Source organism: Vipera berus (assembly GCF_964194415.1).
Source record: "Vipera berus genome assembly, chromosome: 4".
In the NCBI taxonomy this organism is placed as follows: Eukaryota; Metazoa; Chordata; class Lepidosauria; order Squamata; family Viperidae; genus Vipera; species Vipera berus.
In genome coordinates, this window is record NC_138206.1 from 23,681,245 (window position 1) to 23,803,140 (window position 121,896).

Here is a 121,896-nt window from a genome sequence, read left to right on the forward strand (position 1 = left end):
GGAGCAAGTTCAGCGAGCAAGCGCACCAGGTCTCTCCATCAGGTGCACTACAAGAGAGAACGCCCAGTTGTGAGCCCTTTGGCCCCTTCGAATAAAAACAGGATCTAAACTTACTTAGAAAATCATACCGTGACCTGTACCCCAATTGTTGTACTACTAAGAGAAACAACTTCTCCATCAGTGTTTTTGCTTTCCAAACTGCCCTTCTCCCCCACCCCGCTCGAGACATCCCTTTGCAATACTGTAATATCACAAAGCTATCTTTGAATGCATTCCATGTGGCACATCTGGACAATATTCATGTAAGGAGATGTTGATCCATAAAAGTTTGCAGAACCTGACTGTACAAATTTATCTGCCTTCGGTCAAAATATCTGGGCATCATCTGCTAGTGGTGGATATAAGAAGCAGGTTAAGCCCAAATAATGAAGAAATGGGCAGATCCCTGTTGTTTTTTTCTTGGATCAGCTGATGGAGAAGCAGTTCAACTTCTCCGAATTTCAAAATTCTGCTTGAAAAAAAAAGAAGAGTGGACTGGACTTCAATTCTTAGTTTAGCCCTAGAATGGCCACTGCTACCATTCAGAAGAAGCAGCTCTTTATTCAGGCATCACAGTACAGATAGTCCTCGATTTACGACCACAATTGAGCCCAAAATTTCTGTTAAGTGAGACATTTGTTAAGTGAGTTTTGCCCCATTTTACAACCTTTTTTGCCACAGTTGTTAAGTGAATAACTGCACCTGATAAGTTAGTAACCTAGTTGTTAAATGAATCTGGCTTCCCCACTGACTTTGCTTGTCAGATGATCGCAAAAGGTGATCACATTATCTTGGGACACGGCAATAGTCATAAGTAGTCACATGTCATAAATAGTCATAAATAAGACCTTGGGACACAGCAATAGTCACATTTTTCAGTGCTGTTGTAACTTTGAACAGTCACTAAGCGAACTGTTGTAAGTCAAGGACTACCTGTATTACATCTTTAATCAGGCTGCAGATCTGTGGGCAGCAAAAATTCAGATGATCAGGATACAGAAGATGCTCTGGACTTTTGGAGCCTACCTCTTTAACATATTTTCTTTCTTTCTTTCTTTCTTTCTTTCTTTCTTTCTTTCTTTCTTTCTTTCTTTCTTTCTTTCTTTCTTTCTTTCTTTCTTTCTTTCTTTCTTTCTTTCTTTCTTTCTTTCTTTCTTTCTTTCTTTCTTTCTTTCTTTCTTTCTTTCTTTCTTTCTTTCTTTCTTTCTTTCTTTCTTTCTTTCTTTCTTTCTTTCTTTCTTTCTTTCTTTCTTTCTTTCTTTCTTTCTTTCTTTCTTTCTTTCTTTCTTTCTTTCTTTCTTTCTTTCTTTCTTTCTTTCTTTCTTTCTTTCTTTCTTTCTTTCTTTCTTTCTTTCTTTCTTCCCCAGCTACTTTCAGAATACTCTATGCAGGCACAGAAACCCCCTTTGACACGAGGCTCTTCACAATCTCCTCACCAGAAGCTGAGACCACAGGGCTTCAAGACTTAACTCAGATAAAGGTGCTGCTACCTTGAATCTTTATTGAAGGAAAATGTCCCTTCCATGCTTTGCACAACCTTAATTCAGTGTAGCACTTGCACTTGAGTAAATATCTCACTCCACTGGTGAAAGGAAGATTAGGCTTCCTTCATACAAAGATATAAATAACCAGAAAATGCAATTCTAATAGAGGAAGATCTATCTGCAGTTAAATCTTGAGACAATTAATTAACAATATGAATTTTTAAAACAGCCACGATATACCTCTGCTTAAAAAAATCCAGTAATAAATAGATTTATCAGCTAGTCATCTGTCTTTCTGCCCTGAAAATGTTAATTCTGAGGTAATGAAAGGACTCTACAATTTCATATTATTTTAGTCACTACCCTTACTGCTGTTGTTAGAAAATATTCAAATAAAAACATTCTCATTTTGTGTGTAATGGTTTTGATTATGACAGTGTATGTGTCATGGTTCAAACAATATATTGTCAGTGCAAAAACGTGTCAATGTTTGCAGCATTGAGAGTATGCATTGATTTGCTCGTGTGTTTTTAATATTACCTTATTCTCCATCATACTTCAGGATTCCTGTTTTTCTTCAAAGATTATAGCTATGATTACTGATGAAAATAATAAACTCTTTCAAAAATACTAACATAATTAAGTTAGGTTACTGTCCAAGAGAGAAAGTCCCTATTTGATTAATATTTATAAACTGCATGATTTGGATACAGTCTGAGGGATGTCAAGTATCTCTATCCACTTTAGATGGAGAAAGTAGCAGTGTGATTTTAATTCTGAATACCCAGATTTCCTCGAATGAATGTTCACAGAATCATGTTGTTGATGTGTTCACACGAAACAGGAAGCAAGTATGGATGTTTACACACTTAAACTCATTTCCAGTTGTTTAAACAGCTGGAATTTGGGGGTCTCACTAGAAAGAATTTAACCAAGAGAAGTTAGATAGTTCCTCACAACATCTAGATCTCAGACTTGTGAGGAAGGAGTTTTGCAATAAACTGATAACTTAAAGCTAGAAATCATTTCCGCTGAAATCGTTGAAGCTGGTTTCTGTTTGGGATGTAGACAGGTCTTATTCTAAGGCCTTAACATATTTTCCTCCTTCCTACCATTCACAACATTTCAAAAAGTATTTCCTTTTTTTCTCCTTCACTGTGGAGCCTTCCTTCTAAGCGCTATCCATTTTACTCTAAAGCAGATTTCCAATATGGGCAGTCTTTCTCCGTTCTTAAGGCTGTTTTCTGAAAGTGGTTCGAACTTTCAAAGGGACTAGTATCTAAATGCCAATGAGCTATATCCTGAAATTGCACATGTGGCCCAGAGGCTATATGTGTATGGCAGCCCTGATCTGGTAGCCCAAATTAAGAGTCTTGAAAGGAAAAATTCCAAGCGCTTGTGATTTTTCATGGAAATCAATGAAAACATCTCACAGGATGTATGACAGATTCCATAATGCTTTGACCATAGATGGGACAAGTTGCTGTTAGAAGGTCTGACTGTTTATCCATCTGTTCATAAACCCGATCATATTAAGTAAACCAAGCAATACAGGTTCTCAGCTGTGCCCATCTGAGGCTTCATGTGAAATTCTGAGTTGGATGGAATCCAGGACTATAGTTCCATCGTTCTCTACTTACATCCCATTGAAATGAATGGATCTGAGCAAAAAGGGCACGGCTTCATTTCCATAAAGTTGGCTTGGGCTCAAAGCAGTTTTCCTGGATGGTTTGTGCTTTTCACAGCATGAATTCTACATGTTTTATTTGAAAGTCAGCTCAAACATGTAAAATTAAAAAGAGCACGTCATTCTAGCCCTAAGGTAAGAGTGCTTGCACATGTATTCAGTACATAAATTGTTTCATTATTATTAATTTACATGGCTCAGATCATTTTTTTTAAGGAAACCTATTTTCAAGTAAATGAATGACAATCAAGGCTAGTGGACTCTGCTGCACTTTCTTTGACCTCTCAGCTCCCAAATGACCCCCCAAAGATGCTAGTCAGCAGATGTGGGGATGAATGGAGAAAAGAGAAATCAATATCATTGGCAGATGCCAGTTCGCCAGCATGGGTACTCGTGGATACAAATTCACATGTCATTGATTATAGCTTTTTGAGTTTGGTCCTGCCCATTCCAAATTGGACAGACTTTTGCAGAAACTGGCATTAAAAGTGAGGCTGCAAATGTTCATAGGTCCTCCTCTTGAAGCCCTGTAGAATGATCAAAAACTTGCCTGTATTCTTATAAACGATGTCTTTCTTATTAGAATAAACAGAGTTCCATTCAAAATTTGGATTAAAATTTGGATGCTATATACCTCTAATTATGTTGGATTTTAATAACCTGCGGCCAGTAGTGCCAGATCCAAGAAATCTAGTTTCCTCATTTGCAACTTAAATCAGTTCCAGAATGACCTAGTAGTAACCCTAGTACTCCCCCTTCTTGAGCACATGAGCTTTCTTTGCTCAAGCCCATATGTCACAAAATCTGCTAATCGTTCAGTAACAAAACTGGCTTCTGCTGTGTCATCCATCACTGAATCGAAGTGTGTGGATGTTGTTCTCCCTCCTCCATATTTGGGAAGGCAAGCTGATGTAAGAGGCTAGGCTTGAACAGCTACTGGATTATTTTGGGAAGAGCTGCCTGTATCTTAGGAGGTGGCAGATAATATATTTCAACAGCCAATTGGTGTCCTCAAAATATTTACCCCATCACTCAGATACAGATGTTATATTTTGTTAAGCAGCCAAGGCAGCAACAGTGATAGGATAACAAAGATTAAAGGATGCTCATGATCACAAGTAAGGCTCAGTGTGAAGCTGATTACCTTAGAAATATTCTCTATTGGAAAAAAGAAGTCCTCATAAAAACATATTTTTTATGTCCATAGTGTGTGCTTACACCAGAGATAAAGAGATGCCAGGGAGCAGGTAGGAATCTGGACATAATACCACCATTGCTTGTTTACATGCTTGTTTTCAATAAACTACCATCCAACGACTTGCTTCAGAGCATCTCTGCCGCTTCCTTCTTTCCTGTTCTCCTGCCAGTTGGGAGGTGAATGATTCTCCTTTTCAGTTTGTTTAGGATACCAGAAAAACAAAGTAAAATATGGTTTAATTTCTTCTTTTTCCCATTAACATTTATCGTGAACCCAACACATTGGTAATTAAAAAACAAAAAAACAAAACAAAAACAGGAATAACAAGCAGGCATTCCAGGCCCAATTCCCTGAGAAAAGGTGTTTTCTGTTCCAGAGCTAAGTGTCAGTTATGGGATATCTATGGCAACATCCGGGTCAAGAATGAAACAAATTAAGGAACATCAACTCCCTTCCTTCCCCTGTCCCATCTGAACTTGGTTGCCTCACAAGTGTATCTTGTAAAAATGGGCAGAAAATCCCAAAGCGTGACGCTGTTCAGTGCAGTCCATCCTAGTGCAAGATACGGAGAGTCACCACTTGCCTCATCGGTTTCACTCCTGGACTAGCGGTTTTCTTCCTCCTAGGCTGGCTGGTTGTGTGGCCCGCAGTCTCCTCTTTCTTCTGTATGGAATGCAGAAACTCTTCAGCTGCTCAGTCTTTCCTCATAACTTCTGTTACTGTGCAACAGTTGGGGTCAAGCCAGTAGCACCCAACACGCCTCCACTGGGAACAGAGCCAGGTGTCCCTGCCTGCATGGAGGAGACAGGACTCATGGGTTCAGATCCACTGTGCAGTCCCCCAGGCTGAGATTGCTGTAACTTTTTCTTGTTGATTTTCCTTTCTTTTGCCCGCCTATTTTGAAACCAGATTTTCACCTAGGGAAGAGGAAGACAGAGTTAGTGTTAATAATAGCGAGCTGGGTATTTTCAACTTCACAGTCCAGTATACAACCACCCTGGTGTCTCCCACCCATCCAGGCAAGGTCAGGGAGATGCCACCAACTCTCACGGCAGAGATTTATGTCCACTTCAGCTAATACTGCTTTGGATGGACTGTACTCAAGTCTGTGAGTCTGGGCACAATGATGAGCTTTACCCATAACACTCCTATGCAAATTTACCCATAGAGTACAACAGGATTTACTCTGAGTAAATATACAGAAGAGATTGGATTAGAAAAGCAAAGTTCTCCCTCCTACCCTTTTTTTAGTGGACATTTGGAGACAGAGGATTAAACTTGTAATAAATTCCTGAGAATCTGAGCAGAAAGAACATTTATTTTTAGAAGGAAGAAGACCGTCTTGTTTTCTTTGAGGGAAGAAATTTATCCCTTCTGTTGTAAAATTAGAATACGAATTTTGTCTATTCTCTCAACCTGGCTAGCCTTAAGATAGTGTTCCTCAACCCTGGCAGTTTGGAAATGCATGGATTTCAACTCCCAGAATTCCCAGCCAGCATGCTGGGGGATAGGGCTTTAATCAAATGTTCTAAGCTAAGGAACAGACTACTAGAAACTCAGAACTAAATGTTAGATGATGTATGATAACATCATCTTTAAAAAAAAATAGATAATACATTGAGTGTTTTATTCCAAAATCTGGGAATGTTGATCAAAGCAACGTAACCAGTAGTAAATTATGCTTTAGTTCCATGCAGCCTACTACTGTCCCATATATGATACTTCAAGATTACAGACAGGAACTCAGAACCTGACCGTTCCTCCGTACAAAGCCTGCCTTTTAGCACTGAGCTATGACTCTCCCTAGTTAAGCATTGCCAGATATAACTCAAGATACTGAGGATATAAATGCAGCTTGTCTGTGCATTTTTACAAGACTCAGTGCTATCAATCCAGCGAAGCTTACTTCAGAACAATTATACATCCCATAATTAGAATGCCTATGCGATCAAGATCTTAACTGTGAACCAAAATGATTTACAAATCACAAACCTCACCACACAATTCACTGGAACAAATAATGAATGAGTTATCTGCGACTGCCTAAACAGGTGACTTTGAAACGTATAGTAGGCTTCATCTGCATATAAGACAATAAACAGCATTTTGACAAACTTTAGCATGACCAAAAAAGGACTATGGTAAATGTCCCCCCCATGTTTTTATATCATCGGCATATTACAAAAAAGAGCACCATGTTATACCTCAATATCCTGCTTGCTGTCCTTCAACCAAAGCTGGGTTTCAAGCTCTACACTACTACAAAACAGATCAAAATGCTTCCAGGATCTACTGACATATGAAATATTTTTTGTCCAGTCTTCAACAATGCCACCGTCTAATAGGGACAAGAACTTTTCTTATTTGTGGGGAAAACCTCTGTAGGTTTAAGACTGAAAATAGTGTGCGTTGCACGTTTAATTTGCATTTAGAAAGGTTTCTTTACAGTGGTGATTTTATCAAAGTAGAAAGCTGGGGCCTTTTTGTGTTTTTTCAGAGCAAGAGGAGAAAAAGGAAAGACAGTCAAAATGAATTTTACCGGGGAAAAGTGTTTACATCCCAAATTCAACAGTAGTAGCAACAAAATCTAAGGCACATTAGAGACTGTGGGGTTTTTTTTTGTTTTAAATACTCACCAAAACACCTGCCAGGTGGGGTGAGGGAAAGCAAAGCCACTAGTCATGTGGGAGCTGACTCAAAACAAATGCACCTCCAGGAATGCCAAGGACACCTGGAACAGGGGTGGTGCTCAGGAGTTAGAAATACAAGCCTATTGGACTTTGAAAATGAAGGTGTGTGTGTGTGTTTTGCAATAACAACTAAGCAAGCAAAGGGTATGCTAAGATGTCTTCCCTGATAACTAAGGAGATAAAACAAAATCTGGCAGTGTTGGTATATGAAGGTGGCCAATAACCGACTTTGTACAATAGATACACTTGCACACTTGGATTTAAGCCTCCTCAAATCTAAATGCAAACATTTAGGCATGCCTAGATTCCATGGAGATCAAAGAAACCTTAAACCCATTCCCATTCAGGAAGATCTTTCCTCATGATATTTAGCACCCTGGGTGGCATTCAGAAGATTTTGCATGTATTTTTTTAAAAAAATGATCCTGCATTTTTATTTTTATTTTTCATTTGCACCCCTATTACACATGGGAGGATCAGAGGGATAATGGCTTAGCCCACACTGTAATGGGAAAAGTGAAAAGTGAACTAGAAATATTCTGGCTTACTGCTCATATACTTTTAAATTAATACGCTAACTAGTATCATACACTGAGGACTCTTGCTATAATAAGGAAGCAAAGGCCTCTTCATTGCACCAATCCTCGCTCTTCTGAGATGGCAGGAAAAGCACCCAAGTGTAGAGATCTTTGCACGAAATTAGGAAAAAGGACAGACACAATCTGTAAAAATTTCATGTGTTTTTAGATTGCCTATGGTGTACTTGAGTTTTAATCCATGCGGGTTTTTTTAAGTTTGTTTAGGTTCAAGTGTTTAATGGCATCAGTAGGAAATAGATACAAGACTACAAGACACAATCCAGTTGCAAGCAGTGAAGAGAGTTCCTAAACTGGTATGTATGTATGTATGTATGTATGTATGTATGTATGTATGTATGTATGTATTATGCTGTCCTTCTTACCGATAGGATGACTCTGGAAGGCTTACGAACAGTAAAAAGGTAAATATAGAAACAATTAAAATTACAAGTATAATTACGCTGTATAAAAACTACACACATCTTTATATAATCATCTGGCAATGAGATGGGTGGCATACAAATTTAATAAAATAAATAAAACAATATATGCCAGTCTTTAATCCATGTATTTTGATGCTGCAGATAAAAGAGACACAAGCAAGCATGGTGCATTTACCATATGCACATTTTCTATATTTAGTTCTCATGTTTGGAAAGCAAAGATACTTAGATTTGGGTGGAAGCCACAGGTTTTTCTTTGCTCATCCTTCTCAGGAATACCAATACAAACATTATCAATATCAGCACCCTGACCCAGCAAAGAATGACACAATTGGATAGGTGCTACACAACAACGCTGAAGAAAGGAGATTTAACAGAGTGTGCATCCTATTGCACATTATCCTTAATTTCATATGCTATTAAAATGATGTTTAGGATCATCCAAGAAAGCCCTACATATAAAGAGAAATGACAGATGTTCAAGCTGGCTTTAAAAGGCAAGAAATGAGAGATGCTGTTGCTGATAGAAGTTGTATCACTGAGAAAGCCAAACAATATCAAAATGAAACTGCCATGTTCTTCACCAACTTTAGAAAGGCCCTTGATTGTTTTGACCATGTCAAGCTGTAAAATAACCATAAGGAAATTAGGAATCCCAGGACATATCATTGTCCTCATGTAAAACCTATCCACAGGACAAGAAGCCACGGCCTGGACAGAAGAAAGTAAAATAATCCGACTCTAGGTAAGCAAGGTACAGGTAGTCCTCGACTTACGACCACAATCCAGCCCAAAGTTTCTGTTACTAAGTGAGACATTTGTTAAGGGTTTTTGCCCCATATTATGACCTTTCTTGCCACTGTTGTTAAGTGAATCATCACAGTTGTTAAGTTAGTAATACGGTTGTTAAGTGAGTCTGGTTTCCCCATTGACTTTGCTTGTCAGAAGGGGGCAAAAGGTGATCACATGACCCCGGGACGCTGCAACTGCCATAAACATGAGTCATTTGCCAAGCGTCTGAATTTTGCTCACATGACCATGAGGATGCAAGAGTAATCTTCACTATGCAGAATCACTGAAAATGTAAATGATCTGCCGGCCCATGGGCCGGATGTTTCATGCTGAAACCACGCCCACCCCATTGCCGGCAATGGAAAAAAAGTCGCGATACATCGCAACACATCACATGAAGTTGCGGGTTTGACACCCCTGATCTGCAAGCTCTAGTAATGAAACCCAACAAGTGCAGCAAAAAAAAAATGAGACTACAATTGAATAGAATGATAGATCAAGCTAATGACCAAAGAAACAACAACCAACTGGCAATGAAGATAGTGAAATGGTAGACAGATTCTGCATTTTAAAATCAACTATTAACAGCAAAAATAACTATCATCCAAAAATACTTCAGAGACGAGAATTTGCAGAGTAAAGTTATCCTGGAAAAGATATTCAGACACCACGATGTCTATAAACATCAGAATCATGCAACATTTGTCTTTATGGTGCTCTATGGAAACAAAAGCTGGACTTGGAAGAAGCAAGGCAGAAAGTATTGGCCCTTTTGAACGTTGATGTTGAGAATACTCGAGAATATCATGGATAACCAAGAAACAAAGAAGTGGATCATAGAAGGAATCATTCCAAAGTTTTCACTCAAATAGCACTTGGCAAATGACCGATCTCTTATTGGTCTCTTATTATAACTTGGGAACTCCCTTGAGAAGTTTATAAGCCATGCTGGGAAAGGAGAAAGGAAAGAGAAGAAGAAGATGATCAGCAGCAAGGTGGATGACTCAATTACAATGCTGATTGGTACAGTATTGGAAGACCTGAAGGGGCAGATGGGGAGAGATAATCCTGGAGAAGATTCATGTACTGTAGGTTAAGAGTCAGTACCAACTTGATGACAGATCATCCATCCATCCATCCATCCATCCCACGATAGCAGGTTTTATTAAGCTTCCTATATCTTCTTCTTGGGTCATAATTCATAGTTCAAAGCCTTTGAACTATGGTGCTGGAGAAGACTCCTGCGAGTCCCTTGGACTGCAAGGCGATCAAACCGGTCAGTCCTAGAGGAGATCAACCCTGACTGCTCTTTAGAAGGCCACATCCTGAAGCTAAAACTCAAATACTTTGGCCACCTAATGAGAAGGAAGGATTCACTGGAGAAGAGCCTAATGCTGGGAAAGATTGAGGGCAATAGAAGAAGGGGACGACAGAGAATGAGGTGGCTGGATGGAGTCACTGAAGCAGTAGGCGTGAGCTTAAATGGACTCCAGAAGATGGTAGAGGACAGGAAGGCCTGGAGGAACACTGTCCATAGGGTCGCGATGGGTCGGACACGACTTCGCAACTAACAACAACAAAAAAAAAACAAAGTAAAGAAATAAAGGCTGAGACAATGACAATGATCACTGCTCTAAATTACTGGGATTCCTTCCCCTCTTTTTGATGTTATTCCCTTAAAACCACACCTGTTGAAAAGAAAGTGATAGTGCCAGCAATGGCTCTGAACTGATGAATAATTAATTCTGCATATATGTATATCAATTGTCTCCATTTGAATCAACCTGAGAGTTGCAACAGCTTCTGGGGATATGGCTTGTAAAGTTTTGATTAAAATATCTCATGCATTTAGTGGTAAATTTCCTTGACCTGAACATATATAACAGTATAAAAGTTATAAATCTTTAAGCTCTTCAAATACGTGAAAAGCACCTACAGTTTGCTACAGTACCTTAAATCTTCCTCCTGCTGTGTGATGTCCCGTTGCCTGGAGGCGGTTCGGGTCTGGATGGGGAGGAACAGACTTCAACTCAACCCTGACAAGACTGAGTGGCTGTACATTCCGGCATCCCGGGACATTCAAAATGTTCCATCGCTGTCTATGGGGGGTGAGCTTTTACCCCCCGTGGATAGGGCTCGCAACTTGGGAGTCCTCCTAGATTCACGGCTTACCTTGGAAGATCATATAGTGGCCGTGACTAGGGGGGCTTTCGCCCAGGTTCGCCTGGTGCGCCAGTTGCGGCCCTATCTGGACCGGGATGCCCTGTGTACGGTCACTCATGCGCTCGTGACCTCTCGCCTTGACTACTGTAATGCTCTCTACATGGGGCTTCCCTTGAAGACCACTCGGAGGCTCCAACTGGTACGGAATGCGGCCGCGAGAGTTGTCTTGGGAGTTTCCCAGTACTCCCATGTTACACCTTTGCTCCGCGAGCTGCATTGGTTACCAGTTGTCTTCCGGGTGAGGTTCAAGGTCTTGGTTATGATCTTTAAGTCCTTACATGGCATGGGTCTGGGTTACCTCGAGGACCACCTGCTGCCGGCGTCAAGTTCCCTCCGCCCAGTGCGTGCCCACAGAGAGGGCCTCCTCAGGGTGCCTCCGGTCAGGGAATGTCGACTGGTGGCCCCCAGGGGGAGGGCCTTCTCTGTGGGTGCTCCGGCATTATGGAACCAACTGCCGGTTGAGCTCCGGATGGCATCAGACCTCCGATCCTTCCGCCGCGGGTTGAAGACCCACTTGTTTGAATTGGCTGGTCTGGCCTGATGGGGGAATATGGGTTTCTAATTGGTTTTTTTAGTATTTTATTATTGTTGTATTTTAATTGGGCATTGGTTTAATTTCCTTTTAACTTTTGTATCGTTATTTATATATGCCCTGTGAACCGCCCTGAGTCCCTTGGGAGAAGGGCGGTATAGAAATCGAATAAAATATAAATATAAATATAAAATATTTAAATTTGATTCTTGGAGGGTTGGCCCTACCTTTAGGTTGAGCAAGAGTGGGCAACTGCTGGTCAGCAGGCTATATATAGCCCTTAGACCCCCTCCATTTTTCTGTGGCCTCTAGGTCTTGCCAATAACATTTAATGGCAAACCACAATCACAATGGCATTTTCCAGTGGCTTTCATTTGTCAACAAAAGAAATAAGTTGTATAAGCCATAAATATGGCTTAAGACATGTAAGTAAACTTTTAATCACTCCCTCTCCCAAAACAGGCAGAAGCAAACAAAAGCAAAATGCACAGTTCCAGTTTCTTGTTGTGCAGTACCATGGAATCACTCCCCACTTTGATCCTAGTTCACTAAAAAAAAAAGTACAAAAGTGGAAAAGTATAATTCCAGATACAGAAAAATCTCTGTGTTCTGAAATACTGGTAGGTTGATAATCCTAGGTGAAAGATTTTTTTGCAATTTATCATGATTTATGTTCATAATTAGCTTTCGGAAAACAGCATATTCTGCTTGGATACCAATAGTCAGATGTCTATAGCATTCTTGTCCTTATCATATGGATGTTAACTAGAATATTACACAGCATGCAAAACCCGGAAACGAATAGACAAAATGCCAAAACTAAGAACAGGCTAGCTAACAATGTTGATACAACAAAATATATAACTGTGGGTATTTTCCAGAAATATTAGCTTCCCCCAGTCTAAATTTGGTATCTGAATCCCTCTCCCAAATTGTGATATTTCAATGAGGGGATAAAGTCATATCCCAATATTATAGTTTAGAAGTGAGAATATTTTCATAGCTGGAAGTTGCATGCAATATTTTTTGGTATCCAGGGACAGGATGATGCAATGAGAGTAGGGGCAAACATTTTGGGGTATGGGAGTCTTTGAGGTGTATGGGAAGAAGGTTAGGGTCCTCCCTCTTCTTTTCATTAGATTAAGATTATTTTGAAGTGTGTTCCAAGTTTTTTCATGTTGATCATGGCAGGAATTATGCTACCAATTTCCAGCATGTGGTGATCGAAAGTGGCTCTAGGACCTACACCAATGGAGCTTGGCAGTCCATTGTAGCCCATTCCTGTTCCAGGTCAGGCGTAGGGGTGCAGCCAAACTTACTCTAAAAACCTTTCCTTCTGCCTGAATTCGTTTCACTCTAAAATGAATTACTGGACACATTGTGCTAAATTGTATTGAGTGAAGTTAAGACTGAAAAGATCCAGGTACAAATCCTTAGCTATGAAACTGGATCAATTAGCTGTTCAGGAAAGTGCTAGATTAAGAAAGATGCATTAGATAAATTTGGTGTTTTTATGAACTCTTAGCATACCTCAAATTTGGGGATTGTAATGAAATGGGAACGTTTTACACACAGCCTTCACCTTATGGGCAGAGAGAGAGAGAATTTATGAGATAAATGGCCTCTTCATCATCTATCTTCACCTAAAAATTTAAGACTACTTGTACTAACTGTGGCTGAAATTAGAGACAAGAAGAGATTTTCATTTTCAAAGCAGACTCTTTATAATGCAGCTTTGTGCCTGGTGACATGACTTTATGAGTAAGTTAGCATATTTTTCAGCACTTGGAGGCTACCAAGTCAGGAAAGCTGTTTAAAACCAAGCACTAGTTCATTGCACAAGAATAAGCCTCTCTTTTCCACTTAGGGCATGTCCAACAGAAGCAACCAACAGTGTAATCCTGGGCCTCTGACAAATATTTCTATGTGATAAACGTTTTTTATTTTACAAAAAGGACAGAAGTTCGGTAGCAGAGCACTTATTCTGCATAAGAAATGCATTCTTGAAATTTCCACCATAGGCTGGATAGAACTGTTTTCCCAAACTCTGGACAGCTATCATCCTACAGAGACTCTTGAGTAAATTAAAGTGGTATTTCCCCCGCCCCCATTCTTAAAACACATTTTATTTCATACTGAAAGGGACATTAATTTACATATTCTTAAAAGGTGGGTGCCTTGTTTAATACAAACACTTTGGTGTATTATGCTTTGTTAGTCATTGTGTGCATTTATCAGTGTAAACAAAAGTAAGATCAGCAAGATTTACTGAAAGAAGGCAGGGAGGTTAAATACAGAGTGGGGAAGTTTGGAAACATTACACAGAGCAAAGTCTTACTTGTCTCTCTGACAATCCCAGTGTGGCTGCTAGCTCAGCTTTTCTCCGAATAGTGATGTAACGGCTGTAGTGAAACTCCTTCTCCAACTCAAGTCGCTGGTGATCTGTGTAGACCACACGGTACTTGTCTTTCGTCCTGGTTTTCACTGGGAAAAGAGACATAAGTGAGCTGAAGGAAGCACATTAGCAGCATCGTATTTAAATGCCCACTTCTGAAGTTATATAACCAGAGCATAGGCTATACATAAAATGCCAACCAGCTTCCAGCAATGTAGAGTTTCTGATCACAGTGGGAAAAGGAGGAAATCTCCTTTAGAATATAATCAAATTCCAAATAAGATTTAGATCTTTCCTCCCAGTTTCTAAAATTCAGCTGCTAATTATTTTCACTACCTCCCACTCCAACAAGTTATGGAAGGATTCTCCTTTTCTTTCCTAGTTTACACTTACTAACTCCTTAAATGTCTGGCTCAAAGAGGAAGTGATTTTCAAACAATGAGTGCTTGTAAAAAGAAAGCAGCTGCTGGATTTATGGTCCCCAAACCAAACACATCCACATAAGCCAGTGTGTTGGAGGGTGGGTTGCACTTTGATTTGTGGGTGTATATTGTAACTGGGCCTGTTATGATCAGTGCTTAGAATTAAAAGCAATTTCTCCTTGAACATGTGCTTAAAAAGCAGCTTTCTGTGTGGATGATATACACAATGCAGTCCTAACAAATAAGCACTCTTAAGTAATTCTGAATGTAAGGTAAAAGACTTAAGTGCATGCTAGTTAATTTACAAGATATCTTTGAGACATTCCCTTGTATGCATAAGATCTGCTGAAATGAGTTGCACATGGGAGCTTGGCAATTAATTTCAACAGGGTTTGGGCACAATCCTGCTAAATTATATTTGTGGTATAGAGTATGTCAATCAACTGAATGAATGAAACAACCATTCAAAATTATATCAATTTACATTAACTTTGTTTCAACTTAGAATGAAGATCTAAGCAATTCAGAAATATTTATTTCTAAGTCAGGTTGGTATTTGTATACGTTTATATTTCTTTAGGTGCAAGTTCTGATTTTCCAAATAGAGAATGGTAACTTGAATTACCATATACAGGTAATCCTTGATTTATAATTCTTCATTTAGTGACAGTTCAAAGTTATAATGGCACTGAAAAAAGTGATATGACCATTTTTCACACTTACGACTGTTGCAGCATCCCCATGGTCATATGATCAAAATTCAGATGCTTGGCAAGTGACTCATATTTATGGCAATTGCAGCATCCCAGGGTCATGTGATCACCTTTTGCAACCTTCTGACAAGCAAACTCAATGGGGAAGCCAGATTCACTTTACAAACATGTTACTAAATATTAACAAATGCAATGATTCACTTAATAACTGTGGCAAAAAAATCATAAAATGGGGCAAACTCATTTAACAAATGTTTCACTTAGCAACATAATTTTTGGGCTCAATTGTGGTCGTAACTCTAGGACTACCTGTATACATGGATAAACATAATGTTAGCCAAATAATCATTTTAAAAATAACCTTCAATCTGGAAACCTATAGGTTTGATTAGTTAACAAACTATATGTTGCGAACAGTCCAGGAACTCCAGTTAGTTGAGAACACAGATAAGAAACTGTCAGCTTTGAACTAAGAATCTGTAAGCACATCCTGCCAATTTGGAGGATAAAACATACGAAGAATGGTTGCAGGAATTGGATATGTCTTGCTTAATGAAAAGAAGGACTGGGGTGACATGTGAACAGTGTTCCAATATTTAATGGGTTGCCACAAAGAATTAGGGATCAGCCTATTCTCCAAAGCACCTGAAGGCAGGACAAGAAGCAATGGATGGAAACTAATCAAGGAGAGAACCAACCTAGAACTAATCAGAAATTTCTTGATAGTTAAACAAGTGGAATGACTTGCCTCCAGAAATTGTGAGTGCTCCAACCCCGGAGATTTTTAAGAAGTGATACCATTTGTCTGAAATGGTACACTAGAGTTTCCTGCTTGAGCAGGGGGTTGGACTAGATCTCCAAGGTCCCTTCCAACTCTGTTATTCTGTTATACTATTAATTCTTGAACAACTGCACTAATTTTTGCTCCATTTCTTGGCACAAGTACTGTTATGAGTCTTTAAAGCTCTTTACAGTTTAGATCTAGGATATATGAGAATTTGAAAAACTCTCCACTTCTGTATTAATGTTGTCTATACACTGAAATCATTCCTGGTGGATTTCCCCCCCCCCAAAGTAATGTGGTGCTTGATCACCTGATTAGAACTCCCTATTGGGGATGATATCCAGCTATCTGGGCTTGTCTTGGAGTCACAATTTTCTTTAATCTTGAAGCAAAATGAATTTGCTTAACTCTGCAGTAATTCCTATTCTGTTCGTTTATTCTTACAGATGCTTGGATTACTACTGAGCAACAGTAACATTTTGACATCAAGTCCTGCCCCAAAGTTTGTTCAGGTTGCCCAGAAAAAAATACTAATTGAAAGTTATTTTCTAAGTATAATAGTAGTAGAAGTAATGATGAAATAAAATGATTGATGATGCTTCCCCATTCATATCAATGGTCATAAAATCTCCACTTCTTTCTAGTCATTCTAGCTGGGGGTATCCACACCATCCATAGCAAAAGGACTCTCTTTTTAACAATTTGGAGAATCTGCCTTTCAGAGTGGCGTTATCAGGCTCTTACTCCAGTTGATCTTAAAAGAATATAAAATCTTTCATTCCAATACTGTCATTTAGAGATGTGGCACCAAAAAGCCATTTCAGTTCACAGGAAGAACTGAAGGCGGCCAAGAAATAAAAAGGGGAAGGTAGGACACTTGGAAATCCTTGCTAGAACTTCCTTTCTCAACCTGCTGATCCAGCAATTTGAACTTCATGTGTTTTGACAACAGCAGCAGCAGCAGTTACCCTAAGAGAGTTTTCCCATTATGTTTTTCTCTCTCTTTGTGTTGGGGCTGTTGAGTCTAAAATCTTTCCTGGCTTTCTCTTTTTTAAAAAAACAAAACTGGCTGAGATCCTTTGGAGAGGCCAAGTAGTCAATCCGGAAGCTTTGCAGTCTTTTTTTTTTACCTCCTTCTAAGGCCGGTTTAAGAAAAGCTTTTCCGAGAGGAAAGGAAAGAACTGCCAGCCCCTGGTTTTTCCCCGGCTAACTCCACCACCGCGGCCCCGAGACTCTTCTCTTGGTTCGGGGTCCCCCTTGCAGTGTTTCTTCCCCCTTGGTTTCCGCCTCCCCGCCCAGCCAAGATCAGAGGGCCCGTCCGGGCGGCCCTGTGGGTTCAGGCCCAGACTGGCTCGTCTGGGCCAATCAAGCCAGGCCTCAAAGCGCCGCTGGTGTAACTCCGTCGAGCCGAACGGGCGCTCCGGGGACATCAGCGTCCGAGCTGAGGAAGGGCGGCCGCAAGGTCCGTCTGAGCCAAGCGCCGGCTCCCCGCATCGCAACACCGCGGACTTAGGCCTAGGCGGCGCTATCAGCTCCCACCTATTTTATTTTACTTTACTTTATTTTATTTTATTTTTGGGGGGGGGGGGCTCGGTAAGCCTCGCCTGGGAAGAGTTGGGATCGACTCCTCCTAAGAAGAATATGGGAATGGAAACTGTTTTCCACCCTGTCGAATGGCGGGGGGGGGTGTCCGCATTTTTAGGAAAGGAGGGGGAAAGGCAATTTCGCCGGTTCTTTGCAGGATATAATTCAGGATTTAAAATAGTTGGATGTATATTTTTCACTCAAGACATTAAGAAAGGTTTCTCCAAACAGGGTGACCCCAAGTCTTGTATTTTGGTTTCCATGCGCTCTGTTTGCTGAGCTCTTTATAATAAGTAATATTATAAAACATTACAATATTATAATGATGAATAATATGGTGAAAACGGTTTTCCCAACGAGGGGGAAATTGAAGTCCTATTGGTCAAGATCCCATCCCATTTAGCCAAATTGTTTGAAAATGGGGGATTAAGGAGATGATCCCAAAATGTGATCTGCACCTCCTGAGATTTTAAGCCATAAAGAGGTGGGTGGGTGGGGGAATCACCTGATCATTTTTTTCTTTCTCCTTTCATATGTACTGTATACATTTTCTATTCGAGTACATTTCTTAAACACTGTAGTACCGTAATTTTTATATCTATACAATAACTCTAAATATGGGCAATAATTCTAAATATACATCTTCACACCACAGAAAAACTTCAGTCCTGGCACCCTTTTTATATGATAGTACATCACGCTTTTTAGATGATATACAAGATATAACAGTGATGAGGTCATTGTAATATTGATATTAAAACAATGGAGGAATTGTAGAATCTATAATAATACATTCATAAAAATCATGACATGCCTTTGGCACTTGATCTCTCTGTAAAAGAGTTTTGGAAAACAAATGATTTCTGACTACTTAAAAATATAGGTTCCTACTTTTGAATGGACATGTTTTCTTTTTCTGAAAATAAATAAAGGCTATCGTGCTTTTTAAATAGCTGCGTATAACAAGGTCCAATTGAAATGAAAGTATTTTTTTTACTGATGGTGGGAGAGATTCTTAGCTATGGGATATTTTGCCTTGGTAGGACAGAGCATGCAAGAAGGGGAGGAAAAGTCAGTAGGACCTGGACTAGACCTCAGGTCTCATCTCCCATAGTTGACCAGGCCAGAAGCTGTTAATGGGAGATTCAAATCAGTCCATTTCTGGAAGATCAGAATTTTGCTTTAACAAGGTGGATAAAAAGATAGAGAAGATATAAAAACTTCCAGACCAGGAGAGGAAGAAATCAACTGGATTGCAGAGTGAATCCAAAAGGGACTAACTTAGGATTTCTTAAACATTTTAGAGAAGACTGAAGATAAAAACAAATTCTAGGAGTCTCTCCTGGAATGGATTGGTATTGTACTGTATGTGTTTACACTTAAAAGCAAAAAATCCATTTTACAGGGATTTTTTCCCCTTTTAGCCAAGCGTATGAATGCCTATTGAGAAATAAATTTCAAAGGAATCAAGTGAGTTTTTATTATAAGGAAATAGGTATCACATTTGTTCTCTTTTGGTTTGTTTGACTTCAGAGCTGAGGCTGGATAAATGCTGTTTCACTTTAAAAGATAAAATATTTCAAAACTATTACAACTGTATTTTTAAATACAAAACATGAGATGCACACAATATACAATATTCATACACTTGATTGCAGCAAGGAGGTATATGTCTATGTATATATCTTGTTTTTATCTGTGGGTATATGCACATGATATGCGTTTGTGTACATGCTATTCAGTATGATACTTCTGAGTTTTACTATCCTTAAGGACAACCACTATACGATTTGTAGGGGATGGCTCCATAAAAATCAAGCAGTTTATTGGGGTCAAAATCTGAAGGGAATGGATCCCTTTCCCTGCTGATCTGCCAGGGAAAGGGATTTTGTGATCTAACCAGAACCAGCCCTCTACATTCACAGCACCCCTCCCCATTTCTTCTGCCTAAAACAAAGGAGAGGCAGGTCTGGAAAGGGCATGATATATTTCAGTATTGACTGTGAAAGTCTGTCTTCGGCCTTCTTCCATTATCTTCTTTTCCGGGGAGGGAAAAGTAGAAAACAATGGTGAGGAAAGGTATAGATCAAAGCAAGATGAGTTTCTACCCCCACTAGGGAGGGGAATGGGCGGGCTGCCCAGGAGGAAAGTCCGGGCTCCAAGCAGCGCCACTGTTATCATCACAAAGGGTGCCTGGACCTCCCCTGCAGCCATCTTTTATGTAGCATCTTCTATCACTACTGTCCTAAGTGCACATGCTGTAGGGTGAATCCTACCAATCCAAATAAGGGGGAACACTAGTGGGCCTCTAACCAGGCTACTAAATCACATTGGCCTTCTTTCCATGACCCAGCTCTCCTTCATCTGAGAAGAAAATCCCCTCTCATCCAGTTAGGAGGAAGTAATATTCTCATTTTGCCAAGGATACCTTCCTGCCATGGGTTTTGGAAGGGAAGCCCTCCCAGTTCAGCGTAGGCACTCCCCACCACCTCCGCCACCATGACCGGGGAGAGGAAGAAAGGGAGAAAGATTGGGGAGTAAGACAAAGTGAATCACAATGACAATGGTTTTGATTAAGTTCAACAATGCCTTTCAAAGGTGCAGAGTTGCTTGTCAACTGGGCAGATGCCCAAGTCTGATGATCACTTGCTAATGAGATCAGGTCTAGGGGAGAATCTCTAGGAGCAGCAAGTAGGCACAAAAACCTTTCATTTTCGACTCTCTGCAACCGACTAAGAGGACTTCAATTTCCTGGAAGGGAAATTGGAAAAAAAAAGAGAAAAAGAGAGAAAGGTAATCCAGAAGCAAGAACCAGTCCCTGGATTCAAGCACGCCCAGGACTGCAACTAAAAGAAAACAATAGACAAGTTGGAGTTTTCATCAAGTGTCTGGTCCTTCCTCTTGCGAGGCAAAAATCCTTCAAGACTGGCCCAGCAAAGGCGGAGGGCAAGGCGTCTTACCAAGGCCCAGAAGCCAGACCCTCAGCTGGGAAGCGGAAAGACAGGAGATGTCCCTTGTCTCAGGGCTTTGGAAAGCCCTTTCTCTGAATTGTTCCTTCTCCAAGAGTGGGAAAAGGAACAAGGGCAGTTTAAAACAAGGAACAACCACAAACAAGACTGTCAGCCGGGGCTGCCCTGCGAGTTGCAGCAGCCAGAGCTGCTGCGAGGGGGGAATCTAAAGGCATGCTCTCGGCGTGTCAGAAACCAATAGAAAGCTCACCGCACAGCCGCCGATGATTTATTGGACTGTAATTGGTTATAAAAAATCTTTTAAGTGGCTGTAACCAGGCCTCCAGGCTTCGCTTCCCCTGACGTCCGACCTCAGCCCCACCGGAACTAGCACTCGGACAATCGCCCTTAAGCAACCTTTCCTTGCAGGGTGGGGAGTGGGGAATAAGACTTGGAGTTTGTTTCAGCATACCCAGGACCCCTTTCCTCAGAAGCCAAGCTTTCGTTCACTTCAGCGGCGCGCCTGGGCCTGAGAGAGAGAGGTTGGTTGGCACAGACCTTGTTTTGGACAAAAGGTCGTTTGGGCCGGCGTGGAGGGGGAAAAGAGGAACAAACAGCCACTACCACATGCTTCTCCCAGAAGAAGGAAGCTGAAGCCACCAGCCTGAGGATGACGGATGGGATTCCGTGAAAACGTTGCTCTTACACCTTCAATTCTACGTGGGAAAAAACCCGAATGACCAAAGATAATAAGATATATATAATAAGATATATATATATATATATATATATATATATATATATATATATATATATAATAAGATATATATATATATATATATATATATATATATATATATATATATATATATATATATATATATATATATATATATATATATATATATATATATATATATATATATATATATATTGGACCCCTGCTCCCCCCCCAAGGCGGGTAGAGCCAAAGCGAGTGATGCTCCTCAGTTGTCCTGGATTACAACCTCCATCGTCCGCAGACAGGAATGACACGGTCGACCAAGAACTAGAGAGAAACTCCAACTTGGAAAGCTAATTCAGGGCACCTCGCCAACCCCGGGCGCTGGTTGAGACAACCAGGCTGGGAAAGTTCCCTGGCGGCTCCTCCGGCCGTCAAATCTCGGCAGCTCCTCCGGCCGTCAAATCTCGGCAAAGGGTTCCTGCGCACAAACGTCACGGGTGTTTCATCTAGGAAAAGCAGGCCAAACCCGCCCGTTTTGGGGGACTCCTTTCAGCGGATGCTGCTCTTGGGCTTCATCTCGAGGTTGGTTCTGGAGGAAGGTCTCTCTCGCCTCGCACGAATTTCTGCGTTGCACGCCTTGAACTTTTCAGAAAGAGCAAGTTCCACATTTTATTTATGTTTCTTTAGTTAAATGTTTAGGAGGACAGGATCAAAGAGGCATTTTGATCACGTGCCTGCACTCAAATGTTTTTTTTTATCCCTTAGCCCCAGAATATACATTCAAGCAATTCTGCCTATTTCTGTGTGCGTTTGTGTGTGCACGCACGCACACGCACTCATACATAACATAAGGACAGAATATTAGTCAGAATCCCGAGCTCATTGGAACTACACAGAGTAACTGACTCTCCCAGTCTTTCAAAAATATGGCCTACCTGCATGTGGGGTAAATATTCTGATATTTCCTTTCATTTTCGGCATTAAAAGATACTAAACCCGCATGCAGGGAAACAATGTTGGCTTCAAAACTAGGGTGGGAAATCAACTTAACTTGCTTAGAAATAAATTCAAATCAGGATTGGAAGATGAGGAGTTCTTTTTCGGCTAGCCCAATGCAGATTTAAATGCTGAGGATTTTCAAGGAACTTTCATGGCTCGAGGTTTATGCAAAAGAATGGGATTTAAGTCGATTTAAATATGGGTACTGTGATTAATATTAAATCTGCGTTGGACTAACCGAAAAAGGATTCCTCATCTTCCCATCCTGATTTGAATTTATTTCTAAGCGAGTTAAGTTGATTTCCCACCCCAGTTAATGCAGCCAACATTGTTCCGTTTCCCTGCCTGCGGGTTTAGTATCTTTTAATGCCGAAAATGAAAGGCAATGTCAGAACATTTACCCCACATCCACAAGATTTTAGCTCTCGCCCTATCCCAGCTCTAGACTCATTCAAAAGTCTCTCCAGTTTCCCACTGCGAAAAGCAGGAGAAGTCGGGGCGGGACAACTCAAACGAAGCAGGGGTCTCTGAAAATGGTTTCACGTGTCTCTGCGGCAAGCCCCCCGGGGGGTGGTGGGGGTGGTCCTCAGTGGCTCTCTAGGTGGCCCGGGCTCAAACATCGTAAGTGAGAAACCGTTTAGGCCCGTCCCGCTCCCGGGTTCGATAACAGGCTCGGTCTTGTCAAAACCTCGACACATTGCCACGTTCTCGGCAGCCCTGGTTGGGCCTGGCGCCGAGGTTTCTTTCAGGCTTGTCCAGCCTGCTCCCACCCTGTCACCTCTGGACCCTGCGAAACTGCACAAATCCCTTTGGCCTAAATCTATGGACTCTGTAGTCCGGTGCCTTGAATGACCAACGGCCGGCGGGAGAACAGCCTCGGCCTGCCTGTTCTTCCATGTCTACCCGTTGTTCTTCCGGCTCTCGTTCAGCTCCGGACGGGCCACTGCACTTTCCGGAGCAAAATGCACTTGGAAAAAGAAAGCGAATTTCTAGGGGAGCCTGCTAAGATTCCCCGAGTTTTGTTTTGGGTGCTTGCGAAGACTGGCCTGTACTTAAGGCGGAATTGTTGCGGAATCGTAATAGTACCAGCTCTTGAAGTGCTTTGTACTCCCCTAAAACCTCCTGAACGCGCCCTGCTGACACTGAGGGGACATTAGAGGAAGCTTAGCCACCTTAGCGCTTGACCCTTTCCAAGCTGAAGTCCCGGAAGATCTTCTCTTCGTTGCCACGGAATAGTTTTGCTGGGAAGGGCACTCCCTTACATTTTTGCTGGCTTGGACAAGATGCCTTACCGATAGCTGACTCCAGTTTGGATCGGCAATTTATTTTTTTTTAGAAGGGGCTGAAAACAGCCAGCCGAGTAAGCCAATTCCAAAGACTCTGACGGAGCTGAAAGGATTGGAGTAAGTCGATAGATGATTAGGTGACAACAGCAGAGTCAGCCAAACTAATCCGGGATTGTTAGGCGAACTAGCGGACGTCTTGGAGCATCAGATGCAGCTAGAATCGAAAGAGAATCTCCACCCGTTTCCCCCGCCAGGTAACGCTGCACTGGGGCTGGCCGAGGGGGGGGGGGGTTCCAAAAGAATCACAAAGCGATCCATGGGCCTCCCCGGAAGCCTTGTCCTACCTTTGGAGTTTAGGATATCCTCGGGAATATTCAACTCTGGGAAAGGCGGGATCCCATTCCTCGTTTCCGTGTTAGTCTCTAACCGGCGCTCGTAGATTCTGTGGTGGGAAGTGGCAGTTCTCATTCAAATTCCAAACAAACAAATTAAACTTTCATTTGCAGGTGGTTCTCTGCCCCTCTCTCCGTCTTTTTTCTTTTTCCTTTGCTAAATTTGCGGCCGATTACGCAGCTTAGCCTAAGAATAGGGTCTGTATAAACGGCAAAAAAAGAGCGAACTTTGCATTCGCCCCCTCTGTGAAGCGGCGCTCTCTATAAACTCAGCCACTATTTGGCCTTGAAGAATCAGAAGCAGCTTGATTTCAGTGGGAGTTATTCCCAGGCCAGTGTGAAAAACTTGGCAGTTGCAATTGCCCTGTGAAGCTTCCCGATGAAATGCCGCTCGAGGCATCTCGAGCAATAAACAGAAAGGTGGGGCACTTCCTCAGAAATAATTGTAGGCTCAGAAGAAATAAATCACAAATACTCTTAGCAGACATCTTCCCGTTCCTCGCACTCATTTTATATCAAGGCATTTTCTTCTCCCCTTCCCTTTTTTCCCATTTCACCCGCCCGTCCCCCCCCCAAACACACACACTTTGAAATCAATGGCTCAACCAACGCCGACAGTATGTAAAGAAATCCAGATAATGGAAAATAATTTATATTTTCGCTGAGTTCGACTGTCTTGAATGACAAAACACCAACGCACGCACCCACGAGCCTATCCGAAACTTTCCAAACCTGAATGGTAGTTTGGAGGGAGTCCCTCCAGGCACGGGGGTGGAGGTGGAGTCGAGGCTAGATAGAGCCCCTTTGCCCGACCCCTCCCGGGAAGAAAGGCTGGCCAGGAGCTGCGAGGTATTTGGGCAGGAACTCTTTCTTTGGAGTGGGGTGGGTGGGTATGAAGGAAGCTGGGGGCTAAAAGCAAACACGTGCACGCGTCACGCACAAACGATCGAACTCTTGACTGCGGCGACGGTCAGCCTTGCCGCATCCTTGATTCCCTGCCAAGCAGGTTCCGGAGAGTTGGCCTTTTTCCCCCCTCTCTTTATCGGGGAGAACCGGGTCAGCAGGGCTTGCGTCGCCAAAAGAAAGCCGGCGGTTAACCGGCGCTTTTTGTTTTCAAAGCGACGGACCCCGAAGCCCATCAACACCGCCGCGCTAGTGGAAGCACCGGGTCCCGTAACTCTGGAATCGGTCAGCTCGGCCCCCGCCGGCTCTCTTCGTCTTCCCTTTCGCCTTTGGAGGCTGGAAGCGCCCTGGCCCCGGGGGCTCGGAGCTGGTGCAGAGGGACCCTTGCCGCTGCCTCCCTTCCCGGGCCTAGAGGCAAAGCCCAGGCGGGCCTCCGGCGCTTCTCCTCGGGACGCCTCACCTCCCTCCACCCCACCCCACCCCCCACTCCAGCCTGCCAGCCCTTTCCGCCTTACCGGGTCCCCCCGCCGTGGGTTTCCTCATCCAGTCGCAGAAGTTCCGCCGCTGGCCGCCAGGGGAGAGAGGATCCGAACCCAGCGGCGGGTTGAGCGGCTGCATCAGCCCCGCCGAAGGGGGGACCCCGCAGGGGGGCGCCGGAGGTCCCTGGGAGGGGTGGTGCGGGTGCGGGAGGTAGTCTCCGGCGGGGCTGTAGGCCAAGCCGGTCGGGCTGGGTCCGTGCAGGGCGCCGGCGGTCGCCGTCCCCGGGGCGCCCGCCTGCCCATAGCCATTCCAGTCGTCTCGCAGGGGCGCGCCGTAGGCGGCCGGCCAGGGCGAGCCGGGCGACTGAGCGTTGTCCAGTCCGATCCCGGCGGGCACATGGTAGGCGCCGTAGTCCGGGTACTGCGGGCCGCCCACGAAGTTTTGCGCGGCGGTCAAGTTAAGCCCCCCCGCGTGGCGCACCGAGCCGGGGTACATGGAGGGGCTCTCTTTCTCCAGCAGGTAGCTCACGTACATGGTGGTCCGAGGCGAGCGGCTCTTCTCTGCATGCTGCTGCGGGAAAGAGTCAGGGAAGGTGGCGGACCGGCGATGGGGACCGGCTGAGCCGAGCTGGGCTGCGGCTGCCCGGTCTTAGGGCTGCGGCTTCCTCCGGGCGCAAAGACGGGGCGCGCCGGTTTTGGAGGCTCAGGCAACCGGTACCATCGGGAGCTGCGGAGGATGAACGATTCTTGAGACGGCTCTCTTGGAAATGGCCAGGCCAGGCCCACGACCCGAGGCAGGTGACGTGTAAAGAGAGGGAGGAGGGAGGGAGGGGAAAAGAGAGCCGAGAGAGAGAGAGGGGGGGGGGTCAGGCGGGCAGGCACCGGGGCCGTCGCGCTGCTCCTCGCCCCCCAAGGAAGATTTGCATTTAAAAGGATAAGCGAGAGGGCAGCGACCCGATCACAACAACATAGCCAAGCATTTATTGTTTAAGAGCTTCCTTCTTCCCTTGCAACCTGGTGCACTTTAACCTCCAATCACAGGTTCAAAGGACTGAATCCGAAGGACTTGCAAAAGAGAAAGCAAGGGGGGGGGGTCAGTTAAGGAAGGATAAGGTGGGAATGGAAATTCAGTAAAGTCGGGAGGTCTAGGAAAAATGAATGCGGGAGGCGCGCTTGGGTATATCTGTGCGTCTGTAGGGGTGACACTTGCAAAAAAAAAACAACAAAACCCAACCCACCCACCCACCAAGATATTGGGGGAGACCGAGGGATTGAGGGAGAGAGAGAAAAACCCCAAACCCATCAGCTCTGGAAAAGAGGGATTTGAAGAGGGAATCTGACAGACTAGCTAACCCATATTCCCATGCTTTCAAGGGAAAGTTTGCCAGCGCCTATTCTCCACTTCAAAGGGGGCTTGCTTCTCCGCCTCTTAAAAGCACTTCTTCAAATTTTAAAGCCGTTTGCTCATTAATAATCATTTGCCAGTATCATCCCAGAGAAGCGGGAAGGGAAGCGTTCAGCCCCAATTACAAAAATACCCGATAAGTGAATTTCGAACATTAACAGGCTTATCTTAATTTCTTTAGGGGTTTGTCATACGCCGAGAAAGCTATTCCTTTTCTTCCCCTTATCGGGCTGCCACCCTGAATGCCTGTAAGTAAGTCCTCCGATTGCAAGAAAAACTGACGCTCGTTCTAGTGCCTGGAAAAGGGGAAAATGTTTCCACCTTAGGGCAGAGCTGATTGCAGAACCGGGTGAGGTTGCTCTCTCTCTGTGTGTGTGTGTGTGTGTGTGTGTGTGTGTGTGTGTAGATGTCACTGTCTCTCACGCACCTCTTTGCACGATGCCCGAGACAAGGTGAAAAAGTTAAAAGCAACCAGTGAATCTGGTTAGGCGCTGGCCGGAGAGGGGGGAGGGGGGGAGAGAGAGAAGAAAAGGGGGAGGGGGCTTGGCGCATCTTCAAAGGGCAGAGCCGGGCTGCTCCAGGAAGCCCCGGAGGGCGAAAGAGCATTCTCATATCAAAGTCACATTTTGTATCTCCTTTGCGGAGACGCTGCGATTTGGATTTCACGACCAGGTCACCGAGTTAAGCAAATCCATCTGGAAAGAGAAACACCTGGTTGGTAGTCAGTCCACAGGGCGCTCCACCGCGCTGTGCTAATGGAAGGGATCACACCCCCCCTTCCCGGCTTTTAACTTGGTTTGTGCATGGGAATGGCTTGGGAAGCACAGTTTCTGTTTTATTGGACATTGTTCCCTTTTTGTTGTTGTTGTTGTTTCATTAAAAAAATTGAAAATTATGTTGGTCCGTGCTCTATATTAAGCTATTAAAACCAGCCAACCTGTTGCTTTGGATAATGAGATCAGCAGCATACAAATTTAATGAATAAATGCATAAATAAACCTCTATTTGCAAAGCAAATAGTCAGATAAACTGACAGACTAGCGCTAACCCATATCTCGATGCTTTCAAGAGAAAGAGAAACTGACTATTTGCCCCCCTTTTTTTGCTCTTTAATTTCTCTTCCTTCCCCCCTTTCTTACTCTTCAGCCTAACTGACAGAAGATCAAGAATGTACATAAACTATATCTCGTAATTTTAAGTTTAGATGGGTTTAGAGAAGAAGAAATTTTCTAACAGTCACTTAGATGAATTGGGTGGTGTAAAAATTTAGTTAATTAATTAAAGAAGTTTATCAAATTTTGTTTGATGGGGAGGGAAAATATGTAAAACAATTGTATTGCTTTATTGTGTATCAATAAATATGCTTCCACTGGAGATCAGTGGGGAAACAACACATCCACATGCACGTTGCACAGTTCAGCATAAGGGGCAAAAATATTAATGGGGGACAGTTTCAACCAAAAGTTTTCCATGGTAACCCTGAATGAGTTTTAAGTTGAAAAGTGAAGTGAAAGTATTTATTGTTAGATTACTTACTAATTTTATACACTGTGCGTGGCAACCTAGATACTTCTTTTGATTATTTAATGATAAAGATGATGATGATTTATGAGAATGGCAGAAGAATTTTCTTTTCTCATAAATTACATGTCAGAATACTACACTTATTGATTTTTGCAGCTGTGTCCCCCCCATTTTTTGCTTCAAATGGCCCTACTGGGCCAGCAAGGCCACCATCCAAATGTCTTTAAAGTACAATAAGTAATATTGAAAATCAATATTAATATTCAATCAATATTAACTATTGATTGAAAAAGGAGCATCTTCTCAGCTTTGATTTTTGGGGATTTTTTTTCCCCTATATAACCCCAGGTTGGACCCAACAATAGTCTTCCTTTCAGGTCAAATGAAGGCTACCTGCAATTTCAGACAAACATACTGAAAACAATAAAAGCCTCTGTGCCAGGCAGCCCCTACAGGTTTTAAGAGGGCTGCTCTGGTGAACAGTTGCTTGAATGAAGAAATCTGGGAGCCACTTTTATTTCAGTGAAGAATCATTTGATGTCAGATGCCCAAGAGGGCAGCTCGAGACACCAAAGAAACTTGGTTACAAGACCTGCTGGTCACTAAGCACAGATCTTAGACTGCTTTTTTTTTAAAAAAAAATGTTCCTTCTCTGAACCTCTTTTCTTTTTAAGTAATAATAAGATGCATTGCATAAGATAAAGCAAAATTGGGTTGGGGAAACTACAACAATGTTTGAAAAACTCACTGTCTAGAGCACTACCTCAAGCCTAGTGCTCTGTAGTTATGTAGGAATACACGTTCCATTATCCTTTGCCAGCCATCTGGAGGGCAGCAGTTTGAGGAAGGAATTTGGGAATATGGACCCAGGCTCTGGGGAAAGCAAGGTTGGTCCATCAATACTGCCTGTGTTCAGACATGCTTGATCATGATAAATAGAGGTTAAGGCACAACCCAGACAGAATACACTTAGTGCTGGATTTCGGCAGCCAACATTCTGGTTGCATGAACCCAACTAGTGGGAGCCCCTTGATGGTAATGGGTGACTGCCTTGCTTCCAGATGCCTCCACTCAAAGGTTGAGTTTAATTTGCTACAGCTTTCCTTGCGGCTCTGAGACTGCATTCTCACAACATGTTTTGCTTATTGACAAATGATGCCTTTTCTGGCTTCAGGCAATAATAATTAAATAACCAATGGAACTGGGTTCACATATAAGATGCTAAAGTCATTCGCTGGAGCTAAACAAACCACGATGTTGTGAGAAGAAGTATTTTCTCTCCTGCTCAAGCCTTTTGTGCTGAAAATCTCTTCAGGATTTTCCCTGGGGATGTTTTAGGATGTGTGACCACCTTGGGGCTTCAACCCCCCCACCCCCAAAAAAGATATTCTAATACTGTAGTTTCATAAAGAATGCTACTGAGCAGTTTCATCAAAGTACAATTCTTGGGGAAAAGGGTTGAGCCTAGTAGAAAAGGTAGCAGAGAGGGGCACTTATAGTTTTAAGTCAGATCTTCCCTGCCTCTTACTTTCCAGAATATCCACTGTCTTCATTCTTAGCTAGTTTGTCAGGATGGATGGATGGGAGTTGGGGTCCTACACATCTGGAAGGTGAACTGGAGAAAGCTGCTTAAAGTGGAACTGGAACCTACCTGATCATATGATCAGAAAGGAAAGACAGGCAAAGGAAGAAGTAGAATTGACTTTTGCTTTCTGTACAAGCAGAACATCCCACCAACCCCCTTTTATTTTTATTTATTTATTTTAATTCCATTTATATCCCGCCCTTCTCCTCCAAAGACTCAGGGCGGCTTACAAGCTTAGCAGTAGCCTTAGAGTCTGAAGTCCAGAACATCTGGTGGGCACCAAATTGTCTATCTTTACTATCCAGAAAAATCATCAAATTCCCAAGAATTGTTATCCACCACCCACGTTTTAATAATAAAGTATCCTGAACGTCCTCACAAAGTATTCATTGTTATAAAAAGCAAAACCTCTTGTGCTTGCCACATGCTGATCAGAATGAAACACTAATTACAATTTTCATCTTTTTTTCTATTTATTCATTTTTCCTTCCAGATTTTAGCTATTTTGCTGGATGGTGAAGGGCTCCTATAATTTTTTTTTGAAACTCCCCCTTAAATATATTGACTTATTACCTCTTGGCAGAAAGATGAGATCCAAATGCAGCAGAAAACAACCTCCATAACAGACTATTGTTTATGAAAGCGAAGAATGCTTGCAAACTGTCCCGCTTATTTAAATCAGGTCTGGAATTTCCAGCAGAGTTCCTATACAGAGGGACCAAGTCCATGGCCCACTGAGCAAAACACTTGAAAAAGAAAATTATTGTCATTTCAAGAAGTGGTCTTGGTGGGCACCTAAATCCAGAGACCAAACAAAATGCATTTGCACTGTGTCTTATTTCCTGGGTGGGAGCAAATCCAGAGCACTTCCAAATAAATGCCTGTAAAGAATCAGGTTGTGCATCAGCCCCTCCGCGGAATGAAAGCGATCTCTCATTCAGAAGCTGCCCACCAGGATGTCATTCGGGAAGAAAGGAAAAAAAGAAAAAGAGGGGAGAGAAGAAAGCAAAACAATTTGTTTTACTTGCTGAAAAGGGGGGGAACCTTAGGGCTTTCTTCTAACATCAACACTCCCCCTCATCACCACCCTCAAGACCAAAGGCCGAGTCTTGCAATCGGGTTTTCCCCGATAAGCTGGAGCAGAGCAGATCTTAGTGTCTGCGCACTGGATGATGCAATAAAGGAGAAAGCAAGATAATTAGACTGACAGGGATAGATTGTATTAGAAGAGTCCCCACATACTTTGGGCAATTGCATGTAAGGGTTCTGAATGTCTCTGTGGGTACACACACACACACACAAATCACATTTTCTACTTTCATAAAGGGGGGGGGACACTTTGTAACCCAAAGGTGAAAAGAAGACATCGGCTTATGTTCCTGTGGATGTTGAAGTCCATCTATTCAGAGAAAATATCATTGGATTCCATGAGGTTTATTTCTAGTTAAGTGGGTTACAGGATGCCAGCTCACAAACAGATGCACACACACGTAGACAAAAGCTAATATTCTGACCTGGAATCTACGGTGTGTGGACTAAGTAAAGGTGAGGAAGAAAATGTACGGTATCTTGGAAAAAGTTCACACACGACACTCAGTCAAAATGCTGTTTGCTTGTTGGTGACTTAGCAATTATGGGAATTCAGATAGTGTGGCACAAACCAAAACTCAGAGTACTGTGTGAACCTAATCAGATATGGCTAATTTGGTAAACCATGGTTAAAGGAACTGTACCCCCAATTTCTTATAAATACAGCTGTTCAGTATTTCAGAGCTTATGGAAGAGTTAAAAGAAACCAAGCAAATAATAAGGTATCTGTTAAACTTTTTTTTTTAAAAAAAACAAAACTTTTTTTTATCAACACCTATCTTTCAAACTGTTCAAGGTGGAATTCATGTTTTCCTCTCCCTTCCCTACCCATGTTTATCCTGATAACAGTTTCTTGGCTGAATGAGACCTTGAACTTTCATCTACCCTGACCAAGTCCTCTCTTCTTACTGCAATGATTCCATGCTGGCCCAGGCTTTGCTTTAGGACTCCAGTGCTGAGTGCTCATACCTGTTCAAGATAACCCCTTTCAAATCAGGGAGCCCTCCTCCGCCCCTCCTCCTGAAAAAAAAATAAGTTGCTTTGGCTGGTGGCATCAAATCACAACTGTGGTCTACAAGCACCGCTGGCATGGATACTGACCCAGGTCTAGTTGCAGAAAGGCAATGAAAAGCATTATGTAGAGCATAATCAGTAACCTGTCACCTATTTCCCATTCCCCTGTGGCTAACTTCAGGTTAGGGGAGAAGGGCTGCATTCACAAATTATCTTTACTGGATTCCCTCTTTGATTTGAAGCCACCAGAATGAGGGAGGCTTGCACTCTAGAGAGGGTGCTTAGTAGCCCTTTTCAGTATGGTCCTCACTTTCAGACGTGCTGTGTTTCAGCACTTGGGTTTGGCCAAAAATTTTGGTATGTACTTGAATGGAAGTGGGAGCCTAATAAACCCCCAAATTATTTCCATTTTCCTGCTCTCTGACATCAGATTTGCTTAATATTCTATGCTGTGGACCAACTTATAGGTTAATTTGCACAAACTCAGTGAACCTAGCAACTTTGATTCTGAAAACGATTCAGTAAACCATGATTGAATGGGTGTGACCTACAATCTCTTGGGACATGAGATGATATAACTTTGGAGAATTTGCTCACACAAAATGAGAGCTGATGTACATACTGCAGATAGATTTAAGTTCAAAATGCAGTCAAAACCATGAAGTTTACTAGTTGACCTAGGATCTAAAACCTGGACCAACCTCTCCACTGAAAAGGGAGATCCCCTTAGGCAAAGCCACAAGCTTTGTAGGTTTAAGTTCCATGAATATCTTTCAAACTGTAAATAAAGCAAAATAGAATAAATTTCTTAGAAGTAGAATTCTGCATATTTGAAGCATCTGCTTTTACTACTAGCTTGACTGTTTTCAGTGGTACTTCATAGAAGTGGTTTTGAGTATTTTGGTTTGTGATCCTCTTTTTCTTCTCCATCCCATCTCGGTTAAAGAAGTTTTTTTCTAGTTATCATTCAAAAGCTCTTCCATAACACTGAGCATTGTCAAAGTAGGAACAATCCAGATGTGTGTTTACACACTTCAGGAAATGTCTGCATGGTAAAAAAAGAAAAAGAAAAAAAAGTCAAGATAGCAGCCATAATGGTGTAATCACCAACACACATTAAAAATGGGCACAGCTTTGATTTTATCTTCATGACCACCTTCTTCATTATTTAGACAATACTACATGGACTCTCCTGACACACTCCTGGACTAAGAAGAACATAACTTTGGGAACAAAGGCAACCATGTCAAGATGTGCCTTTCAATTGACCAAGCCCTAACCAGCAAGAACCCCACCATTCTTTTCAGGAAAGTTAGGAGGTGGGAAGTAAGAGAAGGGGTGATAGGAAAATCTATCTGAAGTTCTCCAGAAGCATAAGATGTCAATGATCAATATCTGAGGATTTCTGGGGATTATTCCAACTTAATGGAAAAGCATAATTTGATTGGTGTACCCTATAGCCATCTTAATGGCTTTTCATGCCTTTCTTTTGCTTACCATCTGCACTCTGGATTGTGCTGTTTCTAATCTGTGTATATATTGCCTAGAAGTCTCAAATCCTTGTGAAGCTAAATGGGCTATGGTTTCCTCCAAAATTATTCAGGCCTATACATTTGGAAATCAGACATTAGTTAAATGGAACTACATTTCCTCAGGTTATCTTCCTCTCTTTCTTACATTTTATTTAGACTGTTTGTTACTGAAGGGAGGGATTTCTTATTTATGCAGTTTTATTAGACATTTATTAAGTGATGGTGCTAAATAGTGATGAATATATGAATAGTTGGGAACATAATTCAATTCTCCAAAATATCCCGGGAAATCAAAAAGAAAAATATGGTTCTGTCTTCTTTCATTCTCAGTCCACCCAGGATAGCTGCAGCCATATAAAAAAAATGTTCCACTCCAGTGTTTCTCAAATTTATTGACTTGAAGAAGTGTGGACTTCAATTCCCAGAATTCTGGGAGTTGAAGTCCACATGTCTTTAAGTCACTAAGGCCGAGAAAAGCTTTTCAATTGTATATCCTTGATTTTGATGTCGAGACTCTAGAAAGGGTACAGAGAAGAGCAACAAAGATGATTGGGGGACTGGAGGCTAAAACATATAGGGAACAGTTGCTGGAATTGGGTATGTGTAGTTTAATGAAGAGAAGAGTGAGGGGTGACATGATAGCAGTGTTCCAATATCTCAGGGGCTGCCACAAAGAAGAGGGAGCCAAGCTATTCTCCAAAGCACCTGAAAGCAGAACAAGAAGCAATGGATGGAAACTAGTCAAGGAGAGAAGCAACCTAGAACTAAGGAGAAACTTCCTGACAGTTAGAACAATTAACCAGTGGAACAACCTGCCTCCAGAGGTGGTGAATGCTCCAACACTGGAGGTTTTTTAAAAAGAGACTGGCCAGCCATTTGCCTGAAATGGTATAAGGTTTCCTGCCTGAGCAGGGGGTTGGACTAGATGACCTCCAAGGTCCCTTTCAACAACAACAACTTCTTCTTCTTCTTCTTCTTCTTCTTCTTCTTCTTCTTCTTCTTCTTCTTCTTCTTCTTCTTCTTCTTCTTCTTCTTCTTCTTCTTCTTCTTATTATTATTATTATTATTATTATTATTATTATTATTATTATTATTATTATTATTATTATTATTATTATTATTATTATGCGCCATCAGATTGGTATCTTCAATTCACAGCCACATATTTACATTTTCTCCATGTCAATCTGTCCCTAAACTAATTCCTCAATCTTCCAATAGTACATTCTTCACCAATATAACCAAATCCATTCACCTTGTTGCTGGTTATCCTCTCCTCTTTCTTTTCACCTTTCTCAGCATTTGAGTCTTCTCCAGAGAGCTGGGTCTTTGAATACTGTGTCCCAAATAGGATGATTAATTTGAGCCTGCTCATTTGTGCCTCAAATGAGAATTCTATTTGACTTGTTCTGTGATTCATTTGTTTGCTTTCTTGGCTGTCTATATCCTACAGCCATCAAAAAGTCACCTAATTTATCATGCCCTTATTTAACAGAATAGTTGGAAGGGAATTTGGAGGTCTTCTTGTCCAACTTCCTGCTCAGGCAGGAAACCCTACCATTTCAGACAAATGGTTGCCCAATCTCTTGTTAAAAAGTTCCAGTGTTGGAGCATTCATAACTTCTGGAGGCCAGTCATTCTACTGATTAATTGTTCTAACTGTCAGAAAGTTTCTCCTTAGTTCTAGGTTGCTTCTCCCCTTGATTAGTTTCCATCTGTTGCTTCTTGTCTTGCCTTCAGGTGCTTTGGAGAATAGCTTGACTCCCTCTTCTTTGTGGCAGCCCCTGAGATATTGGAACACTGCTATCATGTCATTCCTAATCCTTTTCATTAAACTATATTTTCATTAAATGTTTGACATAAAGTGACAATCTGAAATATGCTTGAGGGTAAACTCAACTGAACTCCCGAGTTCACATGCATAGAGTCCCTGATGTTTACTAATTTGTCTTGTGATTAAAGATACTAGCATGGACCATTCCTACAAAGCAACTGAAGTGGAAGTCCATCTGAAGTGGACCTGGCATATACATAATCCACATAGTCATTCAATATTTCTCAAGAAAAACAGAAATGGGATCTAGATGGAACAAGTGGTTTAATGATCAAGTGAAAATGTGAGAAGTCTCCCCTTTGTATTTATTGAATTCCACAGAAAAGGATTTGCCTGCTAGTGCAGTTCACTCATGCCATCATTCATGTATGTAAAAGACAATTTACATTTTTAGGAGGAGGGAACTAAGTATAAACTAATTGTTAGTTTATTATTAAAATATCTACATAAAACCAACATTTCCATAGTGGCGTCCTGCGATTTGAAATACCGGTAATTAGAATAAATGTTAGCAACTATACTGAACAGAACTGATTGCTAACTTGGGTTTTCTCCATGTATATTAACATGCATGAAAATAAATAAATAAATAAAAAATGTCCTCTTTAATTTTGAAGACCAACGGAAACCGTTGCTTTCCTGAGTTTTGTGAGCAACCCTTAAAGTTGCCATCTTATAGGCAATTACCTAGGAATAAATCCTGCTGAATTGAAATTGTTTTCTGAATAAATCTGGATTGATTACATTTTCAAAATGTTCAGCTCACTCACAAGGATAATTTTTCTTTCAGCTGAACCCTCACTGCCTTTCATACTGTTTCCGAATGACAACCTGAGTCATGCAGAAACAGTCAGCTTCCCGTCCACTGAGCAACTGCTTTTATAACAAGACTGACATTTTGGGCAGGGATTGCAAACCTAGTGCTTTCCAGATGTGTGGAATAGACACCCTATTCTCTTCAGAGGGTGAGAAGGAGAACATCTGTAATTCAATTTATTTGACAGGGGTGCAAGATTGGCGAAGATTGCTCAGAATCTAAATGATTGCTACAATTGGATTGTGGGGTGCCTTGTCGAGCGAAGAAATGAAAAAGTTATCAGTAAATGTATCAATTTGGCAGAAGTGTATATCTTCCTTCCTTCACCCTCCGTACCTCCTTCCTTCCTTCCTTCCTTCCTTCCTTCCTTCCTTCCTTCCTTCCTTCCTTCCTTCCTTCCTTCCTTCCCCTCTCCTCTCCTCTCCTCTCCTCTCCTCTCCTCTCCTCTCCTCTCCTCTCCTCTCCTCTCCTCTCCTCTCCTCTCCTCTCCTCTCCTCTCCTCTCCTCTCCTTTCCTTTCCTTTCCTTTCCTTGCATGCAAACCATAATCTAAGGGAAGCTGGATTTGTGCAGCCAGCCTCTTCCTTACAAAATTTGGATGGCAGGCAATCTCAACCTTTCAGTTTAGGTCAAGAGTAAACCTGATACTAATGACTTCAAAATCCCTTATGAGCTTTTTATGATGACTGTAAATGACTTATGGACTTGTTGCATAAAAAAGAAAATGATTTTGTGATGTATGGTTTTGACAATTCTCAAAGAATAAGTGGTTCTTATTATCCAAACAAAAATTGAGCATCCTCATCCAGAAATAGGATGCTGGTAGATACTGTAGGTATCTGGGATCAAATAAACAGGGCCTACTAGGATTATGGAGCTCTTCCTAAGAGTTGCTATCTTGGGAGTAAAATAAAGGAATGCATCTGAGTGATTTTGACATTAGAAAGAATAGGTTATATAAGAAGGAAATTAGGATATAATCTTGAGAGGTTTGGTTAGAATTGTATGTATCTTCCAAAAGGAGGATAGAAAGTCATTTCTTTATATTTCTTTTTATGTTTTCTATTCTGTTTTTTCTTTTATCTACCCCTTTTTTCTGCGTCCTTTTTTGCCTCTTTTTTCTTTCATTTATATCATTCTCATTTATTATATCTTTTCTCAAATGCAGTTCTTATTACATACATATTATACGTTATGTATGTATATGTGTGTGTGTATATATGTGTGTGTGTCTGTGTGTCTGTGTGTGAAATTGTGCAGCATATAGTCGTGTGGTTTTAAGGTATTCTCTTGTCTGAGCTTGAGAGATAAAGAATGAGTTTTGTCTTGTTTAGATTCTTCACACCTCAAGTAGGTGCTGGAAATATTTTTCAGATAGTTTGGTGGGATTTTGTTTAGGGAGGCTAGCAGAATTTTTAAAGAGTAACCTCTGTTGTATTTCAATGGCCATTTTCAGTCATTCATGTTAGGGAGTCATAGGGATCTGGTGTTGGACTAGGGGTTGGAAAAATAATGTTTAATTCCAACTGTGCCATGAAAGCTCACTTGACACTTTGGATACATCACTTTATCTCAGTCAAATCCACCTGCTAGGTTTATTGTTATTGTTATTCTTGACACACTTGAAGGAGTCCTGTTTACTTGTAGGAAAGATAGGTTTTCCTACAAATTATAATCAAAAGACAGAAAAAATATCCCTGTTTAATATACTGTACTGGATTTTTTCTTCCTGGAAAAATAATGGTGCTGTGGAAGGAAATAACATATACCCTTAGCCTTTCTCCTACTTTTATCCATCACTCCAAATCCCTATTGTAAACAAACGAAGGCTTGTAAAATTACAAAGACAAGGAAAGCAGAGAACATAAGCAAAGAAAATGGCTATCTCCAAATAGACTGGGCGTGGACCACTGAAGGAATTTCCTAGTGCAACATATAATTAGCTTATGGGATTCACTACCACGAGATGTGGAGATGATTTTCATCTGCATCAGGCAGGACTGAACAGAGTCACAAAGGATAAGTGGTTCTTATTATCCAAGTCAAAACTGAACATCTTGGCCAGGAATAGGCCAGGAATATGATGGCCAGGAATAGGATGCTGGTAGATACTGTATTACGTGTCCAGGATCAAATAAATAGGGGAAAAATGTTGTGCAATAATTCTCTGGATGGGCTGACTTTCAGATCTCATCTTTGGAATTCTTCAAATGTTCCATTTCATGCTATGCCTACTAGGTTTATGAAGGTTTCCCAAGGAGGTCAGGTTGGGTTGCTCTCTCGGGAATAAAATGAAGGAATACGTCTGCGTAGTGAAAATAGGATGCTAAGCAGGAGAAAAAACCAAGGCCTTTGAGCCTAGAGGGCAAAACTATTTGATTAATACTGACTGATTGTTTTCCCATGACACACACACAGAATCTCCAATGAGCCAACAACATTTGAAACTAGTGCAATGTGGGGAACCTAGTGTGAGCAAATAGGTATTTTATAATTCAAGGTGATAAAGTATGATTAAGTTGATCATAGATAAGTAAGCATTTTGATTATAATAGTAAAATCTAATTTTATTAACAGAGGAATAGGGTTATATGGCATGAAGTGTTAATACCACACTTGGAATACTGTATCTAGTTTTGGTTGCCACAGTGTTAAAAAATGTAATGTAAAAAAGATGTTGAGATTCTAGAAACAGTGCAGAGAAGAGCAACAAAGATGATTAGGGGACTGGAGGCTAAAGCATATAAAGAATGGTTGCTGGAATTGGGTAAGTCTAGTTTAATGAAGAGAAGGATGAGGGGAGACATGATAGCAGGGTTCCAATATCTCAGGGGCTGCCACATAGAAGAGGGAATCAAGCTATTCTCCAAGGCACCTGAAGGCAGGGCAAGAAACAATGGATGGAAACTAATCAAGGAGAGAAGCAACTTAGAACTAAGGAGAAATTTCCTGACAGTTAGAACAATTAATTAGTGGAATATCTTGCCTCCAGGAGTTGTAAATGCTCCAACACTGGAAGTTTTTAAGAAGAGATTGGACAACCATTTGTCTGAAATGGTATAGGGTTTCCTGCCTGAGCAGGGGGTTGGACTAGATGACCTCCAAGGTACCTCCCAACTCTGTTATTCTATTAATACAAACTGAATTTAAGGGGCATGTTTAAGGAAGCAGCTACTGATTACCAACATACAAATGTTGAGGAGTATGCCACCATGGTGTCTGCCTATATCCAAAAGTTCATAGAAGATGTCTGTGTCTTGAAAAGCATTGTTGTGAGGGCGAATGAAAAACCGCAGCTGACTTGTGAGGTCTGCAAGATGCTGAAAGCACAGAATGTGGCTTTTATATCTGGTGACAAGGTGGTACTTAGAAAAGCCAGAGCAAACCTGAAAAGTGCCATAAAAGTTGCAAAGCAAGCCCATTGCCAGAAAAGTCAGAACTTTTTTCAGGACCCAAGAAACACCAGGCGAATGTGGCAAGGGATCCAGGCCATTATGGATGACAAGGTGACTCCATCAACATGCAAGGATGACAGAGACTTCCTAAACAAACTGAATACATTTTTTGGTATATTTGAGGCATCAAATAGTACTCCTGCTAGGAAAGCTGTGCCCCATCCTGACGAGCAAGTGCTAAGCTTTGATGTTAACTTTCTCTGGAAAACACTGAAGAAAGTTAATATTTGGAAAGCAGCAGGCCCAGATAACATCCCTGGATGTGTCCTTAAGAGATTGTGCAGATGAACTGGCTTGTGTTCTCACAGATATTTTCAATCTCTCATTGCAGCAGGCAGTGGTCCCATCGTGTTTTAAGATGGCCAACATCTTGCCAGTCCCAAAAAAAGTCCACAATTACAGGCCTCAATGATTACCGTCTGGTTGCACTGACATCCACCATTATGAAATGCTCTGAGAAGCTGATAAAGGACTTTATTGTATCTAGCCTCCTGCCAGCAGTTGACCTGCTTCAATTTGCCTACCGACCAAATCGCTCTATGGAGGATGTTATTTCGTCCGTTCTCCATCTGAGCTTGAAGCACTTAGAGGAAAGAAATACGTGCATTTGTTGTTTGTCGACTTCAGTTCGGCATTTAACACAATCATTCCCCTAGTAGACAAACTGGGCCTTTTAGGCTTAAACTCTCCTTTCTGCAACTGGATTCTTGATTTTCTTACCAACAGGCCCCAATATGTGCGAGTTGGAACAAATACCTCTAATACCATTTTCTTGAGCACAGGTTCTCCTCAGGTATGCATCCTAAGTCCACTGCTGTTCACCCTGTTGACCCATGACTGTTGTGCTAGGTTTGCCACCAACTATATTGTGAAGTTCACAGATGATACAACAGTAGTGGGCCTTATTCATGGAAGCTTACCGCAAGGAGGTTGAGGGGTTGGTGAACTGGTGTAAGGAAAACAGCCTAGTTTTAAATACTGGAAAAACCAAAGAGATCATTGTTGATTTCAGAAAAGGCAGGCACAGCCATACTTTTCTGTGCATTAATGATTCACCTGTGGAGATGGTTACCAGCATCAAATTCCTGGGTGTGCAGCTAACAAGTAGGCTGGCTTGGTCGCACAACAGTGAGAAACTGCTGAAGCAGGCACAGCAGTGTCTGCACTTTCTGCGTCGCATGACAAAAGCACATTTTCCTTCCCCTGTCCTGACCACTTTCTACAGGGGGACAATCGAGAGCATCCTGTCATACAGCATCACAGTCTGGTTGGGAAGCATCACTGCCTCAGACAGGAAGGCGGTGCAGAGAGTGGTGAGGATGGCCGAAAAGATAATTGGCAGTTCCCTCCCCTCCATCCAGGACATAGCACAGAAGCGTTGCACAAATAGGGTCCATAAGATTATCTGGGACACTACACATCCTCTTCACGACCTGTTTTCCTTGTTACCTTCTGGGAGGAAGCTTCGTGGTATCCATAGCAGAACATCCAGATTCAGCCATAGTTTCATTCCATACAGCATTAACCTTGTGAACTCTCAGGTGTCCTCCTTCCGTTATATATTCAAGATGGACACTATTTAATATTTATTTGTTATGTATATGTAGGGGTATGGGTCTATACATATGTTGTATATAGTATGTTTAGGTGTGTGTCATGTATGTGTTTCACTTTGAGAGCGGGCAACTAAATTTCATTTTTGATGTGTGCCGTTGTGCCCACAGTAAAAAAAAATGACAATAAAGGTTATCTTATCTAATTTAGACAAATAGAATAGAATAGAATAGAATAGAATGAATAAAAGATGCAAACAAAAAGACAAAATGAAAAAAGTAAGAAAGAGAAAAAGTACATAAAGAAGTGACTTCCAACCTTCATCACAAGTATTAAGAAATGTAATGAATCTTCACCCTTTCTAATGTTCCAAACAATTATCTCTTCATCCCCTTTTCCATCCTTTATCTGTAAACTAATCCATAAAGAACCATCTTTTCAGTCCTGATATTAGCAGAAAGTCCATAAAGAGTTGACAGAAATGACAACATATCTTGTTTTATCCTTGATCAAATAAATTAACTATATATTTCTTCCTTTTATTTCTAATCTTTAGTTCATTCAATGTTATAACGGGATTTGATTTCCTATTGCATAGTGTTCCTCAAGGCTTTTAACAAGCCTATTTTGTAAATCCAAAAGGAAAAAAAAGGAAAAAAAATGTCCAGATGATGGATAAGAATCACATGTGACTAATACTGATAACTATTATGTCTCATTGTCTCACGTTACTATTACTTTTGTAGTAAATTACTATTACTGTTGTGTCTCATTGTCTTATGTGACTAATACTGAATAATATTACATGAGAGGATATGGAGCCACTAGATGGCTGGTGGCCACATATCCAAATTTAGCTGATAGCTTGGATACTCAGAAATTTTCCCTCCACTGCCAGTGTGTACTCCTTTTTTTAGAGGTTGTTCTGCCACCAAGAGAACAACCTGGGCTCGCTGTAATCAGTTTTAAGCCAAAAGGGTAACTTCAACATTGAGTTAAGCTGTCACCAAATCTTCATTGAGATTGTTCACTGCTACTATTTATAAAGTGCTTTATGGGAAAGGAACACTTTCTAGATCCTTTAAAATTGCACCAACACCGCCCCCCCCCGCCCTTCCCCCCCCTGCAAGAAAACCACAACCTACTTCTCAGGACACTCAGGGAAACTTCACTTTACCATAACAAATATTTTTGCCCTCAGGAAATCTCATTCAGAAGCGCTCCTAGGAACACGCACACACAAGGTGTTGTGAAATCTAGAAAGCGTAAACCAAAGAAGAGGCAGTAAAATTGTGTGTATGTGTGTGTATTCCTTATATCTATGTAGAGATGTAATTAGAGGTTAACATCTTTCCCCTTGTCACTATCATCATTCAGGTAAAGCTGGGGGGAAATATAGAGGGTTTTTGAATTTAAAAATGTTTCTAGCTTTCATGAAGTCAAACAAAGCTAATTTAAGAATTCATGTTCATGCCATTACAGTTTCTGTCTACTTTTTTTTTTACCAAAATCTCCCTACATTTAAATTGAACTTATTTATACAAATAAAAACAATCAGAGTTTGGCATTCTTTTAAAAGAAATGAAATTTTTAATTCTGATAGCTGCAAAGGGCAGGGTAGTTGACATCTGATCTCTTCTGAGATGTCTTTAGATTCCTCCCTCTCTCCCTCCTTCATACCCTACTTCGCAAATTACTTTAAAATCTGAAATAGATGTTTTCAGTTGAATTAAATTAATTATTGATTGAATTCCATGAATTCCATGAAATGTAAATTTAATGAAAGTGTAAAATATACGACAAAAATGGGCTTAGATGGTTTTAATTATTTGTCTGGAATACAGTGTTTGTTTGGTGTTGTATCTTTAGGTCAGTTTTAACTTCTGGCGATTGCCTGGGCAAGCCCCTACAGTTTTCTTGGCAAGATTTTCCAGAAGTGCCTCTTCCCTAGGACTGAGAGAGACTGACTGGCCCAGTTACCCAATGGACTTTGTGCCTAAGGTGGGTCTAGAACTCACAGTCCCCTGTTTCTAGCTTGATGTCTTAACTACCAGCAAACTGATACATATAAGCTTCTAGGCAGGGTTTAAAATCTGAACTGGAATAAATGTTCAGAATTAAACTGCAAAAATAGCTACCTGATTATTGGCTGTGTTTCTGAAATGAATTTTGAGTATGGAAGCAGTGTTCACATAAAGCTGGCTTGGGAGCCTGCGCATGGGGTGAACGCAGCCTCTGTAATTAGTTTTGGTTCAAATAAATATTACAAACCCAGGAAATGGGGTTGCTTGAATAAACACTGGTTCAATTAACCATGGGTAAGCCTAGTGTATAAACATCTTCCTTATCATAGATTCCAAGCTCCCCAGTAAAAATCATGGAAGGAACATTCCTCTCCCCAAACCCACATGGCTGAAGTTCTCCATGGTTCCTTGGAGAGGCATTTTGGGAAGACAAATAGCAAGAAAGATAAAGAGGAGAAGGAGCCTTTATTTCCTTGAAATTTCCTTGTATAGCTAAGTTTGTGACCCTCTTCATGATACTCACCCACCTTTGCAGTTGTTTCCTCCAGCAAAGTGATTTTTCCTATATTAATGGACTATAGGATTTAAGGAGTGGGTCTGGCACTGGAAAGACCAGTGCTTTTTTGTAAAAGAAAAAGGTGCTGGAACTCACACATGTCATACAACCCGCCTTGCCTACCCTACAAGGTTCCATCCAAAAAAGGTGCTGGAACTCCGTTCTGAGCGTTCTATGAGGAAAAAAAGCCCTGGGAAAGACAGAGGTTCAAGTCCATCCTTAGCCACAAATTTTTACTGGGTGACTTCAGTGAGCCTAACCTACCTCAGAGGGTTGTTATCTGGACCGAGATGCCCTACGTACGGTCACTCATGCACTCGTTACCTCTCGGATAGATTACTGCAATGCTCTCTACATGGGGCTGCCCTTGAAGACCACCCGGAGGCTCCAGCTGGTGCAGAATGCGGCCGCGCAGGTAGTGATGGGAGCATCCCGATACTCCCATATTACACTCCTCCTGTGTGAGCTGCATTGGCTACCGGTTGTCTTCCAGGCGAGATTTAAGGTGCTGGTAATTACCTTTAAAGCCCTACATGGCTTAGGCCCGGGATATCTGCAGGACCGTCTGCTGCCGGGGACGACTTCCCATCGCCCAGTGCGCTCACACAGAGAGGGCCTCCTCAGGGTGCCATCGGCCAGACAATGTCGGCTGGCGACCCCCAGGGGGAGGGCCTTCTCTGTGGGAGTGCCAGCCCTTTGGAACCAACTCCCCCTTGAGCTTCAGATGGCCCTGGACCTCCGGTCCTTTCGCCGCGACCTCAAGACGTTCTTTTTCCATCAGGCTGACCTGGATTGATGATGGGTTTTTAAAAGTTTTAATTTTAACTGTGTAATTAATATTTGGGGCTGTTATTTAATTTTTTCTTAACTTTTGTACTGTTGGTTTTTTATTGTTGTTAGCTGCCCTGAGTCCTCTGGGAGATAGGGCGGCACATAAGTCCCATAATAAATAAATAAATAAATAAATAAATAAATAAATAAATAAATAAATAAATAAATAAATAAGGTGGAAAAAGGGGAAGCAACAGTATTATGTCTGCTGCCTTGAGCTCCGGAACAAAAATTAGGCATTTAATTTTTAAGAAGTAGATAAATTAACCCTCAATAGATAATGTTTATCTATCATGCTAAAACCTGGCCTACGAGTCAATCCCTTAAAATAAACCTCATTGGGACTGAATGCAATGACTTGGTTCACCCTGCATGCTAAGGGGAAGACTGGGTTCCTGCCAGTCCCTCTCCCAAACTACCCAACTCCACTTATCTGGCGTGCTCTGTGAATCTGGTCAGAGTGCAACCAGGAGGAAAATATGTTGTATTCAGCAGAAGAACTCTATGTGGGATTTGCATTTGTCAGAGCCAGATCGTCTCCTTTCCATTCCCTGTGACAGCTTCGCTCCTGCTCTAAGTGCCTCCAATCTTCCCTCAGCAGTGTTATTTGCAATTTCTTTCTTTCTTTCTTTCTTTCTTTCTTTCTTTCTTTCTTTCTTTCTTTCTTTCTTTCTTTCTTTCTTTCTTTCTTTCTTTCTTTCTTTCTTTCTCTTTCTTTCTTTCTTTCTTTCTTTCTTTCTTTCTTTCTTTCTTTCTTTCTTTCTTTCCTTTCAAATCACTCTCTGCATGCCTTTGGTGGCCAAGGAGTAGGAGGAGGAGAAGCAAAGGAGGGACCCTGTGGGAGAGAGACTTGTGGAATTTATGACTCCCCTTAAGCACAGGCCTGATAAGAAGTTAAAAAGCATCTTGGCTCTTTTCAAGCTAGCTACCCCGGAGGCTTTGATGTAGATTATGTTGCAGAATAAGCCAATACTGTTATCCTGGAGATGATATTGGGATTGTTGAAATACACGCCTTGAGATCCCAGAGCCAGTTTATCGAGCAGTGAAGCAAAACTGGCTGGAAAAACTACAGAACTGGCATAGTTGGGCATGAATGGATGATCTCTAAACAACTTACAAAGAAACATGTATGATCCAGAATGGTGTCCAGAGAAGGTGAGGCCATGTTATAGAAGCTCACTTCTCTTTATGTTCTCTTCAGAGACTGAATATCTAATTAGAATCCACAGTGTGTAAAGGCTGATAGCCTTCTTGAGGTGCAGATCAACTAGCTGAAACTCACATACTTGGGGGGGAAAAATCTGCTTGGACGGACAAAAGTAGAAGAAATGGATGTCAAAGTTGATACAGAGGGAGGCATGAAATTAATTGTCATTAGAGTGAGGACCATCATTTTAAATGTTTTTAAAGCTGGGGGAGAAGTTCTAAAAATTCATAGAGGATTCATGCATTGATTGAGAAATCAGTGGCTCTTAGACATGGTGGCTTCTCTTAATGCTCTGTAGGTGGCAGATAAATGCTATGTGGTGATGCTGTTTTCAGCTTTTGCTTGTTGAAGGATTTTGATGGTCTAGAAGCAAAATGAATATCTTGTGGGATCAGGAAGAGGATATCTGCAGTGCTCCAGGTATTGGAATATGTGTGTGTGTATATACACATACACACATACAAATATGGTATACACACACAGCTCATATATTTGTTATTTATACATATAACTCAAGATGGCAAACATAATCAACACTCCTTTCTCCTATTTTCCTCATAACAACAACCCTGTGAGGTGAGTTAGGCTGAGAGAGAGTGATTGGCCCAAAGTCTCCCAGCTGGCTTTCATGTCTGAGATGGGACTAGAACTCATTACTCTTCTCAGACTACAATCCCATTGGGAGAGTTGTGTGAACCCATTGGATAATTCTTAGCTGTGTTCGCATAGTACTCTTAACCACCTTGGGTAAAGCTGTAGTATTTTATATCTTAAATTTATAGTTAAGTAAGCCACAGTAGCAGCATTTGCAGTAAAATGTTAATGGTCTTTTATGTCAATCAAACTTGATTAGCTTTTGAGCAGTGGGCTAGTAGAGGTAGTGTGTTGTATAAACCTAGGCTATTTAACCAGTCTGTTAATGCATTGTGGAAAAGGAGAAAATGTGATAATTCACTAAACAGATTAAAAAGCTAAGTCTGCAATATGTCTGACTTCTTTTGTAGTATGTGAAATTGAAAGTGATTAACGAAAAACATAAAGAAGCATTCATGTTTTCCTTGATTCAGTGCATTGTACATTCTCTTTACAACAAATTTAAGTTCCTTATTCTAAATCAGACAGATATTTATTTTATAATTCCATAATGACAAAACTAGCAGGCTGCAACTCTGTAAGGTCCTGTCAGCCTTGCCATTCCTGTAAAGAAAAGAAAAGAAAAGAAAAGAAACAACATTTGGTATAGGAATGAATTATTTGATGCTCACTTTGCAACATTTCACCTCCATCCAATCTTTAATGACTGGTAAAAGATCCACAACTAACTAGAAGTTAGAGTTTGGGAACTCCTTCCCCCCCAGGATAAGTGCCTCCCTCCAAGAAAGAGGTTCCAGGTTGTTTCCTTTGCTTTTATGACATCCTGGACCTAAACTCATTTCCCAGGAAGGAAATCCTATTGATGTCAGCTGAACTCATTTTAAACGATGTATATCCAGCCAAGTTTTGGGAGCTGAAATGGTAGCATCTCAATCCTGCTGTACTATATGCAGAGTTTGTATAACTCTTCTATTTTACAAACTCCCTGCAAATAGAAAGCCAGCACAATTGGAAACTAGGAAGCAAATTATAGTAATTCCCAACTCCAGGGATGGTTGCAATTTATTCTGCCTTTTTTGCACTATATGCTGAAGGCTGAGAAGAATAGGCATAAATGAAAACATTACCAGAAAGTTCAGAGAAGCTAAAATGTTAATCCTAGGAAGAATGAATAAAAAGGAGGAAAGGGGAGGGGGCAGGGAGTCAGCTGAAGAACATGTCCGCCTGGAAAAATGATCCTTAATGCTACCAATGGAAAAAAACCAGTATTTTTATTCTGTCCTTTTTTCCTTGCAGATTTTTCTGCTATTGGAAAAAAGAAGACTGCGTGTGAAAATATATGATGTTTTTTACAGGTTAGACTTAAGTAAAATTCTGTGAATGAGGCTGTCCCAATGCACAATAAAAATCAACTCTTACAATCTTAGACTGTACACATAATTTTGCCAAGCCACTGGAAAGACTCCTGCTAAAAGTGTCTCACATTTTGGTGGTATGCAGAGAAGAGCTTTATAGGGAATCTAGATGGACTATATGTAAAGCCTACATTATATCCATCCATAATATAATTTTGATGTATTAGGACAGAAGCATGAAACTAAGTAAAAGAGTCAACTTTGATGGCAATTTGCTTTTTCCTCTCATCAGTATTGCTGGGTCCTGCTATTAAGAAACTGTTTGTGGCTTTCTTTTTCCCTTGAAGATATCTGGAGAAATCTTTAAATTATGTAACATACATGAAGTATTCACCATAACTGTCATAGAACTAGATTAATCAATACATGACTGTAATGTAAAAAAATGTACTTACGGTCATAAGGTCCCTTTTGTTTATATCACCAGATCTCTTTTAGCTTTTGACTAGGTTCATAAGTAACTTGCTTAGTCAAGCCTTGCAGAATAAACTACAGTTACCAGGGTTACCATAGGTTGAGTCTTAAGCTAAAAACAAACAAATCACAATTATTTATTTGTGAATTTAAGCAATCTGAGCCTGTTCTTTCAAAAGTCCCATGGAATTTCATGGGATGAAAAGGTAAAGTCAAATTCAGTTCCTGTTGACTCCATGGATATGACTATTTTATTGGGGTTTTTTTTAGAAACAGTACAGATGAGTTTGGTGCTGCCTTCTTCCAGAAAACAGTAAAAATTGCCATCCCAAACATTTGGAAGGCAGCAGGTTGAAAAAAAGCTGCTATTTAGGATCCTGGAAGATTTATAGATTACAGTCATAGGGGTAAGAGTAAATCCTGTTTTAAAATGTTATCTATGAAATGCCTGTCCAGACAGACATTAATCCTTCCTGTTAAAAAAATAACTTAAATGAATGGAAAAGGAAGAAGCATTTTCTTTTGCTTGCTTTCAAATCTCTTTTCTATGAAGTCCATAGTGGAACAGAAATTATGAATCAAGCATACTCAGCCTTCCAGCCTTCCGAGATCAGTAAAACAAGGACCCAGACTGTTGGGGGCAATATGCTGACTCTGTAAACTGCTTAGAGAGGGCTGTAAAGCACTGTGAAGCAGTATGTAAGTCTAAGTGCTGTTGCTATTATGTCAGAATTCAGTTCACCCATCTGCTTTGCATTCAAAGCATTGGATACACTGAATCTTTCCTAGTGAATGAGTGTTTTTCCAAAACTCCCTGAGGATCCATTACCAAAGAGGTATTTTAATCTGATATATGCTATCCAAAAGAAAAAGAAGAAAATTCCGCTTTCAGTTGTGGGTTAGTTGTATTTATTTCAAATAATCAATTTGTTTCAAATAATCATTTCACATGTGTCTTTCTCTTTTGCTTCCTGATCTGGTATTTTCCCACTTATGGAAAACATAACATGGCATTTTACAGCTCAGTCGTGGGTAATAAACACAATGGTAAACACAGGTGGAGTACTAACTACATGGAAATCTGTGGAGGAAAAAAAGGCATAAATTGCTGGCAAGATCCAGAGGGATTAGCTGCCTCTTGTTAGGAGTCTGTGTTTTTTTCTCATAACTTCCTCATTGGAAAGAGCTTCTCTAGAACCTTCACCTTTTTCTACCTTTATAAAACCCACAAGACTATTTTCTGGATTTGACTCTGTCCTGAACTTTGTGTTGCTATTTCTCAAAAGGTTTTTTTTTTGACCTGAGAAAGAGATTATTTTTCCTTATTTCTTTTCCATTTGCTTGAAATCTTCCCCATTTTTCTTTCCTCTTGGTGGTGCTTCTTAGCCGAGTTGCTTGTTGAAGATGGTATTGATGATATTATTTTTTTGTTCATCTCTTTCCATAATTCTGCAGCTTTCCTGGCTACTTATACTTCTAATATTAAAAGACCAAAGGGAGGATTTTCCATACTATGTCCAACCTTGAGATTGTCATTAAGTATGGAGAAAAGTAGATATCCCACAGATGTTTTTACAATGAAAGAATTCACTGTAGGATTGGGCAGACTTTTAAAGTGATGCTTCACATTTATGGTGAAAGCAGCTTAATGAAGAGAACCATCTCTCTGCTTCTAAGCCATGAAATGTCCATGCCACTTCACTTTGCTTAACTGAATAACAGAATAACAGACCTTCAACGTCTTCTAGTCCAACCCCCTGCTCAGGCAGGAAACGCTATACAATTTCAGAGAAATGGTTCTCCAATGTCTTCTTAAAAACTTCCAGTGTTGGAACACCCACAACTTCTGCAGGGAAAGATGTTCCAATTATTAACTGCTGTGTCAGGAAATGTCTCCTTAGTTGTAGGTTGGTTTTCTCCTTGATTAGTTTCCATCCATGGAAAAACTTCAGGTGCTTCAAAAAGATAGTTTCTTCTAGGGATTGCTTAGGCTTCTAGAAAAGTAATTTTAGTTAAGGTACAGCACATCTTCGGTGCACAGCTATAATTCATACACTCATCTTGGCAACTTTGTAGTTAAAAAATGCAGAATTATCATACTCCAGAGTCACTCAGGCGAGATGGGCAGTGTAGGAATGTGCCAAATAAGTAAACAAACAAACAAACAAATGTCATATTAATATATAATTCACAATTTTGGAAACCAATGAGGATTATTATGCTTTAAATCCACCACCACTTTAAATCAGATAGCTTTTTACCACTATCTTTGGAATAGAAAGGTATATGCAAAATATTGATTTTTCTACCAAACCTCTGATAACCACAACCTTAAAAAAAAAATCAAAAACCAAAACCCCAACTACCAAAAATTATCTTACAGCACCACCTTGTGCTTGAATTTGTAGAAGCAAGTGAAGAATGTTCCTTCTCCCATAGTGGAAATTAAGCACTGAAGAAAACTAATTAATTTAGTTCAAGTCTCCTGTTGCATGAATCTACTACATAAGAAGATTGTACAGACAGCTACTGAGATAAAGGTTGCATCTTTCTTTCTTCATTGCTTCTTTGGTATACAACAACAACAAAAACAACAACAACAAATCATGTCAATTCCCCATTCCCTTATTATGTTTTATCTCTGAAGAAAACTCTGAGTTTTGATGATGTAGCCCCTTCTCCTTTATCACTGGAGTAAGGATCAAAACAGTTGCATTACATTTCTGAAATCTTAAAAAGCATATATTTTGCTTGGTAAAAATATCCAAGGTCCTGTCAAAAAAGGGCTGAAAGTCCAATACTATGCCTCATCATTATTATAATTGCATCATTGGCCACACCCATGCAAACTTTGCTGGACATGTCTTGTAATGAAAGTGCTTTTTCTACCAGCTGCAAAATCTGTGCCATAGGCAGTGGCGTAGCGTGGGGGGTGCAGGGGGGACCGGCCGCACCGGCCGCAACATCTGGGGGGGCACGCTCGCGCTCACAGCTCTCTGCCCCTGCCTGGCTCACTCACTCTCTCTCACTGCAGTGCTGGCTGTGCGAATCTGATCCGAGCCGCTGGGTCGCCGCCCACTGTGGAGGGGGGGGAGGGTGCCAGGCATGCGGTGCGGTGTGGAGAGAGAGCGAGGGACTATCTGGGGGAGGGACAGTGCAGCGGCCGCCCAGCGCAGGGTTTCTTTAACTAATCTAGTGGAAGAGACTCAAGTGCTAAAATCCACGGGTTAGGGGGCGCAAATTACTTGCCTTGCCCCGGGTGCTGACAACCCACGCTACGCCACTGGCCATAGGTTATTACTGCCTGAGTTCTAAGTTCTGCTTAGGCATAAATGTTAAGTCTAAATAACAACTGAGAATTGCAGTGTTCCATAGTTTATTATTAACCAATATAAAATGGAACCGGAGGGATACAAACCCACTTTTTAAAATGTCTTCTTTTAAGGAAGACATTTAAATCATATCATATGTGAGCAGTGTAAATATAGATGATAGCTAGGTAGCAACAAAGAGCTTTTTGTGTCAGTTTCTTACCATCTAGGGGTTTTCTGAAGTTTTGGATATAATGTGCCTAATACCAGGCTCATTTTCAGTTCTCACTAAGCTACCATGCTAACCATTTCTAAGAGATAACCTATGTCAGGGGTAGGCAACCTTGGCTCTTTTATGACTCGTGGACTTCAATTCCCAGAATTCCTGAGCCAGCCATGCTGAGGGGAAAGGGAGAGTTTCCAAGCTAAGCCATTCTGACTCTGGGATTCTGGGAGTTGAAATCCACGAGTCATAAAAGAGCCAAGGTTGCCTACCCCTGGCCTATGTCGTGTTGTTGCCTCTGTCTTGCCTCCAGTCCATTATGTAGGCAACTTCAATTTTTGTCTAATGCTTCCAATTTAAGGGAGTATTTCCTCCCTCCCCCGCCCCCCAGTACAAATGTTGCCAGAGACATAATCTACAACCAACAACTCATCAATGAGTTGTTGATGATGCACTTACAAGTTTGGAACTGCCCAACTCCTACTGGCCATTATAGGTGGCTGCAAATATGGCCCCTTTCCCCTGGGCACTGACCACCCCCCCCAGGCCATTTTGGCTTGAGCTATAGGGAAGACTAGGCATCTGGATTTTGCTAAAGCATCTGCCTGGAATGTGATAGCCAAGCATGATGCAGCTGCTCACATATTCAGGCACAGTACTTTTCTGAAAACATGGTTAGACCTGATTTTTAAACTCAGATTTAATGCATATTTGAAAGATCTGTGTTTTAGAAACAGGAGTAATGGTGCCTCAAATGTGTAAAAGTTGTTCCACTGTTTTGCCAACCAGGGGTTTCGAGTGACCATATTGTTGCTCTTTTTTATTACTTGAGGGAGCACTGTTTTTGTGTGGTCCAAAGATTATCTTCTGGTGCTATTGGCTGCAGTAACTTGATCGTAGTGTTACTCTTCCCTTCTTTATTGTTCCTATTCACTTTGCTCTATGTTATTCAATGGTGCCTGTTAGTTAAATGACAGGTTGCATATGTAATGGAGTGCTGCATAGTAAAGCAATAGAGAGCAGTCTAAGTGAAACTTGCCATCATCCCACTTAGCTTATGACCAGGCATTCGGGGCATTTCTGATCAAAGTTACAGGATAAAAAGTAATGGATAACTAGAAATGTGGGATGAACTGATTTTTGTAGCACACTTGTGAATCTGGGACCTGAGAACATCTTGAGAACCTCTTTCCACCTTGGATTCCTAAGATTTGATGATAATACTTGGTCAGCTACTGCATGCTTCCAAGTAACCATCTAGTCCTTGATTGGGATACTATGGAAATAATCAGAAACAGTCCATTGTCAGCCCAGGGATGAAGATTCCTTTCAATTAAATCATTGGGTCTAGCATGCATGTACTGTATGTATCGTAATTTTCCTATGGTCATCGTGGTTTTTTTTATTGCTTTATTGTTTCTCCAATTGTTTTTCAAGAAATGTGACAAATAAGCCAGAATAAAAATCACCTTTATTTTCAATGTATTTTTTATCCAAGATTTCATCCGAGATTTCAACAAGTCTTTAGAAATATATTAGCTTGTCAAAAACTATGTACTACTTTTCTGAAAGTGTATACAATTGAAAAGTCAAAGTATAAAAAGCATAGAAAAGTAAATAATAATCAGATAAAATCAGCACAAAGCAGCAGCAATATCCGTGTAAAACTGTAAAAAAGAATAAGTAATCAGAATAAAATAACCATCTCTGCTCAAAATAGAGAAAGAATAGATCTGAACCTATTTAATATAAGGGTAGAAATTGATATAGGAATAAGTTATTTGATCATAATGAATATTTTAGCCAGATATCACAAACTGATTACAAATTTATATTATAGAGTTATACAGAAGCATCACAGCAAGCCCCCATTCAGAAATCCAGAGTAATGTCTATATCCTGCTACATTTAATTGGCACGTCATGAGCATTTGTACTTCATATTGATAAAAGTAGCATCAGAAGAGAGCCACACATTTACTTTAGTCACAACTTACATTGAAGCTGGAATGCCTACATACAATCAGTTGCCTGATCTGTAGATATACCAGAGTTTCCAACAGTAAACTTATAAATTTGCTTTAAACCCCAAACCAATTTCAAAAGTGAAGACTGAAATCTGGAGTTGGCACTACTGTAAAAAATTAAGAATGACAGCATCTTTTGATTTTGATAGACATAAAAGGTATATAAAAGCATGCCAACTGTAAGAGATAATTCAGTACTACAGTAATTCAATTGCACATTGCTGTCAAATGTTGCTACACATAAATTAGCAAGTATAAACTGCTATCCAATTATACTGAATATTCAAACAATCATTTAAATACTGGAGAAGTTACCCAAAGTCCTTAATACTGAAGATAATTGTGCAGAACACATTGATTCTAGTAGTCAGCAAATATTTTAATAGTTGATTATTCCTCCCAAGGCGCTCAGTTGTTAAATGGCTCTTTGCTGTTTGTCTAGATTGTGTTCCTGATCACCTCACTAGAAATTTACTTTAGAATAAAAGAAGAATAGATTTCTTATATGGGGTGAATGCATTCACTGAGTCACCTATCAAATAATATCATGTGTTAATTATGAATTATAAAACAGCTAAGTTCTATTAAGTTTACAGTTCTAACTCTGGATCCAATTTATTGGAGACCATAGTGGACTGGACAATCTAAGTTAGCATTTTTGATTCTCTTTCTTTCCTGCTATGCTTGCAAACTCAACTAATCTTTTGTAGATTTTCTCCTGCCCAGCCTTTTATTTAGAAAAGCAGAGAGAAAGAGAGAGAGGAGTGTGTGTGTGTGTGTGTGTGTGTGTGTGTGCATTACTTTGTACAGTGCTTTTTTTTGTAAAAAAAAAAGTGCCAGAACTCACACATGTCATACAACTCACCTTGCCTACCCTACAAGGTTTCCCTTGCTTTTTTTAAAATGTGGTCAAGTAGTTATATCTTTTATAAAGTTATTTAGATGCTCTAAACCTAAATTTCCCCAAATCCTCTACCAATCTGCCTGTTCTCCCGATTTACAGCTGGCATGCCAAAAACAAGGCACCACCATGTGTATAATTTGCAATTAAGTTTCTGGGCTTGTTAAGGGCTTACATTTCTAGAAAATAAAAAAGGTGGTTAACTAAAGAAAGAAGAATAGGTGGTGAGAAGTTTGTAGGAGGTCTTCGAAAAGATGGTTAAGAAGGATCCTAATTAGGTTGCCTTCAATGGGTGCTTTGTGATGGGCCACATTAAATGTATAGCAGCTGTTTTATTTTGTAATAGTGCCTGCAGTTAAAATTTTGAACAAATTTTAGCTCCCAAAATTTGGATGCTTTTGTTCCAATTTCATTTGAAATTTTCTTACATTCCTGCCCCAAATATTGTTTTCCCAGATTTTATCAATCTCAGTAACAATACACAAAGAATGTCAGGATTTCATGCCTGATAAAACCTTTTATTTATCTTTAACATCACTTTGAAATAGTGTAAAACAGCCTGTGGTCTGCAGGTACATTCAGGGATAATCTATCCAAATTCATTATCTACATAAATATCCACAGCTGATATAACCCTTTGGTTATATATTTGGTTAGGATATAAGTGCAATTAGCTGAACTGTGTGAGTTAAGCTCAGGCTATAATACATTCATGATTGGGAATTTCAATTAGCAATATATGGATATTTTTTTTACTCCCTGCATCTGTTGAAATACAAAGATCTGGAATGTTGACCTTGACTTTAGAGATGCATATAATTTTGAAAGAAATTCAACAACAACTTGTGAGTCAACCATGCTTCAAAATGAGGCTTGTATAAAAGAAATCTTCCATCCTGTTAATGAAATTGAAGGAGACCCGTACCAAATTTCAGCTGAGAAGCAAAGTGGAAAGAATCGATATGAGAAATTCAGTGGCAATAGCAGCAAATTAGACCCTTTAAGGAAGGCAAAGTAATTTCTTTTGATTTCCTTCAGCTTATATGGCTTATTTTGTAAAGAAGAAAAAAAAGTTTGCTTTATTTTTCCCTTGCCGTATCTTCATCCAACAGAGGAATGGTGAACTCTGCTTCTCTTCTCATATGTGGGTTGCCCTTGGAGCTGGAAGTGTGTTTAGAAGTATCAGTATGATCTGTCTGGCATGCCTAAATTATAGGATGTGAACATAAATAGCAAAATTAACATCCACATTACTTATGGAACAACATTGTACAGCTCTAATACTTTCAATATTTTACATGTAGTTTCTCTTGCTGAGCTGTGGGCAAATTTTAAGAACGATGTGAAGACGTCTCAGGGCACCTAAAGAGCCCTCATCCATGTGTTGGGGTACAAGATTTTTATAAAGCAAAGCCAAATTTCTCTTTTGGTCCCTCATCTTTGTTGTTACCTGCTGGACAGGTCATCCCTAGTGCAGACTTTTCTGATGCAAATATAGGCAATATGTTGTCATGGAATTAAATAGTTAACCAGTAACTCCTTGATACATTTGAGGGCTGGTCTGCTTTAGGAGTTGACCTCTTTCAGGGACTAAGGATGAGGGGAATGAAATAAAAGGAGGAAAAAAAACCCATTTACAATTGGGAGAGATAGAAAAAGATATAAACTAGGAGCATACCAAGTCAAGCCCTGAGTCCTCAGGGAAAGGGCGGTATACAAATGTAATAAAAATAAAAAATAAGCCCTAGTTTCTGTTAATCATGGTTTGTTGAATATACAGAAATACCTGGGTTTCTACTCCACAAAATAATAAACTACTGATCCACAATATTTGAACCTCCCAAATATCTCTAGCTAGAACTGCAGGCAACTATATTTTACCAATTACATCTATAACATGTCTTTGATTACATATTAGGCTATTGAGCAAAAATTACTAATTGCGATTGCTGGGCTCATATAACTAAACTAAAACCAAGAAAACTATGTTATGGCCTAGCATGACGTATAATTGTAATATTTTCACTGACGTCTCTCTTTCTGATAAATAGCTACAGTATAAACTCTATTAACATTTAAGCCAAGTCTGCCTAGCTGAATCTGTGCATTTTATGCAACCTGTGGATAAAAACAGTTTGCATTCTAGTGTCTTCCAACCAAAGGACGTCAATATTTATTTATTTTTTGAAATGGTAATAAGTTTTAGAAAGAAATTGTCATCTTTACAACAAGCATACCCAAATTCCTAGTTCCAAGCTACCAAGTGTTTTGAAAGGAGGAAGAGTTTTTGTACAGTAGTGAGACATGTTCACTAGGAAAATGTTAGTCTGCAGGTGATAAATGTTCGGTTTGCCTTCTGTTCCAACATCATCTCTCATTCCCTAAATGGGACTGTTGGAAGGAAGGAAGGAAGGAAGGAAGGAAGGGCAATTATAATTTATCATGAGATCTTCTTCAATAGCTAGGAAAAAGGTTAGATTCCTAGCATCCTTCGTCCCAAGAAAAATTTACTCTTTCTGAAAAGAATCAGCAACAAGGACATCGTTCATAGTCCCGTGACATGTGTGCTAATAAATATGGTGAAAACCTAGAAGAGAAAAAAAAAGGATTGTTTGCAAGGCTCACTTACTGTTCCTTCTGCCTCAGCCAGTTGGCACGCCAGAAGGGAAAGCAGCTGCGAAAAGGATGGTCTTTTTCTGGAGTCCAAAGCCCAGCAGGAACACAGTAATATGTATCTGCCAAAACAACATAAAGGAAGGAATAAGGAAAAATACAGAGCTTTTTCTCCAGCATTTTCTATATGACAAGATCAACGAGAGAGAGATATGTCACATATATTGTGGTATTATGCAGAGTTAAAAGAACTTAGCGTGTGAAGAACATCTATTTCATACAGGATTGATAAATGTTTACAAATATGAAGCATCAAAAAACAGAATATTAAAAATTAATATTATGCTTTAAATTTTACTGTAAGTATGATAAGTTAGAACCTGCTGTTCTCCAGCTGTTGATCGACCACTACGGACTGATAATTGCATATAGTGATAGAGATTGAGATGGATCTGAGTAATATCTGGAGAAGCATTTTTGATCTAAACATATCTACAATCTTAAGTATTCTCTTCCTGGTTGAATTGTCTCAGTTGTATCTTGCAAATATTTATTTCCTATATTTATTTCTACAAATTATGTATTAGGTATTTTTTTATCTTGTGCAGATGATGGTTAAAACTGAGTGGCAATCTCCACTGGACCCCTGTCATTTCAGAAGTAAAATTATTCCTTTATAAATGTACGATGATATATGTATATTTAGATTCTAGTGCAAACAGGTGGTACACACCAGTGTAAAATATTGCAATTGTGGGCTAATTTAAAACTCACACATTTATTGAGTATGTTGCAGTAGTTAATAAACTACAATATCACAATAATTAGAAAAAGGCGTTGCTTTTCTTTTTTCTGACTGCTGTTTGTAGAAGTCTAGCAAGGGCAGAAACACAAATGTAATTGTGCAGAAATTAAAAAGAAAGATAGTAATAATATGATAGTTATATAACCTCCCAAAATGGTTTTCTTTCTGTAAACCTTCCACTACTTGAAAAAGAAGGAGAGAGAGAGGATGTTCCAAAACACGCTCCCTATTTGTAAAACATTTTCACTTGTCAGAGCTATAATAATGCTCTATTGGAATTAGAAACATACAGAAACTGTAATTGAGAAAAAAGCCCCACAAATAAATAAAAGTGTCACAGAAGTAATTTGGTTGAAAAATGGAATGTGGAGGAGGAAGTAGCATCAGGGTAAATAATTTACTATGTACCATAAAAATAATCAAATAATATACTATGAGAAAAAAAATTGCTAGTAAAAATATATGCTGAAAAGAATTTTTTTTAAAAAAAATCTTGCCTATTTTACCCTAGTAGTTCTTTTTGCCCTAGTGTTGAGAGAGAACTGCAAAGTCTACAAAACAGCATTCCCCTTAGAAGACCTAATGCTCAAGAGGGATAAGGAAAAAGAAGGATAAAATATTTGTCCTTCAAGGAATAAACAGAATCAGAGGGTCTCTGACTTTCTTCAGGCATATCGAAATAGTCTCCTTATCCTGGTGGAAAGTGTAAATTTGCAGAGGACGTGCAACTAACTGTATCTGATTCTCCACTGGCATTTGAGGCAGTCAAAGGATGACTTTAGGTGGTCCAGTCTAGAAGTGGGTTTTTTGAACCTATCTAATATCCAGTGTTGCATGTGGGCAAATGTATTAATGCTCATGGAGAAAATGGCTTAACTAACCACATTCAAACCTGTGGTTTCAATTGGTTCTGTTGGTTTCTTGTGGGAACATCACCTTCTACCTGGCCTCTGACCTGTTCTCGCACCCCTAATTCCTCTTTTGGTTATGAAGTCAACTGGACATCTGCTTTCAGCAGCCATTCTTCACGCTTTTTCATATAGGGAAAAATCATTTACCTGGTCAAGCTGGTAAGTGTAAAACCTTGATTAGCTTCTAACTGGCTTAATGTATGCAATTGTCTTTTTTACCACTGTAGGCAATGCCCTTCCTAGTGGTTGTCTATGGAGATTTTCAGCCATCCAGGTCGTCCCCAAAATTCTGAGGATTCTTCTTGGATGAGAAGCGAAACATCTTTAAAAGGAAGTTCAATTGCCTTTTGAAAAAAGCACTTTTAGAACTTCTTAGGAGTTGTTGCTTCTAGGAACCTTGTTTTCTCACTTTTTCCCCTCATGCCATTTTCTTACAGTCGTTTACAGCTCTAGTACTGAACCTCACAACTAAACCCCTTTCTCAGCCTTAAACTCTGCAACAGCGCTTACCCAGTGGCTGCACAAGTGAGCTGCTAAATGGCAGCCAAATGCCTCTTTACTGCCATCTAGAAGTCAATAAACTCCAGAATGGGAGGGGAATGTGCCAAAGAGGATATTGTGGGATCAGAGAGATGTACAGGAAGTCCTCAGACTACAACCATAATACTTCTTGTGTAGAAGTGTCCTTACAGAAAAATATAGTTTTCCACAAAAACACCCAATAAGGGTCAATTGCTTGTATCCCCTTTTAAAGATTAGGGTTTTTGGGCCTATATGGACTACTGCACAGTGGTGTATAACTGGACTACTTTTGTCCAAGACAGTCACAGATAACAGATAACAAGGTAGTTAAAAGCAAGGAAATGAGCAGGTGCCACGTATCTTCTTAAATTATATTCTGGGCAGCCCCACCTTTACTATTTATACCTAGAACATACATTTCTTCTGTAGCATAAAACGGACGGTCCATCCTAAATCCATTTTGAATAAGCTTGTAGAATTTCTCATTAACTTGCATTCCAGGGTAAGGATTGACGCCTAAAGGAAAAAAAAGTGGCAGAACAAAGTAGTAATATTTTAAATAAGCTTCATTGAAGAAGCTTTCTTAATTTGCATAACCTTGCAGAGACGTCTGCAGAGTGTGATCAGAAAAGCCAAAGTGGTAAGCATGGCAGTCCAATTGAAGCTTCGCCTGCTTTTTATGTTTGTTGCATGTCATTTTTTACTTTTTTGACCATTTCCTGCAAATATTTTGCAACCTGGACCACATGACAGGGACTCACACAGAGCATATGTCTGCTTCTTAGATATTTAGAAAAAAATGACTATTCAATTATACATTAAAAGTAAAAGAAATGGAAAACCCAAAAGTGGTTAACAAAGACATGGTTCCAAGAACCTCTGGAAAACACGTATGACAATTGAATAAAGGATGAGAAGGAATGATTTTTTTTCTTCTTAAAAAGATGTCTCTACTAAAGTATTCCAGATGAATACACATCTTGAAGCTAAAAACTCACACGCACACACTCCTTCTATACAGATAGGGCAATTTACATAATGAAAATGTGCTCCCTGCCCTATTCCCCATTTTGGAACTCTACTAGCAAGAAACAACATTATAAAGACATTGTTCCAGGTTGTTTAGATCTCTGAATGGAACATAGTTCTGTTAAATCTCTGACTGGAAACTAGAGAATTCATTTCAGAACCTACCAAGAGAGAATATTTCCCAGAGTAAGATTCCATAAGACCAGACATCACTTTTAATTGTGTATATCCCTTCAAACAAACTTTCAGGGGACATCCATTTGACAGGTAAACGAGCCTGGTCAATAGAAAGCACAGAGAAGAGAGAGGTCATTTCACCACCAAAGTGTTGTCATATAAAGAGAACAACTGCAAAATCATCCCTCCTGTCAGCATCCACCAGATGGTAAAAATACTCTTGGTTACATGGGCACTCTTACATTCCTGTTGGACTGCTTTTGGAGGTTGGGATTTCAGATTTTGAATTAGGTTTTTATAATTAAGTAACCTCAGTCTGTGAAGTGGTGCCTTGCAGAAGTGATCCAACTCTATTTGCTTTCAAGACATGCAGGTAGTCCTCAAGTTACAACAGTTTATTTTGTGACTTCAAAGTTACAACGGCACTGATGAAGGTGACTTATGATTGTTTTTCACACTTGTGATGACCGTTGCGGTGTTCCCATGGTCATGTGATCAAAATTCAGACACTTGGCAAACTGCCTCTTATTTATGACAATTGCAGTGTCCCGGGATCATGTGATACCCTTTTGCAACTTCCTGACAAGCAAAGTCAATGGGGAAGCCAGATCCACTTAACAACCATGTTACTAACTTAACGACTGAAGTTATTCATTTAACAAATGGGGAAAAATTCACTTAACAAATGTCTCCCTTAGCAACAGAAATTTGGGGCTCAATTGTGGTCGTAAGTCACGGATTATCTATACTTCCTAACACCTCTAGCTTTTAAGCTTTCATTGAAGCCAAGTGCCCGCTCCCTGGTTTTATACAACTCTAATTTCTCCCACTCACCAAAAGAGCTATGGGCACAAATAATCTCCTTTAGGATTAGAACTATATGCCATGCATCTAATGAAGTGGCCTGTAATCTATGAAAACATACACAATAATAAATATTTAAAATGCCATTAAGACTTTTTAATATATATATAATTGAATTGCCTTATGTTCCAACGTCATCTCTCATTCCCTACATGGAACTATTGGAAAGTTGAGTACCAACTTTTGGCTGATTTCTCAGGAATCTGTAGTCAGAAGTTTCTAAGCTGCAACTGCCCAACATCTTTCACCATCAACCATGTAATGTTGCAATTCAACCACTATTTCCTTTTCTCTGAAGTAACCTTTGCAAAACCAAGGTGGTTTTAAACTTAATAATCTTTTGTAAAAAAAAACAAACCCAAACCCACACTCAATGATTTTGCTTTCTTGCTGGGCATATCTGCAGTAAAATAAATTTGTACCTATGCATAAAACTGATAGGGCAGTGTACATACAGCCTAACAATTTTCTGATGTGGAAGTGCTTTCCATATTACAAATCTCCAATTGTTATGCAAGTTCTGGGGAATGAAATAACATGCGCAGGAAACACTACATGGTTGCTGATGACCAGGGGCGAGATCTGCAACCCTATTCTCACTGATGGCTGGTTGATATCTATGGGAAACAGGATCTCGGAAATGATGGAACAGCACTTACAAGATAATTAACAGTCAAGCAGCTATCTATATTTTTGTAATACCACTTTGGTGTAGTGGCTAAGGCATCAGGCTAGAAAACAGGAGACCGTAAGCTGTTGTCCTGCCATAGGCACAAAGATAGCTGGGTAGCCTTGGACTAGTCACACACTGTCAGCCCTACGAAGGAGGCAATGGCAAACTACTTCTCTGCCAAGAAAACACAGGGACTAGTTCAGGCACTCACCAATAATAAAGAGTAAAAAATGTGGAGATATAAAAGTGCCATTTTTAGCTGAAACTGTGTGGTGACTGTAAGTATTTAGTGCAACGATTAAGGCACCAGGCTATAAATCAGGAAACTATGAGTACTAGTCCCGCCTTACACATGAAAGCTGGCTGGTGACCTTGGGCCAGTCAGTCTCTCTCAGATCGAAGAAGAAGGGAAGGGCAAATTGCTTTTGAAACCTTGCCAAGAAACCTGCAGGGACTTGTCAAGGCAGCAAAAAATTGCCTTGAAAGCACATACACCATATTTCTATCCAGCAAGCCAATTGAAGTTGGAAAAGAAGTTTGCCGTATTATCACCCTTCCGAATCTGGATTTGGCTGTGCAAGATATTAGTAGTAATTTCATTTTTACTTTCAGATCTTTCACAGAAAACATTGGGAAGCATCTACAATAAACATCAACTTACGTTTCCTCTGACGACATAGTTTGAATCGTTCATTATATCCCTGGCAAGTCCAAAGTCACATATTTTGGCCACTTTCCCATAAGTGACTAGTATATTCCTGGCTGCAAGATCTCTGTGAACACACTGTCAAGAGAGAAAAGTCTTGTACAAAGGAGAGAATTTAATTTTGTGATTGTTTTTTTAAGTGTCTTTTCCCCCCCACCAAATGCATACTGAAAGCATACTGTATTATTAAATAAGGTGTAGTAAGTTTTTTTTTAATGAAGTGCAGGAACTAATTGCCCAACAGATTATTTTTGCACAAGTAAAGAGCATTTTACTTTGAAGTGAGAACTTTAAAAATATAATAACACAGAGACCAAAAGTTTAAATCAAGACATTACGGACAAAATCTAAGGTGGTGCGAATACAGGCGTTTCTCTGAGTGATTTTAAAAATGCTTCTTAAGATGTAAGAAAGGGCAGTTAACAACTGACAACATCCTGCAATTATGCTTCAATATGAACTGTAGATCTCCAAGAAACCAACTTGATTCATTTTTCTGCCTTCCACTAAGCAAGGAAAGGAGTGAGACTGATGTTCATAGCAAACAGTTATAATCTTTAAATACATAAACACGGAATGCCTATTGCTTGGAAGTAGGGTTTATGCATTTATTTACCAATTTAAGCACTCTATAAAGGAGCATTTTTCAACCTCAGCAACTTTAAGATGTTAGGACATCTTAAATTAATACATTAATCCACACATCTTTAAGTTGTTGGGGTTGAGAAACACTGCTATAAAGTAGACAGTGAATATTATTATTACATGCCCAAAAAGCATACAGAAGTGAAACACCATAAACACCAGTCAGTTTAGACTGACAAGAACACTTTTTCCCTGCTGGAAAACCTCTCTCTCCCCACATAATTTCTTTGCCCAATTTTAATTTGGATGAAATGCCTATCAGATAGCACTATGAAAACATGTATTAATTTGAAAATCAAATTGCATGCTGATGTTGTTACCTAGTTGGCTAACAAAATGTTTGCAAGCAAATAACCAAGCTCAGAGAGTACCAAGAACTCCACATAAAAATCTAACTCCAAACAACAATATCATACACTTTATATGTGAGAGTTTTCTTTCCTAGAAAAATTCTAATATTAATAATTCTATTATTCAACAGGATTGAGCTAGAATGTCTAACTAGGAATTTAGATAGCAGAGCATATTTTTTTTCTAATCTTTATTATTCAGCACTATTTTTGCACAGCAGTCTTACTGATTTTGATTCCAGAAACTCCATTCCTCTGGCAACTTGATATGAGAAGCAGAGAAGGTCTTCAAAAGTCAGTATATTGAGGCTTTCTTCAACATCTAGTTTCCTGTTCACATATTTCATTTCATCTACAAAAGAAAAATAGTGATTGGTTGATTTCTTAAGTATAAAGATGGACAACTGTGTTTTTTTTAAAGTTTTGTTATGCGGCCTCCAGAACCCTTCACTCACAATATATCACATTCTTTCCTATACACTAGCAACCACTTTCCTTTTAGACCATATAGACCCCTGCTCAGTGCAGAAATCAAAATTAAAGCAGAGGGTTGTGTGTATTCTGCTTGATTAAATCATCTTCAGTTTTTGACAGTAAGATAGTTCTTTAGGTACTTGAAAGGTCCTAGCATGTACTAATTCAGTCTTTTTTTAAAGGCTTCTGAAAGAAGATGGTACATCCCAGCTTTTATTGATGCTACTGCTAAGAGTATTTAGAAAAGCGGCGCCCTACCTCAGTGTCAAACATCTTTCTGCCCAACTCTAATTTCTACAACACTTTTTATAACCTCTTACCTTCCTCTGAAAGCAGGGCACTTCCATATATTTTAGAGATCACATCTAAGTCTTGTTTTGCATATGAGTGATCCATTTGGCCAACTGGTAGGTATGATCCATTTGTTAGTATGCTTCCATTTCTGGAAACAAAGGGTGCACGGTTAAAGCATCTAATATAACAATAAGGATAAAACACAGCTTGATTATGAAAGAATAAATGTAATAAATTTGTACTGAAACAATCCAAATCATGGATTGTTTTGATAAACAAATTTGGGATGTAACCATGCGTAATCAAAATGTTATCTCCCACAACGTGGAATTCACTATTATTGCATTCATTTTAAGTGACCAAATCTTTTAAATGAGGATCTGTGACAGTTTCTATTCAGACAATATACAACAGAATGAAACCAACCAGTCTCATGTGGCTTCACTGGAACTTCTCTAGCAAAATACACTTCTGAAACTGTGTTAGACTAAGTGGCCTTAATAAGTTGGCCCTATGAACTGCAGGAAAATAATGGCAGGGAATGTAAAAGGACATCTGTACACAGAGCCATGGGTCAGAACAAATGGAAGGATTTCTCTTACACTGAGAAGTCAATAAACCAGCCATACGCCTCATACAAAACATCATATCTAAAATTTAGCTTAGTCTGAATATAGTGGTAGTGAGGGAGATTTTCTCAATATTTTCAACAGTTTATATCATTTTTTAGTTTGCCAGTGTTTATAGTTTTATTTGTTGTCTGTCTGAATTATATTGTCACCTGTCTGGCCACATTCTTCCTGCAGCTTATGATGAAAGACCTGTCAACTATTGCAGCTTCAAAAAACATGATTAAGAGTAAATTGATTGTGATTCATAAAAAAATATTCCCATCGGTTGTACTTCTTCTGAGCTTGTAGGGTTTGGAAGTAAGATTCATTGTCACCAGCAATTTTTGGTAATGCACAATGAATATTTCTACAGAGTCTTTGGTGCTCTCTGAACTGGATTATTTTCTTGCAGAGATTTCTTTACCAAACTAGGTAACATCGTCAGTGCTAGAAGGAAGTAGAGTTTGCTCTCATTTTATATACCAATGGTTTGCCCTGCCAGCTCTACAAGCCTTCTCCTTGTTTGTCTTGCATAGCAGTTGTTACAGTGTTATAGTCCTTAACACTCTATGTTGTAGATGACTTTTGTTTTCTTTTATGGGGCTGCTGAGTATTTTGGTTTACTTAGGAAGTTTTGGAGAGCTTTAGTTGGTTTGTGTGTTACGGTGATGCCATATAGTTAGAAAGCTAGCAGAGCATATCCATGAATATCTACTGACTAGTAGTCAGAAGACAGGATGAAAACCAGCAACTCAGACAAACAAGCTAACAGTAAACAACAGCCTAATCAAGGAACGACCATTTCTACCAGCACTGACAGGGCAAACCACTAGTATACAAAATGAGAGCAAACCCCCACTCCCTTCTAACCCTGATTGTTACCCAGTTTGGTAATGAAATGTCTGCAAGAAAACAACAAAGGTTAGAGAGCATCGATGTCACAGTTCAATCCTGACCTATAAATATTTGTTTCTATCAGAATTTTTCTATTTTTCCAAATTGTTTTGTTAAAGCTACACTTCTAAAATAGGAATTACTTGAGATATGAAATGGTGTTATCGTGACTGATTGAGCCACATGCTGCAAAAATGACAATTTGTCTTTAAACTAGCTCAGTTTTTTCATCTGTGCATAATATAGTTATTTCTCCCTTATTTTTCGCTGGCCACAATTAAACCATGGTTGATATTTACCTTGAATCGATCTGTCCTCGAAAATTGTGGTAAAACCCAAAACTGTGCCGACTGAAGACTTCAGTCCATGTTTTGTGAAAGGTGTCTCTTTTGCTTCGCAAGTAGTTCAGGAGGTCCCCATAGCAACAATATTCAAATATTAAGTAAACTGGTCCTAAAAATACATGTTTAATATATCAGGAAGCATCTTTTACTTAATATATAGTTAGCATGCATCATATTGACAAAGAATGGACATTTCTTGGATGTAGGAAAAAGGAAATGAAAGTTGTTAGAAATTTTTATCTCAATCATATGAAAATGAAATGACTGTATCTTAAATTTATTCGATGATACTATAAGTCTTTGAATTCCCATTGTAAGGCATGATAGCTAGGAATTCTAGGAACTGTAGCAAAATATCTGTTTGATACCAGATTGAGGAAAGATGCACTATTCTTACTTGTGGCAATTTTTTCCACTTTGAAATAATACTTGAGAAGTTCTGATCAAGAACTTAAAAACTTTCTTAAGCTTAAGCAAATTCCCTGTTTATACATCCAACTTATTTCATATAAGGATAAGGGATCTTCCCTGAGTCTGCTGTTCCTAAAAACCTCCAAATCTTGAAGACACAGCTGTACAGGATTTTTCAGAGAGGTTATTTATTAATCTGTCACTCAATATGCTATCTGGAAGTATCAAATAGTATAAAAATATACAGTACATCACGATTGTGGCAGTTTTGGGTCTCAAAACCTTTCAAGCTGATGGGTATGCTTTAAACTTTGAAAGTATGCAATTATGTTCTCTCAAATGACTGTAATGAGAGGACTTCCCTATTTTCAAATGATTAATACGGTGAATATTGCTCACCAGAAAAGAACACATTTAACAGAAGTCATATTGGTGTTGTTTCTTGTCATTCCTTCTAACTATCCAATATATTTTCTACAACTCTAGTTTACAATTGCATTTCATTTTCCCAGCTAGTTAGGCATACTTACAAGCAATGTACTGGACATTTTATTTTCACAAAAGGTCTATAGGGTTTCTGATATCTAAAACCATTCTTGGAAATAAAAGTATGCTAAACACACAGATGCCCACGAGCGTCATGCCAAGGACCTCAAATATTTGACGTAATATTCTAAATGAGAGTACATTTCAGAAATACGTGGCTCACCTGACTTGGTGCATGCTCCTAGCAGGTTCACAATGTTTTCATGACTCCCAATATGAATCATCATCTTGAGTTCAGACATTAAAGCATCTTTTTCCAAAGAGTCATATTTTTCTATAAAGGTAACATGACAGATAGTAACTATGCAGAATTTTTACAAGGAAATATATACAGGCTGAAACAAATTAGAAATAATTTTATTAACAGAATTACTAATTCAATCAAATATTTTTCTTGAAGCAGGAAATGAGAGTGAACAAGTAAAAGATGGCTGTAGCACTTAGAGAAGCGCCTTGTTTCCTGATTCAGTGATATCATGGGATAGTTCATTACTACTCAAAAGTAAAGAAAACATAAAGAAGTATAAGAAAGACTGTAATATGTGCCTACCCACACCTGTAGTGATTGGGAAATACCTTTTAAGGAAAGAAGAAAAGAGAATACTCATCCGAAAATAAAATGGAAAAAATGATCCAGAAAGAGTGTAGTGTAGTTAAGCATTCTTCATTTTTTTAAAAATTCTCATTCTTTCTCTCTCTCTTTCTCTCTCTCTGTCTGTATGTGTATATCTGTCTTTCTTTGTCTGTCTCTCTCTTAAATGTATTTAGTAAAATAGAAAATCTTTCATTAGGATACACATAAAAGACAGTAATAATAATAATAATAATAATAATAATAATAATAATAATAATAATAATAATAATAATAATAATAATAATAATAATAATAATAATAATAATAATAATAAGTTGGAAGGGACCTTGGAGGTCATCTAGTCCAACCCCCTGCTAAGGCAGGAAACCCTATACCATTTCAGACAAATGGCTGGCCAGTCTCTTCTTAAAAACTTCCAGTGCTGGAGCATTCACCACTTCTGGAGGCAGGTTGATCCACTGGTTAATTGTTCTAACTGTCAGGAAGTTTCTCCTTAGTTCTAGGTTGCTTCTCTCCTTGACTAGTTTCCATCCATTGCTTCTTGTCCTGCTTTCAGGTGCTTTGGAGAATAGCTTGGCTCCCTCTTCTTTGTGGCGGCCCCTGAGATATTGGAACACTGCTATCATGTCACCCCTCACCCTTCTCTTCATTAAACTACACATATCCAATTCCAGCAACCGTTCCCTATATGTTTTAGCCTCCAGTCTACCAATCATCTTTGTTGCTCTTCTCTGTACTCTTTCTAGAGTCTCGACATCTTTTTTACATCGTGGTGACCAAAACTGGATTTAGTATTCCAGGTGTGGCCTTACCAAGGCATTGTAAAGTGGTATTAGTACTTCACGTGATCTTGATTCTATTCCTCTGTTAATGCAGCCTAGCACTATGTTGGCTTTTTTGGCAGCTGCAGCACACTGCTGGCTCATATTTAAGTGATTGTCCACTAGGACTCCGAGATCCCTCTCACAGTTACTACTATCGAGCAAGGTACCACCTATACTATACCTGTGCATTTGATTTTTCCTGCCTAAATGCAGAACCTTACTTTTTTCACAATTGAATTTCATTTTGTTAGATAGTGCCCAGTGTTCGAGTCTGTCCAGATCCTCCTGTATCTTAAGCCTATCTTCTGGAGTATTGGCTATTCCTGCCAGCTTGGTGTCATCTGCAAATTTGATGAGTTCCCCATCTATCCCCTCATCCAAATCGTTGATGAAGATGTTGAAGAGCACTGGGCCCAGAACAGAGCCCTGGGGCACCCCACTACACACTTCCTTCCATGTAGATGCAGTTCCATTGAGGACCACACGCTGAGTACGGCCTGTCAGCCATCTACGAATCCATCTGGTGGTGATGCTATCTAACCCACATTTTTCTATCTTATCAAGTAGTAGGTTGTGATCTACTTTATCAAATGCCTTACTGAAATCCAAGTAAATTAAATCTACAGCATTCCTCTGGTCCACTAGTTTTGTCACTTGGTCAAAGAATGCAATAAGATTTGTCTGGCACGATCTGTTTTTGACAAACCCATGTTGGCTTTTAGTGATAACTTTGTTCGCATCAAGGTGTTCGCTGATTTGTTGTTTGATTATCTTTTCCAGAATCTTCCCAGGTATTGAGGTCAGGCTGATAGGTCTGTAGTTTCCTGGATCTGTTTTTTTCCCTTTTTTGAAGATGGGAACTACATCAGCTCTCTTCCAGTCCTCTGGTAGTTCCCCAGTGCTCCAGGATCTTTGAAAAATATAGTTCAGTGGTTCTGAGATCACGTCTGCCAGTTCCTTCAGAACCTTGGGGTGTAATCCATCTGGTCCTGTGATTTGAACTCATCTAGGCTGGACAGGTGCTCACTTACCATTTTCTTGCCTATCTTAACTTGCGTTTCTATTCTGTTTTTTATGGCACTGGTTTGGGTAGGTTGGACTGTTTTTTCCCTTTGTCTAAAGACAGATGCAAAAAACGAGTTAAATAGTTCTGCTTTCTCCCTGTTGCTTGTCACCTTCTTCCCACTTTCCCCCACTAATGGACCAATCATTTCCTTAACTTTTTTCTTGTTTCTTATATGTTGAAAGAAGCTTTTTTTGTTATTTTTGACTTTGGTCGCAAGCCTTAGTTCATTTTGAGCCTTAGCTTCCCTCACTTCATCTTTGTAGGCACGGGCTGTTTGCTGATATTCTGCCTTAGTTATGTGCCCCTCTTTCCACTTCCTATACTTGTCCCTTTTATCTTTCCGTTTGTCAGAGAGTTCTTTATGCAGCCATGCTGGTTTCCTTTGAAAGCTGTTATTTTTCTTCTTTGTTGGTATTGTGCTAGACTGGGCCTTTATTATCTCACTTTTCAAAATTTCCCAAGCTTCTTGAGTTGTTTTCCCCTTTAGGATTCTCATCCATGGAATTCTTCCCAAGGTCTCTCTAAATTTATTGAAATTAGCTCCTTTAAAGTCCAAGACTCTAGTTTGGCTGTATTCTATTGCTGGTGCTTCCATAATGTTGAATTCCAATATTGCATGATCACTTCCCCCCAAGGTTCCTGTGGCTTTGACACTTTCTATCATTTCATCTCTGTTAGTGAGAATTAAATCCAATATGTCTAATCCCCTAGTTCCCTTCTCTACTTTTTGGGAGAGAAAGTTGTCTGCTAGGTTTGTCAGGAATCTGTTAGATCTTCCACTTGGTGCAGAATTTGTCTCCTAGTTGATATCAGGGTAATTAAAGTCCCCCATTACTATTGTGATGCGCTTCCTTCCTTAGTTAACTGACTAGCAAAAAGTTCATCTATTTCCTCTGTTTGGTTGGGTGGCCTATAGTATACACCTATGGCAATGTCATTTCCCCCCCCCTTTATATTGACCCAAATACATTCAAGTTTACAGTTTTCATCATTGTTGTGCTCTATTTCTGTAGAGATAAAGTTATTTCTTATATAGAGAGCAACTCCACCTCCTCTTTTGTTTAGTCTATTTCTTTTAAATAATTTAAATCCCTCTAGCTGTGTGTTCCATTTGTGGGTTTCGTCCCACCATGTTTCTGTAATGGCAACAATATCATATCCTCCCTCATTTACCTGAATTTCTAGTTCACCCTGCTTACTGTTCATACTCTGTGCATTGGTGTACAGACATTTGAGTCCTTTATGACTGACCCTGTGTTTACTTGCTACATAACTTGTGTGGTGCCTAAGTTCCCCTATCTTCTTAGATTGCCGGGGACAGTGATGTTCTGTATCAATTAACTCGCTGTCCCCGTTGTTTAGAACAATATTATTTTTAAAAATAAAACATGCTAGAGACCTGGAAAGGAATGTTTCTAGTCACCCATGAGCCCAGCAGTTCAGATTAGTTGTTGACAGGTGCAACTGTTGTATAAGTTCATTGCATCAGGATTTGATGACAGCAACTTTTTAGCAAAACACCAGGATGTATGACAAATTTAATGCAAATTTATTTTTATGTTAAATAGTCTAATTCTCCCGTCATATATAGTACTTCAGGTGCATCTTTATGGCATGGAACCAGTTGGCATCATTCTCTTCAGTGGTTTTTTTTCCATTTGCAAAGCATATCAAAAGAATAAAATTATATGAAATTGTTTAAATTAAAAAGATTTCTATAATTAGAATTCTTATAAAATTTTAATTCTTTTAATATAATTTTAATTAGATTAAAACTAGCCTTTTAAGTAAAAAGGACATTTAGAAAAACAATGTAAAAAGACAATGTTCATTGAGATGGATTTTTTTTAGTTTTTTTTAAAAAAGCATCTAATAACTGAATATTGAAGAACACACAGCAAAGTCACAGAGTAAAAACAATTATAGGCTATTAGGTCAACATATCTAGTTATTGACATGGACCAGAAATATATTGATTCATATTACTTTTAGTGACTTTCAGGGGAAAAATCTATGTAGTTGCTAAATGTCAGCACTGACTTTACAGCACAAAATCAATCAGTCTAGTGAGTTAGAAGTTATCTATGCCAACATAAACATCATATTGGCCATATGTGTGCATTGCATTTATCCAAAAACTAAACCATGTTTTTAGTTAGTTCACGTGAACTAACTCAATTACAGTTTGATAATATATGTTGGGTTAACACATAAGGGACTAAAATGTTGACTAGATTGTAGTTCAATCTGTGGCACAGAGATAACAACTCTAATCTGTTCCTCTTTGCTTTTAAACCTTGGAAAGGATTTATAACACACAAATATCAGAAAGCTAATCACCTAACCCCGTGGTGGCGAACCTAAGGCACGCATACCACAGGTGGCATGCAAAGCCCTCTCTGTGGGCACGTGCACCGTCACCCCAGTCCTAGGCCTTGAGCTGGGTTTTATAAAACCTTTTCACTTTAGGCCTCTGCCACCATGTGCAAAAAAAAAAGGTTCAATGAATCAATCAATTTCAACTTCTTGCGGGGAAAAAAGATCTCGCAAAGTTGGAACTGATTGATTGAAATTTTTAGTCCCACCCAGTCTGTCGTTACCACCACAGCCACACCCACCCAATTGGGTCACACCTACCCGGCACCCAACGATACATAAGTAGGTTTTGGGTTGCAGTTTGAGCAATCGGTCTCTAAAAGGTTTGCCATCACTGACCTAACCCATCTTTTAGGATGTACTGTAAATGCTATAGTATGGATTCAAGGTCAGAAGACTCTATTGCCTCCAAGAACCGTTCTCAAGAAATAGATGGCATCATACCTTGCCAGAAGAGGGAGCTGGTGGTCTTCTATTAGTTGTGCTTGAGGACCACCAGAAATAAAGTTTAGAAAGGGAACCAGACCCACAAGTGTATAGAATCCAAGCTTACTACTTTAGTGATGGGAGAAAATCAGGTTGATACAAATGTTCTCCTTAAACTTTAGGCTACCTTTAAGCATTTTGACAGCAACTTGGATGGATGCTCCAGCTTCACTAATTCCATATGCACTAGCATTCACGACTTTCCCAAAGGCACCAGAGCCCAGTACTTGCCCTATAAAAAAGAAAGTATTCTCCTTATTTTACAATTTGTGTTTGCTTATTTCATGATTAGCTTCAGGACGAGTACCACGGACAGCTCACCAAATTTCAGATTTTCTCTGGGAAACTCCCACTTGACATCATACTCCAACTCACTGAAATTAATGTAGATGTATTCATTGTCGGAAGGACCAACCACTTGTATCATATGCAGTTGTCTTTCATATCTAAATTGCTAGAGGGAATGGGAAATTGTGAATGGTAAAAGCGACACACAAAGGGAGACAGAAGTGAATAAAGAGTATCAATTTTGTTGTTACCTTTTTATAGTTTCGGCATGTTAATATGCACAACCCAGCAATAATTAGAAAACAGACTCCAAATGTTGCATACAGCAAAACATTAGCTGGAAAGCAAATGCAAATATTCATGTAATTTGAAAAAGAGTTGAATTATGAAAGGGAGAAGTAAATATTTATTCTACTTGAATGAATGAATACTTTCTGACAATATTGACTGTAGAGTACCAAAGCTCCCTAGAGTAGAATTTGCAAACTTTTGAGATGCTACACGATCCTTATTAGACTTGCATATATATATAACATATGCAGTACATTAACTTTTATATACCAAGCATTCATGTCTTGAAGAACATACCTCTGCCCACCAAATGAAAAGCTAAGAATTGTTCATAAAAAGGACAAAGAATGAAAGTAAGCATACAGTGGCCATACATGAGACTGATCTGTATCTTGGGTGTCTCTGGAGCATGTGTTTTCTGTGAGCAAATAGGTCAGCTAAAGTATATTCATTGGAATTTTTTTCAGTCTCAGGTCCCCATTCGTAAAATAGAAACTGTATTCTTTCTTACTAACTGCAAATGGAAGCCACAAAATGATTACAAATGAAAAATCCAACCCTCTGATTTCCAAGAAGCAAAAGAATTTGGATGGGTTGAATTTCTTAAATTCAATCTTTTATTTTAAGTTTTGGCCAACATTGTCTCAACATGCTATTTCTAAATTCTAAAATCCAATTATCTCCATAAAATTTCACCATATCCTCCGTAGTCTAAACTGTGTAATTATATAGTACCTTTTGGTTCAATAAAATAAGATTCGCAAGAATAGCCAACTGAATTGTTTGCACAGCATTCGACAAAACGTCCAGTTTGTATGTTCTTTGTATTTAAAGTGCTTCTTGAGATCCAGGACCCAAAGATTGTTCCTTGACGTCTTTCATTTGAAATTCCATCTGTGATTTCGGTGCAACTGAAAGGAAGGTAACTCTCTTTACATTTTCTAATGTTCATGCAAACTATTAAAATTCAACATTAAAAATAAAAAATAAGTGAGAACTTCTGGGGGGGGGGTCTGCAGAGGAAATTAGAAAAAAAATCAAGATGGCAGCTCTGTGCAAAGCCCTGCCCCCCCTTTGGCATATATCACTGGATTGTGGCTAGAATCCTGACATTTTTGGCATTCAGATATCCTCCCCCCCACAAACAAAATAACTCTGAAAACTTCATATAGTCATATATTTCAGCATTAGGTATTGAAGGAATGATGTAAACTGCCAACTTTTTTCACTTACAGCTTCTTTATATTTGGTAGGTCTTCTTTAGAATGCATGTTAGATTATTGGCTTCCAGAAAGAGAATTCTCAGATTCTATCTGATTACCCACCACATTTATGCTAGAAGTGATGTAATATGTTAACCAATCTTAGGCCATATTCTGGCCCTCACTAATGTTGTCTTTATAGATTGTTGTTAGGGCATTCCATCTATCTGAGGGAAGACAATGAGAACATCATCTTAATTTCTGCAGTCCGTTGTCGATTGCCCTTATCCTAAGAAACATTTTTGACATTACTTACATGCTTTAAAAGAAGACCAACATTACAAGCCATTATTTGGAAGATCAGAACTAAGAAATGAATAGGTCCTTATCTTAACTGTAGTGGTGCAGTGGTTAGAATGCAGCATTGCTGGCAGGAGTTTGATCCTGACTGGTTGAAGGTTGATTCAGCAATCCATTCTTCCAAGGTCAGTAAAATAAGAAGCCAGATTGCTGGGGGCAATATGCTGACTCTGTAAACTGCTTAGAGAGGGCGGTAAAGCACTATGAAGAGGTATATGAGTTCAAGTGCTATTGCTATTGCTATTTCTATTTGACAGTTTCTGGAACTGTAACTACCAGAATTGTAACTGATTGGGATGGCCTGGCATAGGAAGATTTCAGGAAGGGAATTGGGGTGATATAACCCTATTTGCAGCAGGAAGAATAAAATGAGCAGTTTCTGGATAATGGTAAGCTGGAACTCCTATTCTGTTAGCAAGAACTGTCTGTATGTGTTCACTTTCTCTGAAGTTCTCAGTTCAAGGATTAGGGCAAAATGGAAACATTTCTGTATAATTTATTAAGAGAAATATTTTAAGCTCCGGCAGGTGAACTAGGAAGAAATCTGTCATGGAACTGGATCTACTTGTCTGACCCAGTGAGGTCAATCAGAAACTTTTATTCCTGTGGCATCTTATTTACAATTTTTTTAAAAAACAATTATGTCAGTACTATATGATCCATAACTATATCATAGTTAATCAATGGAAATCAACCACTCATGTCAATGGAAACATTCAAAGTATTTTTTTATATTTACTTGATATGTTTTCTGTAACATTCCTTCCAGATCCACAATGGAGCAGGATTGCTTTCAGCAACGCAAGATAACTGATTAAATGTTGAGCTCATTTTTACTTTAGGCTTGCCTGCAAAGATAACAGCAAAAATGATAGATAATTCAGTAATTCAATTTTACAAACATTGCACACGTTCCCTACAACTTAAGCCTTTTCTGTTTTAACTAATTCTGATTACAAGCCCATTTGTCTAAAGCAGGCATGTCAAACTGCCGGCCCTTTGGCTGGATACATCATACTGAAACCGCGCCCACCCCATTGCCGGCAATGGGGAAAAAGTCGCAATACGTCGCATGACGTCATGTGACGTTGTGAGTTTGACATGCCTGGTCTAAAGGAATGGATCTTTATTTGAATTACAAAAATTTGACACCAAGGGAAGTATATTTAAAGCCAAACCTAGCACAGCATAAAAGATATTACACACCAACACTAGTCTTTATCTTTGACCCAGACTCTTCTGTTTCAACCTCGTGTTGTCTTACTTTGACTTCCCTTACCAGCTGTCTATTACTTTCTTCAACTTACTACACCCGATACTGGATCTGGTGAAACTAGATAATGCAGATAGAGAGCAAAATGACAGGGTCATAAATCTATAGAATCAATACTCAAATCAGTAATAAGCTAGCAACTGATACATTTAGCTAGATTATATACCTCTTAGTTATCTTTCCCAGCTTTTTCCAACTTGATTTCCTCCAGATGTGGTGGTGCAATAGCTCCTTACTTTGAATAAGTGACTAATGGCTGAAAGTTACAGAGTTTACCATGAGAACATTACGTTAGTAAAGGCTAGCTTGTCCTTTCAAACTTACAGGCATTTGTCTTGCAGCACAACTGCATGAGATTCCTACACTGAAGATGCATGATACTCTACCATCATGTTTAGACTTTACACAAAAAAGTAGCTTTTATCTTTTGTTCCCACTACTGCAGTCACTCAGTCAGTCAGTCTATCTAGCTACCTAGCTATCAACCCCCATCCTTGAAGCCTATATATCAGGGGTGTCAAACTTGCAACATCACGTGATGTGTCGCGATGTATTGCAACTGTTTTTCCATTGCCGAGAATGGGGTGGGCGCGGTTTTGGCATGACGCATCCAGCCCGTGGGCTGGCAGTTTGACACCCCTGCTATATATCTTTGGCTGGCAGAAAGAAACTTTTTTGTTAATTTAGGCAGCCATTTCAGTAATGTATGCTATACCTGGTTTTAAATATTTTTAATATTGTTTTTATTATGAACAGCAGTTTGTTAATTTCCTACTTAGTCCCAACACATATTTTAAAAGTGACAAATTGGAGAAGACTTGTACACACAATTCAGTGGAAAACAAGGGTAAAAATTAAATCTGTTAATAAATATAGCATGATACTAAGCATTGATTGATCTTGTTTCTTAAGACATACTCACTCTTCACATAGAGTCTTAATGTCCTCTTTACAAATGCATCACTATTTTCTGCATAGAACAAATATTCGCCTGGTTGGTTTTTATGGTCACAGAAACTTGCAGAGATACTGTTTCATAAAGGAAGGTAGAAAGGGTCATTCAAGTGTAGACTCAAGTGTACTCTTTACTGAAAGGCTCTATGGTGAGTTTTTAACCTACCCAGGTTACTCTCAAAGAATAAAAACCACCAAATAACATTGCAACCAAGCAATATTGTTCTCCCATGAAGGCTTGCAAAACAGAACCTTCGCTATGGCATCTGAAACTATAGAAGTAACTGATGCAAAAAAAAAATCTTTTCTTTTATATTATAATAAGGAAAGGAAGCTTCCTAAACTCTACAAGTGGCCAATCACATAGACTTTTAGGAAATTAACCACAGATAAAATATTACTTTGGCCACCTAATGAGAAGGAAGGACTCACTGGAGAAGAGCCGAATGCTGGGAAAGATTGAGGGCAATAGAAGAAGGGGACGACAGAGAATGAGGTGGCTGGATGGAGTCACTGAAGCAGTAGGTGTGAGCTTAAATGGACTCCAGCAGATGGTAGAGGACAGGAAAGCCTGGAGGAACATTGTACATGGGGTCACGATGGGTCGGACACGACTTCGCAGCTAACAACAACAACAACAATATTACATTTGTATCTGGTCATGTATTTGACCTTTCCTCAAATACCATATGGTGAAAGGAAAGTCTGATGCTGTAAAGATTTTTTCTCCATAGGAACCTGGAATGTAAGATCCATGAATCAAGGAAAGCTGGACGTGGTCAAACAAGAGATGACAAGACTGAACATCGACATCTTAGGTATCAGCGAACTAAAATGGACAGGAATGGGTGAATTTAATTCAGATGACCATCAGGTATACTACTGTGGGCAAGAATCCCTCAGAAGAAATGGAGTAGCCTTCATAGTCAATAAAAGAGTAGGAAAAGCAATACTGGGATATAATCCTCAAAATGACAGAATGATCTCAGTTCGAATCCAAGGCAAACCATTCAATATCACAGTAGTCCAAGTCTATGCCCCAACCTGAAGAGGATGAAATTGACCGGTTCTATGAAGCCCTACAGCACCTTATAGAACTAACACCAAAAAATGATGTCCTTATCATCATGGGGGATTGGAATGCTAAAGTAGGAAGCCAGAAGATAACCAGAATAACAGGCAAATTTGGCCTTGGAGTACAAAATGAAGCAGGGCACAGGCTGATAGAATTTTGTCAAGAGAATACGATGGTCATAGCAAACACTCTTTTCCAACAATCCAAGAGACGGCTCTACACATGGACATCACCAGACAGTCAACACAGAAATCAGATTGACTATGTGTTCTGCAGCCAAAGATGGAGAAGCTCTATACCACAGGTCGGCAACCTGCGGCTCCGGAGCCGCATGCGGCTCTTTGAGCCGTCTCTTGCGGCTCCCAGCCGCCCGGTGCGCGCGCACCTCTTCCAACGGGCAGTGGTGCGCGCGCACCTCTCCAAATGGAGAGTGGCACCACCCGTTTGGAGAGGTGCACGCGCACCTCCCCGAATGGGCGGAGGTGCGCGCGCACCTCCCCAAACCTTTGGAGAGGTGCGCGCGTACCTCCGCGCGAATGGGCAGCGGTGCCGCTCTTTCAGGAAGCCCGCCGCGGCCCGTCTGTGAAGCTGCCGAAAGCGGCAGCTTAGCAGACGGGCCGCGGCAGCTTCCGCAAAGAGCGGCGCCCCTGCCCATTCCGAGAGGTGCGCGCGCACCTCTCCGAACGACCGGAGGTGCGCGCGCACCTCCGTGCGAACGGGCAGCGGTGCCGCTCTTTCAGGAAGCCCGCCGCGGCCCGTCTGTGAAGCTGCCGAAAGCGGCAGCTTAGCAGACGGGCCGCGGCAGCTTCCGCAAAGATCGGCGCCCCTGCCCATTCCGAGAGGTGCGCGCGCACCTCTCCGAACGACCGGAGGTGCGCGCGCACCTCCCCAAACCTTTGGGGAGGTGCGCGCGCACCTCCGCGCGAACGGGCAGCGGTGCCGCTCTTTCAGGAAGCCCGCCGCGGCCCGTCTGTGAAGCTGCCGAAAGCGGCAGCTTAGCAGACGGGCCGCGGCAGCTTCCGCAAAGATCGGCGCCCCTGCCCATTCCGAGAGGTGCGCGCGCACCTCTCCGAACGACCGGAGGTGCGCGCGCACCTCCCCAAACCTTTGGGGAGGTGCGCGCGTACCTCCGCGCGAACGGGCAGCGGTGCCGCTCTTTCAGGAAGCTGCCGCTTTCGCAAAGATCGGCAGCTTCCTGAAAGAGCGGCGCCGCTGCCCCTTCGCACGGAGGTACGCGCGCACCTCCCCAAAGGTTTGGGGAGGTGCGCGCGCACCTCCGGTCGTTCGGAGAGGTGCGCGCGCACCTCTCGGAATGGGCAGGGGCGCCGATCTTTGCGGAAGCTGCCGCGGCCCGTCTGCTAAGCTGCCGCTTTCGGCAGCTTCACAGACGGGCCGCGGCGGGCTTCCTGAAAGAGCGGCACCGCTGCCCATTCGCGCGGAGGTACGCGCGCACCTCCGTTCGTTCGGAGAGGTGCGCGCGCACCTCTCGGAATGGGCAGGGGCGCCGCTCTTTCAGGAAGCTGCCACGGCCCGTCTGCAAAGCTGCCGAAAGCGGCAGCTTTGCAGACGGGCCGTCGCCATCGGGCAACCGGGAACCGGTTCCATCTCATTTTTTAAAAAATGGCAGCCGCGTGCGTCCGCGCATGCGCAAAAAACCTTTTTGCGCATGCGCGTGCATGGACACACGCACGCGGCTCCCTCTTTTTTTAATTTGTGATGGAACCGGTTCCCAGTGGCTCTTTTTCTTTTTTAGGTTGCCGACCCCTGCTCTATACAGTCAGTAAAAACAAAACCAGGAGCTGACTGTGGCTCAGACTGTGAGCTTCTCGTTGCAAAGTTTAGGCTTAAACTGAAGAAAGTAGGGAAATGCACTAGGCCACTCAGGTATGAATTAAAACATATCCCTATTGAATATACAGTAGAGGTGACAAATAGATTTAAGGAATTAGATCTGATAGACAGAGTGCCTAAAGAACTATGGACGGAGGTTCGCAACATTGTACAAGAGGTAGCAACTAAAACCATCCCAAAGAAAAAGAAATGCAAGAAAGCAAAATGGCTGTCTGAGGAAGCTTTGCAAATAGCTGAGGAAAGGAGATAAGCGAAAGACAAGGGAGAAAAAGAAAGATACGCCCAGTTGAATGCAAAATTCCAGAGAACAGCTAGAAGAGATAAGAATGCCTTCTTAAATGAACAGTGCAAAGAAATAGAAGAAAACAATAGAATAGGGAGGACTAGAGATCTCTTCAACTAAATTGGAGATGAAGGGAACGTTTTATGCAAAAATGGGCATGATAAAGGACCAAAATGGCAGGAACCTAACAGAGGCAGAAGAGATTAAGAAGAGGTGGCAAAACTACACAGAAGAACTATACAAGAATGAGCTTAATGTCCCTGATAACCACGATGAGGTGGTCACTGACCTTGAGCGAGACATCCTAGAATGTGAAGTGAAGTGGGCCTTAGAAAAACTGAGCAACAACAAAGCTAGTGGAGGTGACAGTATTCCAGCTGAACTATTCAAAATCTTAAAAGACGATGCAGTAAAAGTGCTACACTCAATTTGCCAGCAAATTTGGAAAACTCAACAGTGGCCACAGGATTGGAAAAGATCAGTTTACATTCCAATTCCAAAGAAAAGCAGTGCCAAAGAATGTTCAAACTATCACACCACTGCACTCATTTCCCATGCTAGTAAAGTTATGCTTAAAATCCTACAAGCTAGACTCCAGCAGTATGTGGATCGAGAACTACCAGAAGTACAGGGAGGATTTTGAAGAGGCAGAGGAACTAGAGATCAAATTGCCAACGTATGCTGGATCATGGAGAAAGCTAGAGTTCCAGAAAAACATCTACTTCTGCTTCATTGACTATGCTAAAGCCTTTGATTGTGTGGATCATAACAAACTGTGGCAAGTTCTTAAAGAGATGGGCGTACCAGACCATCTTATTTGTCTCTTGAGAAACCTATATGTGGGCCAAGAAACAACAGTGAGAACTGGACACGGAACCACTGATTGGTTCAAAATTGGGAAAGGAGTCCAGCAAGGCTGTATACTGTCGCCCTGCCTATTTAACTTATAAGCAGAGCACATCATGAGAAAGGCAGGGCTAGATGAATCAAAAGTTGGAATTAAGATTGCCGGAAGAAATATCAACAACCTAAGATATGCAGATTATTATTATTATTATTTATTATTATTTATTGCATTTATATACCGCCCTTTCCCTGAGGACTCAGGGCGGTTTACAGGGAGTTAAAAAACAACTATACAAAAGTTAAAACCCAATTTAAAAAATATTAAATCAACCCTGTACTATTAAAAAACCCCAATTAAAATGAATATCTCCTCAGCCTGGGCCCGAGAGCTCAAAGAGCCAGGTCTTCAGGCCCCGGCGGAATGATCGGAGGTCGGGAGCAGTCCTCAGCTCCACCGGCAGCTGGTTCCAGAGGGCAGGCGCCCCCACTGAGAAGGCCCTATCCCTGGGTGTCACCCGCCGGCAATCTCTTACCGGCGGGACCCTGAGCAGACCCTCCCTGTGGGAGCGCACTGGGCGAAGGGCGTTTGATGCCGGCAGCAGGTGTTCCCTCAAATAACCCGGACCCAGGCCATGTAGGGCTTTATAGGTGATAACCAGCACCTTGAATTTCACCCGGAGGGCAACCGGAAGCCAATGCAGCTCGCGGAGTAGAGGTGTTACATGGGAGTATCGGGAGACCCCCATTACAACTCGCGCGGCCGCATTCTGCACCAGTTGAAGCCTCCGAGTGGTCTTCAAGGGCAGCCCCATGTAGAGAGCGTTACAGTAGTCCAAACGGGAGGTCACAAGCGCATGAGTAGCTGTGCGTAGGGCGTCTCGGTCCAGATAGGGACGCAACTGGCGCACCAGGCGAACCTGTGCAAAAGCCCCCCTGGTCACGGCTCCTATGTGATCTTCAAAATTGAGCCATGAGTCCAGGAGGACGCCCAAGTTGCGAGCCCTATCAACGGGGGGTAACACCTCACCCCCCATCGTTAGAGATGGAATAACTTGGTTAACCCGAGATGCCGATATGCACAGCCACTCAGTCTTGGCGGGATTGAGACGAAGCCTGTTTCTCCCCATCCAGACCTGAACCACCTCCAGGCACCGGGACATCACGGAGAGGGCATCGCTGGGTTGGTTCGGGGTGGAAAGAAAAAGTTGGGTATCATCAGCGTACTGGTGATACCCCACCCCGAAGCCACGAATGATCTCGCCCAGCGGCTTCATATAGATGTTGAACAGGAGAGGCGAGAGAACCGACCCCTGAGGGACTCCACAAATGAGAGGCCTCGGGGCGGATCTCTGCCCTCCCGTCAACACCGACTGCGAGCGGCCCTGGAGGTAGGAGGAGAACCACCGTAAAACGGTGCCTCCCACTCCCAACCCCCTGAGACGCCGCAGCAGGATACCATGGTCGATGGTATCGAAAGCCGCTGAGAGATCTAATAGGACCAGGACAGAGGAGCAACCCCTGTCCCTTGCCCTCCAGAGATCATTCACCAGCGCGACCAATGCCGTCTCTGTGCTGTGTCCGGGCCTGAAACCCGATTGGTACGGGTCCAGATAATCAGTTTCCTCCAGGAACAGAGGGAGCTGATGCGCCACCACACTCTCAACAACCTTCGCCAGAAAGCGAAGGTTGGAGACTGGACGGTAGTTGTCTAAAGCAGCCGGGTCCAAAGCAGGCTTCTTGAGAAGGGGTCTCACCACCGCCTCCTTCAAGGCGGCAGGGAAGACACCCTCCTTCAGAGAAGCAGTTATTACTGCATGGAACCAGCCTCGTGTTCCCTCCCGAGCCGCATAAGCTAGCCAGGAGGGGCACGGATCCAACAAACAGGTGGTGGTGCTCAGTCTCCCCATGATCCTGTCCACATCATCAGGGGAAACAGGGTTGAACTCAGTCCAGATAACGTGCTCAAGACCGCCTGATTCCTCCACATCAGACTCTGCCCAGTCAGAGTCCAGACCGGTCCGGATCTGAGCGATTTTGTCCGCCAGATGATGACTAAACTCCTCGGCTCGTCCCTGCAAGGGATCCTCTCTCACCTCCTGGTTAAGGAGGGAGCGAGTCACCCTAAGCAGGGCGGCCGGGCGATTATCTGCGGACGCGATAAGGGCGGCAAAGTAGTTAGACTTCGCCGTCCTTATCGCCGCAAGATAAGACGTTATAAAGGTTCTTAACTGCAATCGGTCGGATTTGGATCGGCTGGATCTCCAACCACTCTCTAGACCTCGTCTCCGACGCTTCATCTCCCGGAGCTCCACAGAGAACCATGGGGCCCAACGGGATCTGCGCCGGGTCAGAGGTCGCATGGGTACAACGCAGTCAAGTGCCCTGGTGGCAGCCGTTTCCCAGGCCTCCACCAGAGCATCGACTGGGCTGTGGGTAAGGGTGATAGGTATAGGCCCAAGCGCCCTCTGGAATCGATCCGGGTCCATTAGGTGCCTGGGGCGGAACCACCTGGTCGGTTCCGCCGCCCAGCGGCGGGGGGTGGCATGACGGAAAACCAGCCTCAGGAGGTGGTGATCTGACCATGACAGAGGGGTGATGGACGGGGAGCCCCCTCCCAGATCATCCAACCACTGTCCAGACAGGAATACCAGGTCGAGAGTATGATCCCCCACATGAGTCGGGCCCTCAATAACCTGGGTCAGGCCCATGGCTGTCATGGAAGCCATGAACTCCCGAGCTAACTCCGACGACCCTCCCAGTGACGGCAGGTTGAAGTCACCCAGGACTATAAGCCTGGGGAACTCCACCGCCAACCCTGAGAGGGTGTCGAGCAGCTCAGGCAGCGCTGTTGCCACACAGCTGGGCGCCAGGTATGTAAGCAACAAACCCAACTGAACCCGAGAACCACATCTCAAGAGGAGGGATTCGCTCCCGGCCATCTGGACAATGATGGCCTCCCGGGGACACAAAGTCTCCCGAATAACCACTGCCACCCCACCACCCCTGCCCTGAGCCCGTGGCTGGTGCAGCACCCGGAAACCTGGCGGGCATAACTCGGTGAGAGGCACCCCTCCCTCCGAACCCAACCAAGTTTCCGTGATGCACGCTAGATCCGCACCTTCCTCCTCGATCAGATCATGGATGAGGGGAGCTTTGTTAACTACGGATCTAGCGTTAAAATAGACCAACCTGAGCTCAGGGGCCTGATCACCCTCATCCCCGGGTAAGAGGGTGCTAACCGGAGGGTCGGAGCGCGCCACCGCTCGGAGATAGCGGGGGCGCGATCCCAGGTGTTGATATGGCCCTCCGCGCAAACACCTGCTGCCATTCCCTATCGCCGTGGGGATTTGAAGCCCCACCCCCACATTCCCAGAACCAGCAGCCACCCCCCCGACCCCGTCCTGTCAGGACCTCTAACAGGTCCAGACTGAGTGCCGGTTAAAGATTCCCTCCCTACCCTCCCCTCCCTCCCCCTCCCTAACCTTTTAAAATAACCGGCTAAAAATTTTATCAGGGGCCTCTTAGCACGTCTCCACTCGAGGCCCCTAGTTAAGCCCAGCCACCTCTCGGAACCCCGGCAATTGGGTCCGTCATCAAGGGGAATGTTAGAAAAGAAGGCTGGTCGTATCCAGGAGGGAGAAACCCCTCTGAGGGCGCACAAGTCCGAACCAGAGTACTGTACGCGAGCCATAAGATGGAACTGTCCATATGAGCCATTGTTCACAAATGGGATCAAAAGTTGTTAAGCTGATGAGATGTTAGTTCAGATGTAAAAAAAACATTAAGTCCGGAACGTGTCTTCATCCAGCAGTCTGCCAGTCCGGCTCTGCTCTCACCTGAGCCGGTCCAGACAAGAGCCCATGACTGTCCTCTCACCTAGCCATGAAATCCAGCCTGGGATGGATAAGGGCAGCGTTGCTGGGGAAGCAAAAGTCCACCTTGCTAGTCTCTCACACCAGCAGGGGATTGATAGCCAGTCCAGAGCCGCCCTCTCACCACGGCCTGTCCTAGACTCCTTCCGGAACATCATAGGGAGGTCACGGGAACAGGAGAAAAAATGTCCCAAATCCTGTTCCAGCATCCAGTCCATCTTAGAAAGTAGCAAGCAGATCATCCAGCACACTAAATCCATTTCTAGGGCTGCAGGGAGCTCAGTTATAAATGTCAAATGCTCAGATTCAAGCAGCCAAATCTCCATCGTCCTCTGAGAAAAAGGAGACAGAAAAGTCTCCCCCATAGCCTCCACGCCGAAACGGGAATCCGCAGCCATTTTATAAGCGGAAAGATGATACCACTCTAATGGCAGAAAGTGAAGAAGAACTAAAGAGCCTCTTGTTGCGGGTGAAGAAGGAGAGTGCAAAACTTGGGTTGAAACTTAACATTAAGAAAACCAAGATCATGGCATCCGGCCCTCTCAATTCCTGGCAAATAGATGGGGAAGAAATGGAGATGGTGACAGATTTTATTTTCCTGGGCTCCAAGATCACTGCAGAAGGGGGCTGCAGCCAAGAAATTAAAAGACGCTTGCTCCTCAGGAGGAAAGCCATGGCAAATCTAGACAGCACACTAAAAAGCAGAGACATCACCCTGTCAACAAAAGTGCGTATAGTCAAGGCTATGGTCTTCCCAGTTGCAATGTATGGCAGTGAATGTTGGACCATAAGAAAGGCTGAGTGCCAAAGAATTGAGGCCTTTGAACTATGGTGCTGGAGAAGACTCCTGCGAGTCCCTTGGACTGCAAGGTGATCGAACCGGTCAGTCCTAGAGGAGATCAACCCTGACTGCTCTTTAGAAGGCCAGATCCTGAAGCTAAAACTCAAATACTTTGGCCACCTAATGAGAAGGAAGGACTCACTGGAGAAGAGCGTAATGCTGGGAAAGATTGAGGGCAATAGAAGAAGGGGATGACAGAGAATAAGGTGGCTGGATGGAGTCACTGAAGCAGTGGGCGTGAGCTTAAATGGACTCCAGAAGATGGTAGAGGACAGGAAGGCCTGGAGGAACGTTGTCCATAGGGTCGCAATGGGTCAGACATGACTTTGCAGCTAACAACAACAACAAATACCATATACTAAAAAAAAGTGTTTGTTTTTTTTTTTACTCTACAGAAACCATCCAACATCTCAATTCTGCTGATTTGATCTGAAGTAGGGCACAGATGGATTTTGTGGATTTGAAGATTACTAATATGCTGTTCCCTCCTATTATGAGTCCAGAAAAAAGTTTTGAAATTAAGAATGCTCTTCCTCCTCTTCTGCAGGAAGAATCTCTCTTCACTAAAGGTTATAGACCATATAATCTACCATATTGCTGAAGTGCTGATTGGTAGATAGTTTTTTAACTTTCTGGTCTGAGGCTCAGGGGGATAACTGGCCCAAACCTACCAGATTGATTTCTCTACCTAAGACTAGGAGTTGGGACTCCCTATTCCTACTCTAACTACCCTATCACATTGGCTCTCAATATTTCTGATCAACAGTCCAGACATTTATATAAACTAAGAACAGGATGGATAGTTAATTAGTTAGTTAGTTAGGTATAGATAGATAGGCAGACAGATAGATGATATAACCCTATTTCTAATCCTTTTAAAACTGAAATAGCACAAAAAGTTAAGATTTGAATCCATCAGGGACAGCTTTCATGTCCAGCTTTGATCTAGCAGGAGGAGGGACAGGTGAGAATCTACAGCACCACTATCAGAATAAACTGAGTTTTAACATAGCAGAGGTCAAGAACTTTCAACTCTTGGGTCAAATAAAGTCTTCCAGGTGTTTCAGTCCAAATCTTCAAACTTTTTTCCCCTCATTTATTCTGCTCCAGAGTTACTCCATGCACTACAAAGCTTGTACAAATTGCAAAGAACAAAAAAAGCCTGTTTTGTGGTCACTCATTTGGTATCCTAAATAAAGATACATCCACATTTCTACCTATATTTGGCTTTGACTGTCCTGTGGTGGCACATAGCACAAAAATTTGAAGGGAAGTAATAAAACCTCCTTAACAGAAGAAAACTTCTTACCTCCTATTTTGCAAAAACAAGATTACAAAAAGAGGTTCGAATCCTGTATTTGGCCTGCACCAGCCATCTAGCCCTTCATAATGCAGATAAATGAAAAGCGTGAAAGAATTTGCAGTTTCTCTTTCACCTGGTTTCAAATTTACTACTGCTTGGGAAATCACAGATAAAAATATATATTGCTCAAACAGAAAATTCTTACCTCCACATGTTAATTTCATCTAAAAAATGCAGATTGTATTTAAATTATTTTCCCTGCACTGTGCTGAACAGCAGAAGCAAATGATGCTGGCCTGGTGTAGCAAAAGGAGCAAGAAAGAGCAAAGCATGACAAGTACTCTAGATAAAGGAGATAAAGCAGGGCAGGCAGAAATCTCAGGATCAATATATTGACAGCTGGAAATACATGAATTGGACTCTTTCCTTCATTTTCCCTGTCAGGCATCAAGATAAGTCATCCAGGCCAAACAACCACTGATCTAAGAGTCTTTATTAGTTATTTACAGCATCACTGGAACAGCCTCAGAACCTCAATATTACATCTTGCCATTAAGTCTTGCTGCAAAGGACGATTCGCTCAGCATTATCCTGCTGTTGTCCATATTAGAAAACACTCAGCAGCCAGAAAACAAACATGAGAGTCAGAACAAGATGCTATTATCGTAGTACAGTGGCAGCTCTTTCAATTCCCACAGCAAGGGCTGGTTTCCACTGTAGCTAGAAAAGAGTCTAAATGGTTTCTAACATGTTCCTTGGGGGGGGGGGGTTGTGTGAAAAGAAAGAACATAAATTCAATGGGATTCTCAGCAGGGAAGTGTTACTTGCAGATCAGCAGTTTTCAAAGAAAAGGGGTATCTGTAGTGTCTCGCCCCTTAAGGAACCTCTGATCATGAGTGATGATGGAAATAATAAAAAAAAACCATGCACATTGGAGGAATCTCATCATATAAGGTTTTTTTGTTTGCTTTCTTCCTGAGATTTTCAGGTGTGTACCTAAGATTTACCGAAAATGAATGTGTTGGGACAACAATTTAGCTGCAGTTTCATCAAAATTCATGTTGGTGGGATTTCACTACTAGTGAACAGAAATCCACAGGAAGATATTCTTGAGACCTACCAATGTTTAAGCAGAGGCTAAAGCTTGGGATCCAGATGGTTTCTTAACAATTATAATAAGAGGAAATAAGCAAATCACAATAACCATGTTTCCACCAAATGAATCAAAATTTTCTTAATGATATTTTTCTTGAGAATCAAGTTATATTTATGTGTGATATGGCATATATATAAGCTTTTTATTGCTGCACACTTGGTAGCCGTAGGCAACCAGAAATACTTGCAAGTGTGTTAGGGATACCACTCTCCATTCTTCTTTAGTACAAAGAAAGAGGTGAGCTGCTCAAAAAACCACATTTCTCCTTAATGATCATAAAAATGCGTTTCTCCACCTTCTCCTAGCCTCCAGCAGAATAGCTAAAAAAAAATTAAATCCTTCTGAGTTTATTTACAATGTTGTAAGTAGAAAACAAAAAAATAATATTTATGCATAGATTTCAGTTTCATAAGACTGATTCAGTCTGGAAAACTAAACCAAGTTCTGCTGAAAAATAAAGGAAGATTTGTTGTATCAACATCGATAAGTTTTGCTTTATGCTTGATTGAAGAAGTGAAAGCAAATAAAGAAGGAACAGAAAACCAAAAGGTACCAAGAATGTTTTGTGGAAAACCTTAGAGGAAGTAGTAGGTGGAGTGAAATCAAAATACTAAAAAAGAAAAGAGGGGGAAAAAAATCTTCAAGGAATTTATTTATTTATTTTCAAATACAGAAATTCTTCTCTTTGTATTATCCATTATTTTCTAAACCTTGCTCCTCTTTTCATCTGAGCAAAGAATGAGAACATTTGTTCACATTTTTACTGGGATAGGCTCTTCCAACTTTTTTTTTTAAATTATTATTATAAATTTGCTAAAATTGCTTCTACTCTCCAGTTGCTTTTTTTTTCTTTTTTGCCCAAGAGACATCATTGCTCCCCTTTGTCCTGCCCTGGAGATTGCTGCTAATTTTGAACAGAGAAATAGGAGGTCTTGGCTGTGTCTCCTCTATTCTCCAGAAAAAGAGTCAAGGAATAATATACATTTAAACACCGATCGTAAAGAAAATAAGACAAGAAAAATAGAGACAGACTCCAAAAGAATTTGAGAGGGACAAAAAAGAAATTATTATGTGTAATCATACTAATGAGCCAGCAAACCCAAACACCAACTGTAATAACCTAAGGCTGCATTCATAAAATAAGGCATAGTTCCACCCAATTCTGTGCTAGCCAGGGCAGAGTTAGATTACAGTTCTGGGGGATGCTTTTCGACTATTAGAGTTGTCTAGAGAAAGAAGAGATGGATTATTTGGAAACCAGATCCTATAAGGTTTGGTGGAAAGAGCTGTGTAATGTTTAACTTGAAAAACATAAAACTAAAGTGAGACCTGACAGTTCTCTTAAAATATCTCAATCATTGGGGTGTGAAAGATGAAGTAGACTTAATCTCTTTTGCTTTAGAAGACAGGACTAATACTAATGTAGAAACTGCAGGGAAAGAAATATATGGGCTGATTTAAGAAAATCTTCTTAAGAGTTGCTTGGAATAAACCACAGGCTCTGGGAGGGGGCCCTATGGATCAAAATAAATGTAAGGATAGTCACATCAGGAAAATGTACTGTACATGGTAACCAAATCAAGAAAGAAGGCTGAGCACACGAGAAATTTAGGTTCCGTAGTCTGTCTTAAGTAAAAAGTGCTCTGAAATAGTTCTTTAAATAAACAATATGCTTTCAGGGTACAGGAATGTACAAAGCTGCATAGAGGCACCATGTACTTTCAAGGTCTGTTGCATACAGATCTACCAACTTCCTCCTTATGTTTGAAAAATGCTGAAGGGAAGACGGAAACATTTATTTTTCGACTTTAATGTTTGCAGAGTCATAGAAGCCAAGACACATCTCGCTCAACTAGCAGCTTTTCGTATCCAACTTGCTATCTTTAAAAAATAATTGGATGTTCCAAAATGTAACACATGTAACATCCATTATCTGGAAGTTAAAAGTACAGTAATGGCAAACACCCCCCCACACACATACACGCACAAGCCAATAAAGTCTTAAGTACATCAGCACATGACATGACCAGACAGTTCCATAGTGGGGCCTATCAACAATAGTGCTGCTACTGCTGTGCCATCAGAGCAAACTCAGGATCCTGCATCACTCAGGGATCTCCTGATTCAGAGCCACAGGCTTTAAAAAGTTGAGCAAAAATATTGCTGGTCCTCACTACTACCTGACAGAAGGAGGGAAGGAGGAACAGATAATTAATGCTCAAACAGGAGAGAGAATGTACGGCAGAAAGAAATGGAAGAGAAAATAATTTGCAAGGACCTTTGCTGTAGCTTTCTCTGCCCTGGTATATCTGTCAGTGTCACCTGTTGTATACCTCAGTTTTCAAGATACTGTAATCTGGTTCTGGGAGCTGCTATTGTAATATTTCACACATTGACCTTGAATGATCTTAAAGAGTATACTGAGAAATTCATCAATATGTTCCCCAGGAATTTATTTATTTAAAGTCTGAAGTTTATACCCCAAGGGAGAAGATTGGACTCAACCAAAGTGAAGCACCTTCAAATCAGATTGATGCTTAAATTTTTACACAAAAATCTGTGCAACTTCAACATGCCGAATTACAATCTGATGGATCCAAGTCTCTCTTACACGTTTGCTGATTTGATAAGGCACTGGTAGGGTGCGGTACATTTGAAGTTCTCTATCATGAACTTTTTAATTTAATTGAAGAAACAAAAGCTTGTGGCATGCAACAAGTAAGAACATACACAACAAATAAATAGCATTGTTTTAAACATCTTATCAGAAGTGGAGAAAATGTGCAAAAGTGCATAGCAGACAAATAATCAAAGAAAGTGAATTACCTGTAAGTGTCTGTGTAATTTTGCTGACATGGAAATGATATTTGGGAAAATATCCAAATGCATCTTATTGGTGGGTAGGCTTTAAGTTTAACTTCAAGGCAAGTATTTTCTCCTATGCCAACTTCAAAATCTTCCTTTGCATTGGTTATATTGATAAACCCTTTATCTGTTAAATGATAGATCAACATTATGTGGCAGGATTCAGTTGTCAAGTTTCCAACGTATGGGCTTTTCAAGTGACTGTGAGGCATTGTTATTGCTTGACATCAGTATTTTTTGAAGGATTTGAACATAAGCAGCTTGGTATTCCTCAGTTTATAGCAATCAAATGACTATCGAATGGATGGCAGACCTTCATTCTGATAGAGGCACAAATATGAGAATACACTGTAGGCCCTCCTAGATTATGTTTTTTTTATAGTTCAGCTATATGTTTACAAGTAGTAGTGGGTTGCTAGATTTTCTTAGGAAGACTAGAGGCTGATCTTTAATGTGATAATATTCCCTTGTTTTACTGTATATTCCTTGGCAACTGAGAGGCAGACGATAGAAGTTATATTTAACTGACAGTTATTAGCCATTAGTTGCCATTTCTTCCTTAGAATCATTTAGTTAACTTTTTCCAATAAAGATGATGTTGAATCATAGTTTTTATAATCATCCAATCAACATGTTCATTCCTACCTTTACTAGAAGGGTTATTTTTAAACACAATATCTTCTGAGTACAAAGTTTTGAAACTAACAGAGTTAGTAAGCCTTGCAATCACAGCATAACGTGTTCAAACTATTTTGATCAGTAGCTCCTTCTAACTTACCAAAGATTATGTTTTGCAAAAACCATTTTCTTTCTTGCACATTTGATTCCTTATTTTTCCTCCCCTTTTAGTAAAACCAAATATTCATTTGCATCAAGAATAATGACAATTGTTCAAATCTCTATTACAATTGAAAATACCATGGTTAAATCAATAATGTGATTAGCCTAAAAATGTTTTCTTTTAAATTTTAAGAGACTTGAGGGGTAATGCATGAGGGGTAAGTATGAGCCACAAGCAATCACAAAATCAATTTTTCAGTTGCCAAATTCTGATGGAAAAGCAAGGCAATTAGATTCTTCTTCTGCACAGACTTAGAGGACCTTAACTGGCCAATAACCCTCCACTCCAATAATACAAAAACCTTCAAGAGGAAAATTGGCCACAATCACTGGTATGAACTTATGTGATACAATATTTGGAGGGGGGAAGGCATGTGTTTAGCATCATTGTCAATGTTCTATAGAAAAAAAACATATATTTTATCCCATCAATTACCTCTACTGCACAAATGAACATAAGTAAATATGTCTTACCTAAAATTCTAACTACAGCAGTTTTCTTGGCAGCAATTTCTTTAGAAGAGCAAGTATAATTACCATCATTATGGGGTTCCACGGATGACATAAATGCATAGAGAGTCTTAACCCAAGATGAACTCAATAACCATCTTCCTTCTAGGATCATATTCTAAATGTTTAAATAAAGATTACAATGTAAGAGCTAATAGCTTTTATTCAGGGTGGACCTATATAAAGTTTCACCATTGGGGGATACATTAGTGGTGGAGTTTATTAGAACTATTGTTTTACCTATTTTATTACTAGTATGTCCTGAAAGGTAAGGTTGTACTGGGGATACATGCTAAGACAAGGTTAGGGTTTGGCCCAAAGAATTTTAGTAATAAATGGTTGATAGCTTGAATAGAAATGAGGAAAGAGATAGATTAGTTGGAACACTACTTCCCCGTGGACATGGGTGAAAAAATGAGACCCAGTGCTTACATATTTATTTTTATAAATAAATAAGGATAGTGGGCAAATTTAAAAAATACATTGGCATGCATTCAAGTATGGCAATAAAGGAGCTAACAAGATACTTTTCTCTAGCAGTAGGACTCACAAGATGTAGTAGTTGGAAAAGCAGTAGCAGGTGTAGTAGCAGTGGAGAAGAGTGGAGTGGTGGTGACCAGTGAGTACTAACCTGCGAATGCTTGTGTGTGTGTGTGTGTGTTTATGTGTGTGTGAGTGAGTGAGTTACCTAGAGATCTGTACTGTTGTATTGGTTCTCATGTTTTTGAGTCCACTGACTTGGGTATACTTAAAAGAAGCTGTGACACTTTTCAAAATAAAAAACAATCTACATACTCCAAGAAGTGCCTTTTTCTTTCTTTTTCACTGCAAAATAACCCTCTGTAGACATAATGGATTTAGGTTTGTACAGAGATTCCTTTACAGTACTTTGTGAAATACTAATGGAACAATTTAATCAATAAAGAGAATATTTGTAGTTCAGAGTTAAAATGAAGGGGGGGGGGTCCTTGGTGCTCTCTGAGCTTGGTTGTTTTCTTGCAGACATTTCATTACCCAAACTAGATAGCATCATCAGTACTAGTTAGGAATGGAGTTTGCTCTCAGTTTGAGTAAACTCTCAAACCTAGCAAACAAGTTTAACATTGTAGGGTAGGAAGCGAGAACAACTCTAATGTAATGTAAGAAAGGAGGCTATTGAAAGAAACCTAGCAAGTTAAGAATGTTGATGTTATGGTTCCGAAAGATGAATCTCTTCAAAAGAACTTTGAGGCATTGTTTTCCTTAAAGAATATTTTATTCAAGAAACAAAGTATCGGCACTACATAGTTGAAGCCAAAAATTGAATTCCCCTCCCCTGGCACAAAGTAGCAAAGCACAATTCCCTCCTCCAATTAACAGTCATAAATCACATTCCCCAATTAACTTGAAGTGCGGGCTTTTTCCCCATCTCTTCTGCCCACCAAATTTCTATCAACTCTGGACCTAATAACTTTGGGTTCCCACGGATGAGTTATTATTGTTATGACTAGCTGGACTCTCATCCACATTGCCCCTCCCAGCATCAACAACTCTAAAAGCGATAGAGAAAAGATGGCTACATTTCCATCTGTTGTCAAAGCAAGAACATCCAATGTTAGCAGCATTGATATCTGAACAACTCAAACATGTTGTAAAGTAAGTAGAATGGTTAGTATGTTTCATAACAAATTGAATTTAGTAACTGTTATTATTTGAATTGGAAAGTATGAGAAATGAAGTATGCTAAAATCCTACATTTTATTTTGTTTAGTGTTCAAAATTGTTAGTAGTAACTATCACAAGAAAATGGACCACTTCATTACCTTTTTTAATTGCTCGTTTCCAAAATGCCACTTATTTCCAAACTGAGAAGTCTTATATTTGGATCTGCATCTTAAGAACAGTGGGTCTCCAACTCTGAGAAAAAGTTCCTGCACAGGGTTTTCAGATGTTTCACTCAGATCTGTATTTTGACCAAACATCATAAACCAAAATGCTGAAATCTTATATAACTTGTACTGCTAATAATACAAGAGAAGCTTATTTTTCTATGGTGAGACATTACAGTTCTTGCAATGTGAAACTGGTGAGTTAGGAGATGCCCGAGATGAGCTGGATGTTCCTTGTGTCTCATAAATGGTAAACTGCCTGCCTGTGATTTCAACACTAAGAATGTATTTGTGCCCCTCAGTTTGGGTGAGTGGTGTCCAATCTTGACAACATTAAAACTTATGGACTTCAACTCCCAGAATTCCCCAGCCAGCGTACCAAGCAAAAAAAAAATCAATTTATCAAAACCTTAAAATTATTTCCCCAGTTTATACAGATATATATTAGAACATTTAAAAATGCATTTTGCACAAATATTAGTCTAGTACAGGGGTAGGCAACCTCGGCTCTTTTATGACTCATGGACCTCAGCTCCCAGAATTCCTGAGCCAGCTTGGCTGGCTCAGGAATTCTGGGAGTTGAAGTCCATGAGTCATAAAAGAGCCGAGGTTGCCTACCCCTGGTCTAGTAGATATCTTTACAAACGTTACTTACACTATTATCAGTGTTATTTATTTCCAACAAAAGAATTAGGGTTAAAGTCACAGTTAAGATGCACTGGTATTAAGGTTTGTAGCTCATGTCTGAGTTTGTGCAATTGAATCTGGTGATATACTTGCGCTAAAGCAGGGGAAACTCGCGATGTCACGTGACATCGCGTGACGTATCGGAGCTTTTTCCCCATTGCCGGCAATGGGGTAGGCACGGTTTTGTTGTGACGTGTCCGGCCTCTGGGCCGGCAGTTTGACACCTCTGCACTAAAGTAACCAAGCAAGCTTACCAGTCTTTCCCAAATGTAATAAATCCAGCTTAAACATCTGGCTGACTTTGGGACTAGTCATAAATACTTTATGGAATGAAGTACTAGAGGCAGCCCCTGCTGAAGTTTATTCTTGACCATACGAATCCAATGGCACAATTAACACAAATTAAGATGTATCTATCCTAAGGCAAATACACTTTGTACTTGAGTATTACCTATTGTATAAAGCTCCGTGCATACTTTCCCTAGGCTATTGTTTGCACAGCACCATAGATGCGGTTCAGATAACCAGTCCTCTTGTCTTAAGTGAAGCTGTGCTTTCTTAGTTTTCATCAGGTCTCTAGAAACAGATTCGCACCTATAAATCAAAAAGGCAATAAGTGAATATAAATAAAGTACACGTTGATGATGATAATACTGTTTTAAATCATAATCCTCTTCATATCTTTTTAGTATATCAAAAAATATAACAGTGCAAGTAATTATATTCTATCACAGGTAGGAAACTTTATTTTGCTTCCTAAATACAGATTAATTAATTTATCATCCTTTAGGATTGGGAAAAAAACTGTATCTGAATACTTTAGTGACATAGGAATTATGCTTCATCACTGAATAGCTGCAGTTGTGTTTCAAAATGCCCATAGTTCAATGAGGTAAATGAGGTTGTGATAACTGCAAAATATATGTTTTATTGTAAACTACTAAGTTTAATATAAACTGAATGATCATCATCAATAATGAAGGGGCTCATATACCAAAGATCTCAATCCAGTACATCAATCATTTGACTACTAAAGACTATTAGTTGTTTGAAAGGTTTCATTGGCAGCTGAAAATATCTACAAATTCCTGTAACCTAGCCTGAGCTACACAGATTAAAGCAGGTGTCATCTGGGCATTTAAATGTATAGCCACCTATAAAGGGAAATTGGTTCAAACATTTTCTGAAACTTAATTCCTAGTTGTCTTACAGTGTAGAAGCAATGTTTTTGGTAAAAGAATGATCTTATAGCCATTATACATAGCAAGGATTTTTAGGGCAGGAGGATCATTTTGCAGTTTGAATGGATAAGTATGGAATTTATCAGAAATAAATTCCATCTGAATAAATTCATAACATTTGCCATAGCATTCTGTCCATTTACTACATGACATCTTCTTTTAGAACAATATCTCAGTCAAGGAACTACCAACAGTAGACGACAGCTTGAATAAGAAACCACCAAGAACAGCCACACCAACACTAACAGAACAAGCCACTTATGCATGAACAGAAACCAAACCCCACTCCCTTCTAGTACTGATGATGTAACCTGGTTGGGTGATGAAGCATCTGCAAGAAAACCAAGCTCAGAGAGCACCAAGGGCCCCAGAGTTCAACCCTGAGCTACAAACATTTTCTTCTGTTGGCATCTTCTGTCAGTGGGAAGATGCCCAAATATACACACATAATGCAAAAATAGAGAGTTCCAGAAAAGGGAAGGAAAGGAAAGGAAAGGAAAGGAAAGGAAAAAAGAAAAGAAAAGAAAAGAAAAAAGTAATAAAAGAAAAACAATAGTTTGCAGCCACTTACTTGTCATCAGGAACCTGGCAAGGGAGCCATTTAACAACTGGTGTAGGATGTCCCTCTGATACGCATCTCACACTTTCATCACCGTGTTTTATAAAATATGGCTTTCCTGGGCTTCCTATTGAAATTGATGCATATAGTGCTTTTTATGTATGCATGCATTTTGAACATGAATTTTAGTCATTTTTCTATGTTGATATTAAAAAAAAATATGCAAAGATTTTGTTCTGCTACATACATACCAACATTACTAATCTGTTTCCCCCCCCCATAAAAAGAGTAGTCTATACAACCATAAGTTGAAGAATGTTAAAAATTAGACATGTGGATAACAATAATTTAATTTAATTTAATTTATTAATATTTCTATACCGCCCTTCTCCCGGAGGACTCAGGGCGGTGTACAGGGCAAGAATAAAACACCGAAATTTACAAAAACTAAAACTAATAATAATAATAATAATAATAATAAAGTTGGAAGGGACCTTGGAGGTCATCTAGTCCAACCTTCTGCTCAGGCAGGAAACCCTGTAACATTTCAGACAAATGGCTGTCCAGTCTCTTCTTAAAAACTTCCAGTGTTGGAGCATTCACCACTTCTGGAGGCAGGTTGTTCCACTGGTTAACCGTTCTAACTGATAATTTACTATTCATTAGGGCTAAAGGAATCTAAGTCTAAATGCCTTTGCTAGTACTATCATTATTTCCATCATGCCCATATACTTCTTCATAATTTGCCTTTTGTTACTTCAACTTCTCAACTTTCACTTTTTGTGGATCTCATCAATTCCATCCAAGCATGACTTTCTGGGGCTTCCCCTTGTGTGTATTTGTTTTGTGATACAAATCTCATTTATTCTCCCTATGACCAAACCACAATATATTTATTTCATGCTGGCTTCTTGCTCCTCCATTTCATTGATATTCATTCAGCATTTATTAATTCTTGTTCCTATCTTTTCTTATTTTACTATTCCCAATGTATGGATGTATATGTGTGTGTGTGTGTTTATTTTTCTTCTCCTGTCATTTCTCTAAAACTGTCAAGTTCATTTATTAAACCTGAGATTGCATTACGGCATGTACCTATTATGGTATACAGATATGTCTTTGATATGTGTACCTACAGTTCAATTTGCCTAAATTATATTGACCATTCCCACTAAAATAATGCACTTTGTGCATTATTTTCATGCACTTGTTTATGCAAGCCAGTACAATATACTTTTTCAAAAAACAAGAAATGGGAGCTGCTATGAAAAAATTAAAAGAACTGTGAATTCAAATGATAATCAAACTTCAGCTTGTACATTGGCTAAAATATACAACTTTAGGTAAATTAGTATTTAACATTAATTACATTTCTTTTCTCCATCAGTGCTAAAAGTGCAATTGCTGGCCATGCTTGGGGGGGGGGGGGGAAATACAGATACTTTTTCTCAATGGAGATAATTGGCTATGTTTAGTCATGCACATTTAATAAATAAGCTGCAGTATAAACTAGCAGAGAGCCAACAGCTACAGTATATGATCAAATAACCTCCTGAATAACTAAAGAAGCCTGGAAACTTTTTAATGAACATTTATTTATTTATTTATTTTAATCCCATTTATATCCTGCCCTTCTCCGAAGACTCAGGGTGGCTTACAATTTAAAGCACAAATCAATGTGCTTAGCAATAGCCTTCATTCTATGTATATGCCTGCTTATTAGGGCTTTCACCTCCCCCCCAAGCGGCATTATTACAAAGTCAGCTTATTGCCCCCAACAATCTGGGTCCTCATTTTACCTACCTCGGAAGGATGGGAGGCTGAGTCAACCTTGAGCCTGGTGGGATGCGAACCTGCACTAATTGCAGGCAGCTGGTGTTACTTAAGGAGGCATTAGCCCACTGCTCCACCAAGGCTCTTTTTTAGGGCTTCATTGCAATCAGGAAACAATAGATAGCAGTTTCAAACAAAAATCAAGATACTAAGAGAGTGACGTTATCTTGGCAGCCCAAACTCTTAACCAGAAGCCATGATTTCCAAATGAAATTCATTGAAAACTGTAATTAGCAGGTAGCTTCCTTTATTTGCCAGTTTGTCCAATGGTGAATCAAAATGCCTAGGCTTGGTGCAAAAAAGGGCATTCACACATTTGAGTGTGTGTGTGTGCGTCTGGGGGGGGGGGGCGGAATTGAACGCTGATGTTTTGATTTTGATTTGATTTTATTAAATTTATATACCGCCCTTCTCCCTGAGGACTCAGGGCGGCTCACAACAATAAAAATTAAAAAAAACATAGAGTAAAAACTTTAAAAGAGAATTAAACAATAAATGCAAAATTACGAGACAATTTAACCCAGTAAAAAGCCTAATTAAAAAACGTAGTCAGTCAAGGCCCTCTTGTTGGAACAACCAGGTCTTCAGGTCACGGCGGAAGGACCAAAGGTTCAATTATTTCTATCAAAAACAGAACTGTCTAACTTTGTTACTATACCCTAATTCTTATTTCAGCAGACTTCCTCAAACAGCACTCTCAGGTGAATTAGAGGGCCAACTGCTATGCTGGGCAGGAATTGAGAAAGTTGCTGTTCCAACAGATCTGAGAGAGCCTTATAGCACATATTAGATTACTGAGAGTAAATTGTACAGTTTTTATGCTTATTTTATCTAGGTTAACATTTTGGTTTAAAATAATGCCTTGGAAGGTAACAGGGAATTGGAGCTTAAAGGAAGAGAATCCATGCATACCCTGCCCCCCACAAAACCCATCTCAGTTATCTCAATCATATAATGATTATTTGATGCTAGTTTTTCAGCGAGTGCAATCTGTCCGGCCAAACTCTTTAATAAAAAAAATCATCTTGATAGAACTCCTGCACTGCATTTCTTAAATATATTCTTAAATATGACTTCTTGCCCAGTTAGTTGACTCTCTTATAATTTTTTTAAAAGGGGCAACAATGGTCATTTTTAAACAGCCTCATTTTAAAGGTTTTGAAGACATTAAAGTTCCATTATAGCTACTATTTTTACACAAGTTACCAATTTGTCAAGTACAAAACAGGGGTGGGGAGAGGAAAACCTATGTTTAGAATTAAGGAACAAGTTGTTCTTTTGTTTTCAGTACAGAGTGCACTCATACAACAGCACCACTCTCGGTTATCTTCATATTATCAACCTAATTTAACTGGCATGGTAACTTTCAGCACTTGTTGTGGTCAAACCATTGGGAATCAGAAACTCTTGTTGACAGATCACAACTCATTCGGAGAACTACCAGTCAATCCTGTTATTTCAGGAAGTTTAAAAGTGTCCCAGAATACTTTAAACTTTAGGGAAACATGAATTGACTCAAAACATTTCAGAGCTTTTCCTTAAGCAGGCTGAAACTGCTCTAGTTTTCAAGTAGTGAGCAGAGTGGGAATAATATCCCACAGGAATGGAACTAACATGAAAGGTGGATTATAAATAAAAAGGATAAATCATTCAAGAGCACAGAATCCAAAACATTCTAAAGTTTCAAAGTTCCCTCCTTTCTACCCATTTCTCTCTCCTTTGAATGTTAGTCAGAACAACCCTTATCTGGGAGCTATTTATATATTATCGAGAAAAGGACGTGCTTTAATGCACCCCATGCCAAAGGGGACGTACTTAATAGAGACTAAAATGTAGAAATCATTGTAATTAAACAGAAATATAATACATGCCATCTTTATAGAAAAGATTATGAGCAAGTGACAGGTTTATAATAATAATAATAAAGTTGGAAGGGACCTTAAAGTTTATCTAGTCCAACCCCCTGCTGAGGCAGGAAACCCTATACCAGTGATGGTGAACCTTTTAGAGACCGAGTGCCCAAACTGCAACCCGAAACCCACTTATGTGTCGTCGGGTGCTGGGTGAGCGTGGCCCATTGGGTGGGCGTGGCCCATTGGGTGGGCGTGGCTGGGGTGGTACCAGCAAACTGGGACTAAAAGATTCAATCAGTCAATTCCAACTTTACGAGATCTTTTTTCCCCCACGAGAAGTTGAAATTGATTGAACCTTTTTTTTTTGCACACAGCGGCGGAGGCCTAAAGTGAAAAAGTTTTATAAAACCCAGCTGAAGGCCTAGGACCGGGGCGACGGTGCGCATGCCTGTAGAGAGGGCTCTGCGTGTGCCATAAGTTTGCCACCACTGCCCTATACCATTTCAGACAAATGGCTGTCCAGTCTCTTCTTAAAAACTTCCAGCGTTGGAGCATTCACACCTTCTGGATGCAGATTGTTCCACTGATTAATTGTTCTAACTGCCAGAAACAGTTTGTGTACAAGTACCTTTTGGTGCCTAGCTAAGATCTTAAGCTTCCTTTACTCCTCTTAAAAGGGTCCAGTCTAAATTTCTAAGGGGTATATTCCAGTATGCCCTTGAGTTCCAAATATATTATTAAGGAGAGAGGCAGGGCCATCTTAAATTGAAACAGGTACATAGACCTATATCATAGCACATTAGCTGAACTTAGTCTTCTTTCCCACAGGTTTGAGTTATTCTTTTTTTTTAGGACAATTACAAATCAATATAGTATAGACCAGACATGTCAAACTCGCAATGTCACATGACATCGCGTGACATATCGGAGCTTTTTCGCCATTGCTGGCAATGGAGTGGGCGCAGTTTCTTCATGACACGTCTGGCCTGCAGGCCGGCAGTTTGACATCCCTGGTATAGACTAATCTCACAAAAACTTCAGTCTCTTAGCTTTTCCACAGAGGTGTTCCTAATCATGGGTTCCGAGTATGTACTCAGTGCATTGAATCAACCTATCAAAGACCTGGAAAACCAACAAGATCAACCTGCTCTACTTTAAGAACATTTGAAGAACAGTAAGTTCCTTTTATGAACCAGTGTGATACACCACTTAACTGTTTCTAAAAACCAAAGAGCACTTATTTTAGCATGCTTCAATGCTCTCCACACAGCAGTTTTTGAGAGTTGATAGAAAAGTCCCTAACAGCTAAGATTTTGCTTCTGTGGCCAAGGGGCTGTTGAAACACCAGTTCTTGCTATACTGTATCCTAAATAAAGGCTCAAAGGCCTACCCTATAACTTATCTGTAAAACACCCTGGAAATTCTTTATGTTGTTGTTGTTGTTGTAAGATCAGTACGATTTAGTCTCCTTGAACACAGCTAAATGTTATACTGCCTGTAAAATTAGTCAGGCTATTATTATCCATTGACAAATCCAGCACCAATTACAAAAATCATTTATATTCATACTCCACATATTCGGATATGCAAATGACAGGTATATCTGCCTGTTCAATCTCCTACCCAGGAGCTAACTGTAATGGCGGGGAACTTCAAAGCTTCTGTTCTCTTTTATTTTCTTTAAATTTGACCTGAGAGTCCTTTCAGGTTGGTTGCACCTAAATGCTAGAAGTCCAAAAACACTGTTGAAGCCTTTATCCTCAAGAAAGGAAATATGAACAAACAGTGGGAAAAGAAGCTTGCAAATGTAGTGGTAAATTTCATGAATGATGCAGGATGGTTATACAATAAGAGACACTTATGGTAGGACCCTTGGACTGGATAGCTTTTCAAAAGGGAGAAAGTTCTCAGACATCCTTCAGAAGGTGGTATGGCTTCTATTTTTTTAAAGGAGGACTATACCTGTACTGTAACTGTATAACAAGTTCCTACAGAAAAATGCATAATAATTACAAAGACTAAAATAAGGATATTCGTAATTATACATTTGGCTGCAACATATTCTGAAAGATATCAATGAAAAGTTGATAAATATTTTTATATAAACTTAATTATCATCCATTTGTTGAGCTTCAAAAAAATATAAAAAAACTTTACTAGCCATATTAACTCCCATGTTTTCCAATATTAACTATAAATTTAATTCTGACTTTTGCTTTCCATTGCTCTGCTATTAATATTTTAGCTATTCTTAGTATCATTAATATACAGTACCCTATAAAACTATAAAGTCTGTAGTTATCAATAGCATTAGAATACCCCAGCAATTGACAACTTGTCCTTTGTTAATCATTGTATGACATTATTCCAAAATAAATTAAAGTTTATATACGATTAAAGTATGAAGAAATCTGCTTTAAATGAAATCTCCAGCAATAACACGATAATTAAGTTACATTTTATTTAACGTATATAGTATTAAATAAATAGCTTTACATACATTTGTTAAGGTTTGCACTTAAAATACTAACTGGAGACATGTTCTGCTTGTAAAGCGAGACATGAAACCACTCAGCCTCCATGTGTCATACTTACTCCTTATATTTAACGTAAATACTATAGTGTAGTTACTGGTTTCAGTTGTAATGAGCAGTGTGTGATTTCCCCCTTGGGTTTCTTTGATTTGTGGGAACTCCACTGAAATGATATGCCTGTTGAGACAGAAAACAAGACTTCCTTTATGAAATAATTATGAAAAAAAAACCTTCAGTGTGAGGAAGTAGGCCAAAATGACGACAAGCAAAAAGGAAACAAAACCTTGCATATGGACCAGATAAACCATTTCATGAATCACCTACAGAATTAGGTTAGCCAGAATGACAGTTCTTCTCTACTTAGACTTCTCTAGAAGTTTTTGAAATCTCCTACAACTCCAAACCATGCTTATTCGAAGAAGAGGAAGAGATCATGCTTCTAGCTTCAATACGCAACTTCATGTAGAAAGACTGGCAGTCTGACATAAGCAGTATAGTTCTAATTGCAGGTTAGAACTTAATGGTTCCTACTTCTGTGAATTTTAGCAAATAATTTAAAGTAATTTGTTATTTGGACACCTCATTCCTTAACTCATTTCAAGCTTCTTATTTTATTTGCAGTCCATTGGTACAGCTAATATAGTTGGTGCTTCTCCCTCCCTTCCCTTCCTTTCCTTTGATCTAGCAACTGACGCAGGTTCAACCAAAGAACATGGCTGACTGAGAGATAAATCTGATTCTCTCTATTCCTATCTAGCAGCATCACCTTAAGATATGATCTTTGAGAAGCTCTCCCAGTCAAATACAGCAATAGGCTAAATGGCATGATTTTATAGTTAAAAGACATTATTTTTTTATTTATAACTTTTATGTAGCATCCATCTTCTAACCAACCCTGGATGGTTCCCAGTCAAAAATTTATTTATAAATTGGGAAAACATCTAGAGTCGTATAAATATTTTTGTGAGAATTCCCCACTTGAATTCTGGAGAAGGAAATTTGACTTCTAATTTCTTCCATTAAGCTTCTGAAACCCTCTTCCAGCCATGCAGCGTTGATGTCAGAGAAGAAAAGATGCGAATGAAACTTGGGAGTTAGAATGTTGCACTGAAAGATTAGGTGAAGATTTGGGTCCATGGGAATCCAAAGCTTTCCTGTTCTTCATTTCTGCCCAATCTAATAGGAATTAAGGGAAAGTCAGTTGCTTGAGTAGGAAATTAGGGATACCTCCTCCCTCCTTCACTGATGAAGCATAGTGCTCTGCCTTCAATTTTGCTCTGTAAGAATGAATTAGGACAAATACAGGGAACAGAGTATTATGAGAAGTTAAGAAGGATGAATGTTAAGTGTTGAATATTAAAGCTATACGTGAAAGGGAATGATGCAAGAGAATTTTTGACCACAGTACAGTGATTAGTGTTACTTCAAAAGAGGCAAGTAACCATGCAACTATTCACATCTTTAAAAATTACTAAGAAGAAAATTCATGTCCACAAAAAATTGCAGTTATTCATTTGAGCTTTTGCTGGAGACTCATGTGAAGTGGAACAAATATTCCTTTTTGCTCTTCTTGTTTTTAATATGCTTTGTTTGTTCTTTGCTTACCGGTTCTCTAAATCCAGAGAGGAATTACATTTTGTCTGGATCTCTTTAAAAACCCAGTGGCAGACGATGTCCTCTGAAATATTTAATACTGCGTTTAATCTGACATTTTCAAGCACACCAACTTCTACCACTTTTGTTGTTTTGTAGACATTCTCAGTTCCCTGAGTATTCAGAGAACACTGGCGGTCTTCAACATTATCTTGTATCTGCTTTGTAAGAGATAGAAAATATATGTTTACTCTGTTGCACCATTTATCATCTGTCTCGCTTTTAGAGAAACAACATTGAGAGATAGTTTACATGCAGCTTGTGCTATACAGTTCTCTATAAAAGATCTGGGAAGCTACTACCAATAAAGGCAGCATTTCCCTTCTATCATTCCCAAATAAATGAGTCCCTTCCCTATCTCTCTTTGTCCTTCCCCCCTCATTCACAGAAAGAGATAAAGAGGTTACACAGTTTGAGTAGGAAATGAGGACACCTTTTGGGGTGAATGCTGTGAGAAAAAACCCTTGGAGAAGAAATTTTGAAGTAGGGTAATAATCTGAATTTGTACCAAGTAATTTCACATGCTTAATTTATTGGAATATGCAAACAAATCAAATTACTCCAATTCTAAACTAAATATAGTTTTCCATCAAAGGCACCTTTTACATCTTTTGAATACAACATTGCCGTTACCAGGATACTCAGCCATGAAAACAGCCAGATCTGCTGTCTATCACATTGTCCCTGTTAAGCTGAGCCTTCTTAAGGATTCTTTTTCGTATGTTTGCCATAGTTTGTAAAAACACAGAAAATGAATATGTAAGGCACAATATCACTACATCTTGAAATAAGAATTATGAAACTTACTGTAGCTTTACTTCCTTTCAGTTGGGGGCAGTATGGGGTTAATAGATATCAAAGTGATTTAAATTCTGGAGTGAAAATGTTTCTAGATTGGTTTGACTTTAAAAACCTTCCTTCAGATACTGACATATTTTTATTATTAATTTATTAACCTAATTTTGCATGAAAGGAAAACCTTGTTGTAATAGCTGCATTCAGTCATCCCAACTACTTTCTGCCCATTATTGATAGTAAATCAAAGCAATTTAAATCAGTAAGTCAAAAGGCAAAATCAGTGTTGAAATTAGAGGTGCAGTATAGGTAGCCCAGGATCCAAAAACCCCTTCAACACCCCTCCACCCTTGCAAATCTAGGAATCATTCTCAAAACTTCATCAAAATTTGTCACTAAAGAGTAACTTATAGTGTGACAGAAAAAGGAAATTATTAAACAAACTGGGAACAGTAATCATGTCACATGCATACAAGTATTTAAATTTATATTTTACTTAAAGTAAGTAAATTTTCGATTTTGCTTGAATTCTATTCATCATGGGAGTATAGCTGACAAAGTGTCACTCAAAGCCGTGTATGGTACTCATTAAGTAAAGGGTTGAGCATACCAAAGTTAAATCAAATTCCTCATTGATATGTCTTAATATACAGTAGTTCCTTGCAATGCTACATCTTTGACTACCACATGATGTAAATATACTACTAGACCTACTACTAATATGAACAAAGAGTCTAGAGCAGGGGTGTCAAACTCACCAAGTCACATGACGTGTCACGACATATCACGACTTTTCCCCCATTGCCAGAGCTGGGATGGGCGTAGTTTCGGCAAGACACACCTGACCTGCAGGCCAGCAGTTTGACACCCCTGGTCTAGAGTGACCAAAAATACTGATTATGCAGTACACGTGGGGGATAATGATGAAGGAGATGGCAATAAGGACAAAGGAGTTATAGAGAAAAGCCAAGTCAGGACATGAGGATAGACAGTTAGCAAAGTATGGCAGAAAGAAAGAACAAAAGATTGAAAGAGTTTAGGAGGAGGAACACCTGAAACATGACATAAATGTGGAAGAAAAAAGGAAGGTGTATTTTCTATTTTTGCATGGATAAGCAAGCAAAGTATTTCACACAAACTAAAGAGTTTGAAGAGGCAGAGCAAACCTTAATATAGCATAAATTTTAAGATGTAAGATTTATGATTTCCTGAACTACTGTGACTCAGTAGACCATGCAGTTCTATTTTCAGCCATCAAGAGGAAAAGAACATAAATTTATGGAGGATGAAGTCAAACAACGCTTCTGTTCTCTTCCACTTGTATTTAGCCATATGAGACCATAGCTAAGCTGCTGAACGGAGAGACTCCCAAAGGCGCTTTTTCCAAAAGGCAACTGGACTTTCTTGTGTTTTTTCTTTTTTTTCTTAGAAAATGTTTGCTTCTCATCCAAAAAGCTAAACATTTTCTAAGAAAAGAAAAGAAAAGAAAAGAAAAGAAAAGAAAAGAAAAGAAAAGAAAAGAAAAGAAAAGAAAAGAAAAGAGTCCAGTTGCCCTTAGGAATAAAGCATCTTTGGGGTGCTTGGACAGTATAAGTTGGAGATATTCCTGGGAGACATGCAAAAAATATGTTAAGACTTCCAGTTTGCCATTGCGGCTGCCACGGACACTGGAAGGCAAGCTCCGTCTTCTGCGTTTGATTTCGTTTCGCTGGGGCACCCTGGAAAGGGTCGAAAGTCTCCCAGTAGGGGCAACGAGCAAGAAGGGGATCCTCACTTGATTGCGGGAGGGTGGCATCCCTTCTGCTTGATCTGGGACAGCCCTCCAAACCAGCGGAGGAAAGACCGGCCATAGCAATATGGCTCATCACTAAGCTGCTGACAGCCGAAGTCAAACTTACCATCAAGCACTTCTAAAGCAATGTTGATGAAACTGGGTGAGTTCTGATCTTCTCTTTAGGATATTAAGTATTTTTCTTTTCCTGTAAAAGCTGCCCAAAGTATTTTTTCCCCTTTGAGGAGAGAGGGAAGGGCTTGAAGCCCAGACTTCAGATAAAGGACTCAATTGACCAACAAATACAGTTAATGAAAAATCCAGAAAAGGGAGTGACAACACTGAAAATGAAAAAGACTTTCTATATAAATCAGAAGAAATTTGAGGAGAAAGGAGAAGGACACATTGAATGGAAGATAAACATATCAGGACAATCATGGGAAATTGGAATAATAAAGAAATGATCTAATGAACACAAGTGGACTAGCCCTTCCAAAAAAATGGCAACTAACTGGTCTCTCTTATTTCAAATAATATATACAATAATAAAGGGTAGAGCTATTTGATGATTTAAAAGCACTGACTTGGAAGGCTAATTGGCAAAGGAAGAAAGCTAGAATAAGGCTGAAGAAAATTGGGGCTTTGATTTATTAGAGGGGATTTCATATTACTAATTAGAGGGTTAAAGGGAGAAGTTGAGATAAGGGGAATTTTGCTCATTTAATTTAAAATATTTGGAAATCAGTTGAAAATAAGGATTCTATTTGTTTAATATTTAAAAATTAGATGATTTAATAAGGTGGGAAATAGAAAACTTTTAGAAAATAGAGCAAGACTATACTCAAATAGATAAGATGTGTATTTTGAATATTAAATTTTGTTATGAATTGAAATAAGGGAAACTTTGGTTACTTAAATCCTGAAAATTATAAATATCAAATGTTAAATTTCAATATTGATGGGAAAAAGAGAGGAAATATTCAATGTTGTAACTTGAGATTTGTACTAAAGATTTTTTTATTGAAAAGTTTTACAATACATTTTTTAACAAAGCAAAACCCCTCCCCACCCCCTCCCCTCTCCCCAACCCTCCCCAACACCTCCCTCCCTTCCCCCTCCCCCCTCCCCGACTTCCCAGAGCTCAATACAGGGTATAAAAATACAAACAATCATAGTCTACCTTATGCAAACAACAATAAACTATTAAATCTATCACACTTTAACTCTTATAAACTAACTACAAGCAATATAAATATCACATCAATACTTATTCAAATGCTAGGTTAAACTTTTTAGTCCCATATTTATTCTGGATATAATCAATCCATCTTCTCCACTCCACAATATATCTCTGTTGCGAAGAACTAAAGATTTTTGTATGTTATTGAATTATTCATTAACCCAGCAACCACATTCCTTTTCAAATACCTAAATGAATAATTAGAAAACTAATAAAATATTATTTTAAAAAATATGTTAAGAGAGGATAATATCACAAATGGAAAATGGTTTAGACAATAGAGAGACAGTTTGGTCGAGCGGTTAAGGCACCTTGTTAGAAACCCGGAGATGGTGAATTTTAGTCCTGAAGCCAGGTTGGGGACCTGGGGACCTTTGGAAACCACTTTCAAAACTTTGTCAAGAAAACTGCATTGTTTAAATTGTTTAGCAGTCATTAGGAGTCAACAGTGACTTGAAGAGACATATATGCATAGAAAAACCTCACTTCAAAATTTTAACCACAGGCATGGAAGTCAGGAAGCAAAAGGAGACAATAAGTATTAACAGTGGAATATCACATGTTTGAAAAAGAGAAGAAGATTGCTCAGAAGAAGACAGACCACAAGACAGAGTGGAAACAGAACAGCTGTCAATGAGGACAGCTGCCGGATTATAAAACCAATTCAGGCTCATAGAATTAAAGATCTGGACAAAAATGAAATTCCTTATTATAAAGATAAAATAAAACCCTGACATCCAGCTTTATAATACCAAAGTATTATAAAACTGGATGTAGGTAGTAGCAACAGTCATCATTGTTTGAGCTTCATTCACAGAAAAAGAGTAGCGAAAAGGAATGAGTAAGGGAAAATGCAAAACCATGTTTATAAGTTAGCAAAGAAATAAGTATTTTGAAAGGGATGAGATGGGGACTAGCAGATCACAGTTCCATAGATGGTCATTATGTAAATGTAAATTATGTAAATGGATTCAAAGCCAACAAGCATCCCACCAAGTATCAATTCACTTGGAAGGGAAGATGAAGCCTCATGTTAAATTCTTCAAAGGTTTCTGAAATTTTTACATCAGCAATGGGCAATCAACTATTGTGTATGACTTCATTCTTGTCTGTAGTCAAGATTCAAATCTAACTGGGCCCTGCCCAAGAGTTTTCAACCAAATCTAATTGCAGAGTAAAAAAATAAGTCGTGAAAGGAAGCCTGGGATTTACTCTAAACCCAGGTTGTGAAGCCAGACAATTTGAGTATTTGTTCATTACACCAATGCTTAAGAATTAAGAGTTAGCACAGTAGCAATTGTCTCTCTGGCAACCCATTAATCATTAATCAACACCTTCTGTGTTAGAGCCGTGGGCAAGCCCGAAAGGCCAGCCAAGGAGACAGAATCTACTGGTGGCAAATGGTTCTGGTACATACATTGAAAAATTGTATGGAGCTGGTATTTGTGGAATTGGAATTGAAATTGAAACTGAAATTGCTTTGGTGGGTTTGGAAGCCAGAAGACACAGAGAGAAATGCTGGTGGCAGAAGAAGACATCACCCAAAACATTTTAAAATAGCATTTCTCTACCTAAGCCTCAAGAAGGTAGAGTCCACATCCAACGTAGTAATGCAAAGAATTCTGATTACAGGGTAGTCCTTGACTTACAACTATTAGTTTAGTGACTGTTTTAAGTTACAAGGGCATTAAAAAAACTGACTTATGATGAGTTTGCCTACCTTACGACCATTATAGCAGCCTCACGGTCACATGATCAAAACTCAGGTGCTTGGCAACTGGTATGTATTTATGACACTGCCCTAATATGACCCTGTTGCACTGTCCTGGGGTCATGTAATCAGCATTTGTAATCTTCCCAGCAGGCTTCCAACAAGCAAAGTCAATGAGAGGGGCCAGATTCACTTAACAACATGATTCAGTTAACAACTGCAGTGATTCCCTTAGCAACTGTAGCAAAAAGGTTGTAAAATAGGGCAAAACGTACTTAACAACTGCCTCACTTAGCAACGGAAATGTTGGGCTCAATTGTGGTCGTAAATGAGGATTGTATTTCATTTGGGAAAGGTGCAGGAACAGGCAACGAAAATATTGAAGGACTGGATAATCCTCACAATGAATAAAAATGGAAAGATAGCTTACTGAACAATTGGCTGAGTGGATGAAGAAGATATGTATTCTATGGAGAAAGTGGAGAGGAAGAAGACATATGCTTTGCTCATAATGCTAGAAGCCAGGATCAGTGAAACACATGTCTGACACACATGAAAGCAGGAAGGAATGTCTGTAATTAATGAGTGGAAATCATATAAGATTTCCATTCATTAATTACAGACATTCCTTACAATGCCCAACAGATAGCTTTAAGTGGGGCTTAAACTTGTTTCACACTGTATAAGACAGTAGTTCTTTAAAGTGGCTAGCAACTTTGGTTGAGAATGTTATATTATATTCCATAACAGAGACACTCTGTCTTCAGTATCAGATGATGGAGAACTCAAAGAGGAAAATGCTGCTGAGCTCATTCTGTGGCACAGAATTATAGACCAAATGGCACTTTGGTCCAATCGAATATTTTTATACTCTTGTTTTCCTTTACCTTGAGAGAAGGTGAAGACTCCCAATTCCTTGAAGCATTGTTCTGTTGCTTGATTAAAAAGCAAGTTATCTCAAATGTAGTTTGGCTCATCACACCAGTGGATGTAAGAATCACTGTAAGAATCAGAGCTGCCAAAAAGGAAAACAAAAAATGTAGAGTGAATTCAAAAAGTAAATGTGCTGAATATACATATATTTTTCATCCCACTGTCCCTTTTCCCATTTAATTGTACCTCTCAACTAGTAAGTTCCTCGCTAAGTAAAATAGATAGAACATAAAACATAGAATAATAGGGATGGAAGGGATCTCAGAGGTCTTCTAGTCAACCCCCTTGCTCAAGAAGGAGAGCCTATACCAGGGGTAGGCAACCTCGGCTCTTTTATGACTCATGGAGTCATAAAAGAGCCGAGGTTGCCTACCCCTGCCCTATACCATTCTGGACAAATGGCTGTCCAGTCTCTTCTTAAAAATCTCCAGTGATGTAAGGAGGTAAGCCATTCCACTGGTTAATTGTTCTCAATGTCAGGACATTTCTCCTTAGTTCCAGGTTGGATCTGTCTTTAATGAGTTTCTATCCACTACTTCTTGTCCTGCCCTCAGGTACTTTGGAGAATAGGTCAACTCACTCTTCTCTGTGACAACCCATCAAGTACTAGAAGACTGCTTTCATATTTCCCCTATGCCTTCTTTCTGTTAAATTAGGCATACCTAATTCCCTCAATTATTCATCATATGGTTTAGCTTCCAGACCCCTTATCTTTTTATCTTTTTATCTTTCTAGAGTCTCAATATCTTTTCTGCATTGTGACAACCAGAACAGTGTTCAGGTCTGTCAAGATGCTTCTGAATCTTTAGTCTAAATGTTAGCTATTCCCCTCAGCTTAGTGTCATCTGCAGATCTGATGAGTTCCCCTTCTATCCCCTCATCTGCATTATTTAGGAAGATGCTGAAGATTACTGGGTCATCTATATATCTCTATCGCTATCATCTCTCTAATGTTACTCACTTAAATATAGATGCTCTGAATGTCAATTCTATTTTGTGTTTGCAATAGTGGTGAATATCTGTAGCTCGGGTATAGGATGAGGGTGAAGGTTCGTTCTCTGAGTTTGTGGGTTGGTTTCTGAAAGTTTTGTTTCCAGATTAGGTGACATCTTCAGCTGAGTTTATAGGATGTCAGTGTCAGTGACAGTGTCAATCACATTGATATTGACATCCCCTAAACTCAGATGAAGATGTTACCTAGCCTGGTAACAAAACATTCAGAAACCAACCCACAAGCTCGCAGAATGAACCTTCACCCTCATCCTATTTCATGTATTGGCCACTGGGTGAAGAAGAATTTAGCATTTTGGGAATGTCTCTTTGGTTGGCAAGGATCAAAGCCAGAATCAATGGAAAACTTGTCCATTACTTAAGATAGAATATGTATATAATATGGTATTTCAGCCTGGATGAATGAAATAGAAGGATCAGTGTTGAAGCAGTAGATGCAGTAAAAGATAAGCCAGCCTTCACTGTGAATATAAAATACAGAAATTAAGCTAAGAATAAAGAAAGGCACGACAAACACAAAGCACAATGAATAGAGGAACAATTCAGTTTTAAACATTCAAGTCCCTTTTCCAGGGAGTATTTTGTTAATCTTTCTTAAAATGAGATGCAGAGAAATATAAAAATATTGGGAAGTTAGCTTTTTAGCTGAAGGTAATTGCAAAGATTCTTAATGAAATATAGCAGCAAAACTAGAAGCCAAATTTTAGCAACAGAAGAAGAAGGTAGATAACGTGGAGAATAATAAAACTGGAAATTGTATTCACATAAGTGAAAATTAAAATTGGGTAAACAGAAAACGGAATTAAGGGTAGCCTAGCCAACTAAGAAACTTTAGACTACAAATTCTACCATCCTTGATCATTAATACTACTGCTAGATAGATAGGAATTGTACTGTGAAAAATTTGGAGCTACCACTTTGGAGAAGGCTAAGAGAATTTATGAACTGAAGAAAGATATAGAAGGAAAATGAGATTAAGAATAATATACCAGTAGTATATAAGGTCAGAGAACACTCAGACTTTTTGGAATGAAAGGAATGAATAAAAAAACACTGAAATCAAAGAAAATAAGAATAGGATTAAGTAGAAAGGTGTGCCAATATTTGAGGGGCTGGTACAAAGAAGAGGTGGCCAACCTATTTCCCAAAGCATCTGAAGGCAGGACAAGAAGCAATTATGGATGGAAACTAATCTAGGAGAGAACCAACTAAGGAGAATTTTCCTGACAATTAGAACAACTAATCAGTGGAACAACTTGCCTCCAAAAGTTGTGGGTGTTACAACACTGGAGGTTTTTAAAGAAGAGATTGGTTAACCATTTGTCTGAAATGGTACAGGGTTTCCTGCTAGAGCAGGGGGTGGACTAGGAGATCTCCAGGGTCCCTTCCAACTCTGTTATTCTGTGTTTGTCTCACAAGCCATGGTGGAGCACTGGGCTAATGCCTCCTTAAGTAACACCAGCTGCCTGCAATTAGTGCAGCTTCGCATCCCACCAGGCTCAAGGTTGACTCAGCCTTCCATCCTTCCGAGGTAGGTAAAATGAGGACCCAGATTGTTGGGGGCAATTAAGCTGACTTTGTAATAATGCCGCTGGGGGTGTGTGTGAAAGCCCTAACAAGCAGGCATATACATAGAATGAAGGCTACTGCTAAGCTTGTAAGCCGCCCTGAGTCTTCGGAGAAGGGCGGGATATAAATGTAATAAAAAAAATGGAATGAAAGTTGAATGACAAATAAGAACGGGAAATGACTAATGTTGTCAAAAAAAAAGCACAAAATGGTACATTTCTGAACTAATCTTTCCTTCCAGTATGCAAGACTGCAGGTGTGGTTGCCAATATTAGACCAGCTTGAGAACAGATATAAATAAAAATAGTCCCCAAAGGATTATCTAGTATAGACCTGAAACTAGAAAACACTTTAAAAAATAGGGAATGCATTTGTTTAACATGGCATAGAACAGTCCTTAAACCAGATGCTGTATGGGATAAAAGAGAGGCTGATAATTGTAAAAAAAAAATGAAAGCTAGAACACAGTAAAAAGGATCGTTGTACAGTAAAAAGAGATAAAGGTCCAAAGGTGCTTTTTCATTTACTTTAACTGACATGGGCATCTTTATTCTCCTTCAACTAAAAATAGCTATTATATATATATATATATATATATATATATATATATATATATATATATATATATATATGATCTTGGTGGGGGCTCCCCAATTGTTATGCCCCTGTCATGGACCGATCATCATCTCCTGCGGCTGGTCTTCCGTTTTGCCACTCCCCACCGTGGGGTTGTTGAGCCAACTAGATGGTTCCGCCCCAGACGCTTAATGGACCCTGAGAGGTTTCAGGCAGCGCTGGGGTCCCCACCTGCCTCCTCAGCTCACAGCTCGGCAGATGCCTTAGTGGAAGCCTGGGAAAGGACGGCCACGGAGGCACTTGACCGAGTTGTACCCTTGCGGCCCCTGACCCGGCGCAGATCCCAATGGGCTCCATGGTTCTCCGCGGAGCTCCGGGAGATGAAGCGTCGGAGACGGGGCCTAGAGAGCGTTTGGAGGTCCACCCGATCTGAATCCGACCGATTGCAACTAAGAACCCACATTAGGTCTTATCTCGCAGCGATGAGGGTAGCGAGATCTAACTACTTCGCTGCCCTCATCGCGTCCGCAGATAATCGCCCGGCCGCCCTGTTTAGGGTGACCCGCTCCCTCCTTAATCAGGAGGTTAGTGGGGAACCCTTGCAGGGGCGGGCCGAGGAATTTAGTCAACATCTGTCGGACAAAATCGCTCGGATTCGGACCGGTTTGGACTCCGACTGGGCAGTATCGGACGATCAGGACACGAGCGGTCTTGTCAATGTCACCTGGGAGGAGTTCGATCCTGTGACTCCGGAGGAAGTGGACAGGATCATGGGGAGGCTGAGCTCCACCACATGTTTATTGGACCCGTGCCCTTCCTGGCTGGTTTATGCAGCCCGGGAGGGGACACGAGGCTGGTTCCAGGCGGTTATATCTGCTTCTCTGAGTGAGGGTAGTTTTCCCGCCGCCTTGAAAGAGGCGGTGGTGAGACCTCTCCTCAAGAAGCCTGCCTTGGACCCGGCTGTTTTGAATAACTTTCGTACGGTCTCCAACCTTCGCTTTCTTGCGAAGGTTGTTGAGAGTGTGGTGGCGCATCAGCTCCCTCTGGTCCTGGATGAAGCGGATTATCTAGACCCGTACCAATCGGGCTTCAGACCCGGGTACAGCACGGAGACGGCATTGGTCGCGCTGGTGAATGATCTCTGGAGGGCTCGGGACAGAGGATACTCCTCTGTTCTAGTCCTATTAGACCTCTCAGCGGCTTTCGATACCATCGACCATGGTATCTTGCTGCGGCGTCTCAGGGGATTGGGAGTGGGAGGCACGGTTTTTCAGTGGTTCTCCTCCTATCTCCTGGGACGCTCGCAGTCGGTGTTGGCAGGAGGGCAGAGGTCGACCGCGAGGCCTCTCGCTTGTGGAGTCCCTCAGGGGTTGGTCCTCTCGCCCCTTCTGTTCAACATCTACATGAAACCGCTGGGTGAGATCATTCGTGGTTTTGGAGTTGGGTATCATCAGTATGCTGATGATACCCAACTTTTCATTTCGACCCCAAACCACCCCAGTGATGCCCTCGACGTGATGTCCCGGTGCCTGGAGGCGGTCCGGATCTGGATGGGGAGGAACAGGCTTCGTCTCAACCCTGACAAGACGGAGTGGCTGTGCGTACCGGCATCTCGGGATATTCAGGATATCCCACCCCTCATTATGGGGGGTGAGTCTTTACCTCCTGTAGATAGGGCTCGCAACTTGGGAGTCCTCCTAGACTCACAACTCTCCTTAGAAGATCATATTGTAGCTGTGACTAGGGGGGCGTTTGCCCAGGTTCGCCTGGTGCGCCAGTTGCGGCCCTATCTAGACCGGGATGCCCTGCGCACGGTCACTCATGCGCTCGTGACCTCTCGTCTTGATTACTGCAACGCTCTCTACATGGGGCTACCCTTGAAGACCACTCGGAGGCTCCAACTGGTACAGAATGCAGCCGCGAGAGTTGTATTGGGAGTCTCCCGATACTCCCGTGTTACACCTCTGCTCCGCGAGCTGCATTGGTTACCAGTTGTCTTCCGGGTGAGGTTCAAGGTGTTGGTAATGACCTACAAAGCCCTCCATGGCATGGGTCCAGAATACCTTGGGGAGCACCTGCAGCCGGCGTCAACTTCCCTCCGCCCAGTACGCTCCCACAGAGAGGGCCTCCTCAGGGTGCCGCCGGTCAAAGAATGCCGACTGGTGGCCCCCAGGGGGAGAGCGTTCTCTGTGGGTGCACCGGATTTATGGAACCATCTTCCGGTTGAGCTCCGGATGGCGCCCGATCTCCGCTCCTTCCGGCGCGACCTTAAAACCTATCTCTTTAAACAAGCTGGCCTGGCCTGATGGGACGGGGTGGGATTTTTATTAACGACTTCAATTTTAAATTTGTATTATCTCTGGGCATTGTTTAATTATGTTTTAATAATCTAATTTTAACTTTTGTATCTAATTTTTATGTATTGCCCTGTTCACCGCCCTGAGTCTCTTGAGAGAAGGGCGGTATATAAATTAAATTAATAAATAATAAATAATATATTAATAAATAATATATATATATTATGCTTGCGAATTATATCCTTTCTTCCCATTGTACCTCAAATGTGAATTACAATCAATATGTTTGCAAGCATTTCATATATATATATATATATATATATATATATATATATATATATATATATATATATATATATATATATATATATATATATATATATATATATATATAAGAAATGCTTGCAAACATATTGATTGTAATTCACATTTGAGGTACAATGGGAAGAAAGGATATAATTCGCAAGCAGGTGGATTCTTAATAATGTTTTTATGATTCTCTTTCTCCTTTTCTTTTTTGTATATTAAAAATATACAAAAATGTTTAAATTATTTCAAAAATAATTTACTGCACTTTGTGATTTTATTCACATTTTTGTTGCTTTTGACAACTATATTTTGCATTGAGTTTAATAGTGTTTTTTAGGATTTGAAATGATAGAGTTTATTCAGTTAGCCCTAATCATTTATTGGAATATTAGAAAACTACAAAAAACACATTTGTAAATCTCTTGTTTATGTGAGTTTGAATATTTGAATGTGCAATATATATATATAAAAGAGCAACTACAAAAAGACCTGCATTTTATTTTACAATGTATTGTAGTAAGAAATGTTGCTATGCTCCTGATGCAGTTTTCCCCAACATTTTGATTGGACTTTTGGGTTTTCAAACAGAAAAACAGATTTTGTTTCAATAAGATATTTCAGACTAGACAGATCAAAGGTCAGTGAGCATCCTAAGCATGCTTGCTGGTGAACATATCACACTGAATTCCATGGAACAGATGTACTCAGGGCTGTGTTGAATGAGAAATCATAAATCAAACCTTGACAATTTTAGAATTTTGGGAATATGTTGCTCTATTATTGTAGAATGGCTGAACCATGCAAGACATAATAATGCGGATCAGCAAATAATGGCATAAAAGAGAATATATTAAGGCTAAGCTCTTATAAATCATGACACTCAGTGCTTTTTTTGTAAAAGAAAAAGGTGCCGGAACTCACACATGTCATACAACCCGCCTTGCCTACCCTACAAGGTTCCATCCAAAAAAAGGTGCCGGAACTCTGTTCTGAGCGTTCTATGAGGAAAAAAAGCCCTGATGACACTTATCTATCATTGTAACCAAGAATACTATTTCAGCCCTAGAGGCAAATATATTCACATAAACTTGAAAAACATAATTGTACTACTTTCTTGCTAACAACATTAAAGGATATAAACAAGCAAAGTTAAGTTTCAAATATTACCAAAATTGTTCCTTGTAAGAAAGATAAAAAAGAGCTTAATTATGCTGTGGGTTCATTTACAGCTTACTGGACTTTCATTCAGGATCTATGGTTTTCCAGTAAATATGGATATGAATAATATTAAACATATTAGGCAAGATGCACAGAAACTTTGTGCTTTGTACAACTGTATAGAAAGGTAGGATAAAAAAGCATTAAAATATGATTTCACAGTTTTATGAATACAATCCCACCATTCAGTGAACTGATAGCCGAAGTTTTAGTTGTAGCTAAGCAAGATATCTATCCACCAGTACAATAATCATCCTTCTAATAAATATCCATACTCATTACATCATCAAAATATATTATGTCCCTGGCAAACATATACTCACATCTATTCTAAGAAAAGATTTCATTTACATTTGGATCTTTGTGCTTTCTAGTAGATTTCAAATCTCTCCGATTAGAAAAAAAATTGATCTAAAAATCCTTTCTCCTTGCTTATTTTAAGTCCATCAACAATTGTTACCCATCCTTCAGACATTTCTGAGGCTTCATACAAGCAGCCTGTCTTTTAAGGAAAGAGAAACAGAAAAAGAACACCAAAACCAAAGATCCATAGGGCAAAATCAAATAGAAATAAAGAGAAACGAGGCAAGAAAACAAAAAAAAAAATCAGAGAAGGAGAGATTAAATAGAGAAAAAGGTGTAGGACAAATCTATAGAAAGAGAAGGAGGAAAATTTGGATTAGCAAGGCAAGAAGAGCCATGAATGCAGATGTCAGTGGGTACGCTTACCAAGCATCTGCAACTGACTTTTGCTGACTGAGATACTTAAGTGTTGCCCTCTCATTGCAGCTGTTGGTGCAAGACTTCCTTGCTTGAGTGAAATGTTATTTCGAGAGCTCACAGTCTGTATGTGCAGGTGGTTCTCTCGGGAATCCGTCACAACCGCTCGGCCTTTCGACAGTAAAACCACTTCTTCAAATCTGAAAATCTGAGACAAATAGCTTTTGGAGGAGGGGCTTGGGGGGGCTCTTCCTCCAACAAAACAACAATAATAATAGCATCAATTTTTTTAAAAAACACATACCCTACAATAGTTGATGTTAAACCACCAGCAAGGTGAACTATATCTTTCTGTAGTATTCGGTATGTTCTTTTCCTATCATTTTTGTGAGGATGAAAAGTTTTGATTAAAGCTTGTTGATGATTATATTTTTTTTCAGCACCCTCCCCTTCTATTTCAAGAAGTATTCACTGTTTAAGAATTAACCCAGGCCCAGGCCCCATTCTTTTTAGGAACAAACTTGTTGTGTTAAATCCTTATTCCAGTAGAGGGCTCTCAGACATTAGAATCATCAGGTTTATTGAGCTACATTTTAGAAAACTAATCAAATAGTGAGCTTTGTTGCTTCCAATTCAGACCAAATGTCAAAACATGTCAGGTCCATGGCAATCACTAAAAAAAGGAAACGGTAATTGCAAACAAAACACATGCTGCTATTTTAACATGAGATCCAAAATCAGCTTTTCTGAGGATAGTGCATCCTTTTCTTCAGAGAACTGGTTCTTCTAATGATAATTCTTCTTAATGATAAATTACCAGCATGAATGCACCTAAGTCACATTGAATTTTTCAGAATCCTGAAGTGTACCAGCATTATATATAAAGCAATGATGCTAGGAAGCATTCAAAATTCTTTGGATATATCAGAAAAACTAGATTCAAACATACTAATTTGTAAGTAAGTAATTTGAAAGGTGTGATTCTTTTTAAAAGCCTGGAGTTCCCAGTTTGGGATGTCTTGCATGTCAATCATGTATCACACCATGCAAATATCACCTTTCAGAAAAGCTTTTAGGTTTGAGAACTCTCTGTCCTTTTGGCTCTATCTCCCCAAATCCTCAGAAAGCTAGGAAAGATAATGATTAAATTCACATATTGCACTAAGGCAACAATGTGGTTTGTTTGGTCTGAGGTTGGAATGATACTTGACTCCAGCCATTTTTAGCTTATTCTATAAATCAAGCACCTTCCTAGAACTATTTATGATTCTCAAAGTACCCATGCTCTCTCTGTATCTGTGCATATACATGTGTAAAGGGTGTGTGTTTGTGTGTGTGTGTGTGTGAGAGAGAGAGAGAGAGAAAGAGACATATTAGAGATAGATTGATGTTCTAACTTTCTAGAAGTTAATCCATTCATTTCGCCTTTCTTCAAAATTCCACCCATTAACTCTTGTTTTTCTGTTGTGAATTTTTTTTAAAAATACAGCAATAGCAATATCCTGATCTTACATGATGTTGAACCAGGCAATAATGATTTTACTTTATCTGAAACTCTTCAAGTTGTTATTGGAACTATAATTCTTGATATCCTTCTCCAGCTTGCTGGCTAAAAATCCTGGCACCTGTGGTCTCACACACATCTGAAACACTTCAAGCGAATAAAGGATATATAAGCATATCTATGCAGTTCTCTGATAATCATTATTTGAATATCTGTTTTCTCATAAAACAGTTTTAATTATTATGGACAATTATTTTGAGTTAGTTATTTCAAAGTGCATCTGTGCATTCTTTCACATTGAGCTTTCTCTTTAGTAAGTCATGGGAAAGAAGAATTTTAAGTTTTCTGAAGATGGACTCCAGCACAAGTTCAAAAGCTCAGAAGATTGACCCAAATTGGATCCTGCAACATTATCTTGGGACATGTCATTCATATGACTGTTTCCTATCTAAAACTAAAGCACAGTTACCTTTTAGAAAATGTTACAATAAATAGCTTGGATGTACGTTGCCTGTAAATAATATTACCTGGGATATATTTATATCTCTGGGATATATATATGTATACACACACACACACACACACACACACACACATATATATATGGGACGCGGTGGCTCAGTGGGTTAGGACGCTGAGCTTGTCGATCAGAAGGTCGGCAGTTTGGCGAGTCGAATCTCAGGTGCCACGTAACAGAGTGAGCGCTTGTTACTCGTCCCAGCTTCTGCCAACCTAGCAGTTCGAAAGCATGTAAAAATGCAAGTAGAAAAATAGGGACCACTATGGTGGGAAGGTAACAGCGTTCCATGCGCCTTTGGCGTCTAGTCATGCCGGCCACATGACCACGGAGACATCCTCGGACAAGTGCTGGCTCTTCGGCTTTGAAACGGAGATGAGCACCGGCCCCAAGAGTTGGAAATGACTAGCACGCATGTGCGGGGGAACCTTTACCTTTATATATATACATATACATATACATATACATATACATATACATATACATATACATATACATATACATATACATACATACATACATACATACATATATATATATATATATAATCGGAGAGGGAGTTTATGGTCTTGGTATGTATCGCAGGCGGATGTGGTATGTAATTTTCCTACTGGACTCATAAGACTTGCTCAAGGAAGGGGCTTTGCTGTTGTTATATGCCAGTTATTCCCTTCCTGGATAGGGAGGCCCTTTGCTCAGTCACACGCATTCTGGTCATCTTCCATTTGGACTATTGCAATGCCCTCTAAATGGGTTACCTTTGAAAAGTATCTGGAAGTTTCAGCTGATATAGAATGCAAATACACAAAGAATTTTGCACATCCCAAGGATGATGTAAGTAATGCCTTTGCTGTGGGAGCCACA

General features: G+C 40.1%; 2 protein-coding genes across 3 annotated transcripts; both read right to left on the bottom strand.

Moving 5' to 3' along the window:
* Positions 1 to 5,019: 5,019 nt before the first annotated feature.
* On the bottom strand, positions 5,020 to 25,830 carry CDX2 (caudal type homeobox 2; the record flags this gene model as incomplete). The annotated part of the gene is made up of 3 exons (XM_081328077.1): positions 5,020 to 5,325; positions 14,005 to 14,150; positions 25,332 to 25,830. The coding sequence occupies 3 exons, from the start codon at positions 25,828 to 25,830 to the stop codon at positions 5,125 to 5,127; spliced, it is 846 nt and encodes a 281-aa protein (XP_081184203.1). The 3' UTR covers positions 5,020 to 5,124.
* A 27,303-nt stretch (positions 25,831 to 53,133) lies between these two features.
* FLT3 (fms related receptor tyrosine kinase 3) lies at positions 53,134 to 119,303 on the bottom strand. 2 transcript variants are annotated; one of them, XM_081327261.1, is made up of 24 exons: positions 119,021 to 119,303; positions 111,266 to 111,393; positions 104,814 to 105,019; positions 103,270 to 103,385; positions 97,001 to 97,115; positions 95,640 to 95,782; positions 94,436 to 94,575; positions 92,598 to 92,751; positions 91,245 to 91,410; positions 77,160 to 77,266; positions 75,704 to 75,812; positions 74,138 to 74,313; positions 73,363 to 73,448; positions 73,145 to 73,277; positions 72,951 to 73,055; positions 67,640 to 67,750; positions 66,475 to 66,628; positions 64,697 to 64,818; positions 64,130 to 64,254; positions 62,863 to 62,985; positions 60,653 to 60,764; positions 59,875 to 59,974; positions 57,237 to 57,342; positions 53,134 to 55,812 (listed from the first exon to the last, which is right to left on the bottom strand). In XM_081327261.1, exons 1-24 carry the CDS (start codon positions 119,073 to 119,075, stop codon positions 55,687 to 55,689), a joined length of 3,018 nt encoding a protein of 1,005 aa, XP_081183387.1. In that variant the 5' UTR covers positions 119,076 to 119,303; the 3' UTR covers positions 53,134 to 55,686. The 2 variants fall into 2 exon arrangements, with proteins under 2 accessions (XP_081183387.1, XP_081183386.1); XM_081327260.1 differs by having other exon boundaries at positions 104,814 to 105,022.
* Positions 119,304 to 121,896: the final 2,593 nt, after the last annotated feature.

Excerpts from the sequence above, each read along its gene's own strand:
- FLT3 (XM_081327260.1), bottom strand. The coding sequence starts at position 119,075 with ATGAGAGGGCAACACTTAAGTATCTCAGTCAGCAAAAGTCAGTTGCAG. Across the intron at positions 94,576-95,639 it reads CACGGAGCTTTATACAATAG|ATCTGAGTGAAACATCTGAA; the intron begins GTAATACTCAAG and ends GTCAAAATACAG. Across the intron at positions 62,986-64,129 it reads AGTTTCTGGAATCAAAATCA|TGTGTTCACAGAGATCTTGC; the intron begins GTAAGACTGCTG and ends CTCTCTTGACAG.